The sequence below is a fragment of the Osmerus mordax genome, chromosome 11 (genome assembly GCF_038355195.1).
Source record: "Osmerus mordax isolate fOsmMor3 chromosome 11, fOsmMor3.pri, whole genome shotgun sequence".
NCBI classification, from domain to species: domain Eukaryota; kingdom Metazoa; phylum Chordata; class Actinopteri; order Osmeriformes; family Osmeridae; genus Osmerus; species Osmerus mordax.
Window position 1 is genome coordinate 4,779,219 of NC_090060.1, and position 108,059 is coordinate 4,887,277.

At 46.7% G+C, this 108,059-nt stretch overlaps 10 protein-coding genes across 15 annotated transcripts; 5 read left to right on the top strand and 5 right to left on the bottom strand.

The window, feature by feature from the left end:
- Positions 1-7,865: 7,865 nt before the first annotated feature.
- bace2 (beta-secretase 2) lies at positions 7,866-20,550 on the top strand. 2 transcript variants are annotated; one of them, XM_067246295.1, is made up of 9 exons: positions 7,866-8,393; positions 10,802-10,890; positions 11,169-11,385; positions 12,166-12,297; positions 15,756-15,890; positions 16,426-16,527; positions 18,587-18,736; positions 18,968-19,136; positions 19,384-20,550. In XM_067246295.1, exons 1-9 carry the CDS (start codon positions 8,103-8,105, stop codon positions 19,626-19,628), a joined length of 1,530 nt encoding a protein of 509 aa, XP_067102396.1. In that variant the 5' UTR covers positions 7,866-8,102; the 3' UTR covers positions 19,629-20,550. The 2 variants fall into 2 exon arrangements, with proteins under 2 accessions (XP_067102396.1, XP_067102397.1); XM_067246296.1 differs by lacking the exon at positions 7,866-8,393 and having other exon boundaries at positions 11,134-11,385.
- A 139-nt stretch (positions 20,551-20,689) lies between these two features.
- On the bottom strand, positions 20,690-25,557 carry LOC136951720 (transmembrane protease serine 2-like). Of its 2 annotated transcripts, none has more exons than XM_067246297.1 (13): positions 25,509-25,557; positions 24,935-25,091; positions 24,629-24,718; positions 24,371-24,481; positions 24,045-24,174; positions 23,805-23,915; positions 23,630-23,673; positions 23,018-23,180; positions 22,663-22,835; positions 22,342-22,437; positions 22,045-22,187; positions 21,260-21,409; positions 20,690-20,996 (listed from the first exon to the last, which is right to left on the bottom strand). In XM_067246297.1, exons 1-13 carry the CDS (start codon positions 25,524-25,526, stop codon positions 20,937-20,939), a joined length of 1,446 nt encoding a protein of 481 aa, XP_067102398.1. In that variant the 5' UTR covers positions 25,527-25,557; the 3' UTR covers positions 20,690-20,936. The 2 variants fall into 2 exon arrangements, with proteins under 2 accessions (XP_067102398.1, XP_067102400.1); XM_067246299.1 differs by having other exon boundaries at positions 20,993-21,074.
- Positions 25,558-26,576: 1,019 nt separating this feature from the next.
- On the bottom strand, positions 26,577-50,471 carry atm (ATM serine/threonine kinase). 2 transcript variants are annotated; one of them, XM_067246213.1, is made up of 63 exons: positions 50,419-50,471; positions 49,933-50,068; positions 49,719-49,840; positions 49,410-49,555; positions 49,050-49,214; positions 48,704-48,869; positions 48,152-48,390; positions 47,731-47,900; positions 47,108-47,283; positions 46,533-46,904; positions 46,109-46,306; positions 44,991-45,092; positions 44,598-44,832; positions 44,354-44,485; positions 44,035-44,160; positions 43,856-43,945; positions 43,530-43,731; positions 43,226-43,419; positions 42,945-43,027; positions 42,656-42,811; positions 42,472-42,547; positions 42,237-42,367; positions 42,003-42,120; positions 41,635-41,805; positions 41,164-41,339; positions 40,463-40,706; positions 39,932-40,050; positions 39,560-39,686; positions 39,039-39,238; positions 38,635-38,812; positions 38,250-38,408; positions 37,881-38,013; positions 37,539-37,634; positions 37,024-37,195; positions 36,574-36,715; positions 36,261-36,437; positions 35,938-36,115; positions 35,509-35,617; positions 35,231-35,389; positions 35,005-35,113; positions 34,800-34,888; positions 34,480-34,582; positions 34,192-34,340; positions 33,972-34,076; positions 33,716-33,835; positions 33,294-33,528; positions 32,994-33,161; positions 32,665-32,784; positions 32,182-32,393; positions 31,716-31,923; positions 31,243-31,368; positions 30,642-30,782; positions 30,020-30,158; positions 29,594-29,676; positions 29,280-29,420; positions 28,563-28,679; positions 28,232-28,381; positions 27,951-28,116; positions 27,719-27,805; positions 27,439-27,553; positions 27,219-27,282; positions 26,982-27,127; positions 26,577-26,760 (listed from the first exon to the last, which is right to left on the bottom strand). In XM_067246213.1, exons 2-63 carry the CDS (start codon positions 50,002-50,004, stop codon positions 26,577-26,579), a joined length of 9,288 nt encoding a protein of 3,095 aa, XP_067102314.1. In that variant the 5' UTR covers positions 50,005-50,068; positions 50,419-50,471. The 2 variants fall into 2 exon arrangements, with proteins under 2 accessions (XP_067102314.1, XP_067102315.1); XM_067246214.1 differs by lacking the exons at positions 26,577-26,760; positions 26,982-27,127; positions 27,219-27,282; ... (3 more) ...; positions 28,232-28,381; positions 28,563-28,679 and having other exon boundaries at positions 29,281-29,420; positions 30,015-30,158.
- A 269-nt stretch (positions 50,472-50,740) lies between these two features.
- prss59 (serine protease 59, putative) lies at positions 50,741-59,296 on the top strand. The gene is made up of 9 exons (XM_067246546.1): positions 50,741-50,953; positions 51,063-51,244; positions 51,752-51,984; positions 53,418-53,553; positions 55,660-55,774; positions 56,865-57,066; positions 58,421-58,511; positions 58,585-58,787; positions 58,978-59,296. The coding sequence occupies exons 1-9, from the start codon at positions 50,741-50,743 to the stop codon at positions 59,097-59,099; spliced, it is 1,497 nt and encodes a 498-aa protein (XP_067102647.1). The 3' UTR covers positions 59,100-59,296.
- Positions 59,297-60,776: 1,480 nt separating this feature from the next.
- On the top strand, positions 60,777-65,967 carry serpine2 (serpin peptidase inhibitor, clade E (nexin, plasminogen activator inhibitor type 1), member 2). Of its 2 annotated transcripts, none has more exons than XM_067246056.1 (9): positions 60,777-61,002; positions 61,692-61,974; positions 62,159-62,386; positions 62,530-62,727; positions 63,784-63,979; positions 64,377-64,474; positions 64,820-64,906; positions 65,035-65,118; positions 65,317-65,967. In XM_067246056.1, the coding sequence occupies exons 2-9, from the start codon at positions 61,713-61,715 to the stop codon at positions 65,352-65,354; spliced, it is 1,191 nt and encodes a 396-aa protein (XP_067102157.1). In that variant the 5' UTR covers positions 60,777-61,002; positions 61,692-61,712; the 3' UTR covers positions 65,355-65,967. The 2 variants fall into 2 exon arrangements, with proteins under 2 accessions (XP_067102157.1, XP_067102156.1); XM_067246055.1 differs by having other exon boundaries at positions 60,778-61,002; positions 61,697-61,974.
- Positions 65,968-66,045: 78 nt separating this feature from the next.
- wdfy1 (WD repeat and FYVE domain containing 1) lies at positions 66,046-73,756 on the top strand. The gene is made up of 12 exons (XM_067246867.1): positions 66,046-66,208; positions 67,197-67,264; positions 67,355-67,428; positions 67,636-67,690; positions 68,580-68,730; positions 68,845-68,957; positions 69,458-69,584; positions 70,056-70,161; positions 70,468-70,569; positions 70,694-70,824; positions 70,995-71,103; positions 71,277-73,756. Exons 1-12 carry the CDS (start codon positions 66,072-66,074, stop codon positions 71,334-71,336), a joined length of 1,233 nt encoding a protein of 410 aa, XP_067102968.1. The 5' UTR covers positions 66,046-66,071; the 3' UTR covers positions 71,337-73,756.
- A 77-nt stretch (positions 73,757-73,833) lies between these two features.
- Positions 73,834-80,249, bottom strand: dhrs12la (dehydrogenase/reductase 12-like a). Of its 2 annotated transcripts, none has more exons than XM_067246019.1 (10): positions 80,146-80,249; positions 77,989-78,122; positions 77,674-77,756; positions 77,494-77,589; positions 77,273-77,354; positions 77,120-77,181; positions 76,582-76,686; positions 76,246-76,336; positions 75,651-75,788; positions 73,834-74,794 (listed from the first exon to the last, which is right to left on the bottom strand). In XM_067246019.1, exons 1-10 carry the CDS (start codon positions 80,247-80,249, stop codon positions 74,679-74,681), a joined length of 1,011 nt encoding a protein of 336 aa, XP_067102120.1. In that variant the 3' UTR covers positions 73,834-74,678. The 2 variants fall into 2 exon arrangements, with proteins under 2 accessions (XP_067102120.1, XP_067102122.1); XM_067246021.1 differs by having other exon boundaries at positions 76,231-76,336; positions 80,146-80,216.
- Positions 80,250-80,712: 463 nt separating this feature from the next.
- On the top strand, positions 80,713-83,443 carry ap1s3a (adaptor related protein complex 1 subunit sigma 3a). The gene is made up of 5 exons (XM_067246022.1): positions 80,713-80,825; positions 81,657-81,835; positions 82,211-82,319; positions 82,533-82,670; positions 82,848-83,443. The coding sequence occupies exons 1-5, from the start codon at positions 80,823-80,825 to the stop codon at positions 82,881-82,883; spliced, it is 465 nt and encodes a 154-aa protein (XP_067102123.1). The 5' UTR covers positions 80,713-80,822; the 3' UTR covers positions 82,884-83,443.
- Positions 83,444-84,872: 1,429 nt separating this feature from the next.
- LOC136951556 (secretogranin-2b-like) lies at positions 84,873-87,225 on the bottom strand. The gene has a single exon (XM_067246018.1). The coding sequence runs from the start codon at positions 87,220-87,222 to the stop codon at positions 85,243-85,245; it is 1,980 nt and encodes a 659-aa protein (XP_067102119.1). The 5' UTR covers positions 87,223-87,225; the 3' UTR covers positions 84,873-85,242.
- Positions 87,226-106,287: 19,062 nt separating this feature from the next.
- On the bottom strand, positions 106,288-107,678 carry kcne4 (potassium voltage-gated channel, Isk-related family, member 4). Its single transcript, XM_067246788.1, has 2 exons — positions 107,616-107,678; positions 106,288-107,481 (listed from the first exon to the last, which is right to left on the bottom strand). Exon 2 carries the CDS (start codon positions 107,445-107,447, stop codon positions 106,929-106,931), a length of 519 nt encoding a protein of 172 aa, XP_067102889.1. The 5' UTR covers positions 107,448-107,481; positions 107,616-107,678; the 3' UTR covers positions 106,288-106,928.
- Between the last annotated feature and the right edge of the window lie 381 nt (positions 107,679-108,059).

A 108,059-nucleotide genomic window follows, 5' to 3' on the forward strand; every position in this document is an offset into this window, starting at 1 on the left:
TCTAGTCACCTGTTCAGCCCACTGCGTTTCTGCTCATTAGTTGTTGGCAGGATAGTATGCTTGTGTATACTTAGATGGCTCATTACTGAAAGCATCAAATCAGATTTTCTCTATAATACCATTTATATGGCCAAATTAACCTTATACCTTCAACTCTGTGTCTAATAGTCAACAACAAAAATCTCAAAACGAACATGGAAATCTCTGATCTATTTCGAAATTCTTTGTTACCATTATTAGATGATCATCACAGAGTTGTTCTTTCTGAATGTGTCTGTGTTGATGTCAGACAGACCTGGACTGGCTCTGGGTCCTCTCCATACCTCCTCTCTTGGAGCAAGTCAGACAAGCTTCACATCCGCTGCAGGAGGCAGAAAAGGCCCCTTTGCTCAGTCACTGCATCGGAGAACAGGAGCTGTTCGTTATCTACATGGTGTTTGCTAGTGGGGAGGGTGGGGGTGGGGCTGGTGGTGGTGTGTGTGTGTGGGGGTGGGGGGGGGGGGGGGGTGGAGGGGTAGGTAGACTTGGCAGTCCCTGCTCCAGACTGATGTGTTCAGTTCCTCTCAACACTGCTACTGGACATGGTCTTCCGGTCTGCACAGCAATGGTCACATCAGCCCTTCTCTGTTCAATACACTCAGTAACACATTCTACATATCGTACACGGTTCAAATTCCTCTGATTCTGGCAACACCCACAATATCTCAATTTCTTCATAGCTTGGTGTCTTTTTATGCGATGTCATTTTTACTCACCATTGCACAGGCAGTGCCTACTGTATGTGATGATAAGGTATCTTGATCTGATAGCGTGTGTGTCTGAGAATCTTAGCATCCCCCGTTCCACTGTCACCCGTGTGCCTTGTTATATGGTTGGGTGTGACATGACTACAGAACATGTGGTCTGAATCGGAAAGCAATTTTGAACAATGATATTACATGTGAGCCATGGACATTTACCTTTGCATTTTTAGAATCAGCTCCAGAACAACTTCAGAGGCCAAGTCTTTGCTGGTGGAACTTACTCCTCCATCTGTCACTGGAAGCATGGGCCCTTTCAACCAGCATCAATTGGCAAAGGATGGAGAGGATGACAGCCAGAACTCCAGTTCAGCGTCATCCACAGGATGAGATGTCCTTGTGGATCTCACCAATGACACCTTCTCCTGGTGGTAATGTTCAGAGGAAATGAACACTATGTCCCTTGTTTGGCAATGTACCATCATTGAACCTAACATGTGTATGAATCCCTGTAATTACATAAAAAACGTGCATTGTTTCTGTGTAATGGTACTAGACTGTTAGGACTGTATACTGTAGTAACTACCATACCCTGTAATGTGTGTAGGGCTAGTATTTTACAAACAGGTCTTTGTAAGCCAGACACAGTTGCAAATTAACATACAATGTCTAGCAAGCTTCTAAACACTTAAAATGATTTAAAATGATTAATAATAGGTTTTTGCGTGATGTTTAGGCTACTGCTAATAATTCCACAATAACCGACAGTAGGACCCCACCTCTCCACCATCACAAAACGTCACTGTCCCGACTCACCACCTATGATTTGTCCATAAATAGTGTCTGACATATGGTTAGCAGGGGGTAAATTGGCCTTTCACTTTTAAAGGCTATAATTACTGGCATAATTACATACGTCCCTGGTGTACTTAAAAATGTCACGAGTTCTAGAGGAATTTGGTGAGTGGGTAATATGTATATATATCAAATGTTGCCTCCATTGCTATATTGGAACTGAAGATGGATTGGTCTACAGAGCAGGTGCATTCATAACATGTACTAGAGTGGCTGCTGTACGTTTCTGCTGTACTAGAGTGGCTGCTGACTTCTTCCATCCCATAGTGAAAGACAATACCATCCCTCACACAGTAAGAACAGGGTCCTTGAAACGTATGCCGGTCCCTTAACGGTACAATGGCGGTCATTCTGCCTTTGAGAAGCAACATGAGAAAGGCATAGGTTTAACCATTTACATTTACATTAGCAAATGATTGAGATATTCCAGCTGTAACACACATAGTGTTCCTGTACAACCTCCCCCTGTGGATCTTCCATCCCACAACATGAATCCTTCTATTGTTCTTTTTCATGTTTTGAACGTTACAGTCTCTATTTGGTTGGGGGATGGGTTGAGTTTGGGAGACTATTTGACTCCCCCTAGCAAGTGGCCTAAACACTGGTGAAAAAACGTGACAATGCTGCCCCTGGGCCAGTGGAATGCTGCTGCTGTTTGGTCATGGTGGGGGGCAGAGGACAGACAATGGAACGGAGACAAAAACCCTCCATATTCAAGGTCATGACTGTCCTAAACACACACACACACACACACACTCTGTACTCTCACAATATGGATATTGGCATTCTAGAGTTTCTCTTACAGAAACAGCAAAACCCAAATCTTCACATAACAGTACCTGACCATGACACCAAAATGAGTTTTTGTGTGTGTTTGTGTGTGTGTGACAGACACACGGGGGCGGGGGGGGGGGGGTGTAATCCCAGAGGGCAGCCCCGTTGTTTTGACAACTCCTCCGAAGCGCGGTGTCTCTTACAACAAAACACAGACTTGCCTATCATCAGCAGACTGTCCGACCAGCCTTCTCCTCAGCCACCTAGAGTAGGATCAGGTTGCATGTGCACTATGCGACCCATTACCTCAGAATAGAAACAGTTCACAACATGGGGTAAAGGATCCCCTATGTGAGGTAAGACAATGAGACTGATAAGAGCCAGGCTGCTCGCGCGGCTCAACAGACGAGTGTGTAGAGTTACATGTTTGGCCGGTCTGGAATGGTGTGACACCTAGCAGAGCGTCTGTGGTGTTCTGTTACCGCACTGATCCCAGGGGGGAGAGAAGGCCGGCAGCCACTCACAAAGCAAAGCCCTCTGCAGAGTGGAGGCTCTGGATGATTTGATACTTTGATAGTTCTGTGTCTTGTTGTCATTCAGAAGGTTGAATATTTTCTTGAAGACAATGGTTGTGCCGACGCCTGTTTGTGCGGGCGACGGATCAGACAGGGTGGATCCATTTCAGGCAGCAAGCGAATTCGAAATCTCACACTAAAACCAGAATCTTGATTATCTCCCCTTTGATTAATTATTATTTGTCTGGAAACAATTAATAGAATCATGTTCTACTGGATGCATGACAGTTCTCTCTTTCTAAATTTACATCCATTCTCCTCCTGCCTCCTCTCCTCCCCTTCTCCTGCCTCCTCTCCTCCCCTCCTCCTGCCTCCTCTCCTCCCCTCTTCCTGTCCTCCTCTCCTCCCCTCCTCCTGCCTCCTCTCCTCCCCTCCTCCTGCCTCCTCTCCTCCCCTCCTCCTGCCTACTCTCCTCCCCTCTTCCTGTCCTCCTCCCCTCCCCTCTTCCTGCCTCCTCTCCTCCCCTCTTCCTGTCCTCCTCTCCTCCCCTCTTCCTGTCCTACTCTCCTCCCCTCCTCCTGCCTCTTCCCCTCTTCCTGTCCTCCTCCCCTCTTCCTGTCCTCCACTCCTCCTCCCCGTGTCCTCCTCTCCTGGTCTTCGGGAGCTACCCAGTACCCCTTCTGGATGCCGACTCCCCACCCTGCTATGGCAACCGTAGCCTGTGTCCTATTGGCCAGCCCCGCGGCCCAGGGGAGTACGTCTGTAGCCAACCTTGACGTGGTGAACTGGGGCACTGAGGGGACTGGATGGAGAGGGGGGAGGGGAGGGGGAGGGGACGGAGCTGGAGGGAAGTGAGAGGGGGAGAGAAGAGCGGGGAAGGGAGGAGGACGAGGGAAGGGAGGAGAGAGAGCCACAGGGTCTGTATTTGGTGATGTGGTTCTTACATCTACACAGCCTGCTCTCTCTCTCCCTCTCTCTCTCTCTCTCAGCTGGAAGACCACAAAATCAATATATTCTCACAGCATGTTTTTTTTCTCCTTAGATGGCATTAGCATTATCTCAAAATAACAGCAATGTGTATTAAAAAGACAAAGTAATTATCGTGCACGTGCGAGAAGATCATTTCACTGCCACAATGTTGCAACGCTGTTGCACGTACTGTAACAATATCGATCGGATATTCTAGCTACGGTTTGGTTTCCATTAACAAGCAGCACAGCTATCTTTCGGTGTCTCCAAGTCCACAGAGCTGTGAGCCGCCTGCTCGCTTGTTAACAGTGGCAGAAGCTGCTCTGTAATAAGAAGGTGGAGTTTGACTTCTCGCCTTCACAACTCAATCCAACACAGGGTCGCAGTGTTGCCTAGTAACGATGGCACGCAACTGACCTTATCTATGTGGTCATAAAAATGTATGAAGGGCCCCCATTCCATTCCATCCCACCCCCACCCCCATCCCTCCCACCACCCACCCCACCTCTATATTCTTTATCTCCCCTCTCTTTGCAGCACAATCACTAACCAGCAGCCAGGGGGCAAGCACACTGTGAAAATCTCTTACTCTGGCTGGGGCGGCACTGGGGAGGGTGCGTTTGCCTGGGAGCTCCGTTCTTTCATTACGGGGGGGGTCTCTGAAGCAGAGAACATATACTACACTGGTGGGCGGGAGATGGTGAGGATACAGATGGTGCGCTAAGAGACTTGCACTGCTATAAGCGCAGAGACATGGAGAACCGCAATAGCTCAGGTAGTGCACACGCCACCGCAAAGCGTGTTGTGACGTTGTGGCTCTGGTTCTTCACGGTCATTTACATTGTTGTTTCGAGGAATACAGGATGGAAAGAGCACTTCGTTGCCTTGTTGTCTCAGTTAGGTGAATGGTTAAAATAAAAGAAGAATTTTGGGTCGATAACAAGATCAACTGCATGTAGAAAGGGAATGCGGCAGAAAGGGATACCTTTGCTGTATGCAAGTGCGCTCTCATTCACCTGGCCTGAGCAATCGTATCACATGGTACGTTACTGCAAGTGCACATCCCATATGTCCATTGGAATCACACGCAACGTTCTCACCACCCCACATGGCACGCGGTACTGTGTAATGGACTGTACACACAGACCAGGACCACTAGCCTCCACCCACCCGCCACCATGGGAACATCTGTGCCCCTCTGCTGTGCACATCTGCCAGGCACCGTGGCAGGGAGGGAAACAGATGGAGTGTGTGGGCGACGCCAGCGAGATGAGAAAGGGTATCGGTTGGGCCAGGAGCATGAGGGCCTGAGGGCGGCAGGGTGGCAGGCATCATGACTCCCACAGTGAAAGACTTGATACAGGACTCTGTGACTCATTCTGCACCACAGTGCTGCTCATAAGAGTCAGTCATGACCCTCTACTCTGAACTCTGAAAGTAGCTAAATGCTAAATGCCAGTGGTAAGTCTTAGTCACCCGTGTCTAGAATACGTGCACCATACAGTATCTCTCCCCATGAAATGTATATGACGTATCCTCTGTCGTCAAATGTCTAAGAAACATGGGCTGAGATATAAAATTTGTTAATCAATCAAAGTCAATTTATCCCTATAACATTGTTGTGTTATTGCTGTGCGTGTCTGTCTGTCTGTCTTTTAGCCTATCTGTCTGTCTGTCCATCTGTCTCGTGGCCTGAAAAGTAATGAACGAAAAAAAGAAACAATTCTCAAATCACACACTTTTGGATCAATTACTTCAGTGGCAAAGGTTGTTTTCCCGTTCTTCACTTGAATGTCACGGCAGAAACTCATGCATTGACCTCCATCACCACACTGACTCCCAGAAAACAACACAATTCCATTCCCCATCCCCCTAATCAAAAGAGTCTTGTGGAGCATTGGGGCGCGGGGAGAAAATGAGATTTGCTACAGAAACATGTGGCCAGGTCATTATAACCCCCCAACCCCCACCACCCCCACCCCCTTCTCCCAACACCCCCCAGCCTCGACCCCTTAATCCTTGATTGTCCAGCTCTTCCCTGCCTGAAATTACACACAGTATCCAATATCGCATGGAAATGCCAACAGATGCACTGTCTCAGATGAGCATTATAGACTTATCCAGGGAGCAGCATTATGCCTGCGTGAGACCTGCAGGATGGTGGCTTTGGGTGTGCTGAGATGACGGGGTGAGATGGACAAGCTTGGGAACAGTCGGGCAACTTGGGGGCCAATGTGGTCACATGGAATGTGGTCACATGGAACGTGGAAGCATTCAGACACCAGTGTTCATGTCATTTCAAAGAAGAAAAAAAGACAACATTTGGGAAAAACACGAACGTAATACAGCCATTGGTTTTGAGGGAGCGTTACACTGTATTGAGTGGAGACATAGGTGCGTCATGACAACAACAAGGGAGGGGAGGGGGGGGGGGTCTGGATGGAGATGGAGGGGTGGTGAAAGGAGGCCCATTTTCCACGTTGTCGTCTCTCTGTCCATCCAGTTGGTCGTTGGCAGGATCACACACAAGTAATCACGTTTTGAGAGCTCTGAAGGTATTACAAACCATAACTCCCAGTAAAGGAGCCTTGCCCTCCAAACCATTGGACTGTTCATACCCCATAATCAGACGTATTTGTTCACCAGTATGCCAAGTGTCTTTGCTAGAGATGTGAAGAAGATAATGGCAAAGAGTACCCTCTTATGGACACTAGTGGAAGTGCATCCAAATGAAAATCAGTGTGAGGCCTTTGTTTGTGTAGGGTTAGGCCTACGTGTTGCTAGAGGCTGTCAGAGGCCTCTGTGGGTCTATTCACTATCTTCTGCTCCCGGTCTATACAGGCTGACTAAACCCTTAACAAGTACTGGTAAAGAAAGCAGCTACATGATATGTTCATGAAACCTATTAGAAAGACTAAGAAATCTGTCTGACCGTAAAAAAAAAACAATTGACCTTGTCTCATATGCAAAATGGAGAAACCTGTCCTGATCAAGGAGGTTCAGAGGAAATGTTTATCTTTGATTGTAATTATCAAAGATTATCAAAAAATAACACAACCAATGTCAACAACGCAGATCCTATTGTCCGTCAGTCGGTTTCACGATGTGTCACTTGAGGACACAGAATTTCGGGCTGCATTGAGACGAAGGTCCTTAATTCTGATGCCATTTCCCAGACGATAAGGTCTAAGGTCTAAGGAGGGGATCCTTGTTGAGAGAGCATGTGACATTAGAAGTGTGGAACACATGGGGGCTCTGGAGACAGAGAACAGTAGCTGCCTCTGTGCTGCGAGGAGAGAGGGAACTGTGGAGATTGTGGTGTGACACATCAATCTTCTTAACCGCAGGGGGCTCATTCCACCCTCACCACAAACACACAAACACACACACACACACACAGAAGCCTTCCAAAAGACTTGACTGTGTGGTAGTCATCCCCACACCACACCTTTAAAGTCACGTGGACGAGACAGCTCTTGAGGGGGCAGTTCAAGAGGTTTCAGAGTTGAGGACATTTAGATAGAGATGTACTGTAGATCAGCAGTGATGAATAATATTATCTTCGTAATACTCATACACTATTTGTCAGCAACATTTTGATGGTTTGACCTCATTGAACATACCGAGCTTCATTTAATCCACACACAGAGGTAGTTTCTGTTATTATACACATATACATGGTTGTCCTAGATCGATATAAAATGTTCATAGTTTGTATATGAAAGACGAGAAAAATCTCGTCTTTTTGCAAGCAATGAAGTTTGTTTCACGTCATACATAATGCTTATTGTATAAGAATACTTCCCATTTACAATTAACAGCGAAAATAACGTGAATCAATTTGGTAAATTGTTGCAAAAAATATATAACTTGAAACACTCCAACTGCAATGGAGAACATGCAAACGAGGTGTAGCTCTTGCACTTTCTGTGAAAGTTCTGTGAAGTCGTCACATCCGACCTATGGAATTCAGGAAGTCATTTATGCCGCAAAGTGAAAGAGAGCAGAGGCATAACATCAGTTGAGAAGGGCGCTGTTACTGTAGAAAGTACTCTCTTCTTCAGCAGTAGCCTATCAATGATCATTTCTCATGTTTCTTCTACTGTTCAGTAGGGAGACGGACAATCCATGATGCTAAACACTGGAGTGGAGTGGCCATGATGGCCAAGTTTAAAACCAAGGAGCAAACTTTGAACAAGTCGGAATTGTAATACGGTTTAATTCGTCCTGGGCGCAGCCAACATTTGCAATGGCACACTTTAGCAGCTATATTCCCATTGGGACCTTTCTTCTTATTGCCTGCTTTGGAATGTCGAATTGTTACTTTACCGTTCCTCTGAAAATTTTCACGGGAAAGTTTAATTCTTCAATGGATTTGGACTTGACTCCTCTTCAACTGAAGCAAACCTCTGGAAACGAATTGTCCTTGGCATCTGATCCGAATGGAATCGTGAACTTTTTGGACATGGTCAACAATTTGCAAGGAGATTCTGGAAGAGGCTATTACATGGAGATGTCAATCGGGACTCCAGGTCAAAAGGTAATTTTTTTTCAGCATTTAAAATGAGTGATCCTGCTCATCCTCTTTATTTTATTTTTGTATGATGTATCTATTTATGGTATTCAATGTCAAGACTACAAACACAGCTGAACAATATTTCTATGAATTAATAAATGAAAACGCTCTACGGTGTTAAGATGCATTAACCTTCCTGATATTCTATTGTCTTCAGTCACACAAAGACAGGTTGTCTCAGCCAGCATGTGATTCAGAGAGAGATTGAGGAGGCAGTGGGCCCCTAGGGCATGGGGCAGGCAGGCAAGTGGGTTATGTGGGGGAGGCTGCAGCCAGCCCTAGGACCTGGGCCTTTGGGTAAGCCCCTACTCACATGAGCTCACATGATGCAGTCCGAGCTCCCCTAGCCGAGCAGCTGACCAGGATTAGCATGTACAAAGTCTCCGTGAGAGCAGTCTCACACAGAACCCCTCAAAACAACACGCCAAATCTGTGTGTGGGTGTACAGTTACAGTACAGTTATTTACTGTACTTGCACGTTTTGTGAAATTTTGAAATGTCTCTCACATGACGTGTTACAGAAAATATAAAAAGGTTTGTTTGAGTCTAATAACTGATTAAAGGAATTGGTGAAGGCATCAGCTTCCTTGAGGTGTTTCTCTGAAACTAGCTTAAAACATTAGTTAATTAGTTAATCAGTAAAATGCCCCATGGTACATTGGTCTTTGGACTAAGGGTTATACGATTTGGGGCTTTAAGACTTAAGGGTTTCAGCTTAGACTATTTGGTTCCCACCAGCTTATCAGGCTCATTTTTGCCTCCTCACTGCCTTGTGGTCTATCACAGGCATGTGTGCGCACTGCACAGACTGCCACTAAGTCTGACATCATTAGCTTACAGCATCAAACACTTCCCCTGCTACACTCCTGACTATCAACAATAGTCGGGGTGGGAGATACAATATTAGCCTGAGAGAGAGAGAGAGGGGAGAGTGGTGGGAACGCAACCTCCAACCCAACCTCAAACAGGCCTATCAGTGATGTAATTAAGGACCTCAGAGTTAAACGAGGCCCTATTCAAATGAGCCACTAATTGCCACATCTGTTGGCTGGCGTCGCAGCCCGACGGGCTGAGGTGTCGTCTGGAGCGCCTCACATCTGCTAAGTGCTACAAACAGGTAGCAGATGCACGCCACCGATGTGCCTCTGCCAATTACGACTGGAGAAGGCTCGCAAAGGCGCCGGGCGGGCGACCACACTGGCCGGCTGACAAGGAGAGGGCCGGAGGACGTACCGGGGTCCAGGAGGTGGGAGGTAGAGGAGAAATGCCCCGGTCCCCCCCCCTTCTCCTCCCTGCCCCCCCTCCCCCGCTAAGCTCCGGCTGCCTGGGTTCTGGTGGTTTTGGCCCGGCGCGCGTGGAAACGTGCCATCTGTGTGGTGGCTGTGGGGGTTTCGGGGATGGCACGGTTACAAGCGGTGGGACCGGGGCCAGCCCCGACGAGGAAGCACACTCAGATAGGGCGCTCGCTGGCTCAGTCCTGGCCTCGCAGGACGAGGAAGCAGATGTGCTTGGTTTCCGGGGACGACCGAGTGATATGTTGTTGTTTCTGATGTTGTCTTTATTTTGGAAGACGGCGACTTCCTGCTCAGCAGGTTGTGACACAAAAAGGCTCCCCACAGCAGAATCAGGGAGAGGGAGAGTAGGAAGGGAATAGGCGCTCTAATGCCCGAGGTTTGGAACTCGTTCTGGCATCAGCCACAAAGAAAGTCTTCATCGTCTCTTGAGTTGAGCTGGCTATGGTTAAACCTTGCTATGTCTAGCTATGGAACGGATCAAAACTCCAAAAGAAAGTCTATGTCCTGTTACATCTTCCATAGGGTGTCTGTCCGCCTGTCCCCAAGCAAATAAGCATGTCCTGTGAAGCAGCTTCACGTAGGCTACAATATTCAGTAAATAACCCTGTTTGGCATGAGTGTGGAACTGTAGAGGATTAACACGGCCCCCTAAATGATGACACTAAGTAATGACCCTTGTGTGCCTGTTGCAGAGGTTAAGAACTCTGTTAGCTCATTAGTTCCCCGTCGTTGACTTGACGCTGTGAGATAACATTAGTTCAACTGATGCTAGCATGTAGGCACACAAACACACACACAAACACACACACACACACTGGTCTGTTAACACACAGGTGACAAATACCAGGTCAGGTCTCTAGACACAGGAGACATGTGGGAATGGTCACGTTTGCCCAGGTCTTTAATTAAAACCCAATGTCAGAGACATAGCACATAGAGCATAGCTTGAGTGCTAAGGAGCTGTCCTTTACCAGTCTATTTCTGTGTGCCCTGTGTGGATGTTTGCCTTGTAGGGAGGGGTTGGGTTGTTGAGTGTGTTGACAAATGACGAATAACGTTTTCCCTTTTGTCAAACAGCTGAACATCTTGGTGGACACAGGGAGTAGCAACTTTGCTGTGGCAGCCTCGGCCCATCCCTTCATCACACACTTCTTCGACACTGCACTGTAAGTGTGTGTGTGTGTGTGTATGTGTGTGGGGGGAGGGGGGGTCAGATCCAGGCCCCGTGATCTCTGTCTGGAACGTCCGGTTTTGTGTTATGTTGAGATAAGATTACCGCAACAAACAAAACTAAAAGGGAAAGCATTGATTAACGTTGACAACGACAATGAGCTGGCCTTTTTTACCGAAATGTGCATTTGTGTGTGAGTACTCGTTTGTCCATATTAATCTTGCTTTGTCTCTGAAAGGCTGGTTAACCCTGCGTCTCCGACCGTGTGTCCAGTTCTAGCACGTACCAGGCCACAGGCAGGATGGTGTCTGTGAGGTACACCCAGGGAAACTGGGAGGGTGAGCTGGGCATCGATCGTGTTTCCTTCCCCAAGGGACCCAACGGCACCATGAGCATCAACATCGCCGCCATCCTGTCCTCTGAAGGGTTCTTCCTCCCCGGGGTCAACTGGCAAGGCATTCTGGGACTGGCCTACCCCTTGCTGGCACGGGTAAGGCTGGGAGAGGGCACTCCTTGCACCCTCTGGTGCCACCTTGATATGAATGCATGCCAATGGGTGTGTTTGATTACAGACTTGCCCCAAGGCTTCCCTGGGCACAGTGTGCTACTGAATGTTATCACCAAGCAGACAAACCCAGGCTGGGGAGGTGCACGTATGATATGGGTCAAGGAAGGTGTCTGTGCTGACTTGAGTTTATACTTCGCCGACGGATGACTTTTGCAGATAGTAGCAATCCAGGTGCTCCTCGGTCGTGGACCACTTCCGACCCTAACACTCCGCTCACTGCTCCGATAAGATCCGCTTTCGTTCAAGTTTGGACATTTGTCACGCGTCACATGCATTGCTCTGACCCTAGACGTGACCGTACAAGGTTATGAAGATTTGTCGGAAATGGTTCAGTCACGGGAGGGGTGGGGAGGGGGGGGAGGGTACTGGCGCGAGTTATTCCTAGCGCTCACAGGAGTTCCACGCTTCAATTTGAAAAGCACAGCTATTTATTGTGTCGTCTGACCACAGTGGCCCTACGCAGGGTTTCCCGCAGCACTTTTCAGTTGGGTCTAAACACACGCCTGACGCCTTAACTACGTTGTTTTCTCCCATTCCAAACCGTGACTAACCCCAGTCTCCCTTCTCTGCAGAACGCATTAGTCTATCGCACAAACTAGCCCCCCCCGCAATAGTCTATCGCACAAACTAGGTCTCCCAGTCTGACAGCAAACCTAACCCTACCACCTTAACTAATATTTTCTTTCCCGCCTGCCTTTGCAGCCTGATTCGTCCGTGGAGCCTTTCTTCAACTCAGTGGTGCGACAGACGGGCATTCCAGATGTCTTCTCGCTCCAGATGTGCGGAGCTGGACTGTCGGCCAGCAGCTCTGCCGACCCCGTCGGGGGCAGTCTTGTGAGTAGTCAGCAGGGTTGGGGGGGGGGGGGGCCTGACAAAGGAAGAGCTGTTGAGTCCCACACTAGATGTGAACCGAGGCTGTTCCCTCTCAGGCACTTAAGGCTGAGGCAGAGGCTGAGGCTCTGCTGCCTCCAGATCCGGTTAAACCTTCTGGGGGAAGGATGAGGCTGAGCAGCTTGATGCTTCTTAGAAACATGATCGCTAGCTGCTCCCCCTGCCTCCCCGATGTGCTTCCCCTATAGGACGCCCCATCCAGTTAGCAAGTGGCTAATGAGGCTAAGATCGCACCCTGCCGACAGCAGGTCTGTCAGCGTTGCGGAGCTGCCTGCCGCTCGCCCGCCACGTGACCCAGTGAGAGCGGCAGATGGGCGAGATGGCGAGATGCCTCGCAGGGATAAACCTCCCCCCCCCCCCACCCCCCCCACCCCAAAAAAACAAAAACGTGTCACTGTTATTGGGTGTGCTTTGCAAGGGCACAACCTTTGTTCTCTCACATATATATTATTATTGGGTGTGCTTTGCCTTCGGCAAGGGCACAACCTTTGTTCTCTCACATATATATTATTGGGTGTGCTCAAGCCTTCGGCGAGAGCACAACCTTTGTTCTCTCACATATATATTATTGGGTGTGCTCAAGCCTTCGGCGAGAGCACAACCTTTGTTCTCTCACATATATATTATTATTATTATTTTTTTTTCTTTTTGCCCCCCTAAAACTCAGTAAATACTTGGCCTACATAGACAACGTAGGTGTCAAAAGTTTCGTCTTGGTAGCGATTGAGTTGCTTCTATTGGAATTTACGTTCTGTTGCATGGTTTAAGCTTAAATTAAGTTTTTGTGGCGAAAAGTGAAGCTAACGGTGGCTAATTTGCTAGCCACAGTCACTGACGTTACTAACGTCACTGCGTCACTAACGTCACGAAAACACGCGTGACTACCTTTGCCAGAACATGCGTTTAGCATCTGTTAACTTGGGGGATAGCTAGGCTAACTATAGCTTTACTGCAAGGCAGCTGCAGAAATGCCACAAGAAAAGAGGCCAGGGTGATAACTATTTACTCATTTTACTTTGTGATATGACACACAATTGTGATGTGTAATGTACAATATAAGCTGATATTATTAAGGAAGTACATCTACTTTCGGAAACAGTAGTCTACTATTTCACTGAAGTATTAGCATCATGACATTAGCCTGTGTTTCCCGGGCAACACATACTACAGTGGTCTATGATGTAGCGTTATCTGTTTTCAATCGTTAAAATAAACATTCCTCACATATACATTTTCGTTGTAGGATTTATTCTGACATTAGAAAACGATTTGTTGGTGAAATTACCATTACCTGTGGTTTCAAACCAGTGTAGCTCACTGCAACGCTGTAGCTTACGCGAGACACACTACAAAAACATCTAGCTACAGTACACAGCTGTTTAGGAAGTCAAACGGCGACAGAAAATGTTCGGCACTCCCCTTACTTAAATCAAAAGTCTATCTAACTACTAACCTGAACTTCATTGCCACAGCCTAAACGTTGTCAATCTGTTCATGAAAATAATTAATTTCAGCCTAAACCGTACAACGGAACGTTAAATCCAATTCAACCAACGCAATCGCTACCAAGACGAACACAGCAGTAGTCTAGTACTGTACCGTAGTAGTACAATTTACCGGGGCAGCTTCTCAACACAGGGCTATATCGCATTTTGCGTTGTTACTGACAATGATCGCTACCAGTGAGCTTTTTATGAATGAGCAATTTTCCACTAAATAAATGTCAAGCTTATTTACGTTTTGGGGGGCATATTTTCAGTTAGCAGATGGTACCGTTTGAATTGCGATTCCATCTACTACTGCCGGGTAACGTCGTAGAATAATCTTCAAAGGGGTTGTTTATTCATGAATGAATGCAATATGAGTAGGCTAAATGCCTGAAAATATCATGAGAAGAGAAAAACTTAAAATGACGTTTAAATCATAGAGATTAGGTCAATTTTTACACCGGTCTGCAATAATGTCACGAAAACACGCGTGACTACCTTTGGCAGAACATTCGTTTCGCATCTGTTAACTTGGGGGATAGCTAGGCTAACTATAGCTTTACTGCAAGGCAGCTGCAGAAACGCCACAAGCAAAGAGGCCAGGGTGATAAATATTTACTCATTTTACTTTGTGATATGACACACAATTGTGATGTGTAATGTACAATATAAGCTGATATTATTAAGGAAGTACATCTACTTTCGGAAACGGTAGTCTACTATTTCACTGACATATTAGCATCATGACATTAGCCTGTGTTGCCCGGGCAACACATACTACAGTGGTCTATGATGTATCTGTTTTCAATCGTTAAAATAAACATTCCTCACATATACATTTTCGTTGTAGGATTTATTCTGACATTAGTAAACGATTTGTTGGTGAAATTACCATTACCTGTGGTTTCAAACCAGTGTAGCTCACTGCAACGCTGTAGCCTACTGTACCCGAGACACTAGTGTGAGTAGCTAACAACAACTCCTCAGCTGTTTAAGTCAAACGGCAACAGAACATGTTCGGCACTCCCCTTACTCAAAAGTCTTTCAGTAGGGAAACTATCTGACTACTAACCTGAACTTCATTGCCACAGCCTAAACTTTGTCAATCTGTTCATGAAAATAATTAATTTCAGCCTAAACCGTACAACGGAACGTTTAATCGAATTCAACCAACGCAATCGCTATCAAGACGAACACAGCAGTAGTCTAGTACTGTACTGTAGTAGTAGAATTTACCTGGGCAGCTTCTCCACACAGGGCTATATCGCATTTTGAGTTGTTACTGACAATGATCGCTACCAGTGAGCTTTTTATGAATGAGCTATTTTCCACTAAATAAATGTCAAGCTTATTTACGTTTTTGGGGGCATATTTTCAGTTAGCAGATGGTACTGTTTGAATCGCGATTCTATCTTCTGCCGGTAAAGTCGTAGAATAATCTTCAAAGTGGGTTCTTTGTTAATGACTGAATGCAACGAGTAGGGTAAATGCTTGAAAATATCACGAGAAGGGAAAAACTTAAAAGGACGTTTAAGTCATAGAGATTAGGTCAATTTTTACACCGGTCTGCCAAATGTATTCGTTGATTCAGCTATGAGGCTGCCTCTTGCAGGGGAAATGAGAAGACATCTATTTCATTCTACACTTCACTCGTATTTTCAGTTGTAAATGAGCAGCAAAAAAAAAAAATGCTTTTAAATCTATGTAATCTTTATAAATAATAAATATGCATTGTTATATAAAATATACAGAAATATCAGTTTTAAAAATGTCATTCAAAAACCGGACCCCTGTGCAACCGACGCAAGCAAGCACACCCTACAATTTCCCCAGAAATTGTACCCTCTCTACTTCTTGCTTGCTATCTCTTTTCACAGGGGTCTCAAAGGTGAATGACGGTCTGCTCTGTTTCAGGTCATGGGAGGTGTTGAACCAACTCTGTACCGGGGGTCAATGTGGTACACCCCCATTAGACAAGAATGGTATTACCAGGTGGAAGTGTTGAAGCTGGAGGTGGGCGACCAGAACTTAAACCTGGACTGCAGAGAGGTATGAGAATATCCAACTGAACTCAGAGCAAAAACGATCCCGTTTCACAGGGTCCAAGGTTATGATGTCTATAAATCCATTGTGTTCTATAAAGCCAACCGACAGCCATTTTCAATGGAGAATCAACATGTTTTTTCTTTCTTTCAAATGTATAACTAAGACTCGTAGATGTTTGGGAAATTGGATTTGAGGTCTCTCTTCATACAGAAATACCAAGGTTGATTTCGCAAGACATCTGGGCAGTAGCACTTAGCAAACTGGAATGTTTTCTACTACATGTTTTTACTGTTTTCGTTCTTGCTATGTACAGTATGTTTCTCTTATGCTGCGCCAGAATTGCCCTCAGGAGACAGTAAAGATTTTTGGAATAGAAAAGAAATCGAATTGTTGTTTGAAGAAATATGACAGGAATGTTTGTCAACCCTTCCAGGAGGATGGCTATTATGCCTGACCACACAACTGGTTGTTACGTCAGGGTCTTCTGAGAATCCCAACAATAACATGCCCTGTTTTTGCGTCTCACCCTGCTTTACAGTACAACATGGATAAAGCCATAGTTGACAGTGGAACCACTCTTCTGCGACTGCCTGTCAATGTCTTCAATGCCGTGGTAGAAGCCATTTCCAGAAGTTCTCTGGTATGTCTGCAGTGGCCATGAGCAATCATACACACAGCGAGAATAAAACGGCAGGTTCTTTGTTGGGCTGTGAGGACGAGGTTGGCTGAGGATAACCTTTTGAAGCGTCCCTGTTTTCTTTAACAAAACGCCCATGGTTGGTACTTATCCACAGGGTCTAAACATTCATATACAGTTAGGTCCATAAATATTTGGACATTGACACCATTTTCATCATTTTGTCTCTGTATACCACCACAATGGATTTGAAATGAAACAATCAAGATGTGCTTTAAGTGCAGACTTTCAGCTTTAATTTCAGTGTATTTACATCCAAATCAGGTGAACGGTGTAGGAATTACAACACATTTGATATGTGGCCCCCCCCTTTTTAAGGGACCAAAAGTAATTGGACAATTGGCTGCTCAGCTGTTCCATGGCCAGGTGTATGTTATTCCCTCATGGGAGTTCGTTATTTCATTGACAAGGAGCAGATAAAAGGTCTAGAGTTCATTTCAAGTATGATATTTGTGTTTGGAATCTGTTGCTATCAACTCTCAATATGAAGTCCAAAGAGCTGTCACCATCAGTGAAGCAAGCCATCGTTAGGCTGAAAAATCAAAACAAACCTATCAGAGAGATAGCAAAAAAAAATTGGTGTGGCCAAATCAACTGTTTGGTACATTCTTAAAAAGAAAGAACGCACTGGTGAGCTCAGCAACACCAAAAGACCCGGAAGACCACGGAAAACAACTGTGGTGGATGACAGAAGAATTCTTTCCCTGGTGAAGAAAAACCCCTTCACAACAGTTGGCCAGATCAAGAACACTCTCCAGGAGGTAGGCGTATCTGTGTCAAAGTCAACAATTAAGAGAAGACTTCACCAGAGTAAATACAGAGGGTTCACCACAAGATGAATTGGTGAGTCTCAAAAACAGGAAGACCAGATTAGAGTTTGCCAAAAAACATCTAAAAGAGCCTGTACAGTTCTGGAACAACATCCTATGGACAGATGAGACCAAGATCAACTTGTACCAGAATGATGGGAAGAGAAGAGTATGGAGAAGGGAAGGAACTGCTCATGATCCAAAGCATACCACCTCATCAGTGAAGCATGGTGGAGGTAGTGTTATGGCGTGGGCATGTATGGCTGCCAATGGAACTGGTTCCCTTGTATTTATCGATGATGTGACTGCTGACAAAAGCAGTAGGATGAATTCTGAAGTGTTTCGGGCAATATTATCTGCTCAGATTCAGCCAAATGCTTCAGAACTCATAGGACGGCGCTTCACAGTGCAGATGGACAATGACCCGAAGCATACTGCGAAAGCAACCAAAGAGTTTAAGGCAAAGAAGTGGAATGTTCTGCAATGGCCAAGTCAATCACCTGACCTAAATCCAATTGAGCATGCATTTCACTTGCTAAAGACAAAACTGAAGGGAAAATGCCCCAAGAACAAGCAGGAACTGAAGACAGTTGCAGTAGAGGCCTGGCAGAGCATCACCAGGGACGAAACCCAGCGTCTGGTGATGTCTATGGGTTCCAGACTTCAGGCTGTCATTGACTGCAAAGGATTTGCAACCAAGTATTAAAAGTGACAATTAGATTTATGATTGTTAGTTTGTCCAATTATTTTTGGTCCCTTAAAAGGGGGGGGGGCACATATAAAATGTGTTGTAATTCCTACACCGTTCACCTGATTTGGATGTAAACACCCTGAAATTAAAGCTGAAAGTCTGCACTTAAAGCACATCTTGATTGTTTCATTTCAAATCCATTGTGGTGGTATACAGAGCCAAAATGATAAATTGTGTCAATGTCCAAATATTTATGGACCTAACTGTATATATATACTAATAGTTGACACTAATTCACCTTATTTCTTATGAAGATACTTAAATTACACTAAGCCTTTGAATCACGTTAAAGTACAATAAGCAGATTTTCAGCACGTTCATGGATGAACTATAGTACATTTCAATGACAAATAGACGGCACGTTTAACACGTTTTGCCGCCCTTATTGCTCCATTGTTCCTCACACCCCCCTTCGCTCTCTACCCCTGCCTCCGCTGTCCAGATCCAGGATTTCTCCTCGGGCTTCTGGTTGGGCACGAAGCTGGCCTGCTGGATGAAGGGAGAGACCCCCTGGAGGTTCTTCCCCAAGCTGTCCCTCTACCTGAGAGCCACCAACACCAGCCAGTCCTTCCGTATCACTATCCTCCCTCAGGTGACCACATTGCCATGCTTCGTCTAAGTTTCCCCATGAATACATCGACACACACGACATATGTATTTGTGCTTTATTTCTATGCCTTTTGTCTATATCTGTTCTGTGTATGTTTCCATGTGTGTGTGTACCACTAAGAGGCACTGCATTTCGTCCGCACAGTTGAGCAATGACAATAAAGGTATCGATTGATTGATTTTCCGTCCACACTTCGGCCTGCCCCTCCCCCAGCTGTACATTCAGCCAATCACGGACGTCGACGGCACGCTGGACTGCTTCCGATTCGGCGTGTCGTCTTCGGCCAACGGCCTCGTCATCGGAGCCACCGTCATGGAGGGCTTCTACGTGGCGTTCGACCGCGCCCAGAAGAGGGTGGGCTTCGCTCTCAGCACTTGTGCAGGTAAAGACCGACTCATCTGAGTCAGTCCTAATCATCTTGTAACCAGAAACATTAGAGGCACTGTCTCTCTGGAACCTTCTGGTATCTATTTTCGACCTCGGAAAAAAAGTGATGCCGTACCGATTTGGGGTTCTGTATATGCGTACATGCTACCTAATGTAATAGCTGGATCCTTTAACCTAATATGACGGCGTTAAATCTCTGGTATTGCCATCCCTCCCTTCATTCTTTTTCGTCCCTTTTATAGTGAACGGAGGGGTGGCTGTGTCCGAGATCTCCGGGCCCTTCTCGGCGGAGGACGTGGCGGCGGACTGTGCCGCCGGAGGCCTGCTGAAGGAGCCCTTCTTCTGGGTCATCTCCTACGCCCTCATGGCCGTGTGCGGCCTGGTCCTCCTGCTCCTGCTACTCCTCCTGGTGCTGCCCTGCCGGCGGCGCGACCGCCTGGGGGAGATCACCGACGAGTCCTCGCTGGTCCGACACCGCATCAAGTGACTGAGACGAAACCTGGGTGGTGGCGAGTCGGGGGGGACACCGCCCGGGCACTCTGCAGCGCCGTCGTCAGAGGAGGCGATAGGCTCGCACTGACCAATGAGAATGATTCACTGGATATTTTTGGACATGACTATTGGCTGAGATTGGTCAGCTGGCGGTACTTCCTGGTTTGACGAGTAAAGACAAGAGACTAGATGCATATTTATTCCCCTTGTACCCCATCAAAACCACAACCACCTTAATCTGTGTTTAGAGAACAATACAGGAAAGAAAAATAGGAATAATTAAGTATCTCTGAAGTACATGCTTTCCCTGTTGAAGTCTGTGTTGAGGAGCTAAATATTTTGCTGTACAAGGGCCATATCACTGTTTTGTGACGGTCACCTCCAATGTCCTAGCTTTCTATTATGTAGGAAATATGTGTGTGAGACCTTCTGTTCAGGTGCACTTTGTTTTTCCAATACTGATCAAAACATTAACATTTTCAAAGATCTCAATCACTCTGATGTGTTAATGGTAGAAGGATGGAGTATTTTGAAGGAAGACAATTTGTCAATTATGTTGTGTAAAATTACTAATATACATACTGTTGTTTAAATTCATTCATGTTTGATTGCACGCTACTACCCCGATTCCCTGATAATGTAAGACACCTAAAGGTTGTTTGTAAGGGCACATATATTTATATTTTAGTATTTTTATTGAAAATCATTGAATATGTTTGTTAGGTATTACAAGCCAAAGTCAGTAATGGTCAATCAAAGATGTACTGTTTATTACTGTGTCTAAAACAACGTTGTTTCAGGTACAGAGTGCTTTGCCATGTTCATCTGGTTTATTTTTGTGTGTTTATATGTGCCAAATTTGTGATCTGTAAATACATAATTATATGAACTTGATTAAACATAACATTCCTCTTGCACTTAATATGGATATTTTCTTGTCACTCACTTTATATGCCATCATTACAAAATATATAATATGTGAGAAGTGTGTGCCTTGCAGACACAAGCACATCCAATAACAGGCTTTGAGTGACATCTAGTGTTGAAATGTAGTACTTCACCTCGAGATTTAAGATTCATGCAGTGGAAAACATCCGGAAACGTCCAGAAATGATGGGATTTCCAAAGATAACAACAAACACTACACTGATGTTCATTACTTAGAGATAACAACACGCTCTTTACTAAAGCACAGTCAAACATGACTAATAAATAAGGATAGCACTGGATCATTTGAAAGCAGTAGCATACAGACACACATCAACCTTTTACGTCTTTGTACTGTAGCTGTTCTGATATGTCTTCATTGAAATTCAAATACATATTGACCTTCATCTTTGTTTTGTTCTTCATCTTGATATTTCTGGAAAGGAGAACAACTGGTCAAAACTTCCCATGACACTATTCATGTCCACCTATTTAAAACATGCGTCATTTATACCTGCATCTGCTCATAGAGCCACTCTAGGTAGAAGTACCTGCATCTGCTCATAGAGCCACTCTAGGTAGAAGTACCTGCATCTGCTCATAGAGCCACTCTAGGTAGAAGTACCTGCATCTGCTCATAGAGCCACTCTAGGTAGAAGTACCTGCATCTGCTCATAGAGCCACTCTAGGTAGAAGTACCTGCATCTGCTCATAGAGCCACTCTAGGTAGAAGGGGACGTTTCCATAGGCTGCCGGGACGCCCGAGACACATCCGTGCGCCCAGCTTCTGTCCCCAATGAGCCACCATACAGAATCCTCCTCTGTCACCAGGGGGCCACCTAAGTCTCCCTGAGAAAGAGTCCATAGTGACAGTATGGAACTACAACACTCATAGCTCTGGCAGTTGGTTAGGGTCACGGTAAGAAACGCATCTGTTATTTTCTGTGCCATTGCCCTGGTTTTGCTTGAAGTCGATAAGATTACTAGATAAGAAACGTAGATTCAGATCTAATGGATTACTCCTGGTCATTATGTCACATACATAAAGGCTACTTTCAAGCCCAAAGGAACACACAATGGTGATTTTGTTTGGCCACAATCTGTTACATTTGAAAAGCCTCATTCAACGATTATTAAAGTCTTCTAATGTCAATTGCCATGTATGCACATGAAAAGCGGAATTGTATGAATGACTGAAAGGGTGTTCAAACAAGCTGACAGAACAGCACTGCGGCGTTCAAACCCTTTCTTTTTCTAATTCTTAGTCTCACAATTTTCCAGTTAGGGGAACACTGAGTGAGAATGCAAATATCGACATGTCATACTGCACAGACTTCACTCATACATTTCCTTTAAGTTCCAGTTTCTACACTAGATCCACATCAGCCCATCGGTTCTGCTCTCCTCAGCGGCAGGGCCACTAAGTGGCAGAGCCGCGCCTGGCGGCGAGCGTTTAATCCGCCTCTGCGTGTCTTCTGTATTACCTCACAAGGCTGCACCACCGCCCCCGGGTTTCCAGCACAGACCGTGTCCCGGGTGTAGGCCCCATCAGAACCTGGGAGGTCGCGGCAGGCCGCGGGGTCTAACAACGTCACCTCCGCTTCCATCAGGAACTCCGAGCCGACGTCTTCAGAGGAAGGACGCAAGGAAGGAAACGAGGAAGGGAGTAGGAAAGAGGAAGGGACCCAACAGGAGACGGAAGTGAGAAACCCAACAGGAGACTATCCCATGAGATAATGTGTCGTTTTCCAAACCCATGAGAACATACAGTTATGACTTACTCGTGAGTTCTGTGCTGCCAAATCCCGTTGTCCAGCATTTCCTGGGAGCTTTGAAGTCCAGCCCAACATTGGGCAGACAGGCAGGCCTGATATTACCTGTATACACACAGCCCAAGGGTTTGTGTTGAAAGCGAGTGATTCAACAGGACGTCAGAGCTAAGCTTTACTAAGCTCTGACGTCAAAGAGGAACAGGAGCACATCAAAGCAAGTGAAATGATGTTCATGAAATGATAAGAACGAAAACCCATGTTCACCATTTGTTTATGGTTTGCTGCTATTATGACAAAATGGGATGAGAAATAATGAAGTCACTTCCTCACTTGTCATCACGAGTGGTTTGGTGAGCCTCATCAGAGCAATGTTATTCCTCCCAGTGTTGGTTTGAAAGGCCTCGTGGCCCAGAATGTGGCTGACTTGTAAACCATCATGAAACGCAGTGGACCAGGTATTTACTACACCTGCAAACACCTTCCAGGATTGAGGGCTGGAGTCCCTGTCGAGAAAACACAAAACAACAAACTTTGTTTCGGTTCCGGTTCCGATTCACCCATCTTCCCCGATCTCTGGTAGGTCTGGACAGGCACAAGCAAGATGGAGGACGCTAAGTGCTACTGGATCCAGATGACAGGGCTTGTTCACAGAAGAGCGGACAAGGACATGGCAGGAGAGGCTCACTTCTGCACACAGCTAGCTGCCGTGACGATCCAATAGGGGCTGATGATGGTGCCGCTGCAGTTGACGGAGCTGGTCAGCAGGGCGTGCCAAGGCCACGCCCCCAGACTGGCGGGCGGCTCGTTCCCGGCACCACTAGACGAGGGAGTCTCTCTGGTCCCACAGTCTACAGAAAGAGAAGGGTGTTTTCTCCTGTGGTGGACCAGTCTACAAGGTACTCTGGTCCCACAGTCTACAGAAAGAGAAGGGTGTTTTCTCCTGTGGTGAACCAGTCTACAAGGTACTCTGGTCCCACAGTCTAGAGGGGACACTGGTAACACAGTCTGGAGGGGACACTGGTAACAGTCTAGAGGGGACAGCCCCTATACACCAGTGTCCCCTACAGACCGTGTTAACAACATGGGACACAACACATTTTAAAAAGGTGACTAAAGCAAGGTGCAGTGAAAGCTATGCCGTAACGAATCGGCACGTCTACATTGAAATCGTGATCGCCATTCGAGTGACTAACTTGTCAACTAGCATTTCATCTATTCAATCCGGTCATGTAACCAGATCACTTTGGACGGATAAAATATCGAGAAATCCGAAAAGCTGAAGTTTCGCTTGACTGACCGACGCATTGCAGAGTAACAGCACTCCCACTGGAACAGTTGTTGCTGAGGAGCAGAACCAAAAAACACCAAGAGGGCCGTCACTACCCAACACACTGATCGCCCTGCATCACTAACCACCATGGTCACGAGGACCCTGTAAAACATGGCTGGGCTGGTGTTGCCTCAGGTCATACCTGTTGATGAACAGCTTCAGTATGTTTGTGTCTGGGCTTGACCCTGTCTTCACCTGGAGGTATCCGTTACTCGTGTTGATCTTCATTTGGCCAGATTGTGCAGAGGTGTACCTGTTCATAATACTTCGGTCAAGTTAACGTATTATAATTTTTCTTCAGAACATGCTCCACTTCAATTGGTACAGTGGTCCACAGCAGTGCCACTACAGGAATAAAACCTTCTGTATGAACGCATCTCACACACTGTATCCCATCCTCTGGCAAGCGGTTTGCCCAAGGTTAGTAGTCCAGCCTTCTGAGCACACTGGCTTCCAGGAACGGTCCTCAGACCTGTAGATCTGAAGGAGAAAACCAGAGCCAAACAGCCTGACTGCTTAAGCACACACACACACACACACACACACACACACACATAATTGGATGTATTAGGTGTCAGATAAGGACAAGACCACAAGACTTCTCCCCTTGACTAAATGACATGTGAGCACAAGCCTGTTGCAGACTAGTGTAGGCTGAATCTCTCATGTGACATGGGCCGTGGCTGTGGAACAGGAGGGTGCACCTACAGCACATAGTCTCATCCTCCCCACCAGGGCAGTCGGTCACCCCGTCACACCACTGGGACTGGAGAACGCAGAGGTCATCCCTGCACCGCACCCCGAAACACATGGAAGACACTGGGAAAACAGTGCGCGGGTGTGTTTTTAGGTTCATAGGGACACAAATAGACAGCTGTGATATACGTCTTAGCAATACATACAACTTGAACTCCTGGCCTGTTTAAGAACGCAAAGAAACATGGAAAAGACGCTGTGGTTCCGTACAGTAGTAGCCCAGGAGGACCCCAGCCACCAGGAGGAGAAGCAGGGCGCTGACGACGGCCGTCACTGTCAACTTCCTGCAGTTCCTCCTTCCTAGGACAAACCCATACTGATGAAAGGCATGCGCTCGACACTTCAGCACAACCTTCTCTATATATCCCAGCAGTCGAAAATCAAGTTTGATCTGGTTAGTGTGTGCAGATTGAAACATTTAAACAGCAAACACCCACTCAAGCATATACAGTAATCTATAAAATAATAATCCAAACTAAGAACTGTGTAGTTAATAGGTCTGGAAAGCCGTTTCACCTTTTGGAGGGATGGTGGCAGGGGTTTGTGGTGGGCTGGGAGGGTACAGGGCCACCTGGTGGACGTACTGGGGCTCCGCAGGGGGGTCAGCAGGTGGGGGTCCCTCCACCCCCCCCTCCTCCTCAGAGCCGTCATTAACACACACAACACCAGGTTCCTGTGCATACACGAGTGTGGAGTATGAGGATTGATCCACATAACATCACATATACAGAAGTTGGAGTTCTGCAGTCTCTCTCCTGAAGGCTAATATGAGAAGGGTATAATAGCTTGACAGAAGGTATTCAGAATAGAAAGACACTGTTAAATACCAATTTGTAATGCTCTGGAGTTCACATAGCAACTACAGTAAGCAACATAACATACCGAATTGGCAGACATTTTTTTCTTTCAAGACACCTTGGGCTAGAAACCTATATGGAAAGCAAATGCATTGTCATTCTACAGAGCATATCAATCACACAATGTCCATTGCTAAGCTTCAGTAGATAAGCTTACGGTTTACAAAAACCAGTGACAATTGAGTCAAAAACGACACATGGATATCGTCCAGAAGCTATCACACAATACTTACACAATACTTACAGTTCATGCGACTTCAACCTGATCAAGCTCAATTCACATCTGAAGCTCATTCCATGGTCCTCACATACACACCCTCTCCAGGAGAGCAGACTGGAGCAGCCGTTTGTGCCCGGACACTCCTCAATAGTGGCTGTAGGTGGGAGGGAGTTAACCCTCTCACCGGAGCACCAGGGGTGACGGAAGAACACAACACTCTCAGCAGGGAAGGTTAACCCCTTTCAGTGTTCACTGGCAAGTATTTTAGCAATACTCTGAGGTTTGAGGTATATTGGGATTCTAAGTACAAGTGAAAGAATGGTAAAAGTCACCCTACTTTGCATGAACTAGCTGAATCGACTGTACAGACAGCGGTGTCACTACATAGCTTAGTGAGTTTTCATGTCGATCTAGTTTTGGTAACACAAACTTCAGCTCTCTGAGAATAACTTCCATTTACCCCTGTAGCGTAAGACTGTTTGTCTTCATGAGATGTGAAAAGTCATACGATTTTCCAAAATGTACTAACCTATACCACTTACCTGTAATATAATTTAAGTGTTCAAAAAAACGTTGTTCATGACTTTGGCGTTACCATGTGTTTAATCATTTTTATGTACATATCATATTTATATTTTACAGTTTATCATGTGACAGATGAACATGAACAAAACACGGATTCTAAAATATTCTATATCAAAATAAGAAAACAAAGTCTGTGAATGTGTCTGGTTATGTATCATTGTAATGTAGTTTTAAGTATTTGATTACATCATGCCCCTAGTACAGTCAAGTTCAAACACATTCATCCCTGGGACTAGAGTTCCAATCCAGCACGGAAATTCAAGACATAATACAGTACATTCTTAGTTCCCTACAGGTCATGGCATAGAATGACGACTGGTCACATTTGTTATGAAACCGCATAGCCTAAATATAAAGTCTCTTCGGTGACTTTTGCATATTCAAAGCCGTGTTGAGTTGTTGAATCCATCGAAACAGACCCCTTGTGTTCCTTCTCCCTCCGCCTCTCCACCCCCCTGCCCCCCCCCCCCCCCCCCCCCCCCCCCCCCGGGGGCCCCTACACCCAGGCCTGCCAGCCGGGGAAGAGGCGGCTGAGGTTGTTGGGGTCCAAGGCCTGCTGGATGAGCAGGTTGACCTGGCCCCCCACGCTCAGCACCGCCCCCTCCTCCACCCCCTTCAGCTTCTCCTGCAGCCTCAGCAGGACGCGCTCCGCCACCTTGTTGAAGCTCTGGCTGTCGCAGCTAAACGGCGGTGGTGGCGGTGGAGGGGGGGTTCGAGAAAGACAAAGAACGAGAGGGCGGTTATCGTGAGAGGGGGACAGAGAGAGTGACAACAGATAAACCAAAGAGAGAATCAAGCGTTCGTCCGACGAGGGGCCTAAACCCGGCACAAATTCAAACCGGCAAAGGAGCGCCCACCAGACACCGGTGACCGAGGGGAGGGGGGGGGGGGGGGGGCGTACCTGGCCTTGCGCTGTGCGTCCAGCTCGTCCCCTCCCAGGGAGGCGTTGAGCGTGGCGTTGATCTCCGCCTGCTCGTCGTTCTGCTGCAGGTAGAACGCCTTCAGGGGGCTCATGGTCCAGTCGAACAGGGGGTCGTACAGCAGCACCTGCCCACACGCACGTGCAAGCCCAGTTTCAGTGTGTCTGTGGACGACTGTGCGTGCGAGTGTTTGTTTGTGCGTGTGTGTGAGTCGCTACCTCCACAATAGTCAGTAAGGCCTCTTGAGAACTCCTCATGACCTCCATGGTTTTCTCGCAGCATCTGAGCACATGGGGAAGGCAGGGTCAACGACTCAATATCCCCCAACCTCACTCGTCCCCGTCACGGTACAAAACAACCGAGGTGCCGACAGACTTGACTTGGAGCCCCGTCAACCGATTTGAAATGTGGACCCGCTCCTGGAGCGTAGCGTCTTACCTCCTGAAGACCCCCTCCACCCCGGTGATGCCCATGCCGTCCACGATGTCCCGGGACAGTCTGAAGGGGACGGTCTCAGGGGTGGGCAGAATCTTGCCCTGCTCAAAAGCAACCCCTGCCGAGGTAGAGACACGGAGAGAGACAAAGAATGACAGATAGAGACAGTTAGATATATAGGTAGAGGCAGAAATGACCTATGACATCCCATGATCTCCTCTTCCAAAGTTACACAAACAAAAACACACACATTTATCCCGACCCCCTGTTGAGCAGTCCTTACCCAGGTCTATATGGACCAGCTCCGCTGTCTGTTCATCGATAAGAATGTTCTGGATGTGTCTATCCCCCAGGCCCACAATGTAGCCCACTGAAGACACAAAAACACTAGCATTTCTTTGCGATTTGTGATATTGCCAGGTCTAACTAAATTGTGTTTAATTGTGGTGGGTTTGTGACAAATGTTAAGATGCAGGAGTATATATATATACATATATGTGTGTGTGTGTGTGTACCGATGGAGGAGGTGGCGACGCTGCGGGTGTAGGCCAGTCGCTTCTCCAGCCACACGGCAGGATCCAGGAAGCGCTCCATGCAGAAGAACCTGAAGACCGGGCGGAAGTTCTCACACACCTCACTGAAGGCCTGGACCTTCTCCTCAAAGCCCTGCCGCTGAGCCTCCTGGGAAACCACACACAGACGGAACAGCTCGGAGAAACTCTCCTTGGGTGTGTGTTCGCTTGTGTGTGTTTGGACATGTCATGCTGGGGTTGGTTCTACTGGGGAGGTGGCTCACCATCATCTTCCTGCGACAGGCCATGCTGGTCCAGTCCTGGGGCCGGAAGCGCTTGTGGGCGCCTCTCTGGGTGTCCACCAGGAACTCTCCGATGGGCACGGTGCCCGAGCACCACTCCAGCACCCCGCTCCTCTGAGAGAAGGGCACCACCTGGGGGGGGGAGGGGAGAGAGCGAGGGGAGGAAAACACTGAGTTAGAAGGGCAAAAAGGTCGAGTCAAATCCCTCTCATCATTCGTACACGAACCGACTTATGTGAGAGCGCATGTCCCCAAGCCCAGAATCGTTACCCTTAAGTCTTGAGTCTGGGGTGTGTGTGTGTATGTGTGTGACCTTGTAGCGCCGGATGTTGAGCTTCCTCTTGCGTGTCTCGGTGTTGCGCTGCAGCAGAGTGGAGCACATGTGGAACACCTGCTGCATGACTGCGTCCTGACGCAGGTCATCCTGACCCTGAACCACCCAGAGGGCAAAGGTCACACGAGGAGAGAATAGATTCTCGATTGTGTAATTCACATTCGAACACCTTGCTCTTCAAAACACTTTATAACATATAAATAGACAAATTTCCCCCCGTCGATGACACTGTGCTTGAAACCCAAGAGAAATTTAACTTTGGGGGACTCCAACTATGAAAAACAAGACCAGTTGATCCCCTGTTAAAATGTAATCGCACCCTTTCGTTTGGAATTGAAAGGATTAGAGCTGAGAAACTGGGTTCCCTTGATGTGATGATGAATGATGAGCTTGGTAGTGACAAGTACTCAGGCACAGAAACTTCCCACAGGAATGTTACCAGGAACAAATCAAATGAAGTGTTTGAATCTTTTTGTTGTTGCACAAAGCCCGGATTAATCATTAGCTCCGAAACCAACATGGAAAATAACTCTCATTGAACATAACTTCAAATCACTGGATTGGTATGGAGATGGCAGGGAGATGTTTTGAATGGAGCGGACACGCACACACACACACACGCACGCACACACACACACACACACGCACGCACGCACGCACGCACGCACGCACGTACACGCACTCACACGCACTCACCTTGACCAGCTGTCGTCTGCTCTTCCCGTCCGAGCCCACACAGTCGATGATCTTGGGCAGGTTGACCCCTCCGGCCAGGCGGTAGTGGGGCATGAATGACCTGACGGTCACCAGGTCGTCATAGTTACCGGAGGGGTCCACCTGGATGCAGAAAACCAATGAACGCGAGGATCAAGACGCGCACGTGTCGTTCAAAAACACCAGCCCAGGCTCCGAGACATCAGACACACACAGCGCGTTTAGCGTAAACATTCTGTTCGATTCTAGGTCTGTGGCCCCGTTGAGAAGGCATTATGGGATGGCCCATTCTTTACCCTGATCTCCATGGTGGGAATGACCACATCATCCAGGTCCTTGATCTTCATGATGGGCTGGTCAGCAGGGATTGGGATGGCCTCTGTCAAGGAATGAGAGCGGAACCATGACTAAGTATATTGGAGTCGGTCTGTTACATAGTATATACATTCATATAGTCACAGAAACACGCCCGCTTAGATATTCATGTCGTCTTATTTTACGGATTACATACGGCAGCATAGCAATGACATGCTCTACCAAAGCACAAAACTGTGTGGGTAGTCTGTATGCCGATTGAGGTTTTTAGTTGTCCTACATAGTGCAATGTAGCGTAGCATAGCGTCGCATCACATTATAAGTATCAAAGTGTTGCATGGTGTCATGGAGCCCAGGCTACAGCAGAGTAGCCTTGTGTAGCCTAGCCTAGCCTAGCGCCACCTCACTCTTCTCGGCCTTGTGGCGACTGGCGTCCATGTAGGCCAGAGTGATGTAGGCGTCACACAGGAGCTCGATGCCTCGGACCATCGGAGCTTTCCTCTTCCTGATCTCGTTGATGATCTTCTTGGCCACCTCCGACCGCTCCTGGAGGACAAAAACAAAAAACGACGACATTTTCACCAACCGTTTCTTTCACATGTAACAAGGGGAGCGTTCGCCGTTTCAGATGTCTAGTATGTCCGCTAACTTCAAGGTTGAAACTCTGCATGTGGAGCAGGTGTGGTGTCATGGTAACACATACCAAGTCTCTCAGCGGAGGAGGAATCTTGCTACCAGTTCTTACTCTGTGTGCGGCTACACTTCCAGTTCCTACTTCCTGTGCTGTTCTAGAACCAGTTCCTACTTCCTGTGCTGTTCTAGAACCAGTTCCAACTTCCTGTGCTGTTCTAGAACCAGTTCCCACTTCCTGTGCTGTTCTAGACCCAGTTCCTACTTCCTTTCCAGTTGTATACAGAAGAACCAGAAACACACAACAAGAATAGACTGCCCCCTCAGAAGAGGCTATGAGAACAGGGGTGTGAATGTTGGCATGTGTGCTGAGAGTGCGTGCTGTGTGTGTGTGTATACCAAGTCTAGCTGGGAAGGCTGGCGCGAGGCGGTCTTGGACAGGCGGCCACTGGAGAAGCTGTCATCCATGTTGGCGTTGACCAGGGCCAGGATGATGAAGAGGGTGTGGTGAGGGTGCTCCAGAGACGACCGGCACATCAGCTGGAGGAGGAGGAGGAACTGAAACATCTACCATCGGACCAAAAGGAAACTCCCTGAAGTGTGAGGGTCTTTGGGCTCTATCCAAGTAGGGTGGTAGGTATGACAGGTTGATAGGAAGGTTGATATGTATGGTAGGTTTTGAATTTTCAGCAACATGGTACCATGTACCAGTGGAGTCAGGTGGCTGAGCGGTTAGGGAATCGGGCTAGTAATCTGAGGGTTGCCAGTTCGATTCCTGGCCGTGCCAAATGACATTGTGTCCTTGGGCAAGGCACTTCACCCTATTTGCCTCGGGGGAATGTCCCTGTACTTACTGTAAGTCGCTCTGGATAAGAGCGTCTGCTAAATGACTAAATGTAAATGTACCTGAGGAATATTAGACTATGTGACGGATGAAGCCAACAGTCTTACGAAGGGACACGACTCGTTCATAGCAGCTCCTGCACACGTGCTTGGCTACCTGGTTTAGCACCTCGTGGAAGCCCGCATCTTCCGCCGCGCTGGCTGACATTTTGGTGCCCATCCTGGCAGCCAGCTGGTACATGAGGGGCAGGAACTTGTAGGAGGGGATCCTCTTAATGCCCGCCTGGAGGGGGGGGGGGGGGAAACACAAACAACCAGGGCATGGAGCTAGGCATCAAGACAATGAAGATGTGTAAAGTATGATCTTGAAATACGTGACATAGGGATGTTTGTTTTCCTTTTCTTTCTTTATATAATAACCTCCCCCGTCGCCCCCTCCTCCCTCCCTTGTCTCAACCACCCCCTCCTCTCCCTCTCACCCTTCTGCCTTTGTCTCCCTCCTCCCCCTCTCTTATTCTCCTCCGTCTTACAGTCCCCACCCCCCCCCCCCCCTGTGTCCCCCTCCTCCTCCCCCTCCTCCTCCTCCCCTTCCTATCTCTCCCTCCTCCTTCTCCCCCCTGGTCTCCTCACCCTCATCATGTCGTTGACCTCCTTGACGTGGCCGTTCTCCAGCCAGAGGGAGGCCAGGCGGAACACCCAGGCCTGCTGCTCCTGCCCCTGCTCCAGGCACAGGATGTAATTCTCCACGGCCTTGCACAGGAAGCGCCGCTGGTCCGCCTGCAGGCTGGAGAGCGCCTGCTCGTCCAGCTCCAGCTCCCGCTGCACCTTCACCGTGTACCTGAGGGGGGGGGGGGGGGGGGGGGGGCAGGCAAGGCGAGGCACTTTATGTACACATTTCCTACACAAAGCAGACTCAATATGCTTCACATAAAAACATGTCCTACAATAAACCTGGATTTAAAAAATAACGCAGGAAAAGACGTTTCAATGAATGGCTAGATCGGATCGAAATAAGCGTACACATACACCCCCACCTCCACCCCAAAGCCCACAAAAAAAACATCCGGCCTGTCAACGACCAGCCGCCTCCTCTGACCTGTTGTTGCCGACCTTGCGCTCCCTCATCAGGCCCACCTCCTGCTTGGCCTTGTCCAGCAGCGCCTGTTTGTTCTCAAACTCGGAGGACTTCATGTAGTTGTCCATGCTCTGGTACTGGGCGTCAGAGAAGCGGGCCAGGGACAGGAAGGCCTGGGTTCTCTGGCTCTGCAGGGGGCCCCCCACAGCCTGGTCCTCCATCACCTCTACCGCCTGGCGCCGCACACACACACGGGAACACACACACACACAAGAACACACACACAAGAACACACACACAAGAACACACACACACAAGAACAGACACACACACACAAATAGACACAAACAAACAGACACACAAACACAAACATACACACACACAAACACACCATGAGTGTAACACACACCAAACGGCCCCTTTTGTCCTTTCTTCCAACAGGCACCAGTGCTGCTAAAGCGTTCCCATGTGCGGCCGTCAGACGGTGTGTTGGGTGCAGAACACCTTCTCCAGGTACTGCTCCAGGATGACTCCAGGGCTCTCCAGACACGTCTCAGCCAGCCAGGTGCCGCACAGCCTGAGGCCCTCAGAGAAGACAGGCACCAGAGCAGGGTTGAAGTCCACCTGTGGAGCACAGAACGCAGGCTTGTACCCAGCCGGGTCCGACACACCACTGCTGTGGCATAGAGGTCGACTAGGAAGTGGGAGTATGGGAAGGTGACTGCCTATTTCGGAGTTTGCGTGTCAGCAAGCTGGATGTGTGTGCGAGCGTTTTGGGGCGTGCACTCATGTGTGTGCATACATGCGTGTGTGTGTATGTGTGTGTGTCTGACCTGCCCCTCCAGGTTGTGGATCATCAGTCGGAGCAGGCCCAGGGCCAGACCCTGCTCTCCCTTCACCCAGAACACCTGGGCCTCCTCCAGCTGCCAGCGGGCCGCCCCCGCGGACCCCGCGCCCCCGCCGCCGCGCTGCCGCATCTGGAACACCGCCCTCTCCGCCAGCTGGGCCCGCACACACTAATCATTAGTTGTTACCTCACACATTGTTGACCATCACTGTTTGGTTCCGTTTAGCGATACTGAACATTAAGAATGCCGGCTACTTACGGCAGTCACACACACACACACACACACCTGCGTGTTCCCGGCTGTGCGGGCCAGCTGACAGACCTCCATGAGGTGGTCTGTGAGGACGGAGCTGAGGTACTTCCTGGTGTCGGGGTCTCCCTGCCGAGCTATCAGGGTCTCCAGGGCGACCGAGCGCAGGGCCAGGATGGGCTCCACCAGGCTGAAGTCACTGTCCAATAGGAGCTTGGAATGCTGTTGCCATTGGCAGCACACCTCGGTCAGCCCTGCGTCTGTGAAGGGCCTATCAGGGGAGACCAGCCAAACACACCCAGTTACACACTCCACCACTGTCTACGTCACACCGTGCGTGTAAAACACAAACAGAGTTATGGGAGGTGAGGGGGAGGAGTTAAGCGATTGATTGTCCAATTGTCCAATGTCGATGCAGAGGATGAAGGGAGGGACGGGGAACAGGGCGGGGTGAGCACCTGGAGAACAGCTGACGGACGCCGTCCAGCTCGCTGATCCTCTGCAGGTTGCAGAGAGCTGGGTAGAGTGAAGACACGGCCTCCAGACTGCCTCGGCACAGCTCCTCCACCTCCACACCCCTGGGAACACACACGCGCACACACACACACCCGCGCACACACACACATACCAAGTCAACTTTTTTTACTTGTTCAGTGACTTGTGTACCTCGAGGTTGTTGAGTAAGGCGTTCTGCAAATATTCCATCTTATTTACCTCGCATATTTCAGGGTCTGGTCAAAAGTAGAGAACTCTTTGTCTCTTAGAGCTTGCAGGGTACAGTACACAGACTCGTTGAAGCCTGGCTTACATTTTTCGGAGCTGTGACAACAAAGTAGGCATGAATATGATGTAAAATCGTGGGAAAAGCACAACAAAAACAAAAGACCCATTCCTTGACAGACAAGGGAAGTGAAATGAAGCCCCTCCCCCTGACCTCTCTGATAGGTCACAGTCCCACTGCATGTTCCTCCAGGCCGCCTGGAATCGGAGCTCCCGTAGCTCCGCCCCCCACTCCACCCCCTCGCTCTCCAGCCCCCGCAGGTAAGTCGCTAGGATACCGCTCAGACCAAAGTTCTGCAGAGCCTGACCACCCAACAGGAAGAGACAAAAAGAAAAAGCTTTGGGTTCCAAACTATAGTGTATATAAACCATAGTGTATATACACGTAGTAAATACAAACCACAGTGCATAGGGGTTTGGGGAGGTAAGATGTCTACCGTACCTCCACGATGCCCACTTGCCGTGTGACCTCGGGAAGGTTGGCGTGGAGGTCGTACGAGGTCAGAGCCTTCCCCCACGACGCCTCATGCTCGTACGTCCTGATCCTGAGGACAAGGACACAGCACATGACCTCGTACTGTCTGGGTCCACTGTAGCACTAGCAGGATGGAGGCTTTATATGTCAAGTTCATATGGGCTAGAGATAATCATAAAGATACATGACTTTTGCACTGATTAGATCGATTGATGAATGAACCAACAAACCAATCCTAGCCAGCGCTGGAAGGTCAGTCAGAAGGGTGGGGGTGGTGGGGGGGTTACCTGGTCAGAGGGCTGGTCATCTTCCCTCCTCCACAGCCGTACAGACTGTCTGGCTCTCCGATGCTGCGGTACACCTCGATCAGCAGGTCCTACACACGGGTCAGAGCAAGCAGCTGTGAGGGGGAGGGAGGGAGGGGAGCGGGTGGGGTGGGGTGGGGAAGGGGGGGGGGGGGGGGTGGTGACTTGGCCGAGCACCAAGCGTCACCTGCAGACTGATGCCGGTGTCCTCCACGCTCTTCTCCATCAGACTGGAGAGCGTGACGTTCTGGCTGCTCTCGTCAAACGCCAGCCTGCGAGACGCTCTCGTCTGGGTCCTGTGTCGTCGCAAAGTGGGGGTGGGTGGGGGAGAGGGGGAGAAAGGTCAAATGTAAACATGTTCCGAAAGGGTCAATGCACTCTTTTCGGGCGCAAACTCCATTTCCCACAAGTACCGGCGGCTCTCCTCCATGTCCAACTGGATCTTGTCGACGTAGATCTCCGCGTAGAGCAGGGCGGTGAAGTGGGCGGAGCAGGCCTGGGCCGCCCTGGCCACCTCCAGGTAGTTCAGCTCCAACCAGAAGTTGGAATCGCACACCGTCCCACACAAGTCCCTGACATGACCACAAACACACTTAGATAAGAACCTACAGGAGAACAGCGCGTGTCCTATACCCAGACACGAAAGACGGTTTTCGCTAAATAAACCTCGAGAAATGTAGTTTGCACAAACCCGTCCCCGGCAATAGGCCTCTGCTGCTGTCTTAGATAGTCGACGACAGACAACATGGTACGCAGGGACGCCTTGTCCACGGAACCCTGGGCGCCAATGTCAGTTTCCCCTGTTACAAAAAACAGCGCCAAATCAGAAATACTGGGGGATCACTCCTGGTGGGATGGAAGTCAGGGGAATTAAAAGCACATTTCAAGCTTGGACAGCGCCTGGGAGGGTCTGGATGAAACCATTCAGATCATGAAACGCGGGGCCCCCAGACATCTGAGCTGGGGACCCACGTAAGTCGGGGGGGAGCGGGGCGGCTGGAGGCCTGGTGACCCACCTGAGTCTGGGGGGAGCGGGGTGGCGGGGCGGCTGGAGGCCTGGTGACCCACCTGAGTCTGGGGGGAGCGGGGTGGCGGGGCGGCTGGAGGCCTGGTGACCCACCTGAGTCTGGGGGGAGCGGGGTGGCGGGGCGGCTGGAGGCCTGGGCGTGGCGGGAGCACAGGGTGAAGAAGTCCTGGATGTGGGAGGACAGCAGCGTCCTCCAGGAGCCCTGCGCATCGCCCCGCAGGATGTCGTGGATGATGAGGGGCAGAGCCCGCTGGCAGAAGTCTGTCCTCACCTGGCAGCACGGGAGGAGGGCAGAGAACTGGGGCTTCAAAAGTGTGCGTGGGTGTGTATTAATAGTGACTGAGAGGAGGACAGGGAGTGCAGTGTGCACACACTCCAGTATATCAACATGAGAATCGTAAGAGCCACAGCCTTACCAGGCACAGGGGCCGAGAGAGCAGCAGGGCCTCGCTCCTCACTCCCCCGCTGTCCAGCAGGGTGGAGCACAGGGTCCTGAGCCAGGCCTTGTGGCCCCCGGCCTGGGGCACCCACAGCTCCTGGCCCTCCAGCTGGTCCCGGGCCTCCGAGCTGGTCTCCGCAGGCGGAGCTGCCGGCTGCTTGGGAGGAGAACACGTCTGTTCAGGCCCCCAAACACACACACAGGACACACACACAGGACACACACACAGGACACACACACAGGACACACACACAGGACACACACACAGGACACACACATTCCTCACCCACCTTCTTCCTGGCGGATCTGAAGGGGTTGAGGTGGGTCAGCATGGGGTCACGGTGATCTTTGTGCAGGTCCCAGAAGTCGGCCCCAGACTGTGTGGCCAGGATGTTCTTCACACACTGAGCCGCCGCCTTCCTCACCTGGATACTGACGAGCCACAACATGACCAGCACGTCGGTTACTTGTTCCTGGGGGCGCCCGGCTAGCTCGCGGGATGAGTGCGCGTAGCATGTAGGGTGAGGCCTTATCGCTGCGGCCTGGGTTCCAATCGGGCCCTTGTCTGTACCTATCGCTCTCCCTGGAGTCCACTAGGTGGCGGTGTGGTGGCTGAAAGTTTGTATGGCTACTGGACCGTACAGTCACTTTAGTATTATTTTACTATCGGAATATGTATTGACCTTCTGTGATGTAACGTTTGACGGGGCAGTTTATTTGGGAAAGAGGTGTGTGTTTACCAGTGGTGTGTGAGAGCGTTGTTCATGCAGTTGAGGATGATAAACAGGTTCCGGGGCTCCACGGAGGAGAAGAGGGAGGCAGCCCTGGTGTGGAGAGGATCTCTGGCCTGGAGCAGGGCGATGGTGGACAGATCTACCGGGCCCAGCTCCCCCAGACAGCTGCCTGCAGCCTCTGCACACACACACACACACAGAGAAAGCACAAGGGGGTGTTTCCTCCAGCTGAACTGTGTGTGCTGAGGTCCAGGTGACCTGTGTGTGCTGAGGGTGAGGTCCAGGTGACCTGTGTGTGCTGAGGGTGAGGTCCAGGTGACCTGTGTGTGCTGAGGGTGAGGTCCAGGTGAGCTGTGTGTGCTGAGGGTGAGGTCCAGGTGACCTGTGTGTGCTGAGGGTGAGGTCCAGGTGACCTGTGTGTGCTGAGGGTGAGGTCCAGGTGACCTGTGTGTGCTGAGGGTGAGGTCCAGGTGACCTGTGTGTGCTGAGGGTGAGGTCCAGGTGACCTGTGAGCTGCTCACCCAGGATGTCGGCTCCTCCTGGATGGTTGGCTGCCAGCTTACACAGCTGAAGCAGGTTGAGAACCAGCTGCACCAAGACACTCTCTGCTGGCTCCGCTGGGAGGGGGGACAAGGCAACACGTCATTTCACCTGAACACGCAGACACACACACAAACACACGCAACCCTAAACAGAACGCGGGCGCTTGGCGAGGTCGCATCTCGACGTCGTTGTCCGTATACGGTATCAAATGCGACACAAGCAGCGCCGTTGTTCCATGAGGTAACATGCGTCTTCGATGGCGGTCACAAGCCGCCGGTGAAGGATCCCGCGATGGATCCCCGTGGCGTCAGCGTCCGTACCGTGGCACTCCTGGAGCAGCTCTGTGACGTGGGCCTTGTTGGTGCGCAGCTGTCGGCTCAGGTCCTTCAGGCCCTCCAGTCTGGTGAGAGGCAGCGAATCACAGGAGGCCACAGACAGGAAGTGGACTATCTCCTGTGAGGGAGAGAAGACAAAGAGGATTGCGGGAAATTAAAAAGGAGGAATTCAATTCAAATTCAATCCAAAAAGATATATACTTAATTATCCATCCCCATAGGAGTAGATAATTGATTTTTCGACAGAGGCTCAAACATAAAAGTGTCCAAAAGTTACAAAAAATATTGTTTCAGTGTTTGGTCACGTGGAGAGAGGTTATGTACTGTTTTGAGTGTGTGTGCGTGTGTGTCCACCTGTCGGAGGGTAAAGTTCCCAGTGCTGTATTTGAGTGTGCGCTGGCCTCTCCTCAGCTCTCTGAACTCGGGGCGGTCGGGGAAGGGCTCCAACCTCTGGATGGCGCTCTTCAACTTGTCCTGACTATCCACGACCAGGAAATTCAACAGACTGAGCACCTAACACAGGACGACAGACAGATATAAGTGAAGAGAAAGAGAGAAAGAAAACAAGTGACATAATATGTGTGTGTGTGTGTGGGGGGGGGGGAAACAGCCATGGTGGAGGAGAGACAGAAGGAAAAGAGACAGGGACAATCAAAAAAGGAAGACAAGACAAAAATCATCAGTGTTGGCTCCGTGAAGGTCGCTGCCCCTCTGGTGCCTGCGTGGTGCCTCTCCTTACCTGCTGGGAGACGGCAGGGTCCTGCTCCGTCACCTGGGCGGTGAGAGTACCCACGATGACCTGCAGGTGGCTCTCCAGCGCGTCGTCGCAGAACTGGACGGCCGTGTGACACACGGAGGCCAGCAGCTGGCAGCACAGGGAGAAGGTGCGCCTGGACACCTCCTCCAGCTGGGCAGGCCTGGGGGACAAACAGGGGACAGCTATTGGGGGGGGGGAGGACACACACCGGCTGAGAAACGACCGCGACAATCAGCGCGGCGCGGGGAAGTTGTCGGAGCACTGTGACCCAGAGCAGAGAGTGTTCAGGGGGGAAAGCAAGATGGGGATTCGCTGCATACAGTATCTGCTGATCCAGTTCAACGCTTGTGACGACGTGTGTGTGTGTGTGTTCCGCCCGCTCCCACCTGCCGTTGATGTGGTGTATGAGCGTGTAGGTGATGTCGCGCAGCACGAAGGCCCAGGCTCCGCCCAGGCCGTCGCGGACCTCCCGGAGCAGCAGGCTGACGAACAGGTGGTACATCAGCAGGATGCGGTGGCGCTCGTAGGGGTTGGTGGTCTCCGCCGCCCTCTCGCACACCGCCAGCAGGATACGCTGGATGGAGATCTACAACAGAGATCATGTGACCGGGCCTCTCTCTCTCTCTTCAGTTTGCATGACCGGGAATCGAACTGGCAACCTTCTGATTACTAGCCCGATTCCCTCACCGCTCAGCCACCTGACTCCCAATTCAATCTTCCAAATAGACTTTTTCCTCTTCAGCTCCCACACCCACAAGAGAACCAGTGCGCCACGCGATAAACAAGCGACGGGCATAATCTTACCCGTACTACACAAAAAATACGGTAATGGACCCGGTTTTCAAAAGACTCAATTGAAACCAGATTTGGGAATCTTATACTTGACTGGGCGTGTCAAGCTACTTACTGGGGTCTTGGACAAGATGGCCACCAGGGACTTGTGGTTAGTGCTGTGACACTTGCTGAGGTAGTCCAGCGTGGCTTTGATGACATAGGAGCTGAAATACGGCGGGTTTGGTGCCGGGTCCAACTCCCTAAAGAAGGAAATGGAGCACCGCTTGCTAAGTGTGACATGGTATGTTGATATGACCTCATGGCATTTAACAACAGCTGTTTGTGGGCCCACCAGGAGAAAAGTGGGATGGGGGTTAACACTAACAAAATTATAACTTCATTTAGCTCTCTTGTGGTGGTGTCTGTTAACTCTTGAGGGGGTCTGAGGCTCCCTTCAGCCCCCCTTACTGTGAACGTTGGGTGTGGTGTTGTGTTTGAGCGTTACCCTATAAAGGATCTGAGCTCTCCAGAGGGGTCTCCCTCAGTGCCTGCTCCTTCATACAGAGTCATCAACAGCTCCACCACGATGTCTGCCAGGTTACTGTGAATCAGGCTGTCGATTTGCTGTGGAATGTGAACAAATATTTCAAACGTGTATATAGCTGGAAAACGATAAGGTTATCATTTCAAAATTGTAAGAGAGACAGATACTAGACTGCTACTTTGCAGCAGATCTTCCAACCAATTCAAGCTAACTCTCTGTAGGTACCTTAGCATTAAGTTAGCATGTAGCTAAGTGTTTGCTACATGCTAGCTGCCAACACCATTGCTAGCATCCACCTTGCGCTAGCATCCACCCACCATTTTACTGTAGCACCCACTCCCTTCGCTAGCATCACTCCCGTGCTATGTAGCACCTACCCCGGTGCTAGCATCACCCTCCATGCGCTAGCATCACCCTCCATGCGCTAGCATCACCCTCCATGCGCTAGCATCACCCTCCATGCGCTAGCATCACCCTCCGTTTCTCCCTCACCTGTTTGCCCAGACAGTTGCCGTCTTTCAGCAGGTCGTAGACCCGGTGGGCCTTCTCTCTCCGCTGGGCCACCTGGGCGTCCTGGCTGGACAGGGCAAAGTAGGGCAGGATGTTGACCATGATCCTGGGGAAGCAGTCGGCCAGCAGGCCCTTCCAGTCCTTCCCCAGGTGCTCCCCGATGGAGCGGACCTGCTCAAAGTCATCCAGGAACACCAGGTGGGGGATCAGAACCTGGTAGGAGCAGCTGAGAGCGACATGGCACACGAGGAAAAAGAAGGGAAAACGATTAAATCAATCGTCTTCCTAAACACGATGAGATGACAGTCTGGAAGGAGGGAGGTGAGAGTAGTCATTTACATTTACATTTAGTCATTTAGCAGACGCTCTTATCCAGAGCGACTTACAGTAAGTACAGGGACATTCCCCCGAGGCAAGTAGGGTGAAGTGCCTTGCCCAAGGACACAACGTCAGCTGGCATGACCGGGAATCGAACTGGCAACCTTCGGATTACTAGCCCGATTCCCTCACCGCTCAGCCACCTGACTCCCTCAGCCACCTGACTCCCTGAGTAGTGCGAGCATTATTACAATTATGACACATTGATATATTTATTAAAAGGGCCAACTTCATACGATATTAGCATTTCTAACAGGCCCACATTCTAACTAAAATGACCCCGTGAGGTCAGGTTGAGCGCTGACCTGTAGAAGTAGGTGAGGCTGGCGTGGTTGAGGAGGGTGTAGGGGAAGGACTCCAGCGTGTAGCGGGGGTCCTTCTGCCTCTGGCCCAGCCACTCAGCCACCAGGAAGTCCAGGTGGGAGCAGACGAAGCTGTCCACAGTCCTGTAGCCCAGCGCCCTCGACACCCCGCCCAACACCTGGCGACGGGACAGGGAGACAACACGCTCACTATCAGAGGATTTAAATTAAGACGTCCTTGTGGGCTAGGTCACGGAATTCTTCGTTGGCCACCATCTTTAACGTCTAAAACGATTTGAACTCGTAAGAATTGGCAAGACACGTCATCAAGTAATGTGAGGGAACTGACCAATCGAAAATGCGACGGTTGCGAGAGTGAGTAAAGTCATTTGGGACTACGACTTATTGCCATCTGGGTCTCTGTGGTAGCAGACCGACTCCCTTACACTGGAGGAACTGCAATGGAACAGTGACCTTCTTGATGAGCTGCTCCTCTATGTGGTTCTCCTTGTAGGACTGGAACAGGGCGAAGAGGGCCTGCTTCTCACACACAGGGCTGCAGCACAGCACCACAGAAAGGCTCCTCAGCAGAGCCGCTTGGTGGTTGACCGTCTCGTCACCCTGCTCCTCCGTCGAGCTGCCCCTCTGTGAGGCGCACGCACGCGAGCACGTACACAAACGCACGCACACACACACAAAATCCGATTGTTTTCATTCCCTTTTTGGCCGACAAGGCGGGAACTACTCATTCTGACATCCACACACAAAACGGCAGGAAAACGAGTCAGAAAGGCGCGTATGACTGCCGCCTGACAGCCAGAGCTGAGAATCACGACCTGTACCTGGGCTCTCATTCCCTCCTGGGCCTTCAGGTAAACGTTCTCAAACGCCGCCTGCTGTTGTCGTAGAGGGAGCATCTTCCTCTTCCCCGAGCCGCCCGGCGTCATCTCCAAAAACAGCCTGAGCGAGGAAAGACGGGACGGGCCGTGGCAGAAAAGCAGAGTGTCAACTCCGAGGCAGCAAACAGTGCGGATACTCTCACGACGACTGCGGCGCAGCCGGAAGTGCGCACGCACCTGTCCACGGACGTGGCGGCCAGCATGCGGACGTGGTGGTGAGAGTCCGCCAGGCTGGAGGGCAGGAGTTCAGACACGGCCTGCTCCTCCTCCCTCAGGGTTAGCACTGCCCACTTACAGCCGGGGTCCGCCTGATAGGTAGAGAGGGGGACAGCCATGGAGTGTATCGTCCTATCAGCAGTGTGCTACGGATGGGGAGGGGGTGGCTTCTCAGCCAGATGGTCTTCAAACTCACCTCCAGCAACGCCAGCAGACAGCGGACCAGCGCGGACCTCACGGTCCCCGTGCATTTCCCCGTCCTTCCTAGGAGGCTGAAAAGGTCAAAAAGTCAAAGTTCAAATCCCCCCACAAAACAACGTCATACCTACGACGTTCGCGGCGGAGTTCGTTTATCGGGAGTCCAGAAGCAGAGCCCTCACCAGAACCCGGACAGCACCTGCAGCAGACTCCCCTGGACGTGCCTCATGTCGTGGGCCGAGTTCTCGCTGCGGCCCAGGCTTCTGATGGAGGGCAGCAGGCCCAGCAGCACGGCGGCACACACCTCCTGGTCCTGCCGGTACAGAGAGCACAGGTCCCTGCGCAGCACAGGCCAGCACAGCACAGCCGTTAGCGGAACCCACCCCCCAATCCTTACAAAACGACTCCCCCAGTTGTGATTGAACTGGGCTGGGGATATTCTGTGAGGAGGAGAGAGGAAGTGCTTCTCACGCCAGCGGTCTGAGCAGAGTGTCGAACTCCTCTGGAGGCAGAGATGCGTCTTCAGAGGGCAGCTTTGTGAGCAGGACCAGGTACTGAGAGACGACGGCGAAAAAAACAACAGCGGCACGTGAAGAGTCGTCTCGACCCGAGGAACTGGAATTAGCAGTAGCTCGTCGGAAATCGCCGCTTCCTGCTTGGAAACGGCTTGTACCGGGGCACCAATAACCCCCCCCCCCGCCCCACCCCCCTCCGCCGTGATCCCCTCAGCCCCCCGCGACCCCCCCCCTCACCATGCGGAGGTGGAGCGGCTTGGTGAAGTCGACGTGCTCCACCAGCAGCAGCAGCCTGTGTCTGACCTCCGAGGGCTTGAAGGCGAGGCCGTGGCTGAATCCCGCCGAGGCGCACGCCGCCAGCGTCTCCAGCGTCTCCAGGAGAGCCCAGTCCTGCACCAGCAGCCCTTCCTCCGCCAGCGGGCTCTTAGCTCCTGCGGGAGAGGAGAGGACACGCTGACGACATCTTCAACCCCCCCCGACACATTACTTCTTCAACCCCATGCACCCAGACCCCCGATCGGGCCGGACCTCGCCCCCTCACCTGGTCCACTCTGCCCGTCTTGGGAGGCGTCCCCGCCGGAGCGGAGGGGGGGGCGGGCGCTGGCGTGGGCTCCGTCCCCGTCGTCAAACAGGTCGATGTCCTCCGGGGCCGGCTCGGCCTGCGTCCGGATCCCGGCCCACTCCTCCTCGCCCTGCTCCTCCTCTGCCAGCGCCGCGCTGCCTGCCTTCCCCTGGCTGACCAGCTGGGAGCCAAAGGAGCCACGTGAAGAGGAGGTTCGTAGAGGGAACAGGGCAGTCCGGTTAATCAGGACTGGCAACACTAGGGACGATGTGACGTGCGGGAAGAGTACGAGGTCGGCCGTGTACCAATAGTTTGCAGATTTCCGCGAGCTCGTTTAGGAGTCTGGCTGAGAGGATCTTCGCAAACAAGCTGGACGCGACGGCGCTCATCTTGTCCTGAGGGAGACAGACGTGGAGGTATGGTGCCCGTGTAGACGTCGACCAAACATATCTGTCACAGAGGATGATGATGATGAAGCTCTTACCGTGCCGCCTCGGCTGACACACACAGTGCACAGCCTCATGATGGACCTGAGCGTTGCCATGGTACCGTCCTCCGCCATCTTCACCTTGACGGTGGAGACGTACTCGCTGAAGTCCTGAGCCAGCGACTGCCGACGCGACACAACGCACACCGTGAACTGTATACCCTTCATCCAGCCATCACATATTTAGGAGGAGTCGTAGACTGATAGGTGTGTGTGTGGCATGTACTCAGTTATTTGCTTTAGGAAAAAAAACTAGCCGGTCTGGAAGACCTCTCCGGGGGGTCTGAGTGTTAAATGAGGGACAAGAGAAGGTCACCTTGGCTTTGAGGAAGAGTTGGGAATGGCAGGCGTCTTCCTCGCTCAGGACCCCGGTGGAGACGTACCCGGCCAGGAGCCCGGTCAGGAGGGCACAGCAGCGGAGCACGCACTCTGGGGGCGTGGTCAGAGACTTGTGTGTGTGTGTAGGGAGGGGGGGGATGAGGGAGGGGGAGATGAGGGAGTTACAAACCAGACCAAAGCCTGCGGACTGACTGACAAAGACACACACACACACAGCTCACATCTGGGGAGAAGCAGTTGAGCAGATTGTCGGCCACAGCCAGCAGCGCCTTCTCCATCTGGTCTTTGAGGCCGGCGACCACGGTGAGCTGGGCCTCAGCTGAGCCCACCGCCCCCCCCTGCACCCGGGCCGTGAGGTCAGGGGTCACGTCGTTGAAGGTGAACTGCAGATAAAGGCTCTCAACCTCCTTCAAGGTGGCATCGGCCCCAGGTAACACTTGGTAGCGGGTCAAGGCACTTTGTAGAGGGGAGACAACACCTTAAAATGCGAAACGCTTTTCGAATCGCCGAAACCCCTATGTTGTTTCGATGATGGCGAGGAAAAAAAAGAAACACATTTCAAATGAGACAAAAATGGCATGCGTCAAATAGAAACGAGATGTGATTCCTCCCACCTCTCCGGCTGTGGAGCTCCGGAGAGGAACCTCATGCCAGCTCGCGTGTCCTTCAGGGTCAACGCCACCAGGATCCTGGGCACCAGGTTGTGAGGAAGATCCCTGCACAGAGAACCAAACAGCCATCATGAAACATGCCAGGGAAGGACTAGTTGTAATTCCTAGTAAATGAATACGACTGCACCATGAAAGACTTCCACAATGATAACTGATCTACGTCTTGTCTATCTGCATCCATCCATCCATCTTTCTGACAGACTTGAGTTGCTGTAGATCCACAAGAGGTGCAGTAGTCCTGACCTATATGCCCGTGTAATCATTTAGCAGATGCAGTTATCCAAAGCACTGGGGGGTGGGGGGGCCGTCAGGGCCAGCAAGGCCTTCTCTGCTGGCCTCAACATACTCAGAAAAGTAAATATGTTTGTGGTTATATATTTTATTTTTCTTAATAATTTTCCCCCATATTAATGTAATTCAATAAATACACTGACATAAATACAAAAAAAAATTGTTATCTCCATAATCCGGCTGTAATCTGGATATAATATGATATCCACTTGGTTGAGCTGCTGACAATGTTGTATATTATGGTAGAGTTTTTATCCAATCATATTTCAGATAGCTTGTGTTGTCAGGTTCTATAAAATCTGCCTGAGGCCTTCAGAATCAACGGAGCAGGCTCCCGTGTGCTGTAAGTGAACGGAGACGGTCAGTTGCGATAGCCAATCAGATCTGTAGTCTGCGACACCAAGGCCAGCTAGAAGGTCTTACGCTGAACTTGACATGTACGCGTCCTTTAATTGTGAATGCGAGCTTATTGATTTTAAATGCTCCGGAAATTAAGTGTTGCTCGACTAGCCTTTATTAAGGTGATGTAATGTGTAAGTGTGATTCTGTCTGGATTCTCGAGCCGTGGTGTCATATTGATGCTATTATGAGGTGTATTCATTTAGGCAGGCCTAAGTATGACGTCACTGAAGGCCCTGCGTGAAATGCACTGCCCACCACTGGATTTGAACCTGCGACCTCTTGATCGGTAGCCAAATGCTCCACCACTGAGCTATCCCTATATCTAATGCCCATCCCCACCAATACCCCTCCTTAATCCCCCTGCCCACCTGCAGATGATGGGGTGAGGCCTGAAGCTCTCCTCGGCGTCCTCGTTCTGCTCACTCATCAGCAGCCAGTTCCTGATGCTCTCCTTCAGGCTGGGGGGCCCACAGCCCTCCGCTGGCCCCGGGGGCTCCCAGCCCCTGCCCAGGCTCTTAGGAACCGGGCCCTTCAGCAGGGCCTGGGCCAGACAGAGTGTAGCTGCCCTGCACACACGCACACGTCGTACGCACACAAAACCCCACACACGCGTGCGCACACACACACACACAAAGAGAAAATCCAGTCATGTCACTCCACATAACATACATTCGATCAATCTCTCCTCCATGACTCCCAATGTCACGGAGGTCTGAGGGCACCAAGCGCATCAGAACTGGCAGAGACGGTCAACGTGGGCCCCCTAAAACCAGCCCCCGAACCCAGACTCACGGTGAGGGCTTGCAGGCGGACCCCGAGAACAGCTTCCAGAACTCTCTATCCGTGGGGATGAGCCCCCCCTGGACGACGGTGGCCAGCAGCTCCAGGCTGAGGGCCTCCGTGTGGGGCGAGCTGACGGCACGCAGAGCCAGGGCCCACACGCGGGCCCACAGCCGGCCCAGCTCCGCCCCGCAGGCCTGGGAGCGCTCCGGGTGGTCGGCCTGGCACCGGGCCACCTCCCTCAGGCAGCGCAGCACGTAAGGGCCCCTCTCCCCGCGCTTCTGCTCCCCCAGCAGCAGGAGCAGCAGAGACAGCAGGGGCACCAGCTCCTGGCTGGGCACCATGGACGGGTACTTGGAGGTCAGAACCGAGGTGATCTGTAACCTGGGAAACGTATACGGAGTGAGCAGAATAAACAACCAAACAGAAAGGTTGTGCGGCAATGTAATCGTGTATCCTCCATCTTCGCATCGAACCACTCTTGTTGAGATGGATAAACACATGAAAGGGCCGATGCGCCTTAGGGGGTTGATCATCCGCCTGTTTGGGATTATCGGCGTTGCCGATGGGAGGCACACTCTGCTCACCATGGAACGATGTCGAAGTCGTTCTGGTTGGGCTGCAGGTGGTTTCGGAGGACCTCCCAGCCCAGCTCGATGCGCCTGCGCTTGCTGGGCGTGCCCTGGGGGCTGTCCTTCTGGGTGGCAAGGAGGTACGCCTGGGTCACCTCCATGATCTGGAGGTTGGGATCCTCGCTGAAGAGCTGGAACACAAGTCATTTTCCATTTGGCTCATTTAGCGGACTCTTTCATCCAAAGCGACGTACTAAACGACAGTACAGCAGGAGTAAGGTCAGAGTTCGTAGTAGTACAGTATTTTGGAGGTCCGAGTCAAGGAGTGGTCTGTATTTGCGGGCCATGTCGCACAAACCGGGCATTCGGTCAAGACTGAGTTACTGGTATGTAGGGTACAATGGACACCTTCTTTGACATAAGGATGAATCTTATGTCTCACCTGTGCTGGGATTTCGAGAAATAAAAGAAGGCAATCGGATCAGCAGTACCTTCGAATTAGTACGTCGACATTTTAGACTTTGAAGCCATTCTTCTCAGTTCTGCCCGGAGAGAAATGACTGCCCTTTGACTTGGAAGGGCAGTACATCGGTACAATATCAGGCGGAGGTTAGCTTAGCTTAAAGAGGCTTCGCTACCTGGTGGCAGATGTCAGCGGTTAGCTCGATGAGGTTGTCCTTGACGGCGATGTGGCGTGACCCTGTGGCATATTTCCCCCGGCTGCCGATGTGGCTGATCTCCCTCACCAGGGCGTCGTACAGGTTGTACAGCAGCCTCGGCCACCTGGACCAGTCCTCGGCATGGGCGCCTGGGCACGGAGAGGGTGGCACAACCTTAACACTGAAGGAACCTACATTACTGAACTAAAGATGCATATTCAGACACCTACGTGTATCTTCAATAGTTTGCGGGTCTAAAGAGGCATATTATTTCCCATATTAGGGGTATCAGGTACTAGGAATGGAAACGATACCCTTTGCTAATATTTTTTTTTTGGAAAAGGCAACATTAGGCAACAACGTGACAGCTGACATTCATGTCCCAAACAGGCCACCGTACCCGTGTCTGGTGTCTTGGCACCGTGAGGGTGGTGGACACACAGCTGCAGGTTGAACAGCTCCACTAGCTCCTCCTTGAGGGCGGAGCTGGGCCTCATCTCCGTCCACACGTAGAGCGCCGAGGGGAGCAGCTCCTCCCCCAGCCGACACACCCTCATGCGACAGTTCATGGCCGCCGAACGCAGGAAGACGTTCAAAGCCGCGACCAAGTGCTCCACCACCGCCAAATGTTTCTCATGCCTGCACGATACAACCCAACCAATTACCATTTACTCCACAACAAAACAATAGGCTTGTGTCATGGCTTTTCACTGGGTGTGTCGGTGAATGGCATGTTACATTTACATTTAGTCATTTAGCAGACGCTCTTATCCAGAGCGACTTACAGTAAGTACCGGGACATTCCCCCGAGGCAAGTAGGGTGAAGTGCCTTGCCCAAGGACACAACGGCATTTTTTCACAGCCGGGAATCGAACCAGCAACCTTCGGATTACTAGCCTAATTCCCTAACCGCTCAGCCACCTGACTCCCTTATGTGGGTGAATGGTGGTACCTGGCGTTGAGCAGTGCTTTGGAGAAGAAGCTGAAGAGCATGTTTGTCATGCCGTCCGTTTGCACACAGCAGCCCAGCACGGCCGTGTGGATGATTCTGCTCAGCAACACACGGTTGACAGCCTGAGTGGTGCTGGTGAACAGGCCACAATACAGCTCCAACAGGCCTACAGGGAGAGCACATTACATGAATACAGTGGGTATTTTGTGGTTTTTGTGCGCCATTAGTCTCATGTTAAATGTAAAAAGCATGAAGATATACTGTATTGACTAAACTAAAAGCCTGCAACACCGTATGCATATTCATAACAATACCACAGCCTAATAACAAACACCTTAACACTTACTGTGCCATTGCTGATGGGTGAGTTCACACCAGTACTTGCGTACGGACAGGAAGTCTTTGAGGAGGATACTGCTGTAGTCCTCTCCATAGGCGGAGCAGCTGAAGGAGACACCCAGCACCTCCATCACATGGTTCAGAACCTCACTGCACTTAAGGCGAGGCCCTCCTGTAGAGGGAGAGAGCAGGTCCCCTCAGGACTACAGTACCCACAATGCCTCCAGTAAACACCTTCTAGATGAAACTACAGCTTCACGTGAATGAAGCACATCGAGGATAGGCTTGGGAATCATGCAAGGAACCAGGACAGGCTAGTGAGAGGCAGACACTGTGGGAGCTCAAGGGATCTTTCTAGATCATTTACTTTTGTTGGCTGAGCGGATGAAGTATTTGACCAGGCTGCTGATCTCCCGCATCTTCTTCTGCCGGATGGTCAGCGTGGTGGCCGTCACATTGGCCTTCGCACCCTTGAGGAGCTCAGTCTCCTTCTGAAGGTACTTCTGTAGAAACCTGAGTGCACAGGAGAGTTCATCACTGGCTTTATTACAGGTCGAGTCATGGCATGTCGAACGCTAGCTAAGGCCACAGTGTAACAGATCGGAAAAGTTCTGACATGCAAACTTGATTTCATGACTGGATTATGTATCATATACAAATATCAGCATGTTGATACCTGAAGACAGCATCCCAGGTGAGCTGTCTGGAGCCTTGAGCTGCTCTGGTACCGGAGGACCGGTCCAGCTCCTCCACAGTGTCACTGGACCGAATGAGCCTCTTGAAAGTGTCAACTTCCCTCTGGAATTGTTGACAGAATATGTTGGTCAAGTCAACATTTTGCTGACACAAATAGCGTGTTGGGGTGCATTGCTGACAGACACTGAGCTCACTTTTCTCTCTGTAGCCTTGTCATTTTCCAACCCCCTGCAACACAGCAGCAGTTCGTGTAGAGCCAGGCTCATCGTAATTCAGAATGGGAGGTGGGTCTCTCAAAGTAGGGGGAAACTCCCATCAACACAGAAGCATCTGAAAATAAGAAACTATGTTGACAGCTGTCATGAGATGAGACTAAAGTTACACTAAGTAAGGTGGAACATCAACAGGCAGGATGTCTCGGTTATTTCTACAGTACTCTTCATACTTCATTCAGTACATTCATGAAATAGTAGATTAGCTACACTAGCAAAGATTGCAAATCACATCACAGCCAAAGCTAGCTTGCATAGTTAGCTAGCTAGTTTGCTTCTAATGCTGAAACACAGCAGAAAATTAACGGAATGCATAAATCATACTGTACACGCATAAATGAAACAGAAACGTTTCAAAGCGATCACAGTGCAACATTGTTGGAATGGTCTGTCAGATTATTGTCAAACCTTGTTGTGCATCAATTCTTGTTTTGAAAATGAAACTTATACAGGCATGGGGAGGGGAGAGATCAGGATGGAGAAAACGCGCCACCCACTGTTGAAAGTGAAACATCCCATCCGGGTTCTGTGAGTCTTCTTCGTCAGCTATAAAGAGCTAATGTTTGGGTCAATCTTTTACCGCCACCAACCGGATTGGCATGAATGTAATAAAATGTCGAGACGTTAGATGGCGGTAGACGTTCTCAGGTAGTAGGCTAATCTGGATGTTGAAGTTGTCACATGATCATATTCAAAAACAAAGTCACATGCCTCTGTTCCCATTTCCAACATGGCTTTTCTACATTCTAGGCACCGTCTGTCTTATGCAGTACTATTCATTGTCGTATTTCTTGTATGTGGAACTTGTGAGGCTAAATTGAAAGGATTTCGCAAATGTACCAATGTGCTAAATTACAATACAGATGTCGGGGTATCCGATGAACAGTGGTTTGTTCAAAAACTAGATCACTTCAACGGTGCAGACAGCCGAGAATGGAAACAAGTTAGTATCTTTCGTTATCTTTAACACAAAACAGCGCAGGTGTGTATATATTTTTCAAGTGTGTGTGTGTTTATTATATTTTCAATGAACCACACTATTTATCTTTTAGAGGTACTTTGTGAACGACGACTTCTACAAAGCCGGTGGTCCGGTGTTTCTGATGATTGGAGGGGAGGGTCCTGCCAACCCTGCATGGATGCAGACAGGGTCCTGGCTGACATACGCCAAGAAGTTTGGTGCTTTGTGCCTGATGCTGGAGCACCGCTTCTACGGCAAGAGTCACCCCACAGAGTATGTGTTGATTTAGCTGGTTTAGTTCCTGAGAAGAAGCAGGAAACTGAAAGTAAACCTTAACCTTTAAAAGTTACCAGTCATATAAAACATGTTGTGTAGCCCAGTGGTTCCCCAGGGCACCCCTGTCCTGCATGTTTTAGATCATGTTTCCCTGCTCCAACACACATGATTCAAATGAATGGTCATAAGCAGGCGTTCTGCAGAGCTGGATAACAACCCATTCTTTTGAATCGGGTGTGTTGGAGCAGGGAAACATCTAAAACATGCAGGACAGGGGTGCCCTGAGAACCAGGGTTGGGAACCACTGTAGCCTACAACTCGTCATGTGTACTGCCTGTCAGTAGGTGGCAGTATTTGTTGTTGTGATACATAGGCCTACCCTCATCCCTAATTCAGAATATCTGTTATTAATGGAAATATTTGAGTTGAGTATATTTCAAGAAGATCTCTGGACTCTCAGTCTGTCTTGTCTGAGTAACCGTTGCCTCCTGCCTCCCTGCCCAGAGACCTGAGCACTGAGAACCTGCGCTTCCTCAGTAGCCGCCAGGCCCTGGCCGACCTCGCTCACTTCCGCACCGTCATGGCCGCCGGGCGGGGGCTGGACAACAGGAAGTGGGTGGCGTTCGGGGGCTCGTACCCGGGATCGCTGGCCGCCTGGTTCCGACTGAAGTACCCTCATCTGGTTCATGCTGCTGTTGCTACCAGTGCACCTGTCCACGCCACCATCAACTTCCCAGGTAATGTAGTCGTAGAGTACAATACTACACAGTACAGTATTACAGTAATTATGTACAGTAAAACACAAACAAAAGCAGGACATGGTATACTTCACACAGGTGGCGTGTGACAGCACATTGTTTGTGTGTTATTTCGCTTCTAAGATATATTTTCTGCTTTGACTCCCAGTGTTGCCATAGTTCCACAAAGAATGTGAATTCATTTATTTATGTCTCTGATATTTCTTTACATTTTCCATTCCTTGGGTCATAGCACAGAACTCAGCCCTCCAAAACCGACACATGTTTATGCACTCCCTCCAAAACCTTAGTTAAACCATAGATGTCCATCTATCCAGTTAGGAAGTATAAGTGATTGTGAATCAGTGTCACCTGTTTTGGGGCAAATGAAAGTGACCGGTGCGGTGCACTGGACAGCCAACCACAAGACAACACCCAAAAAGCGAGGGCTGGTGGGCACAGACAATGCTAAGAGCTTCTTAAGAGCGTTCTAAGAACGCTCTAGAACGCTCTTAGAACGCTCCTAAGAAGCTCTTAGCGTTAAGAGCTTCTTAACGAATCTGGGAAACCCGGCCAATTTCTCTCTCCTTATCCTTCCTAGTCTCCACTAGTTTTGTGTCCTTGTCACTACGGTACCTGCAGCCCATCCAGGTTTTACAGGTAGTCCAGCTCCTCCAGTATAGCACACCCATACGTGTCGTCACACGCAGGTTTTGCTGTGTCTCCCAGTCCAGTCTCACGAGCATGGAGATGCCAAGAGGCTGTTCCTCGAGGAGAGCTGGGCAGGGCTGTAGAAGGGCATGGACCCAGCTGCAGGAGCCGTATCTGCTCCTATGTGTGAGAAGGCACAGGAGGAACACTGCCAGAGCCCTACAAAATCACCTCCATGGGGCTACTGGTGTGCATGTCTCTGCCCAAACTGTCAGAAACGGACTCCATGAGGGTGGCATGAGGGCCAGATGTTGTCAGTAGTGCATGCAGGCACCTGGGGGCCATACACGCTAGTCCCATCACGAGTTGCCATGATGAAATTCAAACAAGTTGGAACAGCTTGGGATTTTAACTGTTGACTTACATTTTCGGTGGGAGTTGGACTCCAGCCCTCAATCGGTTGGTTATTTTGGTTTCCATTGACAGTTGTTACATCATTTTGTTCTCGATGAATTACACAATGGACCATCAAGATTTGGTTATTACTGATATGTTCATCAAGACCCAGTGTGTGATGTAGGTGTTCCCTTCATTTAGTTTGAGCAGTGTGTGTTTGCACAACCCTTCTTGATTGTCCTTCAGGATTAAAAAGTGAAATGAACTGAGCCCTAATCCATGTATTGTGTAATAGGGTGTTTTTTTCTCAGTGAATACAGTAAAGAAAAGTTAATGCATAGATCATTTATACGTCTATGGCTTTTTTTCCTTGTTTTTTTTCTCAGAGTATCTGGAGGTAGTAAGGCGCTCTCTAGCCTCTGAAAGTCCACAGTGCCCCCTGCTGGTGAAAAAGGCGTCTGACACTCTGATGGATCTTCTCAAAGACCCCCTCAACTTCCCCAACATCACCAAAGACTTCAAGTATGTCCACCATGCCCATACACAAACAATTACACGCACTGCTTACAAATTGTATTCCTAAGTAACTGTTTACACTTACGTTGTTATGACGTCCAAAAAGATTTGATCTCTTCACTCATATAGTGTTGTATGATACTGGCTATTGGATAGCAGAAATAAAGAATGGTGAATGGTGGTTTATATACCATGTTATGTCATGGTTCAGGGCAGATAAGAGGGTTATGTTGGTAAAACTACGGAGAAAAGGCTGTTCTTGTTGTGATGGGTGTAGCTAGGGATTTGAAGGGCGAGGGTGCAGGTGGCTCGTTTTAGGAGCTGATGGGTCCTGTTTCAGATTGGCTTACCTGCTCTGGGCCTTTTTGGATCAGGCCTGACATATTGGAATGTCTGACACGGCCTTGAATGGGTTGGAATCTGGTCCTGTCTTCTTGAGGCTCACTGGACATTCTAGTGCACCCACACTAAAGAATCACAACATCTCATTCACCGTTTTGTCTTTTACCCTTGCCTTATTTCTCATATCTACCTTATCTAAGTCTTAACAGTAAGTTGTTATTATTACCCTTTGGCTTTCAGCTCTAAATGTGTGTTCTTTGTATTGTTTTTACATTTTATGTATTTTTTGTGTGGGTTTATATAAGTGGCATTAGCTTTTTTGTTCACATGGGTTGTCATAGTGACTGCAGGGTCATTTATATAGTTAGAGGGGTGGGGCCCGATCTGTTTTACAAGTCTGTCTGCAGAATATGATGTCACACAAACACACAGACCATGGCTTTGTCTCTGCACTGTTCCGACCGCACTGGACATCTTTCATCTCAGCCACTCATGCACACGCACACGTAAGCACACACGTACACTGTCTAGAGCTCCAACCACACTGTCTCTCCATGTCATGGCCCAGCCCAACCACTCTCTCACACACACACACACACACATTGTCTGTCATGTCATGGCCCAGCCCAACCACTCTCTCTCACACACACACACACTGTCTGTCATGTCATGGCCCAGCCCAACCACTCTCACACACATACACACACACTGTCTCTCATGTCATGTCATGGCCCGGCCCAACCACTCTCTCACACACACACACACACACACTGTCTAGGTTTCTAACCAAACTGTACATCCATCAGGCACTTGCCCACACACACACACACTTACGCCCAGAGAGCCAATATGTGACCTCAGAGGTAGTGTGCAAGAATACTGAAATAGACACTTGGTTATTTTTAGAGGAACAGTGGGTGATGATGAAGACATATTGTACAGAAATAAAGACAAAAAACACACACTGTGTGTGCCAGCATACAAACAAACTGGCCACTCATAGGATGACCCACTTTGCCCTAACCGCTGCCCTAATCACACATGCCCAATTCCAGCTTGTTTCAAGTGTTTATTTTTTTATCTTGCCATGTCCCTCTCAGTCAAAACATCAAGCCATTATATTGACACATACTAAAAGTGTTTTCCAAACTGAATTGCATGAACACTGGTCAGCGTTGCTAGTTGTCCTTGTACAGTGCTAGTTGTCCTTGTACAGCAGTCTAAGCACAGCCAGAGGCAACCGCACCAGCTGGGAAGACCTGTGCTTGTATTGTACATAGGTCAAGGACATTTAAACCCAGTGCTTCACTCAGTGATATTTGTGAATATTATCGCATGGTCGTCGGTAACCAGCTTCTCTCTCTCTCTCTCTCTCTCTCTCTCTCTCTCTCTCTCTCTCTCTCTCTCTCTCTCTCTCTCTCTCTCTCTCTCTCTCTCTCTCTCTCTCTCATTCTTTCTCTCTCTCTCTCTCTCTCTCTCTCTCTCATTCTTTCTCTCTCTCTCATTCTTTCTCTCTCTCTCTCTCTCTCTCATTCTTTCTCTCTCTCTCTCTCTCATTCTTTCTCTCTCTCTCTCATTATTTCTCTCTCATTCTTTCTCTCTCTCTCTCTCTCTCTCTCTCTCTCTCTCTCTCTCTCTCTCATTCTTTCTCTCTCTCTCTCTCATTCTTTCTCTCTCTCTCATTCTTTCTCTCTCTCTCTCTCTCTCTCTCTCTCTCTCATTCTCTCTCTCTCTCTCCCCCTCCCCCTCCCCCTCCCTCCCCCACCCCAGTCTGTGTTCCAAGCTGCAGGTCCAGTCGGACATGGACTCGGCCTACCTTCTGGAGACACTCGCAGGGAATTTCATGGACGTGGTCCAGTACAACAAGGACAATAGAGAATTTGAGGTAGGCGAGAGAGGGTGAGAGTGTGTTTGGTGAAGAGTGAAGGTGGAGAGAGGCCAGGTTGACCTTGTGGGGGGAGGGGGCATTTTGAGGTATGAAGTGGGGTGGAGACCGGGGCAGGTAGCTTATTGAATCCTTCCAAGGAGGACACAAGAGCGCTGTTGTTCCCGGTGCAAGAGGCCCTGCAGTGGGGTCACCAAAGAGAGGTCTCTGGTGGTTCACGGATTAGTTTTACACAATGCAAACTCAATCTGATATTTGCTCCATTCCCCCTACACCTGTCATAAGACAAGATGGGTTTGGGCTTGTTATGTGTCAGGGTTTCTTTTTTTTCTCACAAAGACAAGCCCTTCGGTCCCTATCTTTCTGTCTCAGTCTCTCTTTCTCTCTGTTTTTTCCCCATTGCCCTGTAGTGGTGTGAGTCTGGTTACCAATAAGCTAAAGTGAAAAAAGCACAAAAGAGTCTTTTGGACCGCTGACAGGCTTGGGTTTCTGCCTCGCCTCCTCCTCCTCCTCCCCCCCCCCCCCCCCCCCCCCACCTCCTCTCAGAGCTGAGAGCTGCTTCTAAACAGGCGGGGGGGTTAGAGAGACATAAACACACTCTTGCCTGGCCAGAGAGAGGTGGGGTGGGCCGGCCACCAGGTGATTCAGGTGATTCCAAAGGAATGTGGATGAAGCGTAAACTGGACAGGAGGACATGTAACAGTAGCCAGACAACCCGTCCATACGCCAGGGACAAGAGGCCGGCCAGATACCCGCTCTATGAAACAGGAAGGAAATGATGGAATGTATTTTCTGAAACAAGACACCCGAAGTTCCTATTTGCCCCTCAAATGGAATGAAAACAGATACTGCCCATCCTGTTGTTAGTTATTAGGGTTGTGTGCGTAGGCCTAGCTAGACTAAATCCCTGTTCAGTATGTAAACTCACTGGCCATCTTGATGTGTGGGACAGCAGTAGGCCTTCTGTACAGAACACTTCAGTACATAGTCGTAATGGACGCATTCTCATTCGAACGGACACACTTTTTCTTAGTTTGGATAAGCTCAGGTTAGCGTTTGCCTAGCATTGGTGTCACTGTTCCCTGGGCAGGGTGTGGTGGGCACCAACATCACCATCGAGGTGCTGTGTGGCGTGATGGCGGACGCCTCCCTGGGTGAACCCTACGCCAGGTACGCCGCCGTGGCCCGGCTCCTCATGGACACCTTCTCCATGAAGTGCCTCGACGCCAGCTACGCCAACAACCAGAGGGACATGAGCAACACCTCCTGGAGTGGACCTGCGGCAGGCGGAGGTGTGTGTGTGTGTGTTGTGAGGATTATTTGTAGCAGGAGCGTTGGTGGCATACAATGTGGCCTCCAGACACTCATCCTCTCCTCAATAAAATGGGTTTTATTGTGAAGCTTCTTAATCCAAAGATAACTATCAGAAAAATCCACATGTTTCTTTTGATTATAATCATACATGGAACATACCCCCCTCTCCTCCCAGACCATCCTCTCTGCCTTCCCTCTCTCCCTCCCTCCCTCCCTCCCTCCCAACCAAACACATCCAGGTCCCCTGCTCCCCCACTTTGTCCCTCCCCACAAGTGCTACTCCGAGTGTTTTCCCCTACAAGGCCTCCAGACACATCCTAGTGAACTTGTCTGGTTTGGCTCCTTTTGTGCAAAGTGTGTTTTATGGGCTAATTAACAGTGTTATTCAGCCCTAAAGCTCCCTCCGTGTGTGTGTGTGTGTGTGTGTGTGTGTGTGTGTGTGTGTGTGTGTGTGTGTGTGTGTGTGTGTGTGTGTGTGTGTGTGTGTGTGTGTGTGTGTGTGTGTGTGTGTGTGTGTGTGTGTGTGTGTGTGTGTGTGTGTGTGTGTGTGTGTGTGTGTGTGTGTGTGTGTGTGTGTGTGTGTGTGTGTGTGTGTGTGTGTGTGTGTGTGTGTGTGTGTGTGTGTGTGTGTGTGTGTGTGCGCGCGCGTGTGATTTGTACATTGCAAGGATAAGACCAGAGCTTGTTTTCCCATTGTGTCCAAACCAAGTTTTGTTTGTTTCTTAGTTTTGAATACAAATGTGTACCAGTTTAGAAGCTACTATTGTAAGTGTAGCTCTTACAAACTAATACTAGTGAGAAACAAGATGGGTTTACATGGAACAACTTTTGGGTTGGGTTATACAGTCGTAGCTGAGAAGGAAAACGTAACATTTCAGGAATTACTGCATGATCACTGACAAAAGCTGTTTGGTCAGTTTCCATGGTGCTTCTTTGCCTCTGGCTGCTGTTCTCTTTTCCAGATCCGCCTTCCTAAACGGAGGGGGCTTATTGGTTTAATAGGGATCACTGGGACAGGAAGTGGGCTTTTAAAGAGCCACAGGGGTGCATCTGTGTAAACGGTCCCCCTCTTTGCCTTCCCTGGTGGATTGGGTTCCTCTCACTTTCTTTGTCCTCCAAGCCAAAAGAAAATTAATATTTATTTTCTTTGGAACAACTATCCTTGCTCTCATTGTTGAAAATCATCTGTGTTGCAAGTTTTGTGGTCACTGGCAAACCAGCATGTTGCCTAAACCTTTTCTTTTTGGCTAATTTAGGATTGTTTCAAACATTGTTTCCAACAAAATGTGAACAAAGTATGAAATATGACTGTGCATGTTTTTGTATACACAGGGAGACAGTGGGTGTATCAGACCTGTACTGAGTTTGGGTTCTACCAGAGCACCGATTCCCCCGACCAGCCATTTGGTGGATTTCCACTCCCGTGAGTATGAAACGCCAAAGAGGTGTTCGTTTTGTGTGTGAGTGTGTGTCTCATACCAACACGTCCATGTCAGGTACCATGTCAAACAGTGTAGCGACTACTACAGCGTGAGTGCCCAGACTCTCGGAGACGCCGTAGCGCAGACCAACGAGTACTACGGAGGCTACGACATCCACTCCTCCAGGATCGTCTTCCCCAACGGCTCCATCGACCCCTGGCACGCTCTGGGGATCACCCGCGACATCTCCGATGACCTGCCCGCCATCTTTATCAAGGGTGAGAGAACCAGAGATGTATACTGTATTGATTTTCACACAGGGAAGAGCTTGTAACTTAACGTTACAATTTTTCCGTTCAGTCGTTCAAAGAAATCAGTCGTTTATATAACAATGGAAAGAAATGGATCTGTATTGCTGCACATTTCACTCGTGACTTTCAAGAATGTGTCTTCCTGTGTGTGATGCAGGGACGGCCCACTGCGCCAACATGTACCCCGCCAGGAGTCAGGACCCTCCTCAACTGACCCTGGCCCGGGACCATGTCCTCATGCTTCTTCAAAGTTGGCTTAGTGACGGACAATTACGCTGATTTAATCAGAGGCCTTGGAAAACAGTTTGGATCACCTCTGTGTTCAATCAGTGACATTGGAGTGAAGCTAATCAATTTGCCCAAGCACTGATGTCTCGATTTCTCCAGAAAAAGGCACTTTAACCACTTTTAAATGAGTATGCTGTAAGAATAGCTTTTTGTCAATGAGAAATAATAAAGATTTTTCCTTACAGAAATACAATGCAATTCCAGTTTCCTTCTCGTATGTTTTGCTCCGACATAGGCAGTAATGAATCTTTCCTCTATCTTTGTATGTTCTTTATCTGCTTCATTCTGGTGATGGACTACTGTAAATAATAACCCCCATGGTTATTATTTTGTTGATGGTCCTCAACAAAAACCAATGATATCCACATGAGCATTAAAGACACACGGAACGTCTTGAAATATGGTCATCCACAAGGGAACGTGCAAACAATGAAAAGCACATCTTGCTATCCTGCCCCGTCTCAGCCCAGGTCGATAGTTACGGGTTGGATTTACTGGTTGGAACTCTTGTGGTTCCAAATACCCTCGACAGGCCGTGATCCCCACACAGCTGTGTGCTTGTTTTGATTGTCTCCACACACACACACACACACACACACACTGTATTTGCCCTCTACTGTGTTTATTTTCACAACTATTGCCTCTCGGCATCCCAGCTGGACTAGCAAGACCCCCCTCCAAGCCTTAACAACAAACCCCCACCAAATCCCTCCCCCCCCCCCACAGCAACACCAGGGGAGGGGTGGAAACCGAACAGGCTAACATCTGAAGAATCCGCCAGGGTACTAAGACTTGGCACAGGACAGCGTTCATGAAAGAAGAGGTCTGACAGCTTCAATAGCCCACATAGAAGCATAGCTGACTACATGACAGTGTATTGGGGTCTATTGAGTCTTTTCTCTGGCAAGCAGGAATTGAATTGAGGACAGCATGTCTTCCCTGTCTGCTTTTAATAAGCATATATGCTCCCCTTCACACATGATTACATGAACACTCTTACTTAATCTCCTGTAACTCAAACCCCTGTATTTCTACTCTTAAGTAATCCTCTCTAGAGCATGAGAGTAGGATGTAATCGAGCCTCATCCCTTCACATTGATGTGTGTGTGTGTCTGTGTGTGTGTGTGTGTGTGTGTGTGTGGGACAAAGAAGAAGACAGAGACCACATAGATGAACACAGGTGGTCCTTTTGTCCAACGTTTCAGTCATATAAGGGGCCCGTCAAGGGGTAACAGGTGGGCTTGACCTCGTGTCCTTCATAGCAGCAATGTACTTTTTTAGGTATTACAAGCGGTTGGCATTGCCTATTGCGTCATTTAATTTCCTTTACTCGTCTGCGACTACAAGTCAACACACTCCTAACTGCTTCATTTTCTACGTCTTTAAAATGTTTGTTGGAACACGTATTCACAGTTGAAAAACTCCGGTGGTCTTAGACTGTAGTCATGACTACAGTCTAAGACAGGTCATAGAGCAAGAATAGACAGGGTCACTCGAGTCTAGTACTTTGTAAAAAATAAATCAGCTCCAACGCTCATAAATGTAGCATAACATGTTTCAAGGAACTGCCTCTTCCTGTTGACATCAACAGCTTGCAAGTTGCCACTTGGAGTGCTTCCACGTTTGTCATATTTCAACTCAGTGGCAAATTGAGCTTGAGTTATACGAGAGGGCGGAGTTCAACTAACAAAACCCCTCCGTTCAATAACATTGGAGTCAGTATAGCCTACCTGCAACTTTGATAAGGAAACACAACCTCTTCGACGGAATTTCGTGCTTTTCATTGGATACAATCTATGCATACATTGCACATAAGGACGAGTGTTTTTTTTTTTATTTGTCGACTGACGCTTCCGCTGAATGCTGAAAGATATTCTTCATCCAAATCATTTAGGTAAGAACATAAGAGAAGCCTACTATTTACACGTATAACGGTAAAATGGATTTAAAGTGAGTAAGCTTGAGTGGTAAGCAGTTGCTACATTGTATCATGCGTACAAGTTACCTTGTATGCCAACTAGTTAAATGGGATCCATTCATTATCCATTCATTAGTTCATAAGTATTACTGGAACCCTCCACATGTGGATCATGGCTTACATTTAGTTCAACTTCTTCAAATATACATACAATAACATTGGACACACGCGCACACACTGAGGTCGACTACTATCTGTTATATTTCAATCGCTGTGAGTTAGAGAACTGCATGTCAGGACTTAACTTATATACCCTTATAAAGGCAGTGGTCTGTCATCACCCTCAAATTCCTCTACATCAGACCAGTGTGACAGAAAAGAAAAGGAGAAACAAAACTATTAACATAAAAAAGCCACAAATGGCCAAAAACAATTAACCACACACACACACACATGTTCTTGAGTTCCATTTAGGTATATTTTCGGGAGCATAGGCAACTACATAATATACAAAATACAGAATTGAAATATATATATACACAATTTTACAACTTTTGCAAACACTGAACTGCTCCACTCCTTGTTTCTTTTTCTACCTTTTTTCTATATTCCAATTTTTCTTTGGTCTTCTCTCTCCCTCTTTCTTCTCCTCTCATGTGTGCCAGTACAGTCAGAGAGACCTAACAATGGGACACCTCTCCATTGTGTGTCTATGTGTGCTGTTGGCCCTGTGTGGCCATCCGGGGGTGCTCTCCCAGGCCCCCTCTTATGGCGAGCGGGGCTCAGACCTGGGTCTCCAGGTGTTCCAGCAGGTGGTACGTTCTAGACCCCAGGAGAACGTGGTGATCTCCCCCCACGGTGTGGCCTCCGTCCTAGGCATGCTAATGCCGGGGGCCCATGCAGAGACTAGGAGACAGCTTCTCACTGCACTCCGCTACAAGAAGAATGGTATGAACGATTTAGATATGCTAGAATTTATACATTTGCCACTTATTTGTTCAAATGGCTAACATTATTCATATGACTACCATGTCAGTCTGAATGCAGCTTTACAAGAATGTCCATCCTGAATGATTCAAGGTTCATTTTCGAACCAGGGTTTATGTTCCCCCGACTGTTTCTCTTCCTCCAGGCCCTTACAAAATGTTGAAGAAACTCCACAAGACTCTGACATCCAAGGCCAACCAGGACATTGTGACCATCGCTAACGCCATGTTTATCCAGGAAGGATTCCCCATGATGGAGGAGTTTGTAAACGCCAACCAGGGAAACTTCCAGTGTGAGGCTAGGAGCATGGACTTCAGCAACACAGAGAGGGCTGCCAATATCATCAATGACTGGGTCAATAACCGTACCAAAGGTTTGAAATATCAAATTGCCTAGTGACTGTTCCGATCCATTAAAGCAGGATGATTATTTGAGGGATGCTGTTGGATCCGTGTATCTGTATTGTCATCATGCATGATCTCTTACTTGGTTGTATTGTTTGTATGTTTCACACAGGCCTAATCCCAAGCCTGTTGAAGCCAGACATGTTGGACGGAGCCCTAACACGTCTGGTAGCAGTCAACTCCATCTACTTCAAGGGCCTGTGGAAGTCTCGCTTCCTGCCTGAGAACACCAAGATGAGGACCTTCAATGGAGGCAACGGGAATACTTACAAGGTCCCCATGATGTCCCAGCTGTCTGTCTTCAATATAGGTGAGTTTCCAGGGGTCTTTTGTCATGGTCCAATCTCTACAGTGTTTAGAACTTGAGAGACATGAGACCATAAAGCATTCGCATTACTTGGTGTTCAGCTACATTTCGTCATTGTCACTGTGTCTGACAGTTGGGCTAAAATGTGTTTCCTTGACCAGTGTGGTTATACTTGCAGTATCTGTCATAAAGGGAAGTTGGTACAGTATATGTCCAAAATAAAATGTCAATATTGTGTTTAAATGTCATAATTCCCATGGTGCTTTGCTCTAGGCTGTTTGAGGGTTGTGGATGACTTCGTAGTTTAACATTGCTGGTTAGGATTTATGAATGACTTAAGACGGCTTCTTAGAAACAGATTAAGCTTTGTCCCAGACAACAAAAAAAACTCCAAAAGAAGATTTTCATCTAAAATACTTTGAAGTTCAAGATTAGGCTGCCGAAGTATTTAAGTACCTGGGTCTATATTTAACTCTTCAATTTCTAGCTTCTCTAAAATCAATAAATCTTATATTTAAAAAAGTATTTCTCTAAACTTTAAAATCTCTCTAAGACAAATGACTGCAATAAAAGACTCATGAACTCACAATACAAAGTAATTAAATTCCTCAAGTCATTTACAGAGAAATCCATACAGCCAACTTTGATTTACTTTACATTTATTCACAGAGTTGACTATTTATTAGTTTCCATTGCCATTTGTTTTAGGTATATAATGCCATCTTTAAAGTTAATGGATACATGTTGCACTCTGATTTGATTCTTCTGGGAATTGAATGTATTTAAGTCTTGAGTTTACTCAAGACTTACATCACTGTATCACTGTTGTTTGGGTGTTAGCCACCTCCGCACCACAGCTAGTTCTTGGCAGTGCATGAATACTGGTCATCCAGGTTGTATCCAAAGCCAAGCAACAAGGACGGAGAATTGCAAGTCACTGTGGAGTAGTTGCATTTACTCGCATGACAAAAGTGTTGTGTTTTAACACAATCTAACTAGCTTTAAGTCTGAACTTTACCAGTGACCCCTGAACTTTGGTCTGACCCCTTTCTCTGATAGGTCTAGCCAGCACCCCCCAGGGCCTGAAGTACATGGTTATTGAGCTGCCGTATCACGGCAACAGCTTGAGCATGCTGATAGTCTTGCCCTCCGAGGATGTGCTCCTTGCAGATGTGGTTCCACACATCAGCACAGCCACTGTACAGAGCTGGACCAAACTGCTGCACCTGGGGAAGATCCGCCTCATGCTTCCCAAGTAGGACTTACATACGCACATACACACATTCATGTTTGAGCACAAAACATTTAAGTAAACAAACACACACTCACTGCTGTGTCATAAATGCCCTGTAATCGTGATGTACGGTACATGTAGACTCAGGATGAAACAGTGAGTCACTGAAATCCTTTCTGTTTAACTTTCAACAGTTTAACATTACGCAATCTGAAAAACGTTTGGCATAAGAGAAAGAGAATACTGGTGGAATATGACACTGTCAAATTACCTCATAATATTTCCACATCCTCTTTGTACTGATTGTACCCCCATTTAAATGTTGTCTCCACATAATAATAGTACTTCAAATCTAAATGAACGAGCATTTAAAATCCGCCTACCTGAGAATTTTAATGCTAACTTACTATTTGTGTAGGTTTACTGCAGACGCAGAGGTGGACCTTAGAGCCCCCCTTTCGGCACTGGGGATAACAGACATCTTTGATGAGGGCAAAGCAGACTTCAGACACCTGAGTAAGTCATGTTGGAGTCGTAGAAGCCACATCACTCGCAATGGATTTGCATCAGTCTGAGTCAGGGTGTCGATGAAACTGTGACTGGAGCCAATGTGAAATTCCTTTTTACTGCTTACTGTGATGAGGGTTTCAAATAGCCATGAGTCATGTCTAGCTGTGCGCTGTGAAGTGGTGAATCATTTCCTGGTCTATAAAAAACCTCCAATGCCCGTCCCCTGATTGAGTCAACAGATTGAATGGCCCTACATTTTAATGGTTGTCTTGCGCCACTTTGTGGTATGTGTCATTTACCGATGGAATTTTACACCACTGATGATGATTGGACACAAAACCTCTCCTTCAGGTTCTGAAGCCGTGTATGTATCAAAGGCTCTCCAGAAAGCCAAAATCGAGGTCAATGAGGATGGAACAAAAGCAGCTGCTGCCACTGGTGGGTAATGTGTGACTGTTTCGTGTATTTAGAATGGCAGTTGTGTGTATTTCTACCATTTATCTGCTCTGGAGAGTTTTACTATATGCTATATGTTTTACTTTTGGATTTCCTCCTTCTCCCTGTAGCGGCCATATTGCTCGCCAGATCGTCTCCACCTTGGGTTGTCGTGGACAGACCTTTTCTCTTCCTCACCAGACACAATCCAACAGGTACGCCCAAACTCCAGACTGGCTAGCCTCTCGCTCTGCTGACACTAATACTTCCTAAAGATTGAGGGACGTCTCAGCTCACCTAGGTGTCGGTGTATGAAACATGTGCACAGGCTTTGGAATTATTTTCACTTTGTAACTTATGGCATCGTTTAGCAAGTGTACAGTAAAACTGACCCTCAGTTCCTTCTATTTCAGGTACTATTCTCTTCATGGGTCAGATCAACCAGCCTTGAGCTTGCTTGAAGAGATGACCCTCACTCGAGTGTACTTTCTCAGCTTCACAATAACAAGCATATAGTATACAAGAGAGTCTGACTTAAGACTTGCCTACTTGTGCAGTTGAACAAGAGTTCAACACCTTCATACATGCTTTTACACATCTGAGACCACACACAAACACCTTTTTTTGCCTGAAAACTTGTGGACATATTCAAATAATTATTTGTTGTACTTAGACATTTACATCTGTGTTTTATATTGCCTTTGTTCTTTTAGGAATGTGTTTTATAACAAGACCAGGAATGTCATATGTGTATATTATATGGAGTACATTTGAGTTCAAATGAATATTGGTCCTCTATCCATTTTGTGTTGACAACACTCCAAGTTTAAACTTAAACGTACCTGCTGTGCAACAGTTCCTTTTCACAACGCCTTAAAAAGTATGAAGCAGCAGAGTTATGAATATTAGTTGGTTTACAAAAAATTTTGTATCACAAATGCATACTGCTCAATACGAATAAAATACACATGTAAAACGTGGGTTTGCGACCACTTTCAATGGGAGAGACATTTGAATGGATTTGCAACCTTACACAAATAAAAATATTTTAGCCATTACGGTAATCCTTGACAGCGCCTCTGGGCTCTAGCTGGCTAAAAACTGTCAGCTGAGTTTTCCTTGCAAGTGTACAGGGAAAAAAACACGGCTCAACGAAACACGTCAAGCCATGGCAGCCGAGATCCATTCAAGGCCCCAAACATCAAGACCAGTTCTTCTTAACAAAATCGAGGGACACTCAGATGCTGTCAATGCTGCTGTTTTGATTCCAAAAGAGGACGGAGTCATCACTGTTAGCGAGGACAGGTAAGAAGGCTGGCAGCACTGGCTGTGTTGTTGCACGCCATCTAGCTAGCTGGCTAGCAGCTAGTATATTGGCCGAATTTCTAACATTCCATGGAAAATGTAATCGACAGGTCTAAAGTGATCTTTACCTTATTCGTAAACAGGAATACATAATTCCTGTTTCCTAGCATAATAGGCTTAGCTAACGTGACTAACGCAATCAATAATAAACAGCATTAGTATTGGTAAATCTCAGAACAGAAGGCTCGAATCCAGTCTGTGGCAGGTACTGTAGACTAGCTGCTAGCTTCATTAATATAACTCCTACCATTCTCTGTAGCAAGATGTGGACTGTTACTGTAGACGAAATACGTTGTTTTAGTGCTACAACGCACTTATTTGCCTGCTTTCCCTGCTTGCTTAGCTACGTTAACTGCTTGCTTCTAAATGTTGGCTACTGTAGACTAGCTATCCAGCTAACAATAAGGAGTTGCCAAGTGAGTGGCAAAAGACAGACCGGAATCAGCTCACAATAATTTGTGTCCTCAGGGCAATGTATTTGATGTGAGTGAAATGCACGTCTACAGTAGCTGCCATATCTGCATGCCAGACAATTGTACGTATTAAAGGATGTGAATCGAGCTAATACTCTAATACCAGACAGTCCAGTAAGGAAAGTAAGGAAACGTCATTACTAACTTAGTTGAGGAAGCTCCTTCAGTGTAGGAAAGACCTAGCCTACGACTTTTGAAAAAATCGACTTGAGTGCTCATGCTTCTTTTACCCAATACTGTTAAGGTTGTTAAATAACCAGGCTCAATAAATGTAGTATCCTGACTGAATAACCAGGCACAATAAATGTCAATCATTATATTTATGTCATGCTAACTGAATGGTATGACTATGTGGACATTTCATTACTCTCCATTAGCCTATCCTTATCATTCTATTGTCACCTCAGTCCTTAAGGCATGTTGAAGTATGAATATGTAATTTCCTGTTTCACCAGAACGATCCGGGTATGGCTCAAGAGAGACAGTGGCCAGTATTGGCCCAGCATTTATCACACCGTCTCCTGTAAGTGTAACATTTAGCTGAAGTAGCTTGTTTTGAAAAAGTTGATTTGAAAGTTGTTTTCACATGTGTATGTGTGTGTGCCTATACTAGCGCCATGCTCCTGCATGTCCTACCACCACGACAGCAGACGCATCTTTGTAGGCCAGGACAATGGTGCTATTGTGGTGAGTGTAATATGAGCTTACAGTGAAAATACATCTGTATTAGAAGTCATCTTTGAGAAACCCAAAGGCTAAATCTGAAAACTTGTAACACTGGTTGTCATTGACCCCATTTTTGTTCTGTTTTGAATGACAAACAACATGTCTACATTTCATGGGTAATGTAGAAAATCCAGAATTAACTTGCTGTTGTTTTGGTTCTATTTGCAGGAATTTCTCATCTCGGAAGACTTCAACAAGATGAACCTTGTCAAGACTTATCCAGGTGAGATCGGAGGGGCTTTCCTGCTGTTCTGTAGCCATGAGTAGTTGTGATGAAGTGAAAATGTGTTGAATGATGTTATTGTGGTGTGGTACGTGTGCTGGTGGAGAGGTCCCACCCAGCCCCATGAGAAATGATGTGGTTAACTCCCAGCACGGCACTGGGCAAGCATTTCTCTTCTCTGGATAGGAGGCAGAGGCTGATGTCACTGAAGCACCAGAACCGACACACACACACACACATATACACAAAGAAAACCCGTCCCCAAATTCAAGCGGATGACAAGTCATCCAAGATTAGGAAAATCACCGCTAGATGCTCCCTCAAATTGGCATATTGGGTGATTCTGCTGGTCTCTCTCCCCCACCACCGTTTCAGAGAACCTGTGACTGACGCTCTAGCCACTCAGCCTTGTTTCTCCTCTCATCAGTGGAAAATTCGGCTTTGGAAGACATTAGAGCCAGAAAACCAGATATCCCTCTAGAAGTTTCCATTTGCTTTGGGAGGGATGTGCTCCAATTATTCTCCTCCAACTAAATGAATTCAAAATGGCTCCTCCAAGTGATTCATCGTATTTTTTATGCTGAGACATGAAGAGTGAGGTTGAGTGATGAACCAAGAGGGTGACCCTCTCTAGGGTCAGAATCCTTGACCTAGATGAAACCTTCTGTAGAACTAGGAAAACATCTTCAATGTTCAATCTACTTTAGATGGCAAATGAAGCCTTCTTCTAAATCTTGAGGACTTCCCTTTGAATCTCGATTCAATGGAAGAAATGAAGGATTTAGCAATTGTGTATGTTTCTGAATATTTGCCTTATCCGTACACAAATAATTTGTGCTTTTTTTTCCGTCTCTCTCTGCGTGCGCGTGCGTGTGTGTGTGTGGTGCAGCCCACCAGAATCGTGTGTCAGCCTTGGTGTTTTCTCTGGAGAGTGAGTGGGTGGTGAGCACCGGACACGACAAGAGCGTCAGCTGGATGTGCACCCAGAGCGGCACCATGCTGGGACGACACTACTTCGGCTCCTGGGCCTCCTGCCTGCAGTATCCTTCCGTGTGTGTGTGTGTGTGTGTGCGCGCGCGTGCGTGTCTGTGTGTGTTTCCTCCATCCGTTCTTTGTTCTTCCTCCTCCAGCCTTTCCTTGACCTCCGTGTCCAGGTATGACAACGCCACGCAGCACGCATTCGTGGGGGATTACTCAGGGCAGATCACCCTTCTGAAACTGGACAGACAGTCCTACTCTACCATCACCACACTGAAAGGCCATGAAGGTAACACCGCACACACACACACACACACACACACACACAGTAGAGGATATGATTGTCAGATTGTCACTAAAGCAAGAAATGTAAGAGTGTTGTATGACAGTATCCTCTACGGTTCACTCACAACAGATACTGAGAAGGGAAACCCCACAGCTTAATGTTATTCAGCTGATCAGTTCTGAAAGTGTAACACTCAGTACAGTCTGTAGTGTACGAGGAACTGCGGTGTGCCGGCCTGCTACTATTGTGTCAGATGGTGTGAGACGCACAGCTTGCACTGTGTGGAGCTGTGGTTCTTCTTCCATCACAAGGTTTGCTTGTGATGTGCTGCTAGTTTCCCCATGACTCAACTCAAACCTCCATCTGTCACATGACTCAATCCCTCACTCTTTATCTCGCACTCCCCCTCTCTTTCACCTCTCACCCTCCCCATCTCTGTCTCACTCCCATTTCACTCTTTTACTCTCTGTGTGTGTGTGTGTGTGTGTTTGTGTGTGTGGCAGGTTGTATAGGAGCTCTGTGGTGGGATCCTGTCCAGAGTTTGCTGTTTTCTGGGGCGTCAGACCACAGTGTCATCATGTGGGACATCGGCGGGCGCAAGGGGCGCACACTACTTCTGCTAGGACACCAGTAAGTCTGGTCTTTGTGTGTGTGTGTGCGTGTGTGTGTGTGTGTGTGTGCGTGTATGTGTGTGTAGATGAGTTGTCTACACAAAGACAAAAGGTCGAGCATATAAAATAAATCCAGTTTTATTAGCAGCCTTTGGAACGGCAAACAATCCTCTAAAGTTATCAGTGCTCACCCTGCTTCTGTATGTTCCACACCCTTGTAATTTTCCCTACCTCCTTCCTCCTACGTTTGTCTCAGTGGCGAGGCTTCTGATCTCTGCCAGTCAATGGAGGCACCATCAATACCAAGCAATATTAATATGCTTAGCATATTTCAGCTAGCTCTTCTTCTTCCCATGTGTCAACCCATGGGACTGTGCCTCCTCCCTCTGAGTCCGAGTCCTCTTCCTCAAACGCGTCACGCTGTCCTCCGATGACCGCGTGACGCGTTCCTCGCACGTCAGTCCAACGCCGTGTCCCTCTCCTTCCCCAGCGAGCGCGTGCAGGCGGTGCGTTACCTGCAGGTCACCCGGCAGCTGCTGTCCTGCTCGGCCGACGGAGGCATCACCGTGTGGAACATGGACACGCACAGGGACGAGGTAAGCCCCCGGGCTCTGCCTCAGCGCCTGGGCACACGCCATCTCGATTTCGAGCCGAGTCATCTCAAAAATCGAGTTACCAAAGTCGTTATACCCTGACGAGGGAGGACGTGATAGGAAGTGGGAGCTGGGAAGGTGTCGCTCGAGGTCACCGTGTGGGTAATGCGGCGCTTGTGGCGTTACCTGGGTTACGTAGCGTGCGCCGCTCGCTGCTTGCTGCTCGCTGCTGCCCTCTGGTGTTGGACCGGTGGGCTGGAATTTAGTGAGCGATTTGAACACACTGCTTTCCATTCTTTCCTCTCCCAGGCTCCTCAGTGGCTGGAGAGTGACTCATGTCAAAAATGCGAGCAGCCTTTCTTCTGGAACATCAAACAGATGTGGGACAGTAAGACCATGGGGCTTCGGCAGGTACGGATAGCTGGGATCCGTAGTCTTACTGCGATGGCTCAAATACAATGGTTCCCTTTGTGGTTGACACTGAACCTGAAACGTGTGTGTGTGCGTTGTGTGTGTGTGTGTGTGTTGTGTGCAGCACCACTGCAGGAAATGCGGCAAGGCGGTGTGTGGGAAGTGTAGCAGCAAGCGCTCCACCTACCCCATCATGGGCTTTGAGTTCCAGGTGCGGGTGTGTGACGCCTGCTTCGACACCATCAAGGAGGAAGAGTGAGTAGTTGGACAGGAAGTTCCCTCCATGTTCTGGTGTCCTCGAAATGTCTCCACTTCCAGTGCGTTGCTTCCTCAATGCTTCTGGCGTCTGTTCCACTTGAGCCAGCGGAAGGGAATGCTTGTTCTCATGACATGCTTCCTTGTGCGTGCGTGCGTGTGTCTTCTAGTCGGATAGCCCTGGCCACGTTCCACGAGGGGAAGCACAACATCTCCCACATGGACATGGACCCTTCCCGAGGCCTGATGGTGACCTGTGGTAGTGACCGCATCGTCAAGGTCACGCTCTTCACTGGTTAAACATCACACACACACACACAAATTCCGCATGATGAATGTGGGTCTGTGTTATAGTTGGCATCCTTTGGCTGGGTAACGTAATGACAGCAAAGTATTTCCGACTTCCGTGTTGTTGGACTTAGTTTGTTTTTGATTGGTTTCTTTTTCTACAGATCTGGGATATGACACAGGTGGTTGGCTGCAGCTTAGCAACGGGTTTCACTCCTCGCTGACTGGCCCCTGCCCCCTGTTGGTCCCAAGACTCCGCCCCCTCATTCAAACCAGAGAACTGCAGTCGCCATGGAAACTATCCTCTCATCTCTCCGACTCCTCCCTTTCTGCTTGTGCTCTTTTAACCCAATCTGGACGAATGGAAGAAGTAGTTTGTGTGTGTGTGTGTGTGCATCCTTGCACCACGCCTGCATGTGTGATTTAAATGGGTCTCAGGTCTTATTTGCAGCGTGTATTTGGCTAAACTTATTCTAAGCACAACGTGAGTTTGAGAGTTTGTATGTACGAGCGCGTGTGACTGAGTTTGTTGTATAGTACTGATTGTGAGGATTGATATTGATAGTTGTTTTTTTTGTTTTGTTTGGCTTGTGTTTGGTTCTTTCACATAGTTGGTCAGCCCTTATTTCTCTTGCACTGTAACGTGGGAATTGTAAAGCAACCCAAATCCACCATTCCCCTCAAAACCATTCCTCTCAGCAGCATCCATCTTTTAGCATTTAGTAAACACTAGGTGGATGTAGTCTTTCCTGGCAACTGTAACATAGAAACTTGACGTTCGTATGCCCGCGTGTGTGTGACGTGTACACTGCTAGGTGTAGTTCCCTTGTTTACCTCTCCCACTGAGGGAGAGAGCGTTCACTCTTGCTCTGCGCTCCCTCGCTGGTTCTCGTTCTCTCTTTCACTAGTCGGCCTTAAAATCTTGTGTTCGTCTCAGGAGGCAAACACAGAAGACTCTTGTCAGAGGGCGGAGCCAGATGTGTCTGCCATAGGCCCACGCCGTATTTTTTTTTTTTTTAACTCAACTAGTCCACTCTCACCCTGCATATGTACAGACACCATGTGTAGCACGGATAAGTCCACTCTGCTGCCTTTTGTGACAAGTTGTATGGGTATCCTGTAAAAGAAACAGCGTTAAGGTTTGCTCAAGAGGGTTTTCTTCTTTAGACAGGCACTTGGTCATTGAGGCGGTACGTTCAATTGTAAATGTAGCACTAAACATTGTCATACTCTGTATTTCTGGTGAAGTCATTGTTTGTTGTGGAACATGAGACTGGGTGTGTGTGTGTGTGTGTGTGTGTGTGTGTGTGTGTGTGTTTCCTCCGGGGCCTTAAGATCTTAAGCCTTCTAGATGTTTGTAAACGTTCAACTCATGACTGTTCACGCACACACTCACTCCACTCTGTAACTGAATTTTTTTGGGGGGGTTGGTGGGGTGGTCATTTCTCAACCTTCTTTTTTTAAAGGTTGACTCATTAATCTTAGTGCTCTACCGCCCCCATCTCTCCGTCCTCCTCTCTCCCTGGCATGGCTTCCGGAAGGCTCTCACCTGCACTGAATGCACATTTTGTGTTTTGTTTTTCAGGACACATTTTAACACCATTTTGATTTTGTTTCCTTTAATGTGTATGCGTCTTTAAGGGTGTCAATGTCGGTTAACATATGATAGGATAGACTAACACTTGTTCAAGGTAAAAAATAAATTAAAAAAAACTTAGACTTAGAGAACTTACACTGAAATTCCTGATAGTAGTCACATTCAAGTTTGGGTCGTGTAGTGTGTGTTTTATATTTGTAGGGATTTGTAATTATGACGATTGTTTTCATGGTATCCGTTCATGGTATTTATACTGTGTGTTGGTCTGGTGTAGGAAAGGTGCAGGATGGTCACATTGAAAGGAGTGTACTGGCAACACCCCACACACCACCCCCACACACCATCTCCACACACCACCCCCACACACCACCCACACACACAACCATCAAGGATGTTCAGGGTTCTTGGCCATGCTTTGCTACAGAACAATCAGGAGCTCAGTTGTTTTTTTTTTTAATGATTATCTTATGTTCAATGGGATAATAAATATCCCAAGTTCCAGTTCTCTTTGATCACAAACTGTGGGTTTCCGCTATGAGGAGGAGCCATTAACCAAAAGAGGTCTGTGTAGTTTCCCTTGCTGAAACCTCCGATTGAGTTTATAATTAGTTTATCTGGAATTAAGTAGGTAATTCAAACAGGCTTGTCTCCCTTGAAGAATTTATACCTTGTCGTTATTTTGTTTATTTTCTCCCATTAGTTTCAGTCTAATATTTGTTTTTCAATTGGATTTTTTTTTTTCTGTCCATGTCAGCTTATAGATTTTTAGATCAGATACATTTTTGTTTGTGTTCTGTTTTTAGAAGCCTTGTAACTATACTTTGGCGATGCCTCATATAGACACCATACCATGTAAGTTTGTAGCTTGTTTCCCTCATCTTCATAGTGACATATCTGCTCGTAAAAGAAAGTGTCCACAATGTTGTATATCTCTAATAATTGTATTTTTAAACTGAACCCTTGTTGATAATACAATTCTGACTTTAGCCTCCCTGTGGCACATGTCAGCTTACAGGGAGGAATCAAATAAAAGCTTAATAAAGATATTATGACCTGTTATGTTTAGTTTTTTTCTTTCAATTTGTTATCACATTCAAGAATAAGAAAGACTAAGAGGCTTTTCTCACCAAGGTGTTTTTATTCAAGCTTGGATTCCCAGGTAACACTGCAGTATGTCACAGTAAGTAACAGCAAACCATAGAAGTGCTTTAATCATTAATCCCTTAAGCATACTATCAGTAGTTAAACACATAGGCCATTCTCATAATGCACATGTCAGGTCATACTGTGGGTTGGCCCTGTCTCTAGTCTGAGGGCCATGTTGGACTGACAGAGAAGCACGTCTCAAGAATGGGTTCAATCTAAGATGCGCTGTAACTCCTACTGTTGTCAGCTCCTGTCTATCATCATTATTCACAGTTGTATTTTTAGTATTATAATTTGTGAGGAAAACACATACAGTTTCCATAGTGAAGGAACTTAGTGGTAAAGACATTCAACACCAGCCCACCCAGGCAAGTAAGATTGAGCCCAATCGGCCGGTGACTGCATGTGATGGATAGGGTGAGTGACGTGACTTAGGTCAAATCAGATTCCCATCTGAGTGACAGCTTCCATTAAGTCACTGTGTGAAGGGGCGGGATACACATGTTCTGTCAGTTTGAGTGCTTAGTTGAATGCGTAGTGTACTTTCTAAGAAGTGCTTCCTCCATCAGCAGTTTGACCTCATGACCTCTGAGCAGAAAGACAGAGACAAATCAGTGTCACCATCACACTGTTCATTGGCTGTAACACAAGATTAGTAATTTATTAAAATACTCTTTAAAGAATGCTAAAATGGGTCTATAGCTGTTTACAAACAGCAATATGTGTTAAAAAGAGAACTAGAGTGAGATAGAAAAGAGCGTGTGTTTTTGTGTGTTTGTGAAAAGGGGGTGTATTGGGGAGACTGTTGACTGGATTGAGCAGCTCAGTGGGGTTGGAAGGTCTTGCTCAGGTCCTCCATCACACTCATGAATTTCTGCTCCTCCAGGGGGGAGCTGTGGGTCCAGGCCAGGGGCAGGTGGGCAGGCACCATCTTCCGGTCTGACACACACACACACACACACACACACATTCAAAACAGATCAACTGTAAAATGTATAAATGTAAATGTATCTGTATACAAACACAGTTCCTGACATTCATTCATTTGCTGTTTATCTGATGAAAGATAAAGATTTATTTTGCCAAACAACATGCATAGAGACAAAGGTGTGGTGTTTGTTTATCCATTTTCTGTGGTGCTTCTCTAAGGTCACTGAGGTCACACAGTGTGTGCGCACGTGTGTGTGTGTGTGTGTGTGTGTGTGTGTGTGTGTGTGTGTGTGTGTGTGTGTGTGTGTGTGTGCACGCTGGCGTCCGCTGTACTCTCTGGTAGTATCTGGTACCGAGAGCTGCCTACTCCAGCTGTGATGAAGCAATGCCAGAGCACTCCTCTCTACAGCCCCTTGATTCACTACACCGACAAACGCTGCACAGAGCCAGCTCTCATCCCACTCATACCCTCACACACACTTCCAAACACACACACACCCACACACAAACACCCATCCAGCCTGACTTGAACACCCTCCCGCCCTTAATCATATCTATTTTCCCTCATCTCTCTCTTTGTCTGTTTTTCCTCCGGCTACCATTAGTTCTTGTCACTGAGAGGTCCACTGTGCTGATGAGACTGTTTGTCTTAAAGAGCCCCCGTTTTTCTCCTGGAGCCCTGATGGAGAACTCGTTGTGAGGAGAGAGAGAGAGAGATCCAGCGAGGTTGGAGAAAGAGAGCGAAACATCTCACTCCACTTAAACTCCCAACATCCAAAGCTTCAGACAATCAAACAGCGAACGTGTCAACGATCCATTCAATCATGGAAATACCAACTGAAGGCTGTACAGGGACCCGGCCTACCCTGGAAGAAGCGTCCGCTGGGCCCTGCAGCAGCCGCCTCAGAGAGGGCCAGCCACACCACGGTGTCGGCCCCTTGCTCCGGGGCCCTCAAACTCTCCTTCATGGACCGATGGAAGTCAGGCATGGCGTTGGCCACCGCTAGAACCACACACAGGGAGAGGGAGAGGGAGAGAGAGAGAGAGAGAGAGAGAGAGAGAGAGAGAGAGAGAGAGGGAGAGGGAGAGGGAGAGGGAGAGGAGAGAGAGAGAGAGAGAGAGAGAGAGAGAGAGAGAGAGAGAGAGAGAGAGAGAGAGAGACAGAGAGAGAGAGAGAGAGAGAGTAAGAGGGGAGGGAAAGAATAAAGTAAATACACAGGTTAAGTGTGCTTTGGAAAAAAAATAAACAGATGATATCCTGTTTGGCAACTGTTATCTACCTTTCAGATCATAATAGTAATGATCATATAAACTGTAAACTGTAATAATAACACTTATTTTAATACAATTACAGTAAGAACATGTGTAGTAAGAGTACTTATAGTAAGAGTGTTTATAGTAATAGTAATGGTGTAATTATAGTAATAGTAATAATAATGGTGTACCCATTTGTAAAGTACCTGGGGTGTCCACCCAACCAGGGTGCATGACAGAGAAGTGAATGTTGGTGTGCGCTTTGGCCCACTGCTCTGTCATCACCACCTGCTGCCTCTATAGGACACACACACAAACATGCAGACACATGCACAGACACATGCACAGACACATGCACAGACACATTTTGCTACTGTTTCAACCTTAATATACACACACAAAGCAACAAGCTATGCCAGGCCATGTCATCGTGTACACCTAGCAGTATATCCCCCTCTACTTGTCAGCTATCCAAACCAATGTGTGCCTTTCAAGTCTGTGAGTGACCACCAGTGCCCAGATTCAGAAAGCTGCGATCACACCTTGTTCTGGGCGTACACCATGGTGCCGTCGTAGTGGCCTCTCTCAGACTGCAGGTTGCCTGACCTCAGCTTCTGAACGAGCATGCCTCCGGAGGACACTGAAACCTGAGGGAGGGAAGAGGGAGGGAGGGAGGGAGGGAGGGAGGGAGGGAGGGAGGGAGGGAGGGAGGGAGGGAGGGAGGGAGGGAGGGAGGGAGGGAGGGAGGGAGGGAGGGAGGGAGGGAGGGAGGGAGGGAGGTTTTAGGAAATTGAAAGAGGAACTTGGTGTTTTGGTGAAGCACAGGATGCATGAAATAATGATTAAGGGTGAAAGGTTGTTCGGTTGTTGTTGTAATTCAGTCAGTTGGAGCTGACTGATCATTAATATTAAAGATATATCTTTGTGTTTGCGTGACTGTGTGTGTTTCTGTGTGTGAGGAACAGAGAGAACGTGTGCGTCTGTGTGAGAATTTAAAGAGGATGAGAAAGAGAGAGAGAAATAGAGAGAAAGTAAGCGAAAGAGACAGAGATATTTCCAACATAGGGCCATCTAACTCACCACTCTGGGATCAGCACTCTTCTCCAGTAAGGGAATCAGAGCCTTAGTCAGTATGTACACTCCTAAAAACGTAGAAGAGAGTTGGGAAACAGGGAAATCAATACGAGGGATTTCGAACGTGGTATTTAGTCTTTCTGTCTGGTTTCTACTCACCAAGGACATTACTGGCAAAGCTCTTTTCCAGTCCCTCGGCATTGACCTCCCTCTGGGTCATTATACAACCAGCATTATTAATCTGTACGGATCAATCGCACATAAAATTGGATATCAATCTCACATGAAGAACTACTAAAGACCTACAGAAAACCCACAGGAAGTTAGGCAGGAGAGAAGAACATGTTTGGGGGAGAGGGGGTTGAGCTTCCATCACTCACCAGGACATTGAGAGCTTTGTACTTTTTCTTAAAGGCCTCAGCAAACTCCCACACCTTCCTGGTCTCAGACAGGTCCAGAATGTGAACATATACTTCCTGAGAAGACAGAACTCATCGTTGGGTTCGGGTGTAGTCTGGTTTATCGCATTACAGTGCGGCATTGGGCCCCTTTAAACTCACCTTGTTTCCTGTCTCCTTAACGATGTCAGCCCTAGCCTCCTCTGCCTTGTCTTTGTTCCTGCACACCATGTGGAGCGTACCACCTGCGAAGACATGGAGGGGTTATACCAGGTCACAGAAGTCTATCCACAGTACAGGTGTTCCTGTATAGGTATATTGGCTTTCACTCTTTAAGGGAATGGATCCATGATGACAATTAATTTGGATAGAGGAAATCTGCTGTTAGCATGACTGAGATACCAATGCTCAAAGCCATGCACACCTGATTTAAATCCCTCTCCCCCTCCCCCCCCCCCCATCGTAGGTGAGGCCTACCTCTCTTAGCAATGGCCATGGCAGTGGCTCTCCCTATGCCACTGTTAGCTCCTGTGATCATGAAGGATCTGCCCGCCAGAGCCACATCGATGTCTTTCTCCACAAAGCGCTTGGCTGCCGTCAGGAAAGCGCTTCTGCAACACATACACACATTGGTCTTAGCTTGTGTATGTGTGTGTGAGTGTGTGTGTCAATAACCAAGCACTGACTGCAGGGCTTATATAAGGCCAATATGTGTTTGAGGTAACCGTATGCCCAAGCTGTCACATCAGGACAGCTCCACACACTTACAGCCAGTTTCCCTCACATGGATTAACCCTAGTCCTCGACTAAGAACTTTGGTCGAATTTTCCTCTTGCTTTAGGACTAGGTTTAATCCATGTCTGGGAAACTGGGCCTTAGTGTTCAGCAGTAAGAAAGAGAGATGGGCCACCTTGCATGATCTCTTAACCAATGACAGAAAGACGGCGTGTTGCGGAGGGAGACACAGCCGGGCAGCTCTTGTGTGTGGCTCTTTGAGCACCTCAATGATTGTCATTGTTCGACGGCTCTCACCAATGACAGCAGGGGGGTACAAGAGAGAAAGGCGGCGCCGCACTGAACGATTATTTTGGGCTAAATGCGGCCTCTGTTCCGTCGTGTCACCCAGAGAGCCATTAGCGAGGGCCGGGGTAAGGCCGGGTTGAGACAGAGAGAGGGAGAGAGAGAGATGGCTTTCTGGGAGAAAGATGACATTGAACAAAGGGACGAGGAAAAGAATGACAAAAGCACCTCTTTAGAAGAGTAAGCTTTGTTGTTCAGGACAGTGTGAGCGTCTGAGACGATCCAAAACATTTAGTCTCATTCACAATTGATGGGATTAGGGACTGGTGCACAATATGTAGTCCGAGGCAAATAGTTTACAGTTACATTTAGTAGACGCTCTTATCCAGAGCGACTTACAGTAAGTACAGGGACATTCCCCCCGAGGCAAGTAGGGTGAAGTGCCTTGCCCAAGGACACAACGTCAATTTACACAGCAGGGAATCGAACTGGCAACCTTCAGATTACTAGCCCGACTCCCTCACCGCTCAGCCATCTGACTCCCAGTCAGATGGCAAATAGTTCAACCAAACCCGACTGAAATAACGTCAATTCTTTTCAAAGGGTATTTTGTGTAGATTTGATCCATGTCGATTTGAGCAATTCCTCAACTAAGTGGATCATTACTAGATATGCTCTTCCAAAGTGTGATGTCTCGAACTCCCAGCTAGGTGGCTCAAGAATTTCAGATGGAGGTTTCCAAGTCAACAACCCTGTGACCTGTGCAAGGCATATCAATCTGAGAAAGATCTCGCTGTTGTGTTTACGGCTCTCTATGGCCGCTAGTCATTCCACTGATTGAGTAGACCGTATGTGACAAAAGGGGGATGTTCATCATGCATTGCATAGATTAACCTTGAAGGCCTTAGCTGTCACCAAGAACCTCCTATAGAGATCTTAAATCAATTTCCTACTGTAACACAGACATATTTCAAACATGATATGAACAGTCAAAAGCAGGATATTCATCATGCAACCATCTACCAAGCGTTTTATTAAGGATCAGTCAAGTCTAACCCTGATACATTCAGAACTGTTGCAAAATAAACATGAACAAACATACGATGAACATGATAATCATGGACAAGGATAGAAACACAACTCAAATGTCACACTTCTGCTGAAATCTATGATTCTCCCATGAGAATTGTTTTACCCATCCTAGAGATGTATTCCTTGTTCTCTCTGAGGGTTTACATTGACTTTAAATTGGCATATGTTAAGCCCTTTGTGACATTGCATGAAATATACAAATATGGTACAAATCTTACATATGACTTGAATGTGACAAATTAACTTTCATGTGTATGCACATGCACTTACATGCAAACACAAACACATACACACACACAATGTAGGATTTTGGGGAAACAAAAGGATGTAATAGTGGAAGCAAAATTACTGTTGGATCCAATTAGTTGGCACATAGGAACAAGCGGCATTAAATACAGCTGACAAAACTATTTCAAATTACTATTTATTTAATAGTTGTTAGACCAACAAGTTGTCTGTAGTATCTACACAGAAAAACTAACATAACTCAACAGTGGAAAATAATTGCCAAGTATTTCTTACCTTGTAAATTCAGTCAGCCCTTTCAGAAACCAGGCAGAGTTTCGGTAAAGAGACATTGTTACCTCTGGAATCCTCTCGGCCGTTACTGTGAGTTCTGCTCCCATTTTAACGTGGACCAAGACCACGTGTGTTGAATTTACATTGTACTGGGTGACACCTTGGGTCACCAAGCGGCAACAAATGAGGGGACTGTTGTGGTTCATTCAAGTTCAGCGATGTGCATTTGTTTGTTTGTCAATTGTAATTTCGTGCCCAGTTACAATACCTAGGCTACATCACAAATGTATAAAAACCCTGTGCTCATCTTAATTCATTTGATAATAATTACTTCCCATATTATTCACAGTTTTATATACATTCACAGCATTATATACATCCATCCCAACTCTACAAACACAATTACATTAAAAAGTTTCATTTTATTACTGATTGAGCAGGGTCTATGTGCACCTTGCCCCGATCGAGCTGATAGGTGTCAGCCAATCCCGAAACAGTTTGACGAAAGCAGGGCGCGGTGCTCCTGAAGAAGGTGTGGTTTTGCCACTTTACGCACATTAGCCTATTCTGGGAGTGTCGACGATGTCTCATCCCAAGATACCGGTTTTAGTCGAGAAATAACAGAAAATAATACACTGTTCTCAAATTCAACAGAACTCTCCACTAACTGCAGTGGCAAGATGGTAAGTTTTTGAATAGAAATCGGCAACTATTCAGGATGTGGCATTCATATGCCAAAGAAGCTATTATAATAGCCTAACACCTGTTCTATAGGTGAGGAAGGATATGCTCTTTTTCAGACAGTTGACAAAGTCTGCGGTGTTTTCACACCTTGGCCATACGGAGTGTATACGGAGTGTCATCTCCACCTGTTTTAGTTCCTGATGTTGGTATAATCTGGAGAGCGAATGGGAAATTATAAAAGAAACGTAGGTCAAAGAGCACCACGGAAAATTCTTCCCGAGAATGAATGGCCTCGTTAAGGCGATAGTGTGTCCATGAACAAAGTAGCATTTATCATGTTTGCTTTTAAGAACGTGTTGTGGATCTATGGTGTCAGTAAGTACGCTGATAGTTAACATAAGGTAGGTTGTGTTCCACTTGTGTGAGTATGCAGTGGGTAAGGCTTCATGTCTTATGTGTTTATGTGAGCGGTGCATATTTCTCCAGTTACTGATTAACTTCACGGTAATAACAACGTTTGTAGACTTAGACCATGGCCCCTCAGATTAAACCAAAGAACTCGTCGGGCACGTTTTTATCTGTCGCTCTAAAGACAACATGTTCATAACCACTGCCAGCCATTTTATAACCATATTTAATATTGTAAATTAATTTCCTATAATTCACACCATAAGATACTATTTATTTTTAAGTTCTGCCATGATCTAGCATGTGTTCATATCAAATGTGGTCTACTCTATATAATCACATGGTACTAAATCGTAAAAAAAATCAAATTCTGTACCTATATGACTCAACTTTACAAATACCTCATTCTTGTCCTGTAACAGATTCACTTCCTGTTGCTCTTCAGCCGACAGGGGAAGTTGCGTCTGCAGAAGTGGTTCACCCCGCTCCCGGAGCGAGAGAAGAAGAAGGTGATCAGGGACATGACCCTGATGGTGCTGGCCCGCCCACCACGCTCTTGCAACTTCCTGCAATGGAGGGACCTCAAGATCGTCTACAAGAGGTGAGGAGGGTGGTGGATAGGTGAGGAGAGTGGTGGATGGGTAGGTGAGGAGGGTGGTTGAGGGGTAGGTGAGGAGGGTGGTGGAGGGGTAGGTGAGGAGGGCGGTGGAGGGGTAGGTGAGGAGGGTGGTGGATGGGTAGGTGAGGAGAGTGGTGGATGGGTAGGTGAGGAGGGTGGTGGAGGGGTAGGTGAGGAGGGTGGTGGAGGGGTAAGTGAGGAAGGTGGTGGAGGGGTAGGCCAGGGGTACAGTTTAGGGGCTAAATAGTCTACACCTCATTCGTTCCACAGAAATGGGTATAATGTAAAGGACCACCAATATACGCCTCTTCTGTTAACTTTGAAGAACTATGTTTGACCTTTTCCCGTGTACTGTAGGTACGCCAGTCTTTATTTCTGCTGTGGTCTGGAGGACCAGGACAATGAGCTGCTGACCCTGGAGGTGCTACATCGATACGTGGAGCTTCTGGATAAATATTTTGGCAATGTAAGAGTGATAGGACTGCACAGTCATGTTTTCAGCACACTCATCTTGCAAGGGTTTCTTGAGAAACTGTTCTTTATATCAAGAAATTTCGTTTTTAAAATGTACATTCAATTTAAGAGGTGTTTGTTAAACACAATGTGTGTTTTTCAATTAATTATTTATTTTGCTTCTCTGACTGATAAGGACATTGTATGTGTTTGGTCTTGCCTGCAGGTGTGTGAGTTGGATATCATATTTAACTTTGAAAAGGCCTACTTCATCCTGGATGAGTTCCTAATGGGAGGCGAGATCCTGGAAACCTCCAAAAAAGCTGTAGGGACCTCCATAGAGGAAGCAGACTCCCAACAGGAGGTAATTTGGAACTGACATTCTTCAACTAAGTATTTTCATAACAACATCTGCCCCTTACTGCCTACTATGAAAAGCCAATATTATTGTTATCATGCTATTTAATGTAATTTCCTGTTGTTTTGAAGGTAGATTAAATACATTTGGATTTAAATGAATATTCTCTTGGTCTCTTCACAGACAATGGAGGAATACATGAGTAAGCCTACATACTGACATACAAGAACATTTAAGACATATCGAGATTGATAACTGAGAATACTTTGACACAGTTGTTTTAACGATTTGTTTCTACAAAAAATTGACTTTGAATTTACATTTGTATCTGTTAGATTATTTGTATCAAGCAAGAGTGTGTTACTTTCACAGAATTACTGTGCAGGGGAAAATGTGTTGCGAGAATTGTAATAGGGATTGTAATAGGGAGTCAGGTGGCTGAGCGGTTAAAGAATCGGGCTAGTAATTAGAAGGTCGCTGGTTCGATTCCCGGCCTTGCAAAATGACGTTGTGTCCTTGGGCAAGGCACTTCACCCTACTTGCCTCGGGGGAATGTCCCTGTAATTACTGTAAGTCGCTCTGGATAAGAGCATCTGCTAAATGACTAAATGTAAATGTAAATCTCTGTTATATTCTTCTGTTGTGTGCGATACCTGTGAAAAGTTGATTATCTTAGTGACATGTTTGTCTTTCACAATTAATTCGATTACTGCCTCTGCATTCACTACATTTGTGAAATGTCTTAGGGTTGATAACTTACCTTTTCAAATGCTTTTATTGGGTGTGCTCAAGCCTTTGTTCTCTCACATATATATTATTATTTTTTTTATTTATTTTTTTGCCCCCCTAAAACTCAGTCAATATTTGGCCTACATAGACAACGTAGGTGTCAAAAGTTTCGTCTTGGTAGCGATTGAGTTGCTTCTATTGGAATTTACGTTCCGTTGCATGGTTTAGGCTTAAGTTAAGCTTTTGTGGCGAAAAGTGAAGCTAACGGTGGCTAATTTGCTAGCCACAGTCACTGACGTTACTAACGTCACTGCGTCACTAACGTCACGAAAACACGCGTGACTAGGGTTAGTCAGCTTCTCCACACAGGGCTATATCGCATTTTGCGTTGTTACTGACAATGATCACTACCAGTGAGCTTTTTATGAATGAGCGATTTTCCACTAAATAAATGTCAAGCTTATTTACGTTTTTGGGGGCATATTTTCAGTTAGCAGATGGTACTGTTTGAATCGCGATTCCATCTTCTATTGCCGGGTAACGTCGTAGAATAATCTTCAAAGGGGGTTCTTTATTAATGAATGAATGCAAAGAGTAGGCTAAATGCCTGAAAATATCATGAGACGGGAAAAACTTAAAATGACGTTTAAGTCATAGAGATTAGGTCAATTTGTACACCGGTCTGCCAAATGTATTCGTTTTGATTCAACGATGAGTCTGCCTCTTGCAGGGGAAATGAGAAGACATCTATTTCATTCTACACTTCACTCGTATTTTCAGTTGTAAATGAGCAGCAAAAAAAATGTAATCTTTATAAATAATAAGTATGCATTTTTATATAAAATATACAGAAATATCAGTTGTAAAAATGTAATTAAAAAACGGACCCCTGTGCAACCGACGCAAGCAAGCACACCCTACAATTTCCCCAGAAATTGTACCCTCTCTAGTTTAAAATTATTTTACTTCTTAGTGTCCTCTGAATACTATAGGTTTAATAAAATAATAATCAGTGTAAATACTGTCACACTGATGTTTTTGCTTTAGTTTGTCTCCACCTGTTGTTGATAAAGAGAATCCATGAATGTGGGGCCTGGGGCTAAAACACCAGTAGATGGTACTTCTTTATATATCCAAGGGCAAATTGTGGCATTGCAGCAGGTAAAAGATGAAATAGGAATAGGCAATAAAATACAATACAGATTACCGATACTATAATGCTAATATGCAAAACAAAATAGCCTATATAAGTATTCTAGCCTAGTATATATAGCCTATAATAGGTTTTTGTTTTCACTTTTCCAATTGTTAACTGGATTGTCCAACAGGTCCATATTAAGAATACAATCTGCTCATTTCCATAATAAATTCCAACTTGGTTTGTGTTCTCTAAAAAAGGAAACATTACGCAGTAAGGAAAAAATAAAGTCAATGCTTTATTAATCTCAACATCACACATTACTGAAAACACGTAAGAAATATAGTTAAGAACACAATACTGCATCTGAAGGATCTGACAGGTTTGGCTGTATTATGTGCATTGAAATGGCTGGTGAAAACTTGAACTATAAAGTGGCCTATTAACTAGTGTTTTGTTAACTAGCCTATATCAAAAACATTGAATATACCACAAACCCCAGTTGCTAACATTAATAGCCACTGCCCTGAAGCTACATCTGTCCATAGAGGTCTAAAGAAATTTGCTACACAAGCAGGAATTGTTGTAAATCTACTGAATACACTCTTGCATGTTTTTAGTTTTCAAAATACTTTATTATGATTCTCCCCCATCAAAAGAATATAATATGTACCATATATCTACATACTTCATCTACACCATCTACATTCCTTAGACAGATTTGGCATTAAGGTCCTTATCTTCGCTCTCGTCGGTCTCTGGGTTTAAGAAGCTCAGAATTTTCAGTAGTGCCTCATCATCTAAGGGTTGCGTTTGAGTTGCACCTCCCATGTCTTCGGTTTCTGACTGCCTTTTTTGAGATTTACTTTTATCTGAGTCCATATGGTCGAAGTAGTCCTGTATCGCCTGCTCGAACGTTCCAAGGGTGGGCTGCTCCTTCTGCGAGAAAGGTTGAGAGGATCGCTTTGGGCTTGCTTTGCTTTTTATTGGCTCCGGATACAACGCCAACATTTGGCCTGTTAAATATGTCGCTAGCTCGTCTTCGTCAACAGAATCGCCATAGTCATCCTTTATCTTCTCGGGAACGCCAGCATGAGAGAATGTGCGGTCTCCTTGCCTTGCAGCTGGCGCGTGGGGGCTTTTATGATGTTTGACAGTGGCCTTCTGATTTCCCAGGCTTCCCAGTCCGAGAATGTTTAGAATGTCTTCTGTGTTGATGTCTTCTGTGATATCTCTTGCTTGAGCCTCGGGCAGCTGTCTGTTGTAGTAATTCGCAGGGGGGCTTTGGTACTTTTTGTAAGAGTTCAGCTTATCCTCAACCTTGGCTAAAAAGTTGGGCTGGTGTGTCTTTGCTAGATTCCTCTGCGGGGTCCGTTCTTGTTGAATGCCCTCTCCAGACTTAAGCATATCCAACAGATCCTCTGGAGGTATCTGTAAATTTTGGGAGATTCTGAAAAGCTGGTAGATAGCCTCGGGGTCGATGGACTGAGTCGCCCTTCTAACAGCCCTTTTCTCCTCCTCTTCTAGTTCTCTTTTCTGTTGATCCTCCTTGGTTTTCTCCAGCACCTTTAACAGGTAGTAGTCCACCAGCTTTGTGAGGTCATCTGGATCTTCTCCTGGGCCAGACTGTGTTGACCTCTTTGCCGGGTAATTGCCTTCATCATCATCATCATCATCATTCTCCTCGTCTTCCTCCTCCTCAACATCATCATCACCGTCAAGGCCTCGGTCAAACTCTTTCCTGTTGCCTCTCTCTTCCTCCTCCATCCTGATCTGTTTCTCCAAAGGTGCCCAGTCCTCTTCTGCAGGCTCTTCATCGTAGTCCAGGTTCCTCATCCTCAACATGCCATCATCAGTGTTATCATCCTCTTCATCTTCATCATCCTCAGCATAGGCCTGCCTTTTGTGTCCGGCCTTGCCATTGGCCAGCCTCCCAAGTTCCTCGAACACAGACTGCAGAGTGGCCAAATTCTGGGGCGTGTACATTTCTTCCACGTTCTCATTGGTGCGTTTGAAGGGGCTCTCGCGGTCTGAGCTCCTCTGCCTCTCCTCCTCCCCGTCGCCCTCCTCCCCTTCATCTTCAAACATCAGAGGGTACTTTCTGGGAAGTTTGCTACTGCCATGCTGCTGCCGTGCCCAAGGATAAGCCCCGCCTTCTACCTGGCTGCCATCCTCCTCTAACTTTGCCGGTCTCCGCCCAGTTCCCGCCCAGACTTGGCTGGCAGTGTTGCGTTCTGGCGCTGGTCTGGGACTTTTTTCTCCCTGTTCGAGGGTACTAAGTAAAGCTTTCAGCCACTCCTGGGTCTTATCCTCTGCATTGCCTTCTCCTTCATCCTCCTCTTCCTCCTCCTCCTCCTCTTCATCTTGGTCTCGCCCAGGCTCTCTCTGGGTTTGAGATGGAGTGGTTAGTTTTAGCATCGAGCGTAGTTTTTCTGTGTTCACGCCTGCGACATCGTTGTTTGGAGAGTGGCGGTTCTCATCCTCGGGGGCCGCCCCGGTCTGCTGGCGGAGGGTCTCGATGTACTCCAAAGCTTTGAGCATGTCGGCGTTAGGGGGCACGTAGGGGGTCCCCATGCGTGCGTCCGGCTCGCTGGCCGTCAGTCTGTGTTCTCTGACGGACGCTCCCTGAACGTCAGCAGTGCCGAGGATGAGGATGAAGAGCAGCGGGATTAAGGTGAGGAGAAGGGCCATCCCTGCCGTAAAGAGCTTGGGTACGGAGGGCATGGTTTCACCTGGACAAGATACGAGTAGAGACATCATAAGGGACCTTTTGGAATTACTCTTAACACATTTTTACTGTTTCAAACTGTAGTATTTCCAACATTTTGTCTTGTGTTAGCCTATATATGTCTGTTATCCTGTTCTTTTCCTCAATCAGACATCTGGATGTTATTTGGAAAATGATTTTATATAATCAAAACTCCAGGGTCTGAAATGTTATCTAAAGTCAAAGTAGTTTCATGAACTACATTTGATACTACCGTATGTGTTCTAATAGTAGCAGTTCATCTGCTACTTATCTGCATAGGCTGTTTTATAACCCGTCTCTATTGTAAAATAAAAAAGATTTCAGTCAACAGAGTCTTTGCCTGTTGCTTGAATTATTTTTTCTGTTTGTTTCTGAGAATGAAAATGGCATCTGTTGAACGCCCTAATGACTGTTTGCCGACCAGTAATAGCATGGGCATTCAGCTCGCCTGTAAATCTCATTAGTTTTCAAATTGCTGTTCTCCAGAATGAGTCACACAACCCGTTGTCTTGGTAACCCTTGGACGGATGCTCGCTATAGGCTACATCCACGACGGTCTAGTGTGTTATAATAATAGGCAACTGTAATATCAAGTTTTCAATGAAAACAATTTTATATTGTCATGCAGGACTGCGAAACAGAAAATAGTGATGCATTTGTACAGATCGTCGATTTATTTTCGACTTTAGCATAATTTGTTATATAAAGAGCCAATTTGACTGCAAACCCACAAAGCAGAGCTAAACACCATAGCTCTAACATCAAATAACATGGCATCACTGCGGTTCGAGCATATGCATCAGGTTGCTTTAAATGTCCAAATTGAAAAAATCTCAAATAGCCTTATAACCTATTGTCTAAGCGCAGGATCAGCATAAGCAAAGTTGAACTTGATCAGATATTAATCTTACCTTTGCAATTAGTTTTCGTTGAGAGTTGTGAGCGGTTTTAGCATCTCTGTCTCATGAGCGCGTGCAGGGATTCTCTGGTTTCAGCACCGGGGACAGTTCCTCCTGCTATAAGAAGCTCCACATGACTCGTGCGTCAGAGGATAAGCTACGCAATATTGAAATCAAACACGCACACACACACACACACACACACACACACACACACACACACACGCACGCACACACACACACACGCACACACACACACGCACACACACACACACACACACACACATTATACAGGTCGTCATGATTTTAAAGGACCTGTATGGAGTGCATTGTTTTCGTTACAATGTCTGGCACTTTGTGTTGTATGCTGCATTGACTCATGGTTCTTTGGGTCGTGCTGAGGAGATCAAGGCCTAGCTACTATTTAAGTTGAAGTAGGACACACACTATTAAACATCTCTGTCTGCTCTTTATGAGATGTATAGGCCTATGGTTGAGAAGGATGGACGTCCCATTAGATGTTTGGTACGGGAGATGCAATAAAATGAGAAGTCATTTTGCACCACCACTACGTAAGGCTTTTCACGGCCGAGAATTGTAGTTAATTCTGGGTTGTAGTTAATTCTGGGTCTCCAGTAACAGTAATGGGGTGCTTGCGCTCGTCTTTTACAGCCTAGAAAGAGTTAAAGTCCGTCGATGACTCACGCGCTAGATCCGCCAAAGAATGAGGCGGGGTAAGAGGACTGCGGAGGGAGACCTTGCGCCATGGGAGGTGTGTGTGACGCTGCCTTCGCCAGCCAGGACAGGCTGGTGTTATATTTGTTGTTGCCTGTCAAGTCTTAAGCGCAGGTCAGAGGAGGCGTCGTCCGTTTCATTCATGCGTTTTTTCCAATCATGTTGACCGGATGAGCTTACCTAGACTTACCTTAACTGAGAGTTCAGTTAGTTATTTTGACTAGTGGGTGTCATTCCAATGTGTTTATTGTGCAGTATGGGCATCGAGAGTTTAAAATGTACCCTTTAACAGATAGCAATGAAATGCTATTTATTATACTTATGTCTATCTAAAACATTGTATATTCTGTTTGTTTAGCCCCTAATCACTCACACACTCGTGCACACACACACACGCACACATACACACACATGCTAACAAACACATACATACCCACTCATGCACACAATCGAGGCTGCAAGCAGTAGAAGACAGATAAGACTCCAACTGACTGGCTAATTGCTTGTGGCTGTAAGCTTGTATGTCACAGAAGCCAATAAAATAAACCAATTACAGCTCTTTTTGGCACCCTTCTTGACAAATGACCCTTTGGCCCCCACTACCCGACCACCAGAAATATGGAGGTTGATTGATCAATAGCATTTATTCCACAAGAAATGATCTCTTTTGCACCTAAAAATACAAGTTCAAGTGTTGATTGTGGTTGTAAACGGGTAGTGTCATATGATCTCTTGGGTGAGTAAGCGGACGGCTATGTATTTTTAAAATGTATTCGTTTATTTGTCAGGGACAATGCAGCGCACATTATTACATACATAAATAACGTTGTAGATGTGTTGCATAAAAGGTTTTTAGCAAATAGGCTCATTTGAAACCCCAGTCTCTGGTCAGGCCTTTCTAAACAAGTTACGCGAATAAAATTTACTGCATAGTGTGAAATACACAATCATGCAGCAGATGCAATATATTAATATATACAGTATCAACATTTCACAGATTCATAACCACATTACACACAACAGCACATCATGTAATAACACAATACATTACAACAGGGACGTAACAACACAATACATTACAACAGGGACAACAGAGTGTGTGCATGTGTGTGCTCCTGTATTTATGGACCTGACTCAGTGGCTACATGTTTGGTTTTCTTTCCAGTGTTTCACCTTTCTATTAAATGTTTTCAGTTTGGTTTGTGTTTTTATTTCAGTTGGTAAATTATTAAAAAAATGTGTCCCTGTCACGGAAAAACATGATTGGCCGGAAGTGGTTTTGCGCACCCCTGCTATGCAGTTGCCACCCACTGCTCCCCTAGTGGCCACTCTTCTTGTATTTGTTTTTGTCACAAAAGGACAGAGTACGGCTGGAGCTAAATTATTTGCACATTTAAAAGTCAGTTTAAGAAAAGAGAACTTCATAAAGCTATCAAAATTAAAAAGCTTGTATTTCTGTAAAATCAAACAGTGGTGCCACATTGTTGGTTTCTGATCCATTATTTTCAGTGCCTGTTTGTATAATGATATGATGGGTTGACTGTTGTCTTGGAAGCTTGGCCCCATACAGTAACACAGTAGAATAAATGAGAAAGTATCATGGCATGAAAAAACAGTAAAGCTGTCTTGACAGCTACGTATCATTCTGAAACAGTTTATGTTTGTCCGGACAGTCTTACAGAGTTTGTTAATGTGTTAATTGAATTTGAGGTGGGAATCCAAAATACTACCTAAAAATGTAAATTCCTCAACTTCCTCTATTGCCCCTTGGTTTATTTTTATAGGACACTTGGATTTCCCTCTTATAGAGAAGCACATAGATACCGTAATTTTGACGTTGAGCGTCAGATGGTTATCTTTGAGCCACTGGGATATATCCTTCATTTCCTTGGTCAGGGTCTCTGCTGCTGCACTTGCTGTCCTGGCTGATGCATAAATTACTGTGTCGTCAGCGTACATTTGACAATTGGCTGACTGACAGCATGTTGGTAAATCATTTATATATAAACTAAAGAGCAGAGGCCCCAAGATGGAGCCCTGTGGGATACCCATTGTGGATTGTAGTGGCGTTAAGAGTTCAGTGTTTATTTTAACACGTTTCTCTCAATGCTCCAGATATGATGCAAACCAGCCGATAGCATGTTCAGAGAAGTTGAAAGTGGTAAATTTATTCAAGAGTATATTGTGGTTCACTGTGCCAAAGGCCTTTTTTAGGTCTAAAAACACAGCTCCATAAGCGTATCAGCTTACTACCAAGCTTTAATAATAATAATATTAAATGTTATTTGTAATACACCTTTATTGAACTTAAACTGCTAAAATCAGTGCTTAACCAGCATGATATATCTGAATGTGTGTGTAAAAAGGATGTTTCAATCATATCTTGTTACACATTGTTAATGGGATCTTCTCAGTTCCACATGCACCAGTGAATCCAATTTCACCAGAACCCAAGATAAGCTTCAGAGTCTGTCCATCCCTCTCCTCTTCTAGCTCACTGCTTTGTTCTGCTTCCCTCTCTTCTCGATTCTGTTCTCTCCTCTCCCCTGGTATGTTGTCATGGGCTGAACCTTGCTCTCCTCTTCTCTCCTGATTGTCCTGGCAGTGGAGACAGGGAGCTAGTGGGATAGTGGGATTCAAATCTTATTTAAAGGGCAACAAAAAGTAGCTAACAAATACATATGTCTCACATACTGTTGCTCGATTCATTACAAAGGCATCCGTGTTTGTTGTTGATCCAGCCTACTTATATAACTGTGCCAAAAAATATATATTTCTCTTTTTATCCCTTGTTAAAAGAGGGAGGAGGGTAACTTTTTATCTCTCTCTACAGAGGGATGAGTCACACTTCAGACTGGACCAAAACAGCCTAGGATGAAAAAACTACCACTGTAAAGATGCAATATGTGGATGAAAACAGGAAGTTGTATTAGACCATTTTTGAAAGGGTAATTGCATCGGGAAAAGGATGAGCGATTTAATGTAGAGCTGGAAAATGGCTTAATAGTAAAGGGAAATAGCAAAAGTGAATGCAAAGAGATAAATTAGGAAAATGCAACGTTCCCATACTGCATCCTTGTGGAACACCACCACCACCACATCATTACTGCATATCTTTTAAAAGTCAAAAGCCAGGGAAAAGAATCTTGTTGGGGACAGTAGTCCATATCGTGTTCTTCTTAAAGTACATAATTAAATCATAAATTAAATTCACTCTATCAAATGCTTTAGAAGTTGATGTTTAGCACAGTTTGTCACCTACACACATCTATTTCAGGCTTCACTCTCGCCCACTGCTGTCACAAGACATCACAACCTACCGACATTATACAAGATCATACCCATACTACAGGAAGGCCCATATTTCCCACACATTACATTGAACATATTCAATTTGTCCTTGCCTGAAGCTCTTAACAAATGACAGAAAGTCAGAAAGAATCAACAAAACAGCAAAAAAGAGATGTCGTGAAAATATATGTTTTATCTTGTCCCCTTCCCCCTTCATGTAGTCCATTGCAGGCTGTGGCAGCATCAAACTGAATCAGTTCTGCCATGCTACACAATTCTACACGCTAAATTTAGTTTGTAGGGTATAAATAGCCTGAGTTTCTTTTTGTTCTTATTAGGGAAGGCTGACATCTATATCTATGTTAGTTGTGCATATATCTCGAGATTGCGTGTGTCTGTGTGTGCTACAGTGTACGTGTGTGTGTTACAGGTGGTGCTAGCATGATGCTACACAATTTTAAACCTCTACCTGTCTCTTTCACTGAAGTAAAACAAAATCGTTCATTTCATTTGATACATGAAAGGGAGCTGTGTCTAGCACGGTTTGTTGACCCCTTCTGAAAAGGAACCTCCCTCTGCCTATGCTTGCAGTGTCTCAGGGGGTGTCTCGTGCAGTGTCTCGTGGTGGGGGTGTCACTGCGGGACGCAGTGACACCCCCACCACGTTAGAGAGCAGGGAGTAAACAGATGCACGCTACCGGAGTGAGACCGGAAAGCTCTAAATGGAACAACACACATTACCATTTAATATCTCCCCAAACAGGCAGAAGGCAAGGATGCCCAGAAGAAAGCTGCAGGAAGCCATTAAACAATGTTATTTCAACACTTCCTTCCATCAAGGATAGAAGTCGAGTATGTAGGATGGAAAATAAAGACATGCTTGATTTCACAAAATGTTTTGGCTGACATACACACACATGCGACAGTGACCTTTTTCTGTCTCTGATTAAAGTAATCTCCATGAATCTATAACATTGATTCTCCCTTCCTCCTAACTCTCATCACTCAGTTCTCTTGAATCTTTAATTAACAACTTTCCTTCACTCAGGTAAGATTGTTCAGCCACAAACTTATTGGTCAAGAGAATATTGATCTAATACTGAAACCAGAACAAATATCAATTCCCAAGACAGGTACTATTAACGATGCTCATACTACAGATGACCTACATTTACATTTAGTCATTTAGCAGACGCTCTTATCCAGAGCGACTTACAGTAAGTATAGGGACATTCCCCTGAGGCAAGTATGGTGAAGTGCCATGCCCAAGGACACAACGTCATTTGACACGGCCGGGAATCGAACTGGCAACCTTCAGATTACTAGCCCGATTCCCTAACCGCTCAGGCTCAGACTCCCGCGACCTGCGAGTTGAACTGCAATTTCTCACATGGATCAATTATTTCCATGTTAAAGTAAATGAAAACACTGACTACATCAAAAGATCTGATCACAACATGAATGCATAGCATTCATTCAGGGTCATTTGAAACTCCTTCACTTTGTTCAGATATACTTCCATGCTGACGGATGCCTTCAATAACATTCTGTGTTGTTAAGTGCCCATGGAGACAGGAAGTTGCATAGGTCACGGCTGTCTGCCCTGGTGCACGCTGTCTGTCCCATCCCTCAGTCCGGGGATACACAGAGGCAGGGAGGGAGGGAGAGGAAGAGAAAGAGAGAGAGGGTGGGGGACAAAGAGAGAGAGGGGGGAAAATAGACAGGCAAGGAGAATGAGGGAAACGGGATGGGGGATGGGACCAAAGAGGGGGAGGAAGAGAAGAGGAGTTAGAGGAAGAGAGACAGACAGAAAGGGAGACTGGAAGTGAAGCCAGGATGACTCATAGGTCAGTGTGCCTGACTGGACAGTCGTGATAGTCGTGTTTGCGGCTGTGTGTATTTGTTTGCTCAAGAGACAAACAACCACTTAATTTTGCCTTTGTCACAGTCCTTCCCTAAAACAGTGAATCATTGTCACCGAGCTACCAAAACTGAACCACACACTGCCCAAACTAAAATATAAAGATTCAACATCTGCAATCAACATTTCTCTAGACCCCAGCCTGAAAAAGTAGCCATTAAACCCCTAGTCTTGTTTTATAAACCATGGAGATATCGGCAGTATAAAAATCTTTCCAAAGAATATATTCCATTATTTGGCATATATGAAGCTGAAGAAAAGTCCATGTACATGTTAAAAGAAAGACAGAAAGGTCAGGACAGTCCCCTTTAGGTAGACTGTGACCCCTCAGTCTCTTCAGGGCTCGACTGTTTTGAGAGCTGTTTGGGAGGCTAGTGTTTTTGAGGTTGAGAAAGTAGAGAGTCGACGTGCTAGACTACCGCCACGCTTAAAGGGAGCAGAGGGCTTGAGATTCGGGCACAGAGAGAGAGAGACAGTGTGTGTGAGTGTATGTGACAGTCATAGGCATGGCCAGACTGCATGTTGGATAATAAAGATAATGGGGGGATGTATCAAAGAAAAAAGACAGTGTGAGACATGATTGGAACATTGTCCCCATAAGTGTCCACAACACATACAAATCCAAGTGCTAGGATATTATCCCTCCCTCCCTCCCTCCCTCCCTCCCTCCCTCCAACCCACAAACGCATACCAACCCCCCACCTAGCCCCACACACATACAACATGTCCACAGGGCCACACACACACACACAAACACTCAGAAATTCACACACACACACAAACAAACTCACACTCATGCATAAACACCTGCTGATATTGAATCTCTTTGCTCTTTGCGACTTTCCCCTGCTGAGGACGCTTCTTGCCTTTTGTGCGAACTGCTGGTATCCATGGCGACAAAAGAAGTATCTCTATTGGTGGATGGCCCTCTCAGGAGCAGGTGAGATGAAGTAGCGATGGCTTGCTTTTTAATACATCGTCAATAGAGTGAGGATGGTGTGTTACACTCGTACCCACATAGCAACATCAGCGGGTCACTGTTGACATGCCAATATGTCACACACAAGACCACACAACACGGTAGAGCATAGCACACACATTGCAACACAACACAACATCACAGCTCAGAAAAACCCAATACAACACAAATCGTGCCAGATACGTACAGTAGAACCCTATAGGTCCGCTGTGCTTAAAACCCAGAAACATGCTGCATACTTCATTTTGCATGTATATCGCATAGTGCGGCACTTTCTCACCGCAGTATTTTAAGGAGACATCTCCCAGACATATTTCTCTCCTCGGGGCAGAGAGAGAGAGAGAGACAGGCAGAGCAGACAGCACTCAAGACGATGGAGAGAAACTGATAAGAACCAAATGAGCACACCCTCAATGACACACACATCCCATGCTCTGAAGGGCAGCCAGGCCTGCACAGCACTCAGCATCGGAAATGCCAAGAGCACGTATGATAATAGACCTTTCATTAGGGAGAGAGAGATGAGGCCGTATCCCTGATCAGGAGTCACTTGCATATGATTCTTTGTGTGTTTTGTGTGTGTGTGTGTGGATTGTTTTATAATGGATTCTGTTTTGCCTCGTTCTAAATGAGTCTTGTGATTACCCTAACCCTGGCAAAAGGTCATTGTAAGCATTAGGTAACAGTCTAGAAAGTCGGAAAGTCTTTCCGAAAAACTGAAATGTTTGGAAATGAATGATGTTCCTATGTTCTATTTTTTGGCTTGTCATTCTTTCTCCAGTGAGATCATGTGTGTGATTAGAATTCAGCGGTGTTTCCTTCCTGCTCTGTCTTGTACCCCCCCAGACCCTCCCCACCCCTTCACTGGCCCTTCTATAAATACTCTGTTTGGTGACTCATCATCATCCCCTCATCCCCCCCTCCCTCCTTTCACTGCGTCGGATCACTCTCATCTCCTTCTCTCTCTTTCTCTCTTGATATCCTTCTTTCTCTTCCAGTCGCTCTCCCTGATTATTATGACACAGCCTGATTCCAGAGCCCTCAGCAAGCAGTGTTTGCCACTCCCCTACACCCAGCCAGTAGTCAGACCTTACACCAGCCTCCACCTAAACGAGACCTCACACCAGCCTCCACCATAACCAGACCTCACACCAGCCTCTTGCTAAACCAGACCTCGCACCAGCCTCCACCTAAACCAGACCTCACACCAGCCTCCACCATAACCAGACCTCACACCAGCTTCTAGCTAAACCAGACCTCACACCAGCCTCCACCATAACAAGACTCACACCAGCCTCTAGCTAAACCAGACCTCACACCAGCCTCCACCATAACCAGACCTCACACCAGCCTCTAGCTAAACCAGACCTCACACCAGCCTCCACCATAACCAGACCTCACACCAGCCTCCACCTAAACCAGACCTCACACCAGCCTCCACCTAAACCAGACCTCACACCAGCCTCTTGCTAAACCAGGCCTCACACCAGCCTCCACCTAAACCAGACCTCACACCAGCCTCCACTTAAACCAGACCTCACACCAGCCTTTTGAGTTATAGTCAATGCCATATCTATAAAGTTGCAGAACCGTCCTAAAGGAATGGCCTGGAGCATGTGAAGATGGTTTCCCTGGATTCCAAGTGCATCATGTTGGAACTGCTCGCTGAGGAACAGCTCCTGAAACTCCTTAATGTCACACAGGCATATGCACTGTCGATAAGGTTGCTTTGACACCCATGCATTGTTTTGTGTCTGTGAGCACCAGGTACTTCAAACCCTACATGTATATATCCTATAAATCACCCGACTTCCCCTGAACAATTTGCACAGCCACTAAAGTCTAAAAGCCTGTTGGATTCTCAATGTTGTGAGATAAAGAATCTAAAGAAATGGCCTATCAAGGTATGGGTCTCACCAAGTGTAGTCCTAACCCTTCTTACAATGTCTTCGTCAGACACACTTTGAGAAACACCTTCGCCTAAACACCAAATGGCTGATATCTGGTTGTCAAGGCAACACATCCACATAAAAGTGGGCTGGTAAATAACTAGCTTCCCACTCAATTTGCAATTTGTTAGGCAGGTGTGCCTAAAGCTATCTTCCCCATTTGAATATGCAGTTGAATTATGTCAACAGTACCACCAATAACATTATTGTCATACATCAGTACTGTGCAAAAGTATTAGGCACAACTAAACATTTGTATAAACTTAAGCAAAAATGTTTTCAGAAATAACAAGGTGAAAAGTTAAAACAAACATTTGCGCAAAATTGCACATACTGCGCACAAATACAGAACACAAACACATATACTCAAGACAATATTCATGTAACAAAATACTGCTAAGACTTTGGCACAGTCCAATATAACACCATCATTTTTTGGCCATCTGCTTCATTCTAACCCAGGTGACTCTCATTAATTCTACCCAGGCTGGACCTGCCAATACACCTCCCACACTCCGAACGAAGCCGCAGGGCAAGCCTCAACACAGCCTCAGCTAAGCTGCTCTGTTGAGGACAGTGTGTGCTCCTGACGTGTGCCCAATAGAAGTAATCATAAACAAACAAACACAGGTTATGGTGGTCATTGGAGGCTTTCCATCAGCAGGAACTCAACGCACGAAACAAAGCTTTTTGTTTTGAGTGATCCCTCGCAAGCAGCAGCGCCTGCTTTGATGTGAGAAGGGCGTGCGACGTGTGTCTCGCAGCAGGTGACTAGCCTCTGAAGCAAGGAGACACAAGATGTTATTCTCAGTGACATTGCAAGAACAAATGAAGTTAAAGAGAAAAAGAAATGTCAAAAGATGGACGTCTATGAAAATGTGTTTCTGTGCTTTGTAAAAGGCCACATGAGTAGGCTATGAGTTGGCTCCAGTGATCATTTTATTATTATAAACCTTCTGAGGGTGAAACAGAATGGATCATTGAATGATGTCCTCTTTACATATTTTGGATAGTTCTTTTATCAGTATAAGATAAAGATTTCCATGAACACTGAGAAAGATTGAGGCCATTTTATTAGTGCCTCAAAAAACAACCTTTGTTCTCTCTCATATATTTCTATATTTCTTTATTTATTATTTTCCCACCCCTAAGGATTCCTCAATATTTGGACTACATAGACAACGTCGGTGTCAACATGTTCGTCTTGGTCACGATTTCATTGCTTGTATTGGGATTTACGTTCCTTTGCACGGTTTAGGAGCTTACAACGTTTTTGTGGCAAAAAGTGCCTTGAATGTTAGCTAGCTTGCTACTTCAGTGCTAGCCTAATGTCACAACGTCAGCACATGTTAGCAACAACGCATAGTAAGACAGACAGAGATATCAGCGTCGCAAGACCTCAGCATTAGTACCATAGCTAAAAGTCCAGGAAAGTTGAGGCTACTTTTCGCTATTTTTCGCTAGGTACCCACGAACATGTCCTAATCTGCCAGACAAGTGGGCTCCCCTTCCTTCTTTTGGTGAGCAGTCTCACGAGCCCTTCTTACCCGGCGTCATGGAGCCGAGCAGCAGAATTTTGCGTTGTTAGCTACTGTATCCCTGCCTGTGTTGCTCAGCAAGTATCGTGCCGTGGCGTAGGAGGACTGATCGACAGTGTCGATTAGATTTAAGTTTTTAAGTCGATTAGTTTTAAGTTTATCATACCACAGAAGAATGTGTTGTTAACTAACCATCCAAATTCGAATGAAAAAAAAATACTGACAAGTATGTTAAATTAGGCTTTGAAATCGTGAGAAAATCAGCTGTCTTCTCTGCTTGATACTGGGGAGGGCGTGTCGCCTGAAGGCGCTGAAGCCCCGCCCCCTCTAGTTGATTGAATTTAGCAACAACAGCAATAACTATATAAATCAATTGCAGATATCAGAACAGACCTACCTGCAGTCTCTGAGTGTTATATGTTAATTACTTAGTCTTTGCATTGTACCAGCTGAGTAACAGAATGCAGGTTATATAAACCGTCTGTGATCTGACGCAGATAGGTTGCTGTGACTTAGATAGTTTAGGGTTTGCCCCGCCTATACAAAACCTGAGCTGAAAACGGGTGAGAAACTGTTCAACGGTCTAACTCCACATTTCAGTGCGACAAAGTTTTCGCGCTTTGCACATGCTTTCAGCAACTCATTTCACACGTATATAATGTACTGAGAAGCAAATCATGGAATTTGCCTTACAGCACCGTTAGGCAATTTAAGAGTTGCATGTACAGTACGTAATGTCACATTAAATAATGTATTTGAACTCAAGCTTGTGTGATGCTTCGCTGTATCGTTGTACGGTTTTGTTGCACATTGTTCTCAGGTTTTTTTCCCTCTATGATAATCAAGCATGTACTGTACCGGCTATAACTTGTGTTTTTAAAGAAACTTATGTCAATATGTGAAAGTTTTGTTTTTGTAAATCAGTTTAAAACATTCAAAAGATTCAAGAATACCTCACAGTTTTACACATTACTCTGAAGAGCCATTCTCTGGTGCCTGCGTACTCTATTTCCTTTTTGGAAAGTTGCCAAAAATCTCATCTCAACTCTCCATGTCAGACTATTAAGCTACAGGTGCCATCATACATTTGTATTTCATTTGCATTTTTATGTAAAATGTTCAGTTGTTCAATAAATACTTTTTAAACTGGGTTTGGACCTGTTGGTTTAAACACTTGCATAACCAATAAAAATATTTATTTTTCTACAGCTTGCAGTGTCGGTGAAACCAATGTCTTATATTATACTGTTGGGTGTTGTCACTTTATGAACAGTTTCTTCATTATATAAAATGTGGTGTTTATCTGGGACAGAATAGTTTGATGTAAAAGAGCACAAGCTGTTTGACACAGTCATCCCCCTGACCAGCTCAGGCAACATCAACCAATTAGGTGACGTGCCTGTTGGTCAACTACCAACACAGACCTTTAGTCAGAGCATGGGCCAAGCTACTGTAAATGTACATTTACACTACAATGTTAATTTGCAATAGCAATAGAAATTGGCATTGAAACAACAAGTATTGGCACTGAAAAATGTTCAACTGAAGAAAAGAAATATCCCATTCCTATGATTTTTTTTTTGTTGATATTTGTTTGCATCGTGACTGATTTTCGAATGAAAACCTTTATTGCCCCGAGGGGAATTTATTCTGCACCAACAGCTTAAAAACAGAGATACATTCAACACTGTAGACAGGACAGTACAGTGGACATAACACAATTATTAAAAAATACTACTGAAGGCATCGGCATAATAATAATACTTTAATAATGGATATCTACTCAAAATTATTCAATTACGAGCTCTTGCTATCAATGTCTTTAAGGAAGTTTGCAAGTCTGTCACCTTGTTACATATCTTTCTTTTATTTGTTTACATTCTTATGTTTGCAAAATGTGAAAACGGAATATTTGTTATCTGAATTCTAAATAATAAAAATCAAAATAATAAAAAGAGAATGTCTAATATGGGGAGAACTGCCCATTTCGGGAAACTTCCGGGTTCTGAACTGGTTGCAGTTCCACCCTAGTTCCATATGAGGGCACTAACGAGTGAGTGCAGAATGAATGGAGGTCTATGGAGCTATACCCCTCAAAATCCACTTTTCTCAGGAAAAAATTTTTTGTCTAGTAATTTAGTAATTTTAGTACCTACAACCGACTTGCCTCGGGGAGAATTTCCCTGTACTTACTGTAACAGTGCGTGTTCACTGCAGCGACGCGATGCGAACGACAACATGTTTTCCATTCATTTTCAATGGAGCCAGGCGAATCGCTTGCGTGGTGCATTGTGGGTAGCGACGCGACCGAGTTGAGATTTTCTCAACTTTATGCAAATGAGGAGCGATTTTAGCTAGCGATGGCCAATCGGAGTGTTTTCTTGTTTCTCGTAACGTAGCAACCATGGTGAACATTTCTAGCTCTCTAGGTTTCAGGATGGAGGAGAAACTAATCGTTTGTGTGGCTGCTTACCCAGTCCTGTACGATACATAGCTGTATTCGTACAGAGATGTTAATAAAAAACGATGCATGGCGCAAGGTTGCCGAAGTTGTTGGTGCTTGTACTTTCAAATTCAGTCTAGTCACATTACGTAACTTCTTTCTGTGGTAACTACAGTAGCTAGCTAGCCCGGCTTGAACTCCCTATCGTATCGACAGATTAGCAGACTTTGAGTAATATAATAAAACGTTTTTTACACATGTCAACGTTTATGTCTATTAAACAGTTTTGTATTTTGTAAACAAGTTGTATTTTGATTGATGTTGCGAGTACGTAAACCCAAGTCTGCACACTTGGCCATGACAACTACAACAGTGACTTTAGACAACTACATTCTACATTAATCTGTTTGAAACGCCCCCGAGCGTGGTGAACTGTGGGAAGGCGAGCAATGGCAAGCGATTCGCGTCGCCGCAGTGGACACGCACTGTAAGTCGCTCTGGATAAGACGAGCGTCTGATAAATGACTAGATGTAAATTTGAATTCTGAATTCAAAAGGGGAGGCACATTTTTTTTTTAAGCCTTTCTGTTCTAAAACAACTTTTAAAATGTCAATGACGTCATACACATCGTACAACCAGAGATACTGCTTTACGGAAAGCTCTGGTCACTTCCTTTTTTCTCTCGAGGCATCGACAACACAGTTGACAGGTTAGGCTTTCCCTGTCAATTCACATGCTAGAAAGAGTTTTGGCTTGCTAATGTTGGTAATACGCTGACATTCTGATTCTGCTTCGGATGCCATCAAGCGGGATCTCTGGTCGTAGTCAGTCCTTCACTAACCAATTAGCATTCATTAGCAGAATGCTAGCGTGTTATGGGCAACAACGACTCATCCTGTAAGAAATCGAAAGGACATACTCGTTCATTCAACTTTCGACCAAGCCTGGGTGCCAGCCAAACATAGCCTGCCCACAAAAAATTTTGGTCGGGACGTTGGGTCTGGGGTCGCTCGGTTGCCATAACCAATCGCTAGCGTTCGCTTTAGCCAACTCCTTCACCACGGAGCTAGCTGCCGTAGCTGGAAAATCAAACTTTTCCCGAACCCCGTGGGGAGGAGGGCCACAACATCATGACCACCAACAAAACTCAGCAAGGATTGTTCTTGCTCCGGCTTTAACTTATGGATATTCGGCTGCGTTGCCACAACCGCAGAATAGCTTCGCTCGCATCTTTCTCCGCCTCCATTACTGAACTACAACTCAAACTAATGCACGACATCAACGTCATTGTTCTCAGCCACTCCCTCTGTTCCCTGATTGGACCTACAAAAAATGTGTTTCTGAAAACCGACTGATGCATTGAAATACCAGACCAAGTACAGAAGCAAAATCCAAATTGAGCTGAAGTACGTAGGAGGGCAGAGCCAGGCTTTTAACCCTTGTGTTATCTTCGGGTCATTCTGACCCATCAGTCGTTGTGACCCACCGTCGAATTCCGACAACTTTACCGCATACAAAAACAAAGTGAAGCATTTTCGTTTAACCGTTGGGCTGTCAGACCCCCCAGATCGTGAATGTTAAAATACAATTTTTGTTTGTGTTTTATTATTGCTTAATATTGCATAAACACAAAGATGGTTCGTTAAGAACCTTTGGGTCATGTGAAGGCAGCACAAGGGTTTAAAGGGAGTGGACAGACTCTAAAAATGCGGGCTCTGATGGTAGCGCAGTAGGCCGTGATTAAGTAAATGGGTTCTTAACAGGCTCGCATAGTGGACCACTTACCAAAAACTTACGGAAGAACTTCATTGACTAAGGATATTTAAAGCCACATGTGTTGATTGACGATTTCAGTTATACCACTTGGAGAGCGATCTAACTAGACAACATTCCCAATCAGGGTGAACAATCCAATTATTTAAACTACAAACCATAGCATTACACATATCAAAACAAAACGAACATAACAATAGAACTCCAAACAATGCTTATCTAACTAAGCTAATGTCCTTAACTTCATAGATTTTCAGCTTGCCGCGGGGCATTCTGGGTATCAAGAGCATTGGCGATATTACAGCATTGTGTAACACACTTCCGTTGTGGATAGTATGTCCAGAAATAAAGCCAAGTCACTCATTTTGTGGCAAAATCCAGTGTTTTGTCTACAAAATTTTATATATAGAATAAATTTAGCTAGCTTGCTAATCCTGAGAATAGCCTACTGTAGCAGACCGTTTTATGTTCAACGGACAAGAGTGTTTTTTCCCCTCGGGCGTTGCCGTAGGCATGATGCTGACGTAATATTACGTGAAGTCAGTGAGGGCTGTTCGAATGGCGATGTCAAGAAGAGCATTGGGAAAATACAAGTTGTGAAAAGAGACCGCGCCCGTTCAAGTGTTGAGCATTAAAGTAGCTGCACAGTCTGGAGAGATCTTGGGACGAAGCCACTGTTGCTAATGCAGAATTCGGTGAAATAAAATCGGTAGAATACACGTAGTGAGTGGCACATAACGTGAAGTAACATGGCATTTGATTTTGTTTGAGTTTTAACTTGTCCAATGGGGCAAATAGCCTACATTTCTCTTCCAGTTGCCCTACAAAAAAATCCACTTGTCCCGGACAAGCGGACAAGCCTTACGTCGAGCCCTGAATTGTACAAACATTTCATTTATAGTTAATGTTTGTTAGCAATTACATCAAATTAATTTATATAATCAAAGTTCAATTAGCGGGTTCAATTATCTCCAGCTTCTTAGAATTTGTATAAGATCTTCTAGAAGATGATGGCGCAGCTACAGATCGTCGCTAGGCATTTTTAATATTTAAACTTTACTTTTAACAGGAGGGAATGTGAAGTTTGATATCAGCTGTGCCAGGGACATCAATAGTTAATGCGAGCGCTCACATTTCTTTTGCATTAATTTGAGCGCAAATAGCCTACTGTTTTTGAGCTTCATGTAATAGCCTATTGTTTTTGTTTTAGTCTAAATAAGAGGATCGGTAGGCCTATCATTTAGAAACTACCTCAATTCTGACTTGTGAGCAGAGTCCGGCACCTGGACTTCTGTGTGCGTCCTGCAGTGGCTATTTGGCAAGCTCAGAAGAGTGTCCTGACATGGAATTCTGCGGGCATCTGCATATGTGCTTTGATTTTACAAGCGTTGATTGGGGTACTGCGTTTATTTTTTCCGGGATTATCAATCTAAATGAATGCACTAATAAAGTAAATTGTTAAAACTCAAACTAGATTTTACTGGGGCACAGCAGATTTATACTGGGGCACGTGCCCCAGTAAAAAGGGTCTAACGACGCCCCTGAGTAATACTGCGAGTGAAAATGTTGTTAGAATCAACTTAAATGCTTTTTACACAAGATTGACCAATTTCTTCCTTTTCATGCAACTGTTTCAACTATGTGAGGCTGCCATATAGACTCACCATCCCCTCTTGCAGGGTATGAGAAGAAGCTCATGGAAATGAGGAGAGAACATGTCATTATACACTCTTATTATTTTAGAAGTGTAAATGAGCAGCAACAAATGTAAACTTTGTAATATATGTAATCTTCATAAATAATAAGTAGGCCTATGCATACTTATTTAAATCACCCAAATATGGGTCTATATATAGACTTGTACAATTTAAGTTGAAAAAACGCACCCATCTGCAACCGACGCAAGAACACCCCCTCTATAGTTTGATCTGTGACCTGTCTTGATTTGGGCGGACCTCAAAGCAGCAACTGCTACAAATTACCCGCTGCTTTCCACAAGGTCGCCATAGAAACGCTCATTAGGCAAAGGGTAGAACAGGATCTGCACTGTTTGTTGATGAAACGCGAGGATGTCCCTGCTTTAAAACCCAAATTTGATTTATTCACAAACCTCTGAACCATTTATGGAAAATTCCAGTAAACTGACTTGAATGTCTTTAGTGGTAAGATTAACTATATAATAGTCTTTGGGTACAGTCTTTGGGTATCTTCCTTGACATCTATTTGCTGGAAAGAATTCAAGGTCAGTCTGACAGTAGAGACAAAGGGGGAAGATAGAAAAAGGCAGACAGTTAGGGAGAGATACATAGAGAGTAAGAGGGAGGGTTACTGTGAGAAAAGCAGACTGGGAAAATGACAGAGAGAAGGAAATCAAGCATCCAGAGTAATCCAGAGTCCTGGGTCAGAGTAACTCATTTCCAACCTCATTAATTGTTCATATATTAGGCGGGCCATACCGTAGGACATAACCTCAGATACCACTGGAGGGTCCTAATGACAAACATCCTGTCTGCTAATGCTGCACTGCTGCATGCATTGTCTCTGCTTCTCAGTCGCTGGCTCGTTCCCCCCCGATCCTCTCTGTCACTTCTGCTTCCGTGCTTCTCTGTCCTTAGTCTCCTCTCTTGGTTCTCCTTAACACACAAGCGAGCACGCACACACTCGCTTTATCCTAAGCACAAGTTTCACATGAATGATTTATTCAGTGACACGTAGAGCACAGGAAATTCAATTCATCTTCCATGCTTAAAAAAACCTGTATGTTAAGCTTTCCAGAAAGAGAGAGAGAGAGGGACAGAGATGAAGAGGAAATGAGGAAGGAAAGATTGAGAGGACAAATGTTAATCTACCTCTTTGTATTTGGTACAAATGTACTGTATTGTATTAGAGTACAAGGCTGCAAGGTGTGGCTTATGTTCTGTTTGTCAAAAGGATCGTCTTAATCATTTAGAGGCTCATCAAGAAGACCCTGTACAATGATCTCGACCCAGAGATTTTTCCAGCAGAGATAGCAGAGAAAAACAAGGATCGAATCTCTCTACAGGGGAAATGTGTTCTTGTCTAGACTATGTAAGAATAGCCAAAAGGAAAGTTTAGACTGATAAAACAGTATGCTGTGCGAGGATCAATGAATGTCTGACTTCATTTATATGAAATTGATTTTGCAACACATTTCATATTCCCATTTATAGGTTACAGCAGACAGTGAAAAAAGGATGGCTGTTCATTCAGGCTATTGTTTGACTTGCACTGTGGTGGGGCATACTGTCAACAAGGTGAGCTGTGATGCTCCTGGTCAACGACTGTGCTGATGAAAGTGTGTCTGGCTCAAAAGGGATGAGCTATGTTAAAGCTACATGATAAAGCTCACTGGAGGTTCCAATAACCATTTCTGTCTATTCCATACAGACATGCTATTGTACTCATGGCTAGAGTACTTCAGCTGAATCTTGTGTTGTTACATTCATGCTCAGTGGTATTTGGGTAAAGATAGTTTTAATTGTGGATGGCAGTAGTGAAGATGCAACTGTAAGATTGGACACACTACATAATTGATCAGCCACTGCATCTACTACTGTAATTAGAAGAATATCAAAAGTATATAAGTACAACATTTAGCCATTCATTATATAAGGATATGACTATAAACCAATGACAGACAGCAATGAAGTTTCAACAGGCCATGTAACTAGCCTCCAGCTAAATTCTGCTTTCTGGCATCATTCCCGGTGCCTATGCAGATGCAGGACTGCCCCCTTCTGGTAAATTCAGATAATGCAAATCCCGATAATCTCTCAGTCATTGTCAAACTTTTTTAACATTTATTATTCTAGAGTAAAATAGTTTTACCAATATTTACAGTACATATTTTGCATCAAGTAAACCTACAGTTATTGTATATCAACACTGGGCAGTGTATTTTCTAAGTTACAAATTGGCATTATCGATAGGCAAAACTGCCAGTTTCTTTCAAGTGGGTTCCAGGTATATTTCAATGCTCAGGACTGTTTGACACGAGCAGTCAAGTTCTTCTCCAGCTAAATTGGCCAGTCAGTTACCACGCTCCGGATATATGAGGCGGTGCCATAAAGTCTCCATTTGTTGTTATCAGCTTTACAATTATTTCAGTCCTGCTGAGTCGTCGCTGTTGTCCGAACTTCCTTTCAAAACTTCATCGGGACTCTCAACAGTTCCACTATCAGACTCCTCTTCTATGGCAAAGTGCACGTCGGCGGACGAGCATAGTGAACTGACACTGCTTTGCTCCACGGAACACAAAGCACAAGCCAGCGGGGACAAGACCCTGCCCTCGTAAACTCCTGGGGAGCAAGGGAGCGATGCCTGTCCTGAGCATAGCCCCGAGATGGCAGGCCAGGTGATGCTATGCTTTTTCTTTAACGCTCCCCATTCCCGTTTTTCCTCCTCGTGCAACAGGCGCCTGAATATATTCGACCTCCTCTTCTCTCGCCTTTTTGAACGAACATAGCCCAGCATTATGCCAAAAAGGAATACACCATAAAAAGACATGACTATCAAAATGTATAGGTAAGCCTTGCCATCACTTTCGCCGCTTTGGGATACCACATTTGCTGTCTGCAGAATGTCAGGTGCAGTGGAGTTGTCGGACCTCTCCATCATTAGTGCAGGCTATGAAGAGGACCGTTGGAATTTCCTATAGGGGAAAATATACAGTGTCGTTAGGCTATGATTTTGACGACTGTGAGGTTTAGTCCATTTAGTTAACGCGTCCTTTGTCTTTTACGCAACTGCATTGCTGTGTTAGTAAAGCTAGGACCAGCCACCTACCTTAGAAAAGATACCATGTGGGCCTTTTGGATCCCTGTGCTCGCTAATGCGCCTCTGATGTTTAGGGGGATTGTGAAGTGCAGGGACTTATATAGCGACCTCAGGATGTCATAAATCACGTGAGGAGTCTCCGTGGTCAAGAGCTGGTGTGGTCGGAAGAGTTTTGGCTCTGTCTTACTGACTGAGCAGGAAACACAGCACCAGACATAAACGTAGCAACCATGCTTATCCGACTTATGGACGGTATCTTAACCTACAATAGGGTGACCAGATATGAGTTTGTGAAAAAGAGGACATTTGGGGGGGTTCCAAACTCCCGGACAATTTTGGAATCCCTGCCGGAAGCATTTTTTAGCTCTCGAAAAGAGGACATGTCCGGGTAAAAGAGGACGTCTGGTCACCCTAATTTACAACATCCCGTCTCAAACAAAAAGGATGGTTAAT

Excerpts from the sequence above, each read along its gene's own strand:
- bace2 (XM_067246295.1), top strand. The coding sequence starts at position 8,103 with ATGGCACACTTTAGCAGCTATATTCCCATTGGGACCTTTCTTCTTATT. Across the intron at positions 12,298-15,755 it reads ACCCCGTCGGGGGCAGTCTT|GTCATGGGAGGTGTTGAACC; the intron begins GTGAGTAGTCAG and ends GCTCTGTTTCAG. Across the intron at positions 19,137-19,383 it reads CGCTCTCAGCACTTGTGCAG|TGAACGGAGGGGTGGCTGTG; the intron begins GTAAAGACCGAC and ends TCCCTTTTATAG.
- LOC136951720 (XM_067246297.1), bottom strand. Across the intron at positions 23,916-24,044 it reads CAGAGGATGGGATACAGTGT|GTACACCTCTGCACAATCTG; the intron begins GTGAGATGCGTT and ends TATTATGAACAG. Across the intron at positions 22,836-23,017 it reads GCAGCTAGCTGTGTGCAGAA|GGACTCCAGCCCTCAATCCT; the intron begins GTGAGCCTCTCC and ends TTTTCTCGACAG.
- atm (XM_067246213.1), bottom strand. The coding sequence starts at position 50,004 with ATGAGCCTGGCTCTACACGAACTGCTGCTGTGTTGCAGGGGGTTGGAA. Across the intron at positions 43,420-43,529 it reads AGACGGGCAGAGTGGACCAG|GAGCTAAGAGCCCGCTGGCG; the intron begins GTGAGGGGGCGA and ends CCTCTCCCGCAG. Across the intron at positions 36,116-36,260 it reads TCTCTCGGCCCCTGTGCCTG|GTGAGGACAGACTTCTGCCA; the intron begins GTAAGGCTGTGG and ends CCGTGCTGCCAG.
- prss59 (XM_067246546.1), top strand. The coding sequence starts at position 50,741 with ATGGCTTTTCTACATTCTAGGCACCGTCTGTCTTATGCAGTACTATTC. Across the intron at positions 55,775-56,864 it reads AGGACAATAGAGAATTTGAG|GGTGTGGTGGGCACCAACAT; the intron begins GTAGGCGAGAGA and ends TTCCCTGGGCAG. Across the intron at positions 58,788-58,977 it reads GCCCGCCATCTTTATCAAGG|GGACGGCCCACTGCGCCAAC; the intron begins GTGAGAGAACCA and ends TGTGTGATGCAG.
- serpine2 (XM_067246055.1), top strand. The coding sequence starts at position 60,905 with ATGCATACATTGCACATAAGGACGAGTGTTTTTTTTTTTATTTGTCGA. Across the intron at positions 61,975-62,158 it reads ACTCCGCTACAAGAAGAATG|GCCCTTACAAAATGTTGAAG; the intron begins GTATGAACGATT and ends CTCTTCCTCCAG. Across the intron at positions 64,907-65,034 it reads AAAAGCAGCTGCTGCCACTG|CGGCCATATTGCTCGCCAGA; the intron begins GTGGGTAATGTG and ends TTCTCCCTGTAG.
- wdfy1 (XM_067246867.1), top strand. The coding sequence starts at position 66,072 with ATGGCAGCCGAGATCCATTCAAGGCCCCAAACATCAAGACCAGTTCTT. Across the intron at positions 67,691-68,579 it reads CCTTGTCAAGACTTATCCAG|CCCACCAGAATCGTGTGTCA; the intron begins GTGAGATCGGAG and ends TGTGTGGTGCAG. Across the intron at positions 68,731-68,844 it reads TCCTGGGCCTCCTGCCTGCA|GTATGACAACGCCACGCAGC; the intron begins GTATCCTTCCGT and ends CTCCGTGTCCAG.
- dhrs12la (XM_067246019.1), bottom strand. The coding sequence starts at position 80,249 with ATGGGAGCAGAACTCACAGTAACGGCCGAGAGGATTCCAGAGGTAACA. Across the intron at positions 76,337-76,581 it reads TGGTGTACGCCCAGAACAAG|AGGCAGCAGGTGGTGATGAC; the intron begins GTGTGATCGCAG and ends TGTGTCCTATAG. Across the intron at positions 74,795-75,650 it reads CAGCGGACGCTTCTTCCAGG|ACCGGAAGATGGTGCCTGCC; the intron begins GTAGGCCGGGTC and ends TGTGTGTGTCAG.
- ap1s3a (XM_067246022.1), top strand. Across the intron at positions 82,320-82,532 it reads TGGATAAATATTTTGGCAAT|GTGTGTGAGTTGGATATCAT; the intron begins GTAAGAGTGATA and ends TCTTGCCTGCAG. Across the intron at positions 82,671-82,847 it reads AAGCAGACTCCCAACAGGAG|ACAATGGAGGAATACATGAG; the intron begins GTAATTTGGAAC and ends GTCTCTTCACAG.
- LOC136951556 (XM_067246018.1), bottom strand. The coding sequence starts at position 87,222 with ATGGCCCTTCTCCTCACCTTAATCCCGCTGCTCTTCATCCTCATCCTC.
- kcne4 (XM_067246788.1), bottom strand. The coding sequence starts at position 107,447 with ATGATGGAGAGGTCCGACAACTCCACTGCACCTGACATTCTGCAGACA.